This window comes from Nicotiana tomentosiformis, chromosome 1, assembly GCF_000390325.3.
Source record: "Nicotiana tomentosiformis chromosome 1, ASM39032v3, whole genome shotgun sequence".
Lineage (NCBI taxonomy): Eukaryota > Viridiplantae > Streptophyta > Magnoliopsida > Solanales > Solanaceae > Nicotiana > Nicotiana tomentosiformis.
In genome coordinates this window covers 8071678-8215856 of record NC_090812.1, presented here as the reverse complement: position 1 = coordinate 8215856, position 144179 = coordinate 8071678, and the positions used below count along the sequence as shown (strand labels likewise).

At 37.9% G+C, this 144179-nt stretch overlaps 6 protein-coding genes, 1 non-coding gene and 1 pseudogene across 7 annotated transcripts; 4 read left to right on the top strand and 4 right to left on the bottom strand.

Moving 5' to 3' along the window:
- Positions 1–28331: 28331 nt before the first annotated feature.
- LOC104097196 (uncharacterized protein At1g28695-like) lies at positions 28332–48757 on the bottom strand (annotated as a pseudogene).
- Positions 33297–37198, bottom strand: LOC138893263 (uncharacterized). Its single transcript, XM_070177077.1, has 2 exons — positions 36933–37198; positions 33297–36408 (listed from the first exon to the last, which is right to left on the bottom strand). The coding sequence occupies exon 2, from the start codon at positions 36389–36391 to the stop codon at positions 34829–34831; it is 1563 nt and encodes a 520-aa protein (XP_070033178.1). The 5' UTR covers positions 36392–36408; positions 36933–37198; the 3' UTR covers positions 33297–34828.
- An 18867-nt stretch (positions 48758–67624) lies between the features above and the next one.
- On the bottom strand, positions 67625–71582 carry LOC104114290 (rac-like GTP-binding protein RAC2). Its single transcript, XM_009624695.4, has 7 exons — positions 71300–71582; positions 71122–71209; positions 70293–70402; positions 70126–70189; positions 68915–68979; positions 68225–68290; positions 67625–67956 (listed from the first exon to the last, which is right to left on the bottom strand). Exons 1-7 carry the CDS (start codon positions 71435–71437, stop codon positions 67858–67860), a joined length of 630 nt encoding a protein of 209 aa, XP_009622990.1. The 5' UTR covers positions 71438–71582; the 3' UTR covers positions 67625–67857.
- A 1961-nt stretch (positions 71583–73543) lies between these two features.
- Positions 73544–75541, top strand: LOC104114291 (cytochrome c oxidase-assembly factor COX23, mitochondrial). Its single transcript, XM_009624696.4, has 3 exons — positions 73544–73779; positions 74514–74590; positions 75356–75541. Exons 1-3 carry the CDS (start codon positions 73686–73688, stop codon positions 75401–75403), a joined length of 219 nt encoding a protein of 72 aa, XP_009622991.1. The 5' UTR covers positions 73544–73685; the 3' UTR covers positions 75404–75541.
- Positions 75542–76819: 1278 nt separating this feature from the next.
- On the bottom strand, positions 76820–79136 carry LOC104114292 (cytochrome P450 714C2-like). The gene is made up of 5 exons (XM_009624697.4): positions 78732–79136; positions 78397–78623; positions 78065–78306; positions 77407–77779; positions 76820–77319 (listed from the first exon to the last, which is right to left on the bottom strand). Exons 1-5 carry the CDS (start codon positions 79057–79059, stop codon positions 76894–76896), a joined length of 1596 nt encoding a protein of 531 aa, XP_009622992.1. The 5' UTR covers positions 79060–79136; the 3' UTR covers positions 76820–76893.
- Positions 79137–79371: 235 nt separating this feature from the next.
- TRNAP-AGG (transfer RNA proline (anticodon AGG)) lies at positions 79372–79443 on the top strand. Its single transcript has one exon. It is a non-coding gene; the product is annotated as a tRNA-Pro (tRNA).
- Positions 79444–81569: 2126 nt separating this feature from the next.
- On the top strand, positions 81570–84698 carry LOC104114293 (pentatricopeptide repeat-containing protein At1g69290-like). Its single transcript, XM_009624698.4, has one exon. The coding sequence runs from the start codon at positions 81645–81647 to the stop codon at positions 83610–83612; it is 1968 nt and encodes a 655-aa protein (XP_009622993.1). The 5' UTR covers positions 81570–81644; the 3' UTR covers positions 83613–84698.
- A 5288-nt stretch (positions 84699–89986) lies between these two features.
- LOC104114294 (putative casein kinase II subunit beta-4) lies at positions 89987–96903 on the top strand. The gene is made up of 5 exons (XM_009624699.4): positions 89987–90453; positions 91646–91864; positions 95587–95696; positions 95796–95961; positions 96267–96903. The coding sequence occupies exons 1-5, from the start codon at positions 90237–90239 to the stop codon at positions 96395–96397; spliced, it is 843 nt and encodes a 280-aa protein (XP_009622994.1). The 5' UTR covers positions 89987–90236; the 3' UTR covers positions 96398–96903.
- The last annotated feature ends 47276 nt before the right edge of the window (positions 96904–144179 follow it).

The window sequence follows — 144179 nt, the reverse complement described above, 5'->3', positions numbered from 1 at the left end:
GAACCTCAGAGTAAGGCTGCCCACATATCCTTTAAAGAAATCAGGTCGAACGTAGTTACAACTACAATTTGTTTTGTTCTGCTCTTTCCTTTTTCTTTTCTTGTTCTTCTCTTTTTCTTTTCTTTCCTTCTTTTTTCTTCTTTTTTTTTTTCCTGACCTACTTCTGATTCCAAAAGAGGGGATTGAAAGAAAATAAATAAGGCTCAACGGGGGTAGCAAAGGATAAAAGTGTTTGGGTAGCAGAATAAAATGCATTCGTCATTCTAACTTTGAATATGTCAAGTACAAAATATGCAATTAAAGATAAGCAAAGATATCATACATAATATCTCTTGACTGCATCTGAATTGATTGCTATTTCCATAACTTTGCCTTCCATGTCTGTTAAATACAAAGCATCATTGGACAACACTTTCGTCACAATGAATGGCCCCTGCCAGTTTGGGGCGAACTTGCCTTTAGCTTCAGCCTGATGTGGAAGAATGCGTTTTAATACTAGCTAGCCTATTTCAAATTTTTGGGACGCACCTTCTTGTTGTATGCTCTTACCATTCTCTTCTGATATAATTGACCATGACATACCGCTGCCAATCTTTTCTCATCAATCAAACTCAGCTGCTCTAACCGGGTTTTGACCCATTCATCATCACCAATTTCAACTTCAACGACAATTCGAAGGGGCGAGGTCTCAACCTTTATTTCCTCAAATGTTGCTTATTCATCATATTCAACTTCTTGGTTCATTATTTCAAGACTAGACTGGCTTTTAAGATCTGGATGAAAATTCCCCATGCATGTCATGCCATTGGAACAAACCTAAAAGACCTATACCGAAGAAAATTGAAAATGAAACACACATAAGGAATAACGGAAAATGGAAAACTACATTTCATCGAGAATAAAAGTATAGAAAGGTTTGAATAACAAAACAAGCAAAAGTAAAAATCTGGGTTACAACCCTGAAATAACCCAAATAACATAAAGGAAAATAAAGCAAACTACCAAAACTCCTCCCGGGTGGGAAGGGGAGCAACTTCTCAATCGCTAAGCTTTGCATTCAGTCCAACAGCCTGCACATCTATGTTGCTAGAACCTTCCCCAATTTCAACCTCAGCAAATAGGCTCTGGGACCACTTGATCAGCTCTTCATCACCTTCAATTACTGGTTTCGGGACAGATGATATTGAAAGTTTTGCAACCCCCCGACTTGACCAAAAACTTAGAGACGTGCGAGACATGCTTGGTAGAACTCCCAAACTCCCTATCCTTACGAACTATTTCAATTATGTGTGTCTCTACATGGGCTGACAAAGGATTTTGGTTGATGTTTGTCGCATCTTTGTTCTGTACAACAATTTGATTTGTATAAATAAGGTCTTGTATTGCTCTTTTCAAATGCCAACATTTCTCTATATCGTGCCCTGGGGCATCAAAACAATATGCGTATCTCAGAGAATAATCAAGGTTCTTTGGGGGTGGATTTGGTATCTTTGCCTCAATCGACCTCAACACGTCCAATTACCTCAACCTTTGAAACAAACTGGCATAGGACTCTCCCATAGAGGTGAAGGTCTCTTTCTGCTGCTGCCTTTCTCTTTTATACTGAGGCCCAGGTCGAAATTTTGGACCAATAGGGTTTCGGCAGGGTTATGAGTGTGGATAAGAGTTTTGTGGAGCTGGTGCACGCCATTGCGGGTAAGGAGGGGGTTGAGCATATGATTGTGCATGGTGAACATGGTATTGGGGTGGCCTGACTGAGTATTGAGGGTATTATGATGGGATGGATTATATGGAGCTTGGGTGTAGGCTCGAGGTTGGGGCCGAGACTGAGTGTACTGGTGAGGCAGACCCCTTGGGCCACGCCATGGTCCAGAGACAACCATAGCAACATCATCCTTCTTCTTCTTGCCTAACAAACTTCCTATGTCATTCTGAATTTCTTGCATGGTTTCTTTTATAGCAGAATAGCTCATGATCTTGCTTGACTTGAGTCCCTCTTCCACCATTTCTCCTATCTTTACTACACCATTAAAAGGCTCACCTATGGCTGAGATCAAGTGGCCAAAGTAAATAGGCTCTAGGACTTGAAGAAAGTACTCGAGCATCTCGTCTTCTTCCATCGGATGATTGACCCGGGCAGCTTGTTCTCTCCATCTGAACCCGTATTCCCTAAAGCTTTTATTAGGCTTATTTTCTATCTTGGTCAGGGATAGGCGATCTGGGACAATGTCTATATTGTACTGAAAGTGCCGGGTAAAGGCCTGAGCCATATAGTCCCATGTATACCACCTGCTAATATCTTAGTGGGTGTACCATTCCAGGGCTGCCCCACTCAAACTCTAACTGAAATAAGCCATCAACAGCTCGTCCTTCACACCAATGCCGATCATCTTACTTCAATAACCTCTCAAATGGGCTACAAGATCTCCATGTCCGTCATACAGATCAAACTTTGGCATCTTTAACCCGGCGGGTAGTTGGACGTCAGGGAACAAACACAAATTCTTGTAAGACACACTTACTTGGCTTCTTATCCCTTGCATGTTCCTTAAAGATTGCTCTAAACTCTTCACCTTCTTGAATATCTCATCTTGCTCCACATTCTTAGCGGGCTTCTCGATTTCAACGGGAGGCTCAAAGTGAGGGGTATAACAATAGGGATCAGGGACCTTGAAAGTTGGTTCTGGAGCATAGTATTGGGCATCAGAAAATTTGAGCGCGGTTTCACTAGATGATCGATGGATGGTAGGTTGTGGAAGGGCTATGAAAACATGAGTGGATGTTAGGGCGGGATATCAGTTTGCTTTGGTTGGTGGAGCATGAAAAGGTTGGGACGAGGTACCATGGTAGTTATGGTAAGGGGTAAAATTTGGAGGATGTTGTGGGGAAAGATCAACAGTAGTGGGAATCCGGGCTTGTGATAGTGGTGGGATGGAGGCAGGGTTTTCAGTGTAGTTGGTGGGAAATAAGGGTGGAGAGTGCCCACTAATCCAAGCTTGGTACATTTCTGCCGTCTAGCTTCGGACCTCTTCTTTCAACTCGGACTCCGATTCCACAATCTCTCTCGATGGGTCAACAACACCTATGTCTAATTCTTTGCTAGCCATGACTGCCTTGCGCTTTGACCTAGTGTTGTATGGATGACTCGCTAGAGTGCCCCAAACTAACCACCTTCCTGTTTTATAATAATAAAGATAACGAAGAGGAGCAAAACAAAGCCAACATGTTAGCGTTAGGGCATTTATCAGATAATAATATCACATTACGTGCAATGCACCTAGCAACAATTAACGGTTCTAGAATGACTTTGAGGGTCGCAGGGTCATATGGCATCATCCGAATTTATGCTCATTTCAATCTTCTCTTTTCTTTATTTTCTAGCACTTCTTGGCTTGCTCATTTCTTTCCTCTCCCTTTCTTTCTAATTATCATTCTTTTCTTTTCTTTCATTTCTCACATCCCACAATTTTATTTTATTTTTTTGAAAATGATTCGATCGAACCCGATGTAGGTTGCCTACGTATCATGTTCCACATGAATCAGACCAAGCGTAGTTTTGGAAAAGTAGTGAGCAAAACAAACTAAAAACATTTTTTTTTTTTTTGGATTTTTCATTTATAAATTGGTTTGGCTTTCAAATACAAAATAGGAAGCGCGATAACAAAGAGCTCGACAAACTCGAATAGACTACGATAGACTCTGACACCACCTAAAATGGTTAGAGATGCAAACTCAAATAGGACGGACCTTAAAGTAATGAGACACCTAGTTGTGTACTCAATATTTTATGACACGGGTCACTGAACCATTTTTGCTAAAATGATCCCATTTTGCAAAACGACCGATGTGGCTAGACATGCAAATTCAACAAGGACAGACTTAAAAGTAAGGAGACACCTAATTGTGGATTCAAGACTCTCTGAACACGGTTCAACAAACCACTTTGCAAAAATAGTCATACTTTGCAAAACAACCGATGTGGCCAAAAGTGGCTAGACATGCAAGACCTGGCTACAACTCCGTAAACCAAGACCTTGAGACTCACTAGGAAGAGGAGGAAGACCGGACCCTATGTGGGTTGCCTATGTATCCCGCCCCAAAAGACGAGAATCAGGTATGCGTAGTTCGAGAGGGTTGGATATAAGAGAAAACTTGGAAAAATGCGACTGATTTGGAGAAAACTATTTTTTGTCTTTTTGAAAAAGGATAAGAAAGTGTAAAATCTTTTTTTTTCTTTTTCTTAAATCTTTTTAGAAAATTGGGCAAGAAAACTAAAGGTGATAAAACCCTCAATATTCTTTCTTACTTAATTGTTTCGCCCTTCTTTCCCAAATATCAGTTCGCCAAATGGCCTTTATACCCTCAAAGATGCAACATTTAGCACATAGGATGATTGAATGTCCTTTTGGGCCAGTGGGTCCATTTGACAAAATTTGGACAGGCTTCCTTCAAGGAACACGGTACCTGCTAGGTCATAATGATATGATGCACGTAGTCGTGACCTAAAGGCTGACCTACATTTGGGGTTTACTAAAAAGGCATTTCAGGGGAGCGTATGGTCGATGGTGGCTGCTCAAGCTTTCCACCCACTCCATACGTCTGACGGCCCCCCTCCTAAAATAAGGGTGACTCAACAAAGAATTCATGTACGCTCCACGTACTACGAGACTTATTGCAGAAAGAATTGACCGGGTTATGTATATGATGACAGTTATAAAGTAGTAACACATAAAGGAAAAACTGTAAACACATAAACAACTAGCAAATAATAAAACAAAATACCAATCAAACAAAACAAATAAAGAACATAAAAACCTCAACCGAATATTATAAAAGCCAACAAGATCAAGTATCAGCTCGAACCTGCAACTCCCCAACAGAGTCGCCAAAGCTATCACACTCCTTTCTTCACCTTTTAACCCTCCCTAAAATGATAAAGTGATTTTTAAAGCTCTAAAGGGTTTTCAAATAGAAAGTGATAAAATATTGTATTTCAAAAGACTTTGAGAGTCGCCACTTGACATTTGGTTTTGATGTGCCAAGTCACCATTTAAAAAGAATGATTTTCCTCTTTTAAAATACATATGGGCTCTAAAACATAGTCTACACTAGAAATGCAGCGTAAAAGGGTTCATTTGACTCGAGGAGAAAGTATTAGGCATTCCCCAAGTACCGTAACTAGTACGTTTGCACACTTGATCAAATTGGCTTTGGAGAATACTCTAATTGAGGCAAAACACACAATACGAAAATAAACACACAAGAAGCTCGAGGTCGTCCCCACCTAATAAAAGATAAATAAGAGAAACGAAAAGAAAGTACTAAAAGAAAATATACTAAAAATTCTAATCTATTCCTACACTGCATCCTTCACGATGCTCGTCATGGCCTCCAAATACAAGTACTACGGGGCATTCCCCGGATAAATAATAAACTAAAGGGACGACCTCTAGCCTCAAAACTAAAAATAAGGGAACGCCCTAATATTTTCCTACCCAAGTGTGGTCGGCCTAAACATACTACTAGCGAATAATAATAAAAATGAGAATAAGTAAATAAGAGAAACTAAAAGAAAATTCAATTCGGGGCCATGTTATTCTAACTTTCATTCCATGTATTTGGCCAAACCCATGCCCTAAATCATGTGTAAAAGTATTTAATTATCTAATGGGTTGGACTTTTCCCATTTCCCACACTCCCACTCAAACAATTTATTTTACGCACCTAAGTAATGAAAAATGAAAATATGGACAAGCAGGCATTCAAAACACTTAGAAGAAAATGAGAGCTAAGAAAGAAAACAAAATAATGGGAGTACTCGAAGCTATCATAAAAGCTATTAAAGATACTACACCCTCCCCAATTGACTCATTAGCCTCCTAACCTTCATCAGATCAAATATCCTACTCTAAACTCAAATGTAGACTAGTGTTTCATCCATAAAGCCAAGATTATGACCAAGATAGCTATCCCTCCAAGAAGACATCTTATAGAGAGCCAAAATTCAAAATAACATCAATGATCCTCGCCTAAGATTTTAACCAAGTTTAGCAACTTAAAACCTACTGTTTAACAAAAGAGTTACATAAACTAAATGATAATCTAGTCCTCATTAACGAAACATAGGCAAATTCAATTACGAACTAAAAATAATAGGTAACTGAACAAAGATCCCATATAGCACCAAGAGAAACAGTTTTGAAAATTGAAGAGTAGATAGAGTTAGAGTTGGACCTCAATATAGATGGAAATTGATTGTTTCACTGCTTTGAACTCAAAAATATAACGAATCGCGGACGAAAACTCAAATTGGCACCGGAAAGTTTGAAACCAAAACGGCCTCAATCAAACTCCATCGGACTCCATGGTTTCGAAATCGAAAATGAGAAGAAGAAGCTAAAATCGCGATCAAAATCCATGAACGTACTTCGAATCGGCACCGCGAATCTCAAATGAACACGAACGCATACCCAAACATCAATCAAACTCCATTTTTTGCAACCAAAATTCCGACATTGAAATATGAAGAAAACATAGTTTATTTTTTGTATTTTTTTTCCTTAAAATTTAAACCAAACTAAAAATTTAAGAAAAAAGTCTTTAAAAAATGAGCAGAAGAACTCTCTTGAAACCCTAGCCTCTCTCTCTCTCTCTCTCTCTCTCTCTCTCTCTCTCTCTCTCGATTTTTCTGTCCCCAAAATTTTCTGTCCAAAACCCCCCTTGTATACTTGAACCTAGAACCTTTTATTCTTCTTCCCCAAGTGATCAGCCACTTGATTCTCTGTTCTTTACGGTCTCGGATCTCCAAGTCAAATTCCTGCAAGAGTAAAATCCAACAAATTAGCCTTGCTTTAGCATCTTTCTCTTTGAACAAGTACCTGATGGTTGCATGGTGTGTGTAGACAATGATTTTGGTGCCAACCAAATAGGCCCGAACGCCCATACTTCAGCAAGCAACTTCTTTTCTGTCACAATATAATTTATTTGAGCAGTAGTGGGACTCTTATTTGCATAGTAAATTGAGTAAAATATTTTGCTCCTCCTCTGGCCCAATACGACCCCAATTTCACCATCACTAGCATCACACATCAGCTCAAATGGTCCGTTTAAGTTAGGAGCTACTATGATTGGTGCACTCACTAACTACTTTTTCAACTTCTCGAATGTTCTCAGACAAGCATCATCAAACTTGAACGACACATCCTTCTCTAACAACCTGCACAAAGGAAAGGAAATTTTTGAGAAATCCTTTATAAATCGGCGATAAAAACCTGCATGTCCCAGAAAACTCCTAACTCCTTTCACTAAAACTGGTGGTGAAAACTTTTCAATTGCTTCCACCTTAGCCTTTTCAACTTCCAGTCCATCTTTGGACACCTTGTGCCCTAGCACTATACCTTCACGTACCAAGTACTTTTCCCAATTCCGTACCAGATAAGTCTCCTCGCACCTAGCAAGGACTTTAGCAAGATTGGTCAAACATTCATCAAAAGAAGGACCAAACACATAAAAATCATCCATAAAGACCTTCACAAACCGTTCCACCATATCGGTGAAAATATCCATTATACACCTTTGAAAAGTCGCAGGTGCATTGCACAACCCGAATGGCATTCTCTTAAATGCATAAGTGCCATAAGGGCATGTAAAAGTGGTCTTTTCTTGATCTTTCGAGGCAACAACAATCTGATTATACCCCGAATAACCGTCAAGAAAACAATAGTATTCATGTCCGGCTAACCTATCAAGCATTTGATCAATGAAGGGGAGAGGGAAGTGATCTTTTTGTGTAGCATTATTCAACTTCCTATAATCTATGCATATTCGCCAACCAATCACAGTCTTAGTTGGGATTAATTCATTTTGTTCATTCACTACAACAGTCATACCCCCCTTTTTAGGTACACATTTAACATGGTTTACCCACTTACTATCTGAGACAGGAAATATTGTACCTGCGTCGAGCCACTTAATCACTTCTTTTTTTACCACCTATTTCATGATTGGATTTAGGCGGCGTTGATGTTCCACACTAGGCTTGTGTCTCTCCATGAGTATTTTGTGCATGCAGAATGCAGGGCTAATACCCTTTATGTTAGACATTGTTCAACCAATGACATGCTTGTGCTCCTTCAACACCCTTTTTCTTCCTGCAAGTTAGACAAATGAGAAGAAACAATCGCAGGTAAAGTGTTAGAGCTTCCCAAATATGCATAATGAAGATGAGATGGTAAGGGTTTAAGTTCCAGTTTTGGGGCCTCCTCAACTAAGGGTTTATGGGGAGGGCCGATTGGCCTATCCAGAGGCTCAAATTGGGATCTTTCTCTTATGTATTCGCAAGATGCATCCAAAATTTGCAACATCTTCTCAACCTCTTCTTCAAGTTCCAAGTGATTGAACAACATCAATGTCTTTTCTAATGCATCTTCTTTAAACGCACTTGGCTCTATGACTCGTTCATTTATCTCCATCACAAAAATCATGGCCAGGTCCTTGTAATAACGAGGTAACTGAATGGCTTGATATACGTTGAAGATTGATTTTTCATTGTCCACCCTTATGATCATCTTACCTTCTCGGACTTTGATAATTGCATCTCCAGTGGCCAAGAGAGGTCATCCCAAGATGATAGGAACTAACTCATTAGCCTCGTAGGCCAGGATGATAAAATCTTCAGGGAAAATAAACTTCCCAATCTGCAGCAAGACGTCCTCAATTACCCCTTCAGGATAAACATAAGATCTAACAGCTAACTGTAGCATCACCGTTGTAACGACCTGACCGGTCATTTTGAGTATCACAACCTCGTTCCCCCCGTTTACTGCTCAATTTATTCCTTACAGTTTATTTATGACTTATCGGGTTAGTTGGTTCAGGTCCGGAAGGATTTCGGAGTGAAATGAGACACTTAGTCTCATAATTGAAAACTTAAGTTGGAAAAGTTAATCGTATATTCACTTATGTGTAAACGACTTCGGAATTGAATTCTGATGATTCCAATAGCTCCGTATGATTATTTTGGACTTAGGAGCGAGTCTAAAAAATTATTTGGAAGTCCGTAGTAGAATTAGGCTTTAAATAGCGAAAGTTGAATTTTTGGAAAGTTTGACCGAGGGGTTGACTTTTTGATATCAGGGTTGAAATCCGATTCCGTAAATTGGAATAGATCCGTTATTTCAGTTATGACTTGTGTGCAAAATTTTAGGTCAATCGGACTTGATTCGATAGGTTTCAGCATCGAATGTAGAAGTTAAAAATTTCATAATAGACTAAAGTTTCAAGTGAGTTCGCACAAGACCCAACTTTGAACGAGAATATCTATACATATATATATATATATATATATATATATATATATATATATATATATATATATATATATATATATGGAGTTATGTGATTATCTACCTATCAAATGAAATATCTTCAAGTCTAGTTTTTAACGCTTCAAACTGTTTGTCATTTGGACATTCCTACAAGAAGTTATGACCAAATTACCAACATCTAGAAAAGTGTGATTTTGCGACCAATTCTGCGATCGCAGAACCATTATACGATCGCAGAAGTAGTTATGTGACCGCAAAATGGTCGCAGACCTATCCAGTGAAGCCCATTTCTGGGCATCGATTTTGCGGTGCATTTTGCGACCCGCATACCCATTCTGCGGTCTATTATGCGACCGCAAACCTGCTTTCGGAGGGCTAATTGTTTTTATTTTCATAACCCGAACCCATTTTGATAAATAGGCTTTGGGACTCATTTTGGAGCAAATATCTGACATTTTTTTTAGAGAGAAGGGAGAGTGTTCTAGAGAGAGGAAGAAGCTCAAGTGCTTTATTCATCAAGATCTTGTTCAAGCTTTGAAATCCAACAAGGAAATATCACAAGATCTTCACCCAAGAGGTAAGGTTCTAACCCCTAGTTTTTAATTTCGAGTTTGGGTAAAGATAGGTGATTAAGAGTATGATTCTTAGGTATAATAGTATTATTTATACATACCAATAAGGTTAGTGGAAAGATTGTTGAGTTCAAATGGGTAAAGATTGAGTTGAAAATGGTAGAAATCTTCAAAGACTTTAACGTAAAATTTGAGGGTCGAGTTGATGTCGGAATTTGGTAAAATTTATATAATTTGATTCGTGGTTGGATAAGCGTTCATATTTTATAACCTTTGTTGGGTTCCGATACGTGGGCCCCACGAGAGATTTTAGAGTTAATTTCAGATTTTATTGGAAAATTAGTATTTCCGTATGAAATTATTACAAGAAATGGTATTGACTGAATTGAATTGATTGTGGCTAGATACGAGGCTTTTGGAGACCAATTCTCGTGGCAAGGGCATAACGGAATAAAGAATTACACGGTTTGAGGTAAGTAACACTTCAAAACTTGGTTCTGAGGGTATGAACCCCTTAATTTGGTATGGCATAAATTGTTTGGAGGTGACACTCACGATAGGTGACTAGCATGTGACGTGCACTATATAAATTGTGTCTTGAATAAATCCTGTGCAGTTGTAAAGATTAAAGAATCATGTTATTATCTGAACATGTGGCACGTGTTAGAGGAATTAAGCTGAGGCTAGTAATAAAGATCATGTTTAGGCTATGTGCCAATATTTTAGGACCCATGGGGTCATGATGATGATGAATTAATTGTTCTAAAATATACATTTCACACTCAGTAATATTTGACCATTGTGAGAATATTTATGGGATTGAGCTGCGCAACGCAGCAGGCTATTTGGCTTTATATATGTTATAATTAAATGGATCAGGGCTGCCCGCCTGCAGCAAGCCAGAATGGCTTTATACATTATTATTGTTCTTGATCGGGGCTACCCGCCTGCAGCAAGCCTTATTGGCTTTATTATTAAATGGATCAGGGCTGCCCCGCCTGCAGCAGGCCTCATTGGCTTTATTATTATACGGATCGGGATTGCACGCCTGCAGTAGGCCATATTGGCTTTATATCATGCTTGGGCTGAAGGAGCCCCTCCGAGAGTCTGCACACACCCCCAGTGTGCGTGATCGACTTATAACGCTTGGGCTGAAGGAGCCCCTTCGGAGTCTGTACACACCCCCAGTGAGCGTAAATGATCATAGATATTCGGGATGGACTTCCCAGGGCATGGACTTGTCTTACTTACTGCTTATATATATATATATATATATATATATATATATATATATATATATTTATATTTGGGATGAATTTTCCCAAGGCATGGACTTGCCTTACTTATTTGTATTGTAACGAGTTTATCTAGACATGGATCTTGTCCGTATCATTTATATTTGGGGATAAATTATCCCAGAGCTGGATTGGCCTTATACGGTACTGGGTGACTGATTGTCAGTCAATGTGTATTTATATACGGGTTGGAACACGACTAGGCTGGATTGGCCATAAACAGTACCAAGTGACAGGATAATTTGTGACTAGTATTTACATGAGGTCTTTCTACTGAGATGTCATGTACCTCATATCATGCAGTATTGATCTATTTCACTTGTATTGAGTTTAATTGTTGAACTTGAAAGCATACCTACATTTCTGTACCATTATTTTTACTAGACTGTACCTGCGGAGCTCATCATTTCTTTCAGCCTAGAGGTTAGTCTTGTTAGTTATTGAGTTAGTTGCACTCATACTATACTATGCACCTCGTGTGCAGATCCAGGTGTTTTCAAACACGGAGATTGTTAGATTTCAGAGTACTATCAATTGGAGACTATCAAGGTAGCAACTTGACGTCCGCTGACCTTGACTCTCTTTCCTTTAGTTATTATACTGTTCTATACTTTCAGACAGTGGTTTTTATCAGTCAGACATTGTATTCATATTAGATGCTCATGTACTCAGTGACACCGGGTTTTGGGAGTGTTATATTTGAAATTGTGATATTTCTTCCGCTAAATTTAATTATTTTGTTTTCAAATTTAAAATATATGGTGTTTTATTGAGATTTTCGACTTGCCTAGTATTGAGATAGGCGCCATCACGACATGTGATATTTTGGGTTGTGACAACCGTGGTGGGTCTCGGAGCTCCTAAGCCCAATTGTTTGAACACTGACAATGGCATCAGATTGATACTTGCACCCAAATCACACAAGGCTCTACCCACATCAATTTTACCAATCCTCATGGGGATGGTAAAACTACTCGGATCCTTAGTCTTTTATGGAAACTTATGTTGAATCCTGGAAGTGCACTCCTAAGTGCGACGGTCTCAAACACAGTTAACCTCATTTTATTTGCCACTATGTGCTTAATATATTTTGCATATTTTGGGACATCACGGAGCATGTCCACCAAAGGGATGTTCAAGTGTATCTGTTTCAGTATATCTAGAAATTTGTGAACCATGTGGTCATCATTATTCTTTCTTAATCTTTGAGGAAAAGGGGATGGCACCCTCTCTGATATATGCTCAAACTCTGTTTTGTTTCTCCCATCTACCTCAACAGGTTTTGGCACTCTTTCTTCTTAGATCCCAGACTGCTCCTTTTTCTTCTTAGGCACTTCCACCAACTCTCTCCTATTTCTCAACGTTACTACATTTACTTGACGATTTTTCTTTGTATCACTTGGGAGAGCTCCAACAAGTATAATATTCTGATTGTTAGCCATTTTGCCCAAACTGCCTCTCTAGATTTCTGAACTTCGTGCGCAATTGTTGATTCTCAGCCATAACTTTCTGATTGTCTATCAAGAGTTTTTTCATCATGTCAGCCAAACTCTTTTTTGCTTGTTGTGGGGGTTTAGGTGGCTGATTGTAATTAGCTTGAGGCCTGTTATTCTGATTTCCACCCAAAGAGAAGTTAGGATGATTCCTCCAGTTCGGATTGTATGTGTTACCATATTGAGCATTTTGATTCATCGGCCCTCTAGCTTGTTACCCCACATAGTAGATGGATTCAGGATTCACGATGCATATGTCACTTGTGTGACCTTCACCACATAAGTCGCATCAAGCAGACATCTGTTTCACATGCTACATCTGTTGTGTTTGGTGCATTATCATTTTATTCATTTGATTTGCTAATCTCGATATATCTGCCCTCATGGCTGAGTAATCATCAAGCTCAATTACACATGCTGCCTTTTGTTTAAGTGCTCTTCGTGGTTCCCTATCTCCTTGCCAATTATTATCATTAGCAGTGAAATTGCTTAGAAGGATCTGGATTTCACTATACGGTCTTGCCATGCAACTACCCACACATGTTGAGTCAAGATTCATCTTTGATGTCTCGTCCAACCCATCAACGAAAGTGTGACCCAATACCTCATCAATCTGACAATGATGTGGGCAGTCTCTGAGTAGCTTCTTGTATCTTTCCCAAGCTTGACGAAGAGTCTCGCCATCTCGTTGTTGAAACCCAAGAATCTGGCTCTTCAGCGACTTTGTCTTCTTAGTGGGAAAAAACTTGATTAAGAATTTTCGTGCAAGATCATCCTAATTGTGGATCGAGTTTGCGGGCTCCTTCTGCAACCATTCTTTGGCTTCCCCCAGCAGTGAAATGGGAAACAACGTTAGTCTGACATAGTCTTTGGAAACATTCAGATAATTATGAGTATCTGTAATTTCCAAAAAATTCTGAATGTGCCGTTGCGGATCTTCATGAGATAGACCCACATACTTCCCTTTAGACTGAATCAGCTGTACCATGTACTGTTTGAGCTCAAAGTGACCTGTGATATCAAGTTTCACTATAGCCTGAGTCATATTAGCAAGATTAGGCCTTGCGGCCTCGATCACTGGTCGCTCTTCATTACCTGTCATCTCAAGTGGTTGAGGTTGAAATACGATGCCTAACTCTCATTCTGTTCTATTTTTGGCTTTCATTTCCCTCCTTACCCCGTGAAGTGTTCGTTCTATTTCAGGATCAAGAGGAAGGAGGTTGTTCGCACTTCTACTCCTCCGCATTCAAGAGAAGAGCCCGCGTTATCACAAATAAAGCAAACTAAAAATTAAAACTTAAACAAATAACGAATAAAAGCTTAACTTAAATAAATAATCAATACTAAGTCCCCGATAACGGCGCCAAAACTTGTCGGTTCCCCAAGTAATAAAGTGACTCGAAAGTCAGATATCGAACCCACAAAGACTTAGATGAATCGTTAACTAAGCAAACTAAAATTAATTAACTGTACAAGATAATCAACAATGTTGTTTATCTACTAAACTACTTTTGCAAATATTGAATAAGTAATTAGCTAATTTATCAGGGAAGCAAACGAGTATTTTGGATTTTACTCAGAGGAGATGAATATTCCAAGGTTGTGGTCGGTTTATCAATTTTATTAAGTTCAATAACCACACTTGTTAATCCAGATTATCAAAGGTTGCTAATTGACTAGATCGTTTATATGGATAGCATGTTCCCATAATACTACTCGCCTATCCACAATATATCAATCCTATATTACAATGATATTGAATCTATCACGAACGAATATAATACGGGTTTTAACTACGCAAGACTGTTAGGTATATTCCTATCCTAACCGCAAAATCGTTCCCCAAGCCACGGGTTCAGAAACAAGCTCTCTATAATTCTACTATAATCTAAATACGGCTTTCCCAAGCATAGCATAGATAATAGGGTGAATTGGTAGCTACTACAATTCACAAGTTAAAATTAGAATTAAAGGAATAACCATAAGATGATAATCAGAATTAACGAAGATGTAATTAATAACGTTAATAATCATGTCAACCACAACCCTAAAAACTAGTGTGCTTAGCCACTCATATTCGTATTAACAACTTTTCAAGTATTTTGCATAAACAAATTACAAAGAATAGATGAAGGAATGAAGAACTCGATGATTTTCTTCTCCAAAGAATGTTCCCAACGTCCTCTCTCCTTCAAAAATAGTCTTCTTAGGTTTAAAGTGTGTCAAAAGTCAGAAATTAATATTTTTTCATATATTTATACCATGTAGGGTTGGGCCTAGACAAAATCTCCCTTTCCTAGCCGAAATAGAAAACTTGCAAACTTATTTCTTTTCATGCGTCGCACTGTGTGTCGCCCCATGCGCCGCACTAGTGCTTTTTCCTGTCAGACAAAAAAAATGTGGTCTCTGAACTTTGGAAATTTCTGACATAAAATTACACTAATGCGTCGCTCTAAGCATAGCACAGTGCGCTGCACTAGTGCATTTCTTCTGCAGTTGCTTCTTCCTTGAATTTTGACGTCCAGAATCGATCCTCTGTAGCATCCCTTAAAATTTTGAAATACTTAAGCGCATTTAAGGAAGTTGATGTGTACTAATTATATTATTTTGTGTGCAGACGAGAACTATTATAATGATGGATATTAATTTGGATATGATAATAAGTGTATGAGGCATATTATAAGTGATATGGGGTCTAAGGAGAGCCCTAAGTCTAAGTCAAGTTGGAAATTACATGATAGACTAAAGTTCCAAATGAGTACGCATAAGACCAAACTTCGGACGAGCATATCTACACACACACACACACACACACACACACACACACACACACACACATATATATATATATATATATATATATATATATATATATATATATATATATATATATATATATACATATCAAATGAAAGATCTTCAAGTCTAGTTTCTAACGCTTTAAACTGTTTGTCATTTGGACATTTCTACAAGAAGTTATGACCAAATTACCAAAGGCTGGCAGAGGAGTCTGCGGATGCAAAGCATCCAGGGCCGCGTCCGAAAGAATGGCTGGCAGTGAAGTGATGACATAGCATCCAAGGCCGCGTCCAAAACGCAGAAATCTGGGCCTATAAATACCAAGTCAGGGGAGAGAGTATTTTGAGTATTGGGGGTTAGGGTTCTTGAGGTGAAGGGGCGATTTTAAGCTCAAATCAAGTCCAATCAACCAAGGTAAGTTGTTAATGTTGTTTTGGGTTGATTCTTACTCAACATACATGAGTTCTAACATCATTCTTGCATCCAAATGCTAGATTTTATCATCAAATCCTCAAGAACACTAAAATTACCAAAGTTGTGATTTTTCAAGATTGAGCTACTAGAGGTAATTTCAATGCTTTAAACTCATTTTTTATGAGTACTTAGAAGTATTTGAAGCATTTGTTACAAGTTTTAATGGTTGAAAGATTGGATTATAAAACTCTAGTTCATGACATGAATAATACTTTTGAGAAAATAAGAGAGAAGATAAATGGTAATATTGGCGATGAAGTTTATGAATACAATGAACCTATGGAATTATTTGTTAGCAAAAGATGAAAGTGATCAACTAAGTAATCACCCGAATTGTATATTTTTCAAGTGTTGATTATGGAAGACGATGAATAGTAACTTGGTGGCAATGAACAATTGATGTAGTATCATTAATGACTTCGAATGGGTATTAAAACATAAGAATGAAGTTGGATGGTCTAGCATGTAAAATTATTTGGCGATTTGAGTTGTTGAAGGCTTGTAGCCAACTTATGAGCCATATATGGATGTTGATCAATATCTTAGGTCATATTTTGATGTAATTAGGATATCTAATTATAGATATCGACTTGTTGGTGATGTTGAGCATTTTAATCAACATTGGAATGGTGGAGGATGATTGAAAGTTTGTGAATGGTAATAAAGCGAAAGTGAGGTAAGTTGATTAAAACTTACTCTTCTTGAGGGACTTTCTCTAAAAGTATGTTTCGAGTTAATACTTAAGCTGTTTGAAAATGTGCTTTCTTGCTTGTGGGGACAAACAAGTACAGATGTCTCCATGTATTAAAACATTATGTTGCATATGTAGTGTCATGTTGTATTATAAAATTTTATTTTAAATCTTGTTGGCAAAATGACACTCAAGGTAAATGTTATAAGTTTTTATCAAAACTTACGTATTGACAATAGTATACATATTTGAGTGCTAAAGATAAGTTTTCATGGAAAGTATTTTTTTTAAAAATTGATGAGCAGAATAACACTTGTGGTATCTTTTAAAGATTGATGTTAAATTGATAAAGGCTTTAGCATGTAAAAGATTATTTATTTAAATTTTGTTCAAATGATTTAGATTTTTTGTAAATGCTATGATTTGATAAAAATAGATCATTTGAGGCTACTATGATATGAATCTATTTTTTGAAGTATCAAATGTTTTGGGAGTTACTTGTGTTCACCGAGATTGGCTTTGGATATATCGTGTTCGTTGTCATACTACTACATGTACTGGTGTAGGCGTAGATGGCCACTTTGTGGTATAGACTATGGCAAAGTGCTCTCCCTCGATAGGGTGCTTTGCTATTATTAGCAAGGCTGAGTCGATTCGTACGACACTACGATGAGATGACCTTAGTAAGTAGGGTATATGATACTTGCCGCTAGATACATAATCTAGTTGACCTTCTTATATCAGTGATGGTATAGTACACCCAGTGAAAGGTAATGATGATTTTCTTATGTTTAAGCCTAAGGAGCCGAAAGGGATTTCGATGACTTAAAGCAAATGAAATAATTTTGTACGATTTTATCCAAAATCTTGGACTGATGTAATTATTTTAAAAGTTTATATTGGGTGTTATATTTCACTCGACTTTTATTTAAAATGACAAGGGTCATGAATTGATAAAATTTCTTATCGTTTTATATCAAATATTGGTGCATTATTTTTATAAAGTTTGTCTCAAGAACTTAAGTTAGAGAGAATCTATGACACTTATTGAGTACCGATGTGGTGTACTCAGCCCTTAAGGGGCCCCTCCAGGCCCCTGCTTACTTTACATATTTCAGGATGATGTATGATGCGTGGCATGCGGTCATGCTAGGATGAATCTCTTTCCGAGGTATTATGAAGCACCACTTTTATCTTGTGGTATCTATCATGTTCTTTCTTATTTTATTTTGTTGGAATTACTCCAACCGTTGGTGTAATGACCCAACCAGTTATTTTAACTTTTAGAACTCCGTTCCCTAAAAATAAAACTTCTCGTGTGTGCCTTTAATGATTCATGACTCATGGGGATGGTTGGTTCGGGATTTGAAAGTGTTTGGGTTGAAATTAGAACATTTGGTTCCTTAAGTTAGCCTTAAAAGGGTCAAGTTTGACTTCGGTCAACATTTTGAAAAAACGACCCCTGAATAAGGATTTGAGGTTCTAATAGCTCCGTATAGTGATTTTGGACTTAGGAGCGTGTTCGAAATTTTATTTGGAAGTCTGTAGTGAAATTAGGCTTGAAATGGCTAAACAAGAATTTAAGTTTGGAAGTTTAACCAGGGAGTTGACTTTTCGATATCGGAGTCAGAATTCAGTTCCGAAAATTTTCATAGCTCCGTTATGTCATTTATGACTTGTGTGCAAAATTTGAAGTCGATCACACTTGATTTGATATGTTTCGACATCGAATGTAGAAATTGGAAATTTTAAGTTTCATTAAGCTTGAATTGGAGCATAATTCGTAGTTTTAGCGTCGTTTGATGTGATTTGAGGTTTCGAATACGTTCGTATGATGTTTTAGGACTTGTTGGTATATTTGGTTGAGGTCTCGAGGGCCTCGGGTGAGTTTCGGATGGTTAACGGAATAAGAATTGAAGCTGGGAGACTACTGAAGTGAGTTTTACTAGTTTTTGGCTGATCTGGTTTTTTTCCCTTATCTGTCAAAATCGAACTCCCTAATCGGACTTCATGATCGGACTCCCTAATCGAGGTCCATGATCGGACTAGACAGATCTGTAAGTTATAAAAACAGGGGACTTCGTCCCATTTGCTATTTTTGACGAATTGGAGCTTGAGAAGAGACGATTTTGATATATTTTCAAGGACAATATTAGAGTAAGTGATTCTAACTCGGATGTGGTCAATATACACAAATACATCATTGTTTTCACCATTTAATTAGTGTTTTGAGATTGAAATTTGAGAATTTTTTAGAAATCTCATAGAAACGAATATTTGGGATTTCGGTATCGGTTCGGAGTCGGATTTGAATGAAAATGGTATGGTTGGACTCGTAATTGAATATGTTGTCGGATTTCGTAACTTTCACCGGATTCTGAGACGTGGACCCCACAGACGAAATTTTAATTAATTTCGAGATTTTTTTATTGAAAATGTAGTATTTTCTTATAGAATTGATTCCTATAAATTTTAGTGATTGTATCGAATTATTTTTGGTTAGATTCGAGCCAATCGAAGTTGGATAATCGAGGAAAAGGCCTACTAATGGATTAAATTGGAGCAAGACGAGGTAAGTCTCTTGTCTAATCTTGTGAGGGGGAAATTACCCCATAGGTGATTAAATTAAATAATTGTTGCTAATTGTGGGGGCTACGTACGCACGGGGTGATGAGAGTCCGTGCGTAACTACTATTAAATGCTAAAGTTCGGGTAGTTTACGACTTAAAAGTATGAATTACTTGTGTAAATTGCAGTCTTTACTTAATTAAATTATTTGGTATATATATATATATATATTTGTGTGTGTGAATTGTTAGGGAAGATATTAAAGGATGAAAATCTCATATGCTTAAATTTTCTGTTTAAATTAATTAATTGTTAAGAGAAATTATTCTTCCTCCTGAATTTATCTTATAATAAATATACTCTCATTCCGGAGGTACATAAGAAAATGTCCTCCTTTCTTGTGGAGCGGGCCGAACGACTCGGCAGGATAGTACATCTATAGATCGCGTCGCACGTCCCTCGGTAGTGTACACAACACTCTGGATCGGGTCGTACGACCTCGGCAGAAATCGTGCTTACTAATAATAATAATTACACGATACTTTGATAGTTTATTGCAGCTTGTAAAGCTAATTGATAAATTAGAAATTTATTAGAATTGAAGGAATTTAATTAATATATTGAGAATTGTTGCATTTGAAGGAATTTAATTATTTCTGTTGGTTAAATAAATTATTGTTAATTCTGTGAAACATGCTGATTTAGACATCCTAGTTTTATTTCAATTATTATTATTGACCCATAGTGAGTGTCGAAGTCGGTCATCTCGTCTCTACCACTTCGAGATTAGGCTTGATACTTACTGGGTACACGTTATTTACGTATTCAAACTACAGTTGTTGCACCTTTTGTGCAGGACCTGAGCCAAGTACTAGTGGAGGACCTATCGTCTTACACCCACATTATCCAGGGGCATATTGGTGACCTGCCTTTCTGAGCCGTTCTACAAATACTAGTGTCTCTTCTTATATTTACAATCTGTCTATTTTATTTCAGACAGTACTTGTGATTTTGTGTAATCTAATAGATGTTCATACACTTGTGACACCAGGTCTTGGCACACACATTGTTTGAATTTGGAATTTGTATTATTTACTTGAATTTAAATTAATATGTATCTTTTCTATTCTCTTTAATATTGCTAGTAAAAGAATAAAATTACTTTTTAAAAAAATCTGAAAATAATTGATATATTTTTAACTTATTAGTTGGCTTGCCTAACTGTAGTGTTGGGCGCCATCATGACCTATAGGTAAAATTGGGTCGTGGCAACATGGTATCAGATCACTAGGTTCACGTAAGTTATGAGCCGCCCTAATAGATCTTGCGGATCGGTACGAAGACGTCTGTACTTATCTTCGAGAGGCTATAGGGTGTTAGGAAACTACCTTTCTTCATATACCATCGTATGATTAATGTAGTACTAAATATCCTTCTTTTATTCTCTCACAAATGATGAGAACGCGCTCTAATGAGATTTCAGACCAGGGAAGAGCTACTCCCCCAGTTGCTAGAGGCCGAGGCAGAGGCCGAGGGAGGGCTCCAACCTGTGGTAGAGGGCGAGGATGTCCCAGGACTGTTCCAGTTATGCCGCTAGTGGGTCCAGTAGAGAACCCCATTGTTGAGGAACAGGATGAGGTGCATGTGGCAGAGCCAGCTCCGGTGGATTTCACATATGCATCGGGATTTCAGGATGTCATGAGTCGTATGCTACGGTTCATGGACAATATGACTCAGGCCGGTTTATTTCCGGCCTACCCAACCACATCTCAGACGGGCGGGGGAGCACAGACCCCTACCGCACAGGCTCATGGATAGGCAACTGCTGTATATCAGACCCAGGGTGCACTACCCGTGGGTGGAGCCCATCCAGTGGCAGCAGCTATACCTGAGCCCAGGCCAGCTGCAACCGTTGATCCGCAGAAACTATTGGACAGATGGACTAGACTACATCCTCCTATCTATGGGGGTGAGAAACATGAGGATCCCCATGATTTCAGCTAGAGGGCAGAGCCTGTAGATGGTGGCAGTCTTATATTCTTGGCAGACCAGCAAATTCTCCTCTTATGACTTGGGAAGAGTTGAAGTTTCAATTTGAGCAGCTCTAGCATGGACATATGTCAATGATTGATTATGAGGCGAGGTTTTCTGAGTTATATCGCCATGCACTTATGATACTCCATACTGAGTTGGAGAGAGTGCGGAGGTTTGTTGTGGGTTTACATACTGGCATTCAGAACACAATGGCTCGAGAGGTTGAGATGAGTACTTCTTATGAGCTAGTCGTGGAGATAGCCCACAGGATTGAGGGTGTACATCAGTGGAGCTGAGAGCAGGTTATGAGAGATAAGAGGTTCAGGTATTCTGGAGAGTTCAGAGGTCTTTCGTCTGGGGGGATAGGTTAGTTCGTGAGAGGGCAGTCCAGCAGACCCCCATATCCAACACCTCCGCCTCCTCGAGGTGCTCCAATGCGACCCTATCTCTGTGCTATACCAGAGAGTTCTTATCGCCCACCAGTTATTCAGGGTCCTCCTAGTGGGTATTCAGTTCCCCAGGGCCAGACTCTTAGTGGAAGGGTTCATCTGTTAGTTCATTTAATCGAGTTATTTCTTATATAAAGGCTCAACACATGGTTGAGAAGGGTTGTTTGGCTTATCTAGCCTATGTTCGGGATAATACTATAGAGACTCCGGCTATTGATTCAGTGCTTGTAGTTCGGGAGTTCTCCGATGTATTTCCTTCAGATCTTCCAGGTATGCCATTTGATCGTGATATTTATTTCTGTATTGACTTGGCTCCAGATACCCAGCCTATATCTATCCCACCATATCGCATGGCTCCGAAAGAATTGAAAGAACAGCTTGAAGAATGACTAGCCAAAGGGTTCGTCAGACCGAGTGTATCGCCTTGGGGTGTACTAGTATTATTTGTGAAAAAGAAGGAAGGAACAATGTGGATATGTATTGATTATCGCCAGTTGAAGATTCGGGATCCGGATGTCCCGAAGACTGCTTTCCGGACTAGATATGGTCATTATGAGTTTCTGGTGATGTCTTTCGATTTAACTAATGCCGCGGCAGTGTTTATGGATCTGATGAACAGGGTATTCAGGCCATATATTGATTCGTTTGTCATTGTCTTCATTGATGACATCTTGATCTACTCGCGCAGTAAGGAGGAGCACGAGCAGCATATGAGAGTAGTGCTTCAGACATTGCTGGAACAAAAGCTTTATGCTAAGTTCTCTAAATGTGAGTTTTGGCTTGAGTCTGTAGCATTCTCAGGGCATATTGTATCAGGCGAAGGTATAAAGGTTGATCCTAAAAAGATTGAGGCAGTTCAGAATTGGCATCGTCCCACTTAGGCAACTGAGATTAGGAGTTTTCTGGGTTTAGCAGGTTATTATCGTCGATTTGTGGAAGGTTTTTCATCTATTGCATCACCTTTGACCAAATTAACCCGAAAGGGTGCTCCGTTTCGATGGTCCGATGATAGTGAGGTGAGCTTTCAGAAGCTCAAGACAACATTGACTACAACACTAGTGTAAGTGTTGCCTTCCGGATCGGGGATTTATACAGTGTATTGCGACATTTCACGTGTTGGCTTGGGTTGTGTATTGATGCAGGAAGGGCGAGTTATTACATATGCTTCACGTCAGCTGAAGCCCCACGAGAAGAATTATCTGATACATGATTTGGAATTAGCTATGATTGTTCACGCTCTTAAGAATTGGAGGCATTATCTTTATGGGGTGTCTTGTGAAGTTTACACTGATCATCGCAGTTTGCAGCATTTGTTCAAGCAAAGGGACCTAAATCTGAGACAACACAGATGGCTTGAGTTACTAAAAGATTATGATATTACTATCTTGTATCATCTGGGCAAAGCAAATATGGTTGCAGACGCCTTGAGTAGAAAGGCAGAGAGTATAGGTAGTTTAGCTTTCATTACAACAGATGAGAGTCCAATAGCGGATATTCAATCCTTGGCTAACCGACTTGTGAGATTGGACATTTCAGAGCCCAGCCGAGTTCTTGCATGTGTTGTAGCCCAGTCTTCACTATTTGAACAGATCAAGGCTCACTAGTATGATGATCCACACTTAATGGTTCTTCGAGAAACGGTACTACGGGGTGGTGCCAAGGAAGTTACTATTTGAGCGGATGGCGTTCTGCGACTCCAGGATCGTCTATGTGTTCCTAATGTGGATGGACTGAGGAAAAAGATCCTAGAGAAAGCACACAGTTCTCGGTATTCTATTCATCTAGGTGCTACGAAGATGTATCGTGACCTGAGGCAGCATAATTGGTGGCGACGAATGAAAAAGGACATTGTTGAGCATGTAGCTAGGTGTCTAAATTGTCAGCAAGTTAAATATGAGCACCAGAGGCTAGACGGCCTACTTCAGCAGATGACTATACAGAGTGGAAATGGGAACGCATCACTATGGACTTTGTAGTTGGGTTGCCGCGGACCTTGCGGAAGTTTGATACAGTTTGGGTCATTGTGGACAGGTTGACCGAGTCGGCACACTTGATTCCTATTGAGACTACGTATACTTCAGAGAGTTTGGCCCAAATCTATATTCAGGAGATAGTTTGGTTGTACGGTGTGCCAATTTCTTTCATATCAGATAGAGGTCCTTAGTTTACTTCACATTTCTGGAGAGTAGTACAGAGTGAGTTGGGGACCCGTATAGAGCTCAGCACAGCCTATCATCCGCAGACCGACGGGCAGTCAGAGCGGACAATTCAAATTTTGGAGGATATGCTTAGGGTATGTGTGATTGACTTTGGAGGTCAATGGGATCATTTCTTAACTTTGGCCGAGTTCGCTTATAATAACAGTTATAAATCCAGCATCGAGATGGCTCCATTTGAGGCTTTATATGGTCGGCGATACCGTTCTCCCATCGGATGGTTTGAGCCCGGTGACGCTAAATTATATGGTACTAATTTGGAGAAAGATGCCTTGGAAAAGGTAAAATTGATTCAGGAGCGACTTCGTACAGCACAATCCAGACATAAGAGTTACACATATCAGAAAGCGCGAGATTTATCATTTATGATGGGTGAAAAAGTTCTCTTGAAGGTTTCACTGATGAAGGGAATCATGAGATTCGGGAAGAAGGGCAAGTTGAGCCCAAGGTTTATAGGCCCATTTGAGGTGTTGAGACGAGTTGGGGAGGTTGCTTATGAGCTTGCATTTCCTCCCAGCCTATCGGGAGTTCATCCGGTTTTCCATGTATCTCTGCTCCGGAAGTATCATGCCGACCTATCACATGTGTTAGACTTCAGCACAGTTCAGCTAGATAAGAGTTTGGGTTATGAAGAGGAGCTAGTTGCCATTGTTGATAAACAAGTTCTCCAGTTGAGGTCCAAGAGAATTTCTGCAATAAAAGTCCAGTAGAGGGGCCAACCAGTTGAGGAAGCGACTTGGGAGGCCGAGGAAAACATGCGGAGCAGATATCCACACTTATTCGGCACTCTAGGTCTAAATCCGTTCGAGGACGAACGTTTGTTTAAGAGGCGGAGAATGTAATGACCTACCGGTCATTTTAACTTTTAGAACCTCGTTCCCTAAAAATAAAACTTTCCGTATGTGTTTTTAATGATTCATGACTTGTGGGGATGGTTGGTTCAGGATTTGGAAGTGTTTGGGTTGAAATCGGAACACTTGGTTCCTTAAGTTAGTCTTAAAAGGGTCAAGTTTGACTTCGGTCAACATTTTGAGAAAACGACCCCGGAATCGGGATTTGAGTTCTAATAGCTCCGTATGGTGATTTTGGACTTAGGAGCGTGTTCGGAATTTTATTTGGAAGTCTGTAGTGAAACTAGGCTTGAAATGGCTAAAACAAGAATTTAAGTTTGGAAGTTTGACCAGGGAGTTGACTTTTTGATATCGGAGTCGTAATTCAGTTCCGAAAATTTTCATAGCTCTGTATGTCGTTTATGACTTGTGTGCAAAATTTGAAGTCGATCAGACTTGATTTGATATGTTTCGACATCAAATGTAGTAATTGGAAATTTTAAGTTTCATTAAGCTTGAATTGGAGCATAATTCATAGTTTTAGCGTCGTTTGATGTGATTTGAGGTTTCGAATATATTCATATGATATTTTAAGACATGTTGGTATATTTGGTTGAGGTCCCGAGGTCCTCGGGTGAGTTTCGGATGGTTAACGGAACAAGAATTGAATTTGGGAGACTACTGAAGTGAGTTTTACTAGTTTTTGGTTGATCTGGTTTTTTTCCCTTATCTGTCAAAATCGAACTCCCTAATCGGACTCCATGATCTGACTCCCTGATCAAGGTCCATGATCGAACTAGACAGATCTGTAAGTTATAAAAACAGGGGACATCGTCCCATTTGCCATTTTTGACGAATTGGAGCTTGAGAAGAGACGATTTTGATATATTTTCAAGGAAAACATTAGAGTAAGTGATTCTAACTCGGATTTTGTCAGTATACACAAATACATTATTATTTTCACTATTTAATTAGTGTTTTGAGATTGAAATTTGGGAGAGTTTTAGAAATCTCATAGAAACAAATTTTTGAGATTTCGGTATCGATTCAGAGTCGGATTTGAGTGAAACTGGTATGGTTGGACTCGTAATTGAATGGGTTATTGGATTTCGTAACTTTCGCTGGATTTCGAGATATGGGCCCCACTGACGAATTTTTAATTAACTTCGGGATTTTTATTGAAAATGTAGTATTTTCTTTTAGAATTGATTCCTATAAATTTTAGTGATTGTATCGAATTATTTTTGGTTAGATTCGAGCCAATCGAAGTTAGATAATCGAGGAAAAGGCCTACTAGTGGATTAAATTGGAGCAAGACGAGGTAAGTCTCTTGTCTAATCTTGTGAGGGAGAAATTACCCCATAGGTGATTAAATTAAATAATTATTGCTAATTGTGGGGGCTACGTACGCACGGGGTTACGAGAGTCCGTGAGTAGCTACTATTAATGCTAAAGTTCGGGTAGTTTAGGACTTAAAAGCATGAATTACTTGTGTAAATTGTAGTCTTTACTTGATTAAATTATTTGATATATATATATATATATATATATATATATATATATATGTGTGTGTGTGTGTGTGTGTGTGTGTGTGTGTGTGTGTGTGTGAATTGTTAGGGAAGATATTAAAGGATGAAAATCTCATATGCTTAAATTTTCTGTTTAAATTAATTAATTGTTAAGAGAAATTATTCTTCCTCCTAAATTTATCTTATAATAAATATACTCTCATTCCGGAGATACATAAGAAAATGTCCTCATTTCTTGTGGAGCGGATCGAACGCCTCGGCAGGATAGATGTATCTATGGATCGCGTCGCACGTCCCTCGGCAGTGTATACAATACTCTGGATCGGGCCGTACGACCTCGACAAAAATCGTGATTAATAATAATAATAATAATTACACGATACTTTGATAGTTTATTGTAGCTTGTAAAGCTAATTGAAAATTTATTGGAATTGAAGGAATTTAATTAATATATTGAGAATTGTTGCATTTGAAGGAATTTAATTATTTCTGCTGGTTAAATAAATTATTGTTAATTCTGTGAATTATGCTGATTTAGACATTCTAGTTTTATTTTAATTATTATTATTGACCCATAGTGAGTGTCGAAGTCGGCCATCTCGTCTCTACCACTTCAAGATTAGGCTTGATACTTACTGGGTACACGTTGTTTACGTACTCATACTACACTTGCTACACTTTTTGTGCAGGACGTGAGGCAAGTACTAGTGAGGGACCTATCGTCTTACACCCACATTATCCAGGGGTATAGTGGTGAGCTGCCTTTCTGAGCCGCTCTACAGCTACCAGTGTCTCTTCTTATATTTATATTTTATTTCAGACATTACTTGTGGTTTTGTATAATCTAATAGATGCTCATACACTTGTGACACCAGGTCTTGGCACACACATTATTAGAATTTGTAATTTGTATTATTTACTTGAATTTAAATTAATCAGTATCTTTTCTATTCTATTTAATATTGCTAGTAAAGAATAAAATTACTTAGAAATTTTTTCTGAAAATAATTGATATATTTTTAACTTATTAGTTGGCTTGCCTAACTGTAGTGTTGGGCGCCATCACGACCTATAGGTGAAATTGGGTCGTGACAGTTGGTTCTATTCTTGGTATAAAGGCTCCATAGATAGTTGTGAAATATTGTAATAACGGAGTTGTACATGACATATATGAAAGTATATTTATTTTACTTAGTCTCGTTGTTATTATCATGAAAGACGTCATGTGTGATTTTGAATTGGAAAATATTTTATCATTTAACTTGAAAATGTATATGGTTTTCAAGGAGCTTCCGCAGTTAAATTGGTTTTCATGCATATGATTTGGGTGCATCACATGGTTTGGTTTGCTTGGGTCGGATAGTGTGCCGGTCACCGGTCACATGGTTTTGGGTCGTGACATCCTCGACTCCCGAACACGATCCCAGCTTAATCCCCTGGGCTTTTACTCAGACTTCAAAACTCCAAATAGCTCGAATTAGTTTCACAACATCTACATAACTCGGAATCGCTCTTACAAGGCATAAAACACACAATAAGTATAAAAACTAACAATTAAAGCTCAAACACAATTAAAGTATAGTGAATTAGAGTGCAATAAATAACTAAAACACGAGATTATAGCCTACCATCAATACCCCTGCTATTAGTGTTAAACGAGAGCAGATTTAGAGTTTGTAGTAAAACAAATACGATGTTTAATTCTCAATGAAGTGCTCGTTGCTTCACCTAGTTTCATTCGATCTGTTGTGGATTGGTAGAAATAAGAATTAGCAAACTAATGATACTTATAGTGTTAATATTTTGTTGATTGTAGTTTTACAATTGCTTTTACCTTATCAAAAATTAAATTCATTCTCTAATTTAAAGTTTATGGCACACGTTTTCATTGCAAGTCTACCAATATAGAAAAACTACCGAGAGTCAAACAGTTGTACAAGCAATGTTTATTATAACAATTCTGGTTCAAAAATAACAGGTAGCTTTAAGTATATTTTTTTTAAAAAGTAAAGGTAAAAGCATAAGAAAAAAATCAAAAAATTAATGAGTATATAATTAAATAAAACTCCTCTTGAAGTTGGGGTTTATTTTGCAGATTTCTTTTGACATAATTCAGTTTAAGTGTCTTAGTACATCCTACTTGTTCACTGCCATACTATGGGTCACTAAAGTGTAGGGAAAAAAACAATGTCTCTAGCTCGTAGTGGAATTTAGTACATGCCATGAATTGTGACAAGAAATATGCCTAGACCATTTGAAGCTATTTCCAATTGTACCATTGTTCCTTTCATCCTCACCAGCAGCAACAATAGCCTCTTTAAATCTCTTCCAATCCATTATCACATTCTTTAAATCAACCACTTTGGCTTCTATGCTCCGGCAACAATTAGCGTGAACTGTTACAACCAGTTCAATAACTTTATTATCGCTACAGAAACCACCAAAAAAAATGGGTGTCCGAATATCTAATTATAAGACCTAGCTCTCGATTCAAGCCTTGACGTATCAATTTGGCTAACACGTCTTGCTCTTTCATCCCCTTCGAATTCCTCCTCATCGCGTACCATATTTCGAATAATGAGATGGTTTTTCTGTTGGACATCACATAGTAAAAGCCCGTATTGATGGAATTTGAGCTGGAGAAAGGGTCTCCATTGAACCAATCAGTACTCATTTGTATATCTAATTTCTTGCTCTTGCTTAACATCAAAAATGGATTTCTGAGCCACATTACATCTGTGTCCTGCCAAATTGCAATATGGAATAAATATATAGGCCTTATGCAAGTCATCCGTAAAAGGGCATTAAATGAAACAAGGAGCACGCCCGATATATACTGGGCAAAAACTAATTAAATATGTATATTATACAAAAAATAATATATTAGAAGTTGTGAGAAATGTGACAATACTCTATAATGATTTAACTAAACACAATTATTTTGCAAATGTACGATTATAAAATAAATAGTCTTAGAATCTCATCACTGAATACAATTAGAAGTTGTGAGAAATAATTTTTTTCATTTTATCCAAATGAGAATACCATTTGCGGCTATGAATATTCTAATGTCCAAAAGTATATAAGTACTTCCTTTGTTGGCTGTTCAAGGGTCTAATAAAATGTTTGACAGATGATCGAATTAAATCAACGTAAGTTGGAAAAATTAACTTGGACCGACATCTATGTTAACTTTATTAAATCAAAACTTCGAATTGATAGCATTTTTTTAATTATCCCACCATTATATTAATTCTCCTCCTCGTTCCATCATCCCTTTCACCGGACCTCCGGCGAGTACCGGACCAGGTAAGACCCCCGGCCTCCACCCCACCCTTTGTCTTTTTTTCCTCTCTTTCTCTCTCCTTTCTCTCTTCTGCTTTCTCCTTCTTCCTCGTTACTTCCCTTTCCCCCTCCCTTTCTTTCTTGTTTTCTTGTCCCCCTTTTTTGCTCCCCAGATCTGCCCCCCTCCCCCCCTATATTTTCCTTTTCTTTTTCTCCCTTTTTTCTCTTCCCTATACCTCGTCTCTTTCACCTCATCCCCCTATTTTCTCGCGCATTGACCTAGTCTAGCGACGGCGGCGGCTGAGACAATTTTCCAGCGAGCCTGGGCGAAGCGAGCGGGAACTTCCAAAACATAGCTGTTGTGGACAACACATTTCTCGGCACTCGCTGTGACTTCAGGTTCTATTGTTCTTGCTTAGAATTTGCTATTTGTTAATATTGGACTCGTGTGAGTTGGTACCTCCCATTTTCCAGTTTCTCTTTGTTGTGTTAGTTAAATTGTTGTCAGCTTAGTTCGTACTAGTTTATTTACTGTATTAGTGTACCTGTAGTTGCAACTTATCTTCTTCTGGTTTGGTCAGCTATATTGTGTGTGATAGTGATTCCCCTTACTCTGCCGTAAGTATAGTGGCTGTGGTCTGGGATAGTCGAGTGAGGTCATGTCCTCGGGAGGAACGGGGGGTGGGGTGCGAGGTGCATGGAGGCTTCGATTTTGGGGAGAGAAACGGACGAGGTACATCGCTGTTGGACTTCGCTAAGGCTTTTGGGTTGGTGATTGCGAACTCTAGCTTTCCAAAGAGGGAGAGGCATTTGGTTACTTTTCAAAATGCGGTGGCGAAGACTCAGATTGATTATCTCCTCCTCAGGAGAGGTGACAGAGGACTGTGCAAGGATTGCAAGGTGATTCCAGGTGAAATACTCGCGACGCAATATACGCTCTTGGTGATGGACGTTGGTATTATGTTAAAGAGGAGGAAAAGGTCTACTCGAGGAAGTCCGAGAATCAGGTGGGGAGCCTTAACTAAGGATAAAGCCCAAGAGTTGGAGGGGCGGTTGTCGGATATGGGAGCTTGGAGGAGCAGTGTCGATGCGAGCACTATGTGGTCAGCGACAACAGACTGTATTAGAGAGGCTGCGAGAAAGGTGTTAAGAGTCTCGACGGGCATCTTTGGTGGGCACAAAGGAGACTGGTGGTGGAATGAAGTGGTTCAAGGTAAAGTGGAAGCTAAGAAGGCGGCGTACTTGAAGTTAGTGGGGAGCACAAATGAGGAGGAGAGGCGAGCATGCATGGAGAGGTATAAGACAACTAGGAAGGAGGCTAAGTTGGAGGTCACAGAGGCTAAGACTGCGGCTTATGGTCGTATGTACGAGAAACTGGGGAAAAAAGGGGGGGAGAAGAAGTTATTCCGGCTGGCCAAGTTGAGAGAGAGGAAGGCTCGGGATTTAGACCAAGTGAGATGCATCAAGGATGAAGATGGTAGAGTATTAATGGAAGATGCCCAGATTAAGAGGAGATGACAGACTTACTTTCATAAACTTCTGAATGAAGAAGGGGACCAGGATATTGTGCTAGGCGAATTGGAGCATTCCGAGAGGCACCGTGACTTTGGGTACTGCAGGCGTATCGAGGTTGATGACGTCGTGGGAGCTATGCGTAAGATGAGTAGGGGCAGAGCGACCGGGCCAGACGAGATTCAGGTAGAATTTTGGAAGTGTGTGGGGAGAGCAGGTTTGGAGTGGTTGACTAGGTTGTTTAATGTTATTTTTAAGATGAAGAGGAAGTCGAATGAGTGGAGGTGGAGTACGGTGGTCCCATTGTATAAGAACAAAGGTGATATCCAGAGTTGTAACAATTATAGGGGTATCAAATTACTGAGTCATACCATAAAAGTGTGGGAGAGAGTGGTTGAAGTGAGGGTGAGGATGACAATGTCTGTATCCGACAACCAGTTCGGGTTCATGCCGGGTCGTTCGACTATAGAAGCTATACACCTTGTTAGGAGGTTGGTGAAACTGTACAAAGAGAGGAAGAAAGATCTGCACATGGTCTTTATTGACCTAGAGAAAGCGTATGACAAGGTTCCTACAGAAGTTCTCTGAAGATGCCTGGAGGCAAACAGTGTGTCGGTTTGTTGCGACCAAACACACTCACGCAAGTATACGCGGTCGTCAAGTAATAAAGTGACTCAAAGTCGGATGTCGAACCCACGAGGACTTATGATTAGCTATTAACTAAATTAGCCTATCTTAATTATCTAAATAAGAATTAAATCTAAAAATATTTTATTCTAACTAATTAAATAAGAAAAATATAAATAATAAACTTTGAACAGAGGAAGAGCAGATTTTAATGATATCAATGTAATGAAAACGATCTAGGGTTATGGTCTATCTAACAATCCTATTGTATTCTTCAATTGAATTGACCGACTAATTTATCTAGCTTATTGGTTGACAGGGTTAATATTGCTCATAAGAATCTGTCGAGTTCTTACTCGCCTATTCAAGCTAACCTAACGCCTATATGTCTATGGAGTTAGAATCAACAAGAACGCATTTATAATTCCTGTAAATCAACCAAGCAAGGCAATTAGGTATATGTCTATCCTAACCACGAATCCGTTCCCCGATGCCCGAGTTCAAGAACTTGCCCTACTCAATCCTATATGCAATATAGAATTCCCACTTTCGAGTTCAATTCTAGATTCGTAGATAATATTCAATTGGTGATCAAGCAATTAAATAATTAAGTGCAAGATTGAATAAATAAACTAATATGATAAATCAAGAAGTCAAAATCAATATCCGAATAACAATAGTCATGAAAGAACCACAACCCTAGAACGTGAAGTTTAGCTCCACATAGACATGGTAGCCAAACAACAAATCATACAAAGAAACATAAAAATTACTAAGTTTGGTGGGAGAAAGATGAAACTTGATGAATTCCGGCCTTCACAGCTTTTTCCTGGTTTTTTTTTCCTCTTCCCAATATGTTAGATAACCTAAAAGAGGCGTTTTTAGCTTATATATTGCGTACAAAAGTCGTGGGCCAAAGCTCTCCCATTCCTAGTCCAATTCGGCTTCAGGGATTGATGCTAAGGTGGATGCGACGCATCCACCTTGTCCTCCATTTCAATTTTTGCCTGCGAAGGCGGATGCGACGCATCCACCTTGTCCTCTATTTCTCAGCTTCGCATGCGATGGTGGACGCGACGCATCCAGCTTCACTTCTACTTCCCAGTTTCGCACGCGATGGCGGACGCGATGGCACAACTTCACTGCTAAGGTTGCATGCAGGATGATGTTTTCCTAGGTTGGATGCGACGCATCCAACCCTTCTTCCTCTAGCTAAACCACCTTTTCTTCATATTTTGCACTCCGAACACCTTAAATCGTCACACATAACTTAATTAGTCATCAAACCAATAATTACACCATGTTGGGTGTTTTAAAGATTAAATAACATCAAAAAGTGGTTAAAGCATGGGTAAAGTAACATTAACACATATCGAAATATGCCAAACATCACTACCCCACACTTAAACCTTTGTTCGTCCTCGAACAAACCATCATATAGTAGACGAAACAAAATTAAACTCTTATCGTTCAAAGCACACTGCGCCTATGACCGTGGTTATTTGCTACAATTCGGCTCTAGACTATGCATCAACACACTTCCCTTTTCTTATGCCCTTCTTTAAACATATTCGAACAAAGACAACATGCTCACAACAATCCTAACCTCAAAAACCGACTCAATGTCACAATGCACTCATGGCTTGAACAACCAACATCATAGAGAAGTCTAATAACGTTACCTATCCCTCGTGAAACCATGTGCCCTCACAACAAAAGCAAAGAGAGTAGAATCAATCCACACATTCGAATCTCATGCTCACAAAGAAAATCGCTCACTCTCACAAAAGAAGTCGCATGCATGCAGTTGGTACCATAGGCTTGCCCTTAATGTAAATCTCTACTAATGTAAGCTCGCTCGATCTAAAATCAATTAGGACTTTTTCATGGTTGTAATGTGGGCTAAGGGACGGGTAGGATATATTTAAGGAATAGTGATTCACCCTCCTAAGCACTTTAACACATCATCAAATAACTTAAGCGCAAATTCTTCAACACCACTTCAATTTCACAAATAATATCACCCCAACAATATTTCCTCTTTCTTTAAGCACTACTTTAATTCATACCCACTAGCAAGAACAAGACAACAATTTATTCCTCTATATTTTTCTTTCTTTTTTTTTTTTTTCGCTAGTGGCGTATTATTTTACAAAATAAGTGCACCCTTCTTTCTTTCATTGGTTCCACTCAAAAGTCACCCCACACTTAGTCCCTTCTTACTTCTTTTAGCGCTCATCTAACAATTAAAGTGCTTTAAGAGGTAAAAGGATCAAAACAATGTCAATTAAGAATAAAAAGGGTATAGGCTTGTAATGTGGGTACCAAATAAAAGGTCTACAGGCTCAAAAGGGTAACTAGGGATAGATTTTATTTGTGATAAGCAATAAGCTCAAAAAGATCAAAGAAAGCCTAAAATCATTTTTCAAACCGAGCATCACCTAAAATTTCGCTTCAACTCACATACCGGGCAAGTTCTAGACACAAGTACATTACATGGACTACACAAAAACCTCACCACACATGGCACATGACTCGCTAAGGACGGTCACATTCCGACTCTCAAACAATGCAAGTATTCACGGAGCAACGAGATATTAAGCATTAAACGCAAAGTGAACACAAGTCAAGAAAAATGAGAAATAGGCTGCAACAAAACATGCTATCCGTTTTAACAAGGCATCATCAATAATTTCAGAGTGAGAAGGGAAGATATTACATATGTAAAAGCTTAAATATGCCAGTATCAACCAAGTCAAGGTCACCTAGGTTCATCATTCTTCCTCCTTTTATTCCCTACATTCCTACTCTACTCTAAAAAGAAAACAAAATTACCCGGTTCAAACTACATCCCATGGAAAAGAACCGAGGCACAAAGAAAAACCACAGGGGATTATTACTATCTACAAAGATACTTTTTTTTTTTTTTTATAAATAAACTAATAGATAAACTGATAGTTACTCCATATAGATGAATTTACTGCTATTTTATGCCATTAATCCAGTGAATATATTAGTACATTCATCCATACATCAAACATAAATCACCCCCACCCCACACTTAGGATTGTGCGTTGTCCCCAACGCACACAAACAAGGTAAAGTAGGGTGAGAAGGACTCCCTGAAGTCAAGGTGGAGGAGCATCTGCATCCATAGCATTCCTATCATCAACAACTGGTGCTGATTCTGTATCAGGTGTTACAGCGACCTCAATAGGCCTGTTGAGTGGAGCCTCGGTGACTATGGGAGGAACAGGAGTGGATGGTCCGGCAGTGGATGATGCAATCAGCTGGGAGATGTCTGTACCTGCACATTGAACCAGAGCTCTGAGGAGTAATGATATCTCCTTCATCATCGTGGCCTGCTCGGTCTGAACTCGGCTTAGATCCGCACGAGTCTGTCTCAACTCATCCCTGGTGGCACTCAACTCGACACGAGTCGCTATCAGCTCAGCCCTGTTCTCTTGCATATCTGCTTGCATATGCTCAAATAATTGTTGGACGGTGAGCTTAGAAGACCTTCCCTTGTTCGGCTCTAGAACATGAGTGACATCATATGGTCCTGGAGCTTTAGCCTCAATGTCATCATTCTCCTTGTCCCATAGTACTCCCCTCTCTGTTAAAAAAGCCGTTAGGGTATTAGCAAAGAACAGCCTCCACTTGTAATTCATCCTGGTTCGCTGCATTTGATCATGCATGATGGCTCCGAAGTTGAGTGGTATCCCCTCTAATAAAGCATATAATACGAGTGCGCGGTAACGAGGGACATCAGTTTTATGTTGGCATGGCAGCAGTCGGTTACAAATGAAATTTAGAGCCACACGTGCTAACGCACTCATGAATTCCTTTGCTATAGAGTGGTACTCCATACTCCCATGCTTCCATTCTGCATCCTTCCTGGTAGGGCATAGGACAGACTTAATGTGTGCATAATCTGGTGTTTTGCATATGGCGTCAAACCTGTCAGTGAGTGTGTGTGGCACCCTTAAGAAGTTATTCAGAGCTTCAGCTGACACATTAATATCTATCCCTCTTACTCGCACAATGTTTCCCCGTGCGTGACGCCAATTGGCGTAGAGCTCTCTAACAATGGTGAGGTTGGCTTTGCCATGACCTTTCAGAATGGGTCCCCATTTTTGCACCTCTCGAATTGACTGGAGAAACTCTGAGTACTTTGTCTTAAGTGGTCCGATGTTTATCGGCTTTTCCGGAATGTACTTCTTTGAAACCAATATCTTCTTATAGGCTCGGAATGCCTTCTCATTAACAAAGTATTTCTCCCAATCAACTCGGTCTATGGGTTCACCTTCGTCTTCATCACTCATGTTGATCTGTAGGTGGTCATTGTCCGAATCGGAATCGGATTCAGATTCTGTAGTAATCTTCTCCTTCCCTTTATCAGTTGGAGCACTCATTCTCGAAGCTTTTCTTTGGTATGTCACAGGCTCTCGTATCTCTATTCCTTTGCTTGGTGTAATACCCTTCTTCACTGTCCTCCGGACCAATGTTTCCTCCTCCTCTTGCTCTGAATCATCACTTAACTGCCTAGGCAGCAGTTCCATTTCCTTCTCCGTCCGCTTCCTCTTTTTCTGTGGATTTGGACCGCCCGCTGCCCTTCCGGTAGGCTTTTTGGGCGGTTGTTTGTTACCATCTTTGTCTTGTTGCTTGGATGGTTTACTCGCTGCTGTCATTTTACGAATCTAAGTACCTGCAATGCAAAGAATTCAACAATTAGCAGATGAAACAGCGAAGTTCAGCCTGAAAGCAATTGCGACAGCTTGCAGACTTCAATTTATTTGTAAAGTCATGCCATTCACTCTTCATGGAATTGTAGCTCATGACTTTCAGCAAGTATGTGATAACTTTCTTCAAAAACTCAATTTCACATAGCTCCTCACTCGACCCCACACTTATTCTCAAGCATACACCAATGTTGCTCGGTTACTCAGACTTCACCGACGCCTAAATTTTTCTCAGGGACAATTCGTCGAACATGTGGTATGCAACAAGTGTGCCTAGTTCATTCTATCAGTTGAGCAGTGCAACTACCCTCCCAAAGTTGGACGAGATGAAGGGAATTATAGTTTATCATCTCTCAACCATTACAACTACCAAGAACGACAGCCCTAAAAATCTTGAAATTGCAAAACCTACTTGTTGCTACCATTGAAGGAGGGAGGAGAGACGAATTTGGAGAGAAGCCAACGGAAGAACGAAGAGGATGATGCGTACCTGTCGCGTTTGATCTTATTGCGATACAATTTCGATGAGAGAATTCTGTTCTGCGTTCGTAGGCGTCGCCAAAACGAGACGAGTGGATGCGTCGCAAGAAACGTTTTTGTTCGAATAGGTTATCTTAAGATGTGTTAAAATATATATTACTTACCTGTGCGTGCGAGCTTTGACGCGACGCATCCCCTTGTCTTCCTTCAAAAATTTTCGGACGCGATACGGGCGCGATAGGCAGACTTCACTGCCTTGAGCAATTGGCCCGTCAATTTTTTTTTTTGCTGAGGGGGACGCGACGCATCCGCCTCGTTTTCTTGAATAAAATCTATGTCCTACGAAAAGAAGGGAGAAAAAAACTAACTAACTTGGGTGGCCTCCCAAGAAGCGCCTGATTTAACGTCGCGGCACGACGCAACATGTTCTTCATGCCTCCACTAAGTCCATTGTGGTCTTGTGACGTGCAATGTCACCACCCCAATAGTGTTTTACTCTTTGGCCATTTACCAAGAATGTCGTATTGGACCCCTTTTCACACAATTCTATCGCACCATGAGGTTTCACACTAACCACTTCAAACGGACCCGCCCATCGAGATTTAAGCTTTCCTGGAAAAAGCTTTAGCCTTGAATTAAATAGTAGAATTTGTTGACCTGGTTCAAACTCACGATGTTGGATATGCTTATCATGCCATCTTTTTGTCTTCTCTTTATACAATTTGGCATTTTCATACGCATGCAATCGAAACTCATCAAGCTCGTCGAGTTGTAGCAATCTCTTTTCACCGGCCAAGTCCATCTCCATATTTAGCTTTTTAATCGCCCAATAAGCTTTGTGTTCAAGCTCGACGGGCAGATGGCAGGCCTTCCCATAAACCAACCTGTACGGAGAAGTGCCTATTGGGGTCTTGTACGCAGTGCGATATGCCCATAATGCGTCATCCAGCTTCCCGGCCCAGTCCTTTCTATTCATACTTACTGTCTTTTCCAAAATCTGCTTGACCTCTCTGTTGGAAACTTCTACTTGACCACTCGTTTGGGGATGATAGGCAGTAGAAACTTTGTGCTTGACTCCGTATTTTGCAAGAATATTATTCAGCAGTTTGTTACAAAAGTGAGTTCCCCCGTCGCTTATCAACACTCTTGGGGTCCCAAAACGTGTGAAGATGTGCTTCTTTACAAAGCCTACCACAACTTTTGCGTCGTTAGTAGGAAGAGCTATGGCCTCTACCCACTTAGAAACATAGTCGACCGCCACCAAGATGTATCTGTGTCCGTTAGAATATGGGAATGGTCCCATAAAATCAATCCCCCAAACATCAAAAAGTTCTACCGCCAGTATATTTTGCAAGGGCATCTCGTGCTTCCTCGTGATAGTTCCAGTTCTTTGGCATCTATCACAATTTTTAACGAAGGCATGTGCATCCTTAAACAATTTTGGCCAATAAAAACCTGATTGTAGCACTTTTTGGGCGGTTCTATCCCCGCCGTGATGACCTCCATATGGTGACGCATGGCAGTCATGTAGTATAGCCTTCATCTCTTCCTCAGGAACACACCTTCTCACCAACTGATCTGCACACTGCCTATATAGGAATGGCTCATCCCACACGTAGAACCTTACATCATGTAGGAATCTTCTTCTATTGTCAGCTGTCCACTCTAGTGGCGTTACCCCACTTGCGATAAAATTCACATAATCTGCATACCATGGGGCTTCACCTGAGGTGATTGCCAATATTTGCTCATCCGGAAATGTTTCTTTAATTGACCCTCCTTCAGCTACATGGTTCCGGCTCTCTAATCTGGATAAATGATCGGCCACTTGATTTTCTGTCCCTTTTCGATCTCGGATCTCTAAGTCAAATTCTTGCAAGAGGAGGACCCAACGAATCAGCCTCGGCTTGGCGTCTTTCTTTTCAAATAGGTATCTGATAGCTGAATGATCTGTGTAGACGATGACTTTGGTTCCCACTAGATAGGATCTGAACTTGTCAAACGCCCACACCACTGCAAGCAACTCCTTTTCAGTCACTGTATAATTCATCTGAGCTGGATTCATAGTTTTGCTTGCATAATAAATGGAGTGAAAGATTTTATCCCTCCTTTGCCCCAACACCGCTCCAATTGCTATGTCACTTGCATCGCACATCAACTCAAATGGTTGTGCCCAATCGGGGCCAATGATAATTGGTGCAGTCACCAATCTTCCCTTCAGCTCCTCAAATGCTTTCAGACATGCATTATCAAACTTGAAGGTAACGTCTTTCTCTAGAAGCCTGCACAAAGGGGAAGAAATTTTCGAAAAATCTTTAATGAAACGACGATAAAAACCTGCATGACCCAAGAAACTGCGAATGCCTTTTATGGATGTCGGCGGGGGCAATTTTTCGATCGTCTCCACCTTTGCTTTATCCACCTGTAGACCATCTTTTGAAACCTTGTGCCCCAAAACTATACCTTCACGTACCATGAAATGGCACTTTTCCCAGTTTAGCACCAAGTTCGTCTCTTCACACCTAGCTAGCACTTTATCAAGGTTCATCAAACAACTATCAAAAGAACATCCAAACACAGAAAAATCGTCCATGAATACTTCTACATATCTTTCAACCATGTCAGTGAAAATAGCCATCATACACCTTTGAAAAGTCGCAGGTGCATTACAAAGACCGAAGGGCATTCTCTTGAACGCATACGTGCCATAAGGACATGTAAATGTAGTTTTCTCTTGGTCTTCTGGGGCTATAGCAATCTGATTATACCCCGAATAACCGTCCAGGAAACAGTAGTATTCCTGGCCAGCTAATCTATCAAGCATTTGGTCAATAAAAGGCAGGGGAAAGTGGTCTTTCCGGGTGGCATTGTTTAGTTTTCTGTAATCTATGCAAATTCTCCATCCAGTTACAGTTCTTGTCGGAATTAAGTCATTATTTTCATTAACTACTACGGTTATCCCCCCTTTCTTCGGCACACATTGAACGGGGCTTACCCATTTACTATCAGAGATTGGAAATACAATACCTGCATCAAGCCACTTAATCACTTCTTTCCTTACCACTTCTTTCATGATTGGATTTAGTCGGCGTTGGTGTTCTACACTCGGCTTGTGTCCGTCCTCCATGAGGATTTTGTGCATGCAGAAAGCTGGACTAATGCCTTTAATGTCAGACATTGTCCACCCAATTGCTCGCTTGTGCTCACGTAGCACCCTTAATAGCTTTTCTTCCTGTAATTTAGACAAGTGAGCAGAAATAATAACAGGTAAAGTGTCAGAACTTCCCAAATAAGCATATTGAAGGTGAGGGGGTAGGGGTTTAAGTTCCAAATTTGGAGCTTTTTCAATTGACGGCTTTGGTGGGGGGCCACTTGGCCTATTCAGGGGCTCAAACGGGATTATTCCTTGCATGTAACCACATGATGTATCTAGGATTCCCTTTATCTCCTCAACCTCATCATCCATCTCCAAGCTATCAAATAGCATGATTGCTTTTTCTAAACAGTCGCCTAGATATACACTCGTGTTAAGAAGTTTCTCATCCACCTCCACCACAGATATCATAGAGAGCTCCTCATAGTGGCGGGGGAGTTGGATTGCTTTGTAGACATTGAAGACTGCCTCCTCGTTGTCCACTCTCATAATCATTTTCCCTTCTCTCACTTTAATTATTGCATCGCCAGTAGCCAAGAGAGGTCGTCCCAATATGATTGGAACTTGTTCATCAGCCTCGAAGTCTAGAATAATGAAGTCAGCTGGGAAGATGAATTTTCCAATTTGCAGCAGCACATCTTCAATCACTCCTTCAGGGTAGGCTATGGACCTATCAGCTAATTGCAACATCACGGTGGTTGGTCTCGGAGCTCCCAGACCTAATTGCTTAAACAAGGATAACGGCATCAGATTTATGCTTGCACCCAAATCACACAGAGCACGTCCCACGTTAATATTACCGATTTGTACTGGAATAGTGAAGCTGCCAGGGTCCTTAAGCTTTTGGGGAAGCTTGTTTTGGACCCTTGATGTGCACTCCTCAGTAAGTGCAACCGTCTCGAACTCAGTCAATTTCCTCTTATGAGCCACTATGTCTTTTATGTACTTAGCGTACTTTGGAATTTCACGAAGTACATCCACTAATGGAATATTTAATTGAACCTGACTCAACATGGAGAGAAATTTGTTGAACATGCGATCGTCATTCCTTTTCTGCAATCTTTGGGGGAAAGGTGGTGGTGGTCTTGTAACCTCCATTCGCTCTGAACTTGCATCATCTTCCTTTGACTCTTGTGTTGCCTTAGGTGTCAACTCCCCCCCCAGGTATAGGTTTTTCTTTTATCTTCCTTGGCGCTTCCTCTAGTTCCCTCCCGTTTCTAAGTGTAACTGCATTAATTTGAGGGTTCTTCTCTGTATCACTGGGAAGTGAGCCTGTAGGTCTAGTATTTTGGTTTGCTGCTAACTGCCCCATTTGCCTCTCAAGATTTCTGAAATCGGTCCTGAGCTGTTGATTGTCTAGTAACAACTTTTTCAGCAAGTCATTCGTACTTTCTTCCATTTGTTGGGGTGGCTTCTGAGGTTGAGTAAAATTCCCTTGAGGCCTATACTGATTCTGTTGACTCCCGCCCCATGAGAAGTTAGGATGATTCCTCCAGTTTGGGTTGTAAGTGTTCCCATATTGCGCATGTTGATTCATAGGACCTCTGTTTTGTTGTCCCACATAGTATATAGATTCAGGATTCGTGGGGCACATGTCAATCATATGACTGTCTCCGCATAGTTCGCAACAAATAGACATCTGCTGTACATGTTGCATTTGTTGTGTTGTCATTCTATTCATCTGATTTGCCAATTTTGCTATATCGGCTCTCATGGCGGAAAAGTCATCAAGCTCAATCAAACCGGCGGCCTTCTGTTTAATTACCCTTCGTGAATCCCCCTCTCCTTGCCAATTATGGTCATTAGCAGTGAAATTATTTAGCAGGAGTTGTATTTCACTATACGGTCTTGCCATGCAACTACCCCCACAAGCTGAGTCAAGATTCATCTTTGATGCTTCATCTAACCCATCAACAAAAGTGTGACCCAATACCTCGTCAGTTTGACAATGATGCGGGCAGTCTCTGAGTAGTTTCTTGTATCTTTCCCAAGCTTGACGAAGTGTCTCGCCATCCCGTTGTTGGAACCCAAGAATTTGGCTCCTCAACGACTTTGTCTTCTTAGTTGGGAAAAACTTGATCAGGAATTTCCTTGCTAGATCATCCCAAGTGTGGATAGAGTTCGCGGGCTCCTTTTGCAACCATTCTTTAGCTTCCCCCAACAGTGAAAAAGGGAATAGTGTCAGCCTGACATAGTCCTTGGAGACGTTCGGATAATTGTAAGTGTCCGTGATTTCCAAGAAGTTCTGAATATGCCTCTGCGGGTCCTCATGAGATAGACCCACATATTGTCCTGTGGACTGAATCAGCTGTACCATGTACTGTTTGAGTTCAAAATGCCCAGTGATATCAGGCTTCACAATAGCCTGAGTCATATTCGCAAGATTGGGCCTTGCGGCTTCGATTACCGGACGCTCTTCATTGCCTGCCATATCTATTGGCTGTGGTTGGATTGCGATGTCCAAATCTCTTTCTATTCTCGTTCTAGCTTCGTGTTCCCTTCTCACTCTATGTAATGTTCGTTCGATTTCTGGATCAAGAGGAATGAGGTTGTTTGCACTTCTACTCCTCTGCATTCGAGAGTAAACCCTGCGTTGACACAAACCAGGCAAACTGAAAATTAAAACTTGAAAACAAATATCTAATAAAAGCTTAACTTAGTCACGTAGCTAATTTCTAAGTCCCCGGCAACGGCGCCAAAAACTTGTTGCGACCAAACACACTCACGCAAGTATACGCGGTCGTCAAGTAATAAAGTGACTCAAAGTCGGATGTCGAACCCACGAGGACTTATGATTAGCTATTAACTAAATTAGCCTATCTTAATTATCTAAATAAGAATTAAATCTAAAAATATTTTATTCTAACTAATTAAATAAGAAAAATATAAATAATAAACTTTGAACAGAGGAAGAGCAGATTTTAATGATATCAATGTAATGAAAACGATCTAGGGTTATGGTCTATCTAACAATCCTATTGTATTCTTCAATTGAATTGACCGACTAATTTATCTAGCTTATTGGTTGACAGGGTTAATATTGCTCATAAGAATCTGTCGAGTTCTTACTCGCCTATTCAAGCTAACCTAACGCCTATATGTCTATGGAGTTAGAATCAACAAGAACGCATTTATAATTCCTGTAAATCAACCAAGCAAGGCAATTAGGTATATGTCTATCCTAACCACGAATCCGTTCCCCGATGCCCGAGTTCAAGAACTTGCCCTACTCAATCCTATATGCAATATAGAATTCCCACTTTCGAGTTCAATTCTAGATTCGTAGATAATATTCAATTGGTGATCAAGCAATTAAATAATTAAGTGCAAGATTGAATAAATAAACTAATATGATAAATCAAGAAGTCAAAATCAATATCCGAATAACAATAGTCATGAAAGAACCACAACCCTAGAACGTGAAGTTTAGCTCCACATAGACATGGTAGCCAAACAACAAATCATACAAAGAAACATAAAAATTACTAAGTTTGGTGGGAGAAAGATGAAACTTGATGAATTCCGGCCTTCACAGCTTTTTCCTGGTTTTTTTTCCTCTTCCCAATATGTTAGATAACCTAAAAGAGGCGTTTTTAGCTTATATATTGCGTACAAAAGTCGTGGGCCAAAGCTCTCCCATTCCTAGTCCAATTCGGCTTCAGGGATTGATGCTAAGGTGGATGCGACGCATCCACCTTGTCCTCCATTTCAATTTTTGCCTGCGAAGGCGGATGCGACGCATCCACCTTGTCCTCTATTTCTCAGCTTCGCATGCGATGGTGGACGCGACGCATCCAGCTTCACTTCTACTTCCCAGTTTCGCACGCGATGGCGGACGCGATGGCACAACTTCACTGCTAAGGTTGCATGCAGGATGATGTTTTCCTAGGTTGGATGCGACGCATCCAACCCTTCTTCCTCTAGCTAAACCACCTTTTCTTCATATTTTGCACTCCGAACACCTTAAATCGTCACACATAACTTAATTAGTCATCAAACCAATAATTACACCATGTTGGGTGTTTTAAAGATTAAATAACATCAAAAAGTGGTTAAAGCATGGGTAAAGTAACATTAACACATATCGAAATATGCCAAACATCACGGTTCCCTACATTATGGCGATTAAGGACATGTATGATGGGGCTAAGACTCGGGTTAGGACAGTAGGAGGCGACTCTGAGCATTTTTCGGTTGTAATGGGGTTACACCAAGGTTCTGCACTCAGTCCGTTCTTATTCGCCCTGGTGATCGACGAGTTAACACACCATATTCAAGGGGAGGTGCCATGGTGCATGCTATTCACCGATGACATAGTTCTGATTGATGAGTCGCGAGCTGGTGTTAACGAGAGGCTAGAGTTTTGGAGACATGCTCTTGAGTCTAAGGGTTTCAAGCAGAGCAGGACGAAGACGGAATACCTGGAGTAAAAATTCAGCGCTGAGCCAGGGGAAGTGGGCGTGGATGTGAGGCTTGAATCACAGGTTAACCCGAGTAGAGGCAGCTTCAAGTACCTTGGTTCGGTTATCCAGGGAGGAGGGGAGATCGACGAGGATGTCACACACCGTATTAGGGTAGGATGGATGAAGTGAAAGTTAGCATCTGGAGTCCTGTGTGACAAGAGAGTGCCACCAATACTCAAAGGTAAGTTCTATAAAGCGGTGGTTAGACCGGCCATATTGTATGGGGCTGAGTGTTGGCCTATTAAGAACTCACATATCCAGAAGATAAAAGTAGCAGAAATGAGGATGTTGAGGTGGATGTGTGGGCACACTAGGATAGATAAGATTAGGAATGATGTTATTCGGGAGAAGGTGCATATGGCTCCCATTGATGACAAGATGCGGGAAGCGAGGCTTAGATGGTTTGGACATGTTCAAAAGAGAAGCCCAGATGCTCCGGTACGAAAGTGTGAGCGGCTGGTTGTGGAGGGCACGAGAAGAGGTAGAGGGCGGCCTAAGAAGTATTGGGGAGAGGTGATCAAATAGGATATGGCGAGGCTCCAGATTTCCGAGGACATGACACTTGATAGGAAGAAGTGGAGGTCGAGTATTAGAGTTGTAGGTTAGGATGTAGTTGAGTCTTGACTTACTTCGTACCATTGTGGGACTAGCCAGGTAGGGTTTTTTTCTAAGATAACTAGTGACAATATTGTGTTTTACTACTTCGCTTTTCAGTGCATGTCCTATTTACTAGCTATCGCTTTTGTTTGCATCTTTCTTCTGCATTTCATGGTGTTCCTATTTTTCCTATGATTGTTGTAGTGATACTAATATTGTCTCCTTTTTGTCTTTTTGTTTTCATGAGGCGAGGGTCTTTCAGAAACAACCTCTCTACTCCTTTGGGGTAGGGGTAAGGTCTGCGTACACACTACCCTCCCCACACCCCATTAGTGGGATTTTACTGGGTTGTTGTTGTTATTGTTGTTGTTTTTCAAAGTTGAAGTGTTTTGTTAAGTTTTTTGAAAAAAAATATATTTTTGAGTAGAATTAGTAGCGGTTTTAGAGAAGCAGAAAAAAGTAGATTCTCTCCAAAAGCACTTTTTTGAAAAGTACTTTAGAGAAAAAAAAAATACACTTAGAAGCATTTTTTAAAAAGTCAAAAATTAATTTTTAAAAGGTCAAACATTAATTGATGTTCAGAAGTGCTTTTCAAATTAATTAGTCAAGTACAAACTGATTCTCACTTCTAAAACTAAGCTAATTTTTGTAACTTGGCCAAACATGCTATTAAATTTTTTAAGATCTTCCATTAGATATTTCTCGTGATAGTAATTACATAACCTTTATTCTTACCGATTACAGAATTTAGCAACAACAACAACAATAACAACAACCCAGTATAATTCCACTAGTGGGGTCTGGGGAGGGTAGTGTGTACGCAGACCTTACCCCTACCATGGGATAGAGAGGTTGTTTCCAAATGATCATCGGCATCCTTCCCTCCAAAAACTCCCCATCTTACTTTTGGGGTGACTCGAACTCACAACATCTTAGTTGAAAGTGGAGGGTGGTTCCTATCATAGCAACCCACATTGTAATATATAAATTTGACTGAAGTCTGATTTGACCACTAAAATAGGTAGCAAAAGGGAAAAGTTTATCTCTCTGCCTCTTCATGAAAATTGGAAAAGAACATTTATCTCTGAACCGTGAAATGTAAATATCGAAAAGGGTAAGTAAGTACGCTCCTTAAGTTCTTTACACGTGTCCTATCAAACAAAACTGACAAAACTTTGCAACCACAAAACATCACCGCATACGTACTTCTAAAAGAAACAGATTTTTTTACAGATAAAATGGAAATCAATCAAACATTTTGTTTTCTTAAATATTTCTCAGAAAAATTTTGAAAAAATTATCTGAATGTCCGTTTGGTAAAAAGAAAGAAAGTTTAGAAAATTAGGTTCAGAACCAAAACTATTCCAAATATACTTTTACAAAACTAAACCACAATCATCGAAATGCTACCAATGTTAATCCCAGATAAGTGTTACATATCTAAGGGCAGTTGTCGAAAAAGTTATATAAAAAATGTGATTTTTGAAAAAAATAATGTTTAAAATTAAGTTGAAAAAAATATTTAAAAATTAAAATTATATTTGAACATGTATTTCACAAGAGAAAATATTACAATTTTGACCGGAAAAATATCGTTTGTGTGAAAAAGTGGTATTTGAAATTCATCTTCAAAAATTCAATCTAATGTATAACCAAATAATATTTTGAAAATAAGTATAGGAAAAAGAATTTTTTTTTTTATGGATGAATGGATCCTTACATACTTAAATTGTTGAAATATAAGTTAGATGATCTATTATCCTAAATAAATATGAAAGTGTTAGTTGTCAATTGACCTTTGTTAGTAAATTTCACTAAGATGAACCTTTGGTAATTATTTCACTATCTATGAAATTACCTGACCTAAGACAACTAGACAAGAGGTGCGTTAAGTAGTTCATCTAAACCGAAAGTCTTACTCTTAACCGTCATTCTCCTTGACATGAGTTTTTCTTTTTTCACGTTAAAAAAACCACACACTCGATGTGACATATCGTATTATCTTAATGTCTTTTGGGTAGAGATTGAAATTATATGTCACGATAACGAAAAAGAAAAAAGTTTATTAGACGAACAATTTAATATCATACGAGTCTATCATGTCTACCAGTCAAGTTTCTATTTGAATGAAATTCTTGTACGTAATACACCAAAATACTCGCAGAAATTTTGAAGATTTTTTAACCAAAAAAAACTTAATTCTTACTACAGTACTATTTATCTTTAAAACTTACTACTAGAGTTATGATGTATAGAACTTTATGCATTTTTATTTTGAAACAACTATATCTTGTCTAAAACCAATTAAATGATTGTAACAAAAATAAATTAAAAAATGTGATCACTTTAATCTTCATGATTATTTTAGACCGTTAATGCTAATGCTAATTAACCTTTACATAAGAATGTAAATTTTGGAAATAAACCAAAGAATGCCTACTTATTGTTGTACTACTATTTTGTCCCAAATGTTGTCATTCTATAATTCCATAGAGAGTTTGATAAATTTTAAAGCAAAAAAACACTGACGAGTATTTGAAAAATACGACGTGCAATATGAAAAAGATTCTTCGCTAAAAATCAAAAAATTATTTGGAAAAATTGTAGTCAAAGTTAAATGTAATTGACTTTAGAACTGAAAAGTCAAATAATTTAATTTTGAGATACATTTCTCAATCTCAAATTGCCTTTTTGACAAATTATTTTAAAAAATACTTTATATTTACTGTTTCAAAAAATAAGAAGTATTTATCACTTTTCTCTAAATTCTGCTCTAATTATTGGGACTATTAATTAGTTGAGACGTTGAGAGAGAACGAGAGATACGAGTGGTTGTTTACGTACCGTGAATATGAAATTATAACCAAGTTTAAGCACATCCATCAAAAACTGTGTCCTTCTCCACATCATCTTATTAAACTCCTCCGACATGTAAATCTTCTCGCCGGCGAAATCCACGCCGTCGGTAAGCAACCGGTAACAATGAAGTCGCCGGAACTTGCAGCGTTCGTACGCCGTCTGATCCATGGCAACCACTAATAAATGGTCTAATAATGGCCTTGTCATTTCTCCTTCCCAAAAACCCTCTAAAAAAAGATCAAACATCGATGGGTACTCGCCTTTGTAAGGCTCCACGTAAGCTTTGTTTATTATAGTAATAATCACTGTTTTTTCCTCCATTGAAGCATTATTTAGTGCTTCTTCAAGCTCATTTTTCGCCATTTCCTGTTACCCAAAAAAGAAAATTTTTGAACACTTTCACATGAATATATATGAGATTAGGGAAAAGAAATTAAAGGATACTGATACTTACAGGTGAAAAGTAGTGGGTTGGGTTTATTTTTTGGAAAGAGAAGAAGGATTTAGGAGAAAAGGGAGATAAATTAGTAGAAATATAGATAAATGCAGCTAAAAGAAGAGAAAAAACTGCAAGACTAGAGATGGAGTTCTTGGTGTAGTCCATTTTTTGTTTTTAATTTCTCTGAGATTAAAAGCTCAGTGGTCTTTGAATCTTCCCTAAAGTGTTCCAAATTTCTGGGGCTTTGCCTTTTGTTAAGATTTGGGGTGGGGTAGGTAAGGAAGTTTTTTATTCACTTTCTTTTTTCTAGAGAGGGAGGGAAAGGGGTGTAGTGTAGGCGTAGCTGAGGAAAGTGGTGAGTTTATTAATTTAACTAGGACTTAGGAAGGTCATGCAATTATATCCCTCCAATGTGATAAAAGGTTAAATATACTCTTCGTTATACTTTAAGTCTAAATATAACTTTATCGTTATACTATTGGTTCATATATGTCTTTTTTCCGTTAAGTTTGTCCAAAGGACATCCAATCATACGTGATAATGACATTTGAAGAGGAGGATGTCACATCGTTTGCCACCTCAACGCCCCTAACCCATTTTACCCATCCCTTCTATTTTTTTCCGCTACTAAAATTTTCTTTCCCTCCGGCACTATTGCCACCATTACCGCTACCATTAAAAATATTATATTTCAAATTTTAGTCTTTTATATATGGATTATCGGCGCTGAGGTGGCATGCCATGTGGCATCCACCTCATCAAATATCAGTGCCACGTAGGATTGGATATTCACATTAGACAAACTTAACAGAATATGGGTATATTTAAACCAATAATATTACGACAAAGGTATACTTGGACCCAAAGTATAACGAAGGGTATATTTAAATTTTTTCTCATAGTACATGGTATATTTGGCCCTTTGCCCTTTCTTTATTTTAGTTTAAAATACTTGAGATTTTTTCCTTCATATAAACAACAACAACAACCCAGTAAAATCCCACTAATGGAGTCTGGGGAGGGTAGTGTGTACGCAGACCTTACCCCTACCCCGAAGGAGTAGAGGGGCTGTTTCCGAAAGACGCTCGGCTAAAAAAAAAGACAAAATGACAAAAAGGAGACAATATTAGTATCATAACAACAATCATAGGATAAATAGGAACACCATGAAATCCAGAAGAAAGATGCAAAGCAAAGGGAGACAATATTAGTAAATATTAGTATCACCACAACAATCATACGAAAAATAGGAATATCATGAAATCTAGAAGAAAGATCCAAAGCAAAAGAGATAGCTAGTAAATAGGACATGCACTGAAAAGTGAAACAGTAAGCCACAACATTGCCACTAGCTATATTAGACAAAATTCCTACATGGCTAGTCCCACAATGGTACGAAGTAAGGCACGACTCAACTACCTCCTAACCTACAACCCTAATACTCGACCTCCACATCTTCCTATCAAGTGTCATGTCCTCGAAAATCTGGAGATCACCTCTCTCCAATACTTCTTAGGTTGCCCTCTATCTCTTCTCGTGTCATCCACAACCAGCTACTCACACCTCCATACCGGAGCATCTGGGCTTCTCCTCTGAACATGTCCGAACCATCTAAGCCTTGCTTCCCGCATCTTATCATCAATGGGAGCCACATGTACCTTCTCCCGGATATCATCATTCCTAACCTTATCTATCCTAGTGTGCCCGCACATTCACCGCAACATCCTTATTTCTATTACTTTCATCTTCTGGATATGTGAGTTCTTAACGGGCCAACACTCAGCCCCATACATCATGGCCGGTCTAACCACCGCTTTATAAAATTTACCTTTGAGTATCGGTGGCACTCTCTTGTCACACAGGACTCCAGATGCTAACCTCCACTTTATCCATCCTACCCCAATACGGTGTGTGACATCCTCGTCGATCTCTCCTCCCCCCTGGATAACCAAACCAAGGTACTTGATGTTGCCTCTACTCGGGATGACCTGCGAATCAAGCCTCATATCAACGCCCTCTTCCCCTGGCTCAGCGCTGAACTTACACTCCAGGTATTCCGTCTTCGTCCTACTCAGCTTGAAACCCTTAGACTCAAGAGCCTGTCTCCAAACCTCCAGCCTCTCGTTAACACCGGCTCGCAACTCATCAATCAGAACTATATCATCGGCGAATAACATGCACCATGGCACATCCCCTTGAATATAGTGTGTTAACGCGTCCATCACCGGGGTGAATAAGAACGGACTGAGCGCAGAACCTTGGTGTAACCCTATTACAACCGAAAAATGCTCAGAGTCACCTCCTACTATCCTAATCCGAGTCTTAGCCCCATCATATATGTCCTTAATCGCCATAATGTAGGGAACCGATACACCTTTTGCCTCCAGGCATCTCCAGAGAATTTCTCTAGGAACCTTGTCATATGCTTTCTCTAGGTCAATAATCACCATGTGCAGATCCTTCTTCCTCTCTCTGTATAGTTCCACCAACCTTCTAACAAGGTGTATAGCTTCTGTAGTCGAACGACCCGGCATGAACCCGAACTGGTTGTCGGATACAGACACTTTCATCCTCACCCTCGCTTCAACCACCCTCTCCCACACTTTCATGGTATGACTCAGTAATTTGATACCCCTATAATTATTACAACTCTGGATATCACCTTTGTTCTTATACAATGGAACCACCGTACTCCACCTCCACTCATCCAGCATCCTCTTACCCTTAAAAATAATATTAAACGACCTAGTCAACCACTCCAGACCTGCTCTCCCCACACACTTTCAAAATTCCACCAAAATCTCGTCTGACCCGGTCGTTCTGCCCATACTCATCTTATGCATAGCTCCCACAACCTCCTTAACCTCGATACTCCTGTAGTACCCAAAGTCACGGTGACTCTCGGAATGCTCCAATTCGCCTAGCACAATATCCCGATCCCCTTCTTCATTCAGAAGTTTATGAAAGTAAGTCTGCCATCTCCTCTTAATCTGGGCATCTTCCATAAATACTCTACCATCTTCGTCTTTGATGCATCTCACTTGGTCCAAATCCCGAGCCTTCCTCTCTTTCAACTTGGCCAGCCGGAATAACTTCTTCTCCCCAGCTTTTTTTCCAAATTCCCCGTACATACGACCATAAGCCGCAGTCTTAGCCTCTGTGACCGCCAACTTAGCCTCCTTCCTAGCTGCCTTATACCTCTCCATGCACACTCGCCTCTCCTCCTCACCTATGCTTCCCACTAACTTCAGGTACGCCGCCTTCTTTGCTTTCACTTTACCTTGGACCACTTCATTCCACCACCAGTCTCCTTTGTGCCCACCAGATACGCCCGTCGAGACCCTTAACACCTCTCTCGCAGCCTCCCTAATATAGTCTGTTGTCGCTGACCACATAGTGCTCGCGTCACCACTGCTCCTCCAAGCTCCCATAGCCAACAATCGCCCCTCTAACGCTTGGGCTTTATCCTTAGTTAAGGCTCCCCGCATAATTCTCGGTCTTCCTCGAGTAGACCTTTTTCTCCTCTTTAACATAATATCAACGTCCATCACCAAGAGCCTATGCTGCGTCGCGAGTATCTCACCCAGAATCACCTTGCAATCCTTGCATAACCCTCTGTCACACCTCCTGAGGAGGAGATAGTCAATCTGGGTCTTCGCCACCACATTTTGAAAAGTAACCAAATAGCCCTCCCTCTTCCGAAATCTAGAGTTCGCAATCACCAACCCAAAAGCCTTAGCGAAGTCCAACAACGATGTACCTCCTCTGTTCCTCTCCCCAAAACCGAAGCCTCCATGCACCTCGCCATAACCACCTGCGGTCGACCCAATATGCCCATTAAAATCCCCTCCTATGAATAGCTTCTCAGCAGGTAGAACCTAGTGCACTATCTCATCTAACCCTTCCTAGAAGCATTGTTTAACCTCCTCATCTAGACCCATATGCGGCGCATAGGCGCTAACGATATTTAGGGTGCACTCTCCAACCACCAACTTAATAATCATCAATCTATCATTCACTCGTCTAACCTCAACTACAGACTCTCTAAGTTCCCTATCCACCAAGATGCCCACTCCATTCTTACCTTTCTGGACTCCTGAGTACCAAAGTTTATACCCGTCCACGTCCCTCGCCCTCGACCCTACCCACCTTGTCTCCTGGACACACGCTATATTGACCCTCCTCTTGTGGAGGATCTTCACCAACTCTATAGATTTACCCGTCAATGTACCTACGTTCCATGACCCAATTCTCAACCTACAGATACCTTTATTCCCTTTACCTCCCTTGCCTCCCGCCCCACTCCCTAAACCCTGCCCTATATACAATATTTGAAACTTATTTATCAAAATTGTCCAAATTTTGTATATTACTCGCCCTAAACAAGTTTTTATTATAATTTATATACAATCTATTATTAGTGCTTTAAATTAGGAGATTCTTTGCTTGGAAAAGGACATAATTAAAGGGAACGAAGTCCAAATTAACCTTTCATCTAAATAAGACTCCTTCAATTGTATGTTACCTATTTTAAGACATAATTAGTCTTAAAGTACACGCTTTGCGCGTGTATCCCACTCAATAAGTATAAACTTTAAAGATTTATATAAATATTTTAAAGCTATGCATATTTGACGTGCAATTGTTAAGTTTTATTTTTAAATACCAAAGCTGATATTGAGTTAAAGAATATAATAATTATAATTATTGGATAACTTACATCTAATTATAGTATTTATACCAGGAGTGTTAGAGTAAAGAATAAACATAATTTTTTACAAAAACAATCTTTCTCTGTTTTTCTTTTTTTCTTTTTCTTTTACTAAGATAACTAAATCATATATAATTACTTGAGTTTAATTCTACGATGACTATAATTCTATAACTAAGAATAAGAAAAATCAAAGGAGTATCAATCGATACTGTCGACTTTAAATAGGTATAAACTTTAAAGATTTATATAAATATTTTAAAGCTATGCATATTTGATATGCAATTGTTAAGTTTTATTTTTAAATACTAAAGCTGATATTGAGTTAAAGAATATAATAATTATAATTATTGGATAACTTACATCTAATTATAGTATTTATACCAGGAGTGTTAGAGTAAAGAATAAACATAATTTTTTACAAAAAAAATCTTTCCCTGTTTTTCTTTTTTTCTTTTTATTTTACTAAGATAACTAAATCATATATAATTACTTGAGTTTAATTCTACGATGACTATAATTCTATAACTAAGAATAAGAAAAATCAAAGGAGTATCAATCGATACTGTCGACTTTAAATAGTTTTCTACTTAGTCTTTCTATATATTTTTTTACAAAGATAATTATATGGAATTAATTGGTTATATGTAACGACCCAGTCGGTCGTTTTGAGTATTACAGCCTCATTCCCCCATTTACTGCTCAATTTATGACCTACAATTGATTTATGACTCATCGGTTTGGTTGGTTCGGATCCGAAATGATTTCGGAGTGAAATGAGATACTTAGTCTCATAATTAAAAATTTAAGTTGGAAAAGTTGACCGGATATTCACTTATGTGTAAACGACCTCGAAATTAAATTTTAATGATTCCAATAGCTCAGTATGGTGATTTTAGACTTAGGAGCGTGTCCGAAAAACTTTTTGGAGGTCCGTAGTGGAATTAGGCTTGAAATGACGAAAATCAATATTTTGGGAAGTTTGACCAGGGGTTGACTTTTTGATATCGGGGTCGGAATCCGATTCTGAAAATTGGAATACCTCCGTTATGTCATTTATGACTTGTGTGCAAAATTTGAGGTCAATCGGACGTGATTTGATAGGTTTCAGCGTTGTTTGTAGAAATTTAAAATTTTAAAGTTCATTAGGCTTGAATTGGTGTATGATTCATGGTTTTAGTGTTGTTTGAGGTGATTTAAGGGTTCGACTAAGTTCGTATGATATTTTGGGATTTGATAGTATGTTTGGTTGAGGTCCCGGGAGGCTCGGGTGAGTTCCGAGATGGTTTCAGATCATTTTTTCTTGTTTTGCAACTGCTGGAACTGGTGTCTGGTGTTGTTCTTCGCGAACGCGAAGGGTCTCACGCGTTCGTGAATAAGGATTTTGGACTGCTGGGATTTGCCCATCGCGAACGCGATGAAGAAGACGTGAACGCGAAGAAGGGAGCTGGGGAAGCCATCACGAACGCGATGAAGGAGACGCGGACACGAAGAGGAAAAGGAGTTGGGGGCCTTCCTAGCATTAAGCCTACGCGAACGCGGCTCGTGTCTCGTGAACGCGAAGGGTAGAGGTCGGAAGGCATAGCGAACGCGATGAGGATATCGCGAACGCGAAGAAGGAATCTTGGTAGCACATTTTTTGTGCTTCGCGAACGTGAAGCTATGGTCGCGAACGCGATGAAGGCATTTCTGGGCAGAATTAAAAGTCCCAAAATGGGGGCTTTGAGTTTATAACACAAAATTGAATTGGGAGCTCGGTAGAAGGCGATTTTTTGAGAGATTCTTGCGTGGGTGTTTGGGATAAGTGATTCTTATCCGGTTTTGATTAATTTTCATGATTATGCCTTTGAATCCATCATTTAATGGGTGAATTAAGTTGAAAAATTTAGAAAACCCTCTTTGTTTAATTTGAAGATTTGAGGGTCGAGTTGAGGTCGGATTTTGGTAAAATTGATATGGCTAGACTCATGGTTAAATGTGCTTTCGGATTTTATAACTTTTATCGGGTTATGAGATGTGGGCCCCACAGGTAATTTTTGGGGTGTAATTTCGGATTTTGTGAAAAATATTAGTATTTTGATATGAAATTAATTCATATAATTTTGTGGACTGAATCAAATTAATTGTGGCTAGATTCGAGCCGTTTGGAAGTTGATACATGCAGAATGGAATTTCTGAAGCATTATTTAGCTTGTTCGATATTGGATTCGTCTTGTTTGAGGTAAGTAACTCTTCTAATCTTAGAGTTGGGGGTATGAACCCTGAATATATGCATTATGTGAATTGTTGGGAGGTGACACAAATACTAGGTGATGGGTGTGTGGGTGTGCACCATAGAAATTGTGACATAATTGGTTCCGTAAAATTTTGTAGTCAAATAATCTCGGCATTTTCTATGTAGTTCTATGTGTTAAAGAAATTGAGCTGAAAATCATAATAAAAATCATGTTGAGGCTATGTACCAGTATTATTGGGACCCAAAGAGGTCATATTGTTGTGAATTATTTGTTTAAATTGAAGATTTATATTCAGTCATATTCATTTCATTACATATCATATCTCAGTCCCTGTTACTATTTATTGATTCATCATATTATCATCTTGGGCTAGTTTCATGGCATTCTGATCCCGAAAGACTGGAGAGATTGATGACTGAGTGAGGCCGAGGGCCTGATTGTGAGGATAATTATGAGATCGATTTGCATGCCGCAGCAGGCCATATTGGCTTTATATATTTTATTATAGCACGTGAGTTGTCTGTGCGGATACATATATTGATACTATATCACGTGAGTTGTCTGTGCAGCACGTGAGTTGTCGATGCAGATTATAGCGCTTGGACTGAAAGAGCCCCTCCGGAGTTTGTACACACCTCCAATGAGCGCAGGTACCTACTGAGTGCGAGTGCCGAGCGATTGGGAGGACTGAGTGACTGTGAGGACTGAGTGAAATGATACTCTGAGAGTATGCATATGATTTTATCACTGAGTTGCATCGCACTGACATGCACACATGACATACATACATGCATAGAGATATATTTTCCTCATGTTGTACAGTATCACATCATTCATGATTTCTCACATATATTGACAGATGGTCATAGTGATGCATTTGTTTTACACTGGTTATCTGGAAAAAAAATGAAACATCTTACTTATTATTGAAAGGATTTTGGAAAAATTATTGTTTTCAATCTTATTCATATTTTTGGCAACTTCGGTAAACGATTTGGATTTTTACTGGTGTACTTGAAATGACGAACTATTTTTAGAATCATAATTTAGCTGAGCATTTTATCTCTGAGTTACTTCTTGTATTATTTGCTTTACGTTGTTATGGATTGTTGTGGACTATTGTTTTTGGACTCGACCTTGGTAAAAGCTCGTCACTACTTTCAACATAAGGTTAGGTTTGTTACTTATTGAGTATATGGGGTCGGTTGTACTCATACTACACTTCTGCACCTTGTGTGCAGATGTTGGCTGCTGATGTTGTTGTATTCGTGGGAGCTGGATCTAAAGATATAACGCCCCGTAAAAATTTTCCAATGATTTAAGTTTTTAACGTGCGCCAACGGTATTTGGGAATAACGTATTTGAATATTAAAGGAGATCTATGGGATAGAGCAACATCATGTTGAATTGATAATGTATGTTTAAGGTGTGTTGGAACATATTAAGGAGTTTTGGGAATGGCAAGAACTTGTGTGGAACAAGTTGGACACATTAAGTGGAAAGGATATTTAAATTGGCATAAGACCCAACTTCAAATGAATAGAACTCCCTCAATATAATACCTTTTATGGTGTATAACCTATTAAATTAAAGCCCTTTGAATCTAGTTTCCAACGCATCAAACCATTTGTCATTTGGATATGTATACAGAAGGTTATGGCCATCTTACTGGACATGTGTCATATGCGAGGCCAAATCCGCGGCCGCGCATATTTGAGAGTTTCTGCCTCAAATCTGCGGCCAATGCACAGCCAAATCCTCGGCCGCGCACGTGGGAACTCATTAAATAACCCCAAGGCCGGGAATAGAGGGGGGTTAAGTCATTTTGGCCAAAAATCTGATATTTTTAGAGAGAATAGAGAGTGTTTTAGAGAGAGAGAGAGGAAACCTTAGGCTAATTATTCATCAAGTCTTGCTCAAACCTTGGAAGATTAACAAGGAAATCTCACAAGTTCTTCATCTAAGAGGTAAGATTCAAACCCCTAATCTTCAATTTTGAATTGGGTAAAAGATGGTTGATTTGGAGTATGATTCTTGGGTATAAGAGTATTATTTATACATGCTTGTACTTGTAAGGTTTGTGGGAAGATTGTTGAGCTCAAATAGTAAATATTGAGTTGTGGAGTAAAGTAAATCTTGTAGAAGAATCTTGTAGTTAGATTTGCACATCTAGTGTTTAATAAAATGCTCAAATGAGCTGAGATCATAAATATCTTCCTAATAATGGTTCAATTTTTGTTATGTCTCAAAATAGATTGGGATTGCTAGAATTTTCGGAACGTTTTAATAATTTAAGAAAAGCTCAAAGCAAGGTATGTTGGCTAAACTCTTCTCTTAGAATTGAATCCTACGATATTCATATAAAATATGTAAGACCCGAGTGTAAGTTTGTGTTGAAAGATATATGTTCCGAGTAAGTTTGTGTTGAAAGATATATGCTCAATAAGTATCCTAAATACTTTATTCATGTTATGTTGCCAATTGAGAATGTGTTCAAGTATGGGTTGTGCTTTAATAATGTATCGAGTTCAAACGAAGGCTATTATACCAAATTTTGTGAAATATCTCTATGTGCCTTAGACTTTTAATTGCTCACATGTGTACTAAACACCTTGATTTGAATTGTTGTTGTTGGTGATGATGATGTTGATGTTTGAAAGTAAAAAGGTGAGCATGAAATATTAAATACGGCCAACATGCTAAGAGTAATTTTATAATTGTGACCAATGGTGCCAATGAAATGAAATAATGTTAGAAAGATTATGAAACGAGATTTGACTCAACTATTCTAAAATTGACTTCGATAATATAATTGGCTAAAAGCTTATGAACTCAAGTAATGCCCAAATGTGGCTGTTTTAGCTAATGCTATACTTTGTATGTATTTTTGAATGTGTTTTGTGTTCTTACACATTCGTGAGTGAAAATTTGTATGATTTCAACTTGTGCTTCGATTGCCAATAATTTTACTCCATTTATTGAAAAGAAATTTATTGTGTTTAAAGCCTTTATTACTAATGAACTTAAAGTTGTGAATTCTGAAATATTCTACTTGTTGATAATTATGATGATGATATATGGAAGAAATGAAAGTGTAGAATATGATATACGGCCACAGTGCCATGAATGAATAAGAATATGTATGGCCAAGGGAGCCAATGAAATAATGATGTTGTAAGTAGTTGAAAGTAATTGTGAAGTGATATATGGTGGGAAAGGTTATGAGACAAATGTACTTGTACTTATGTTTCCAATGTGTTATAAGCTCTTACGCCCTCATGAGGAGAGGCTATAGCGTTCTTAAATATTTTAAATGTTCTTGATATCCTATGATCACCTATGGCAAGTACAATAAGTGATGGTATGAACATGAAAGGTTGTCATTTGCTAAAATGAGAATTATGAGGTGTTGTATGTCTCTATGGTTTCTATCATAGTATGTATACTACTAAAATAATTAATGTAAATGACTTTGATGTTAAGTCCCCAAGAATCATGAACATAGCTAATGACCATGAGTTAATAAGAGGGTATATATGTAGTGGAAGAAAGATGTCTTATGCTAAATGATGATAAATCTTATGAAAACGAATTTGGGCTATGTGCCACTGAAATTGGCATGTTGATTCACCATACATTTGCTAATGTAATGAGCGATGTTTCTCCATAATGAGTATGGACATGAAGTGCCTCAATAATCCGGGAACTTAAGTTCTTAAAAGTAATGCTAATCATGTCGCTTTGAGTTTATACATGGTTATATGCATAATGATGTGTTATGAACCTATGGACGGTCTATGAATTGCATAGGTATATCTTGTTATGAAATCCTATGGACGGTCTATGAAACGCATAGATATATTGTGTTATGAAATCCTGTGGAAGGTCTATGAAATGCATAGGTATATCTTGTTATGAAATTCTATGGACGGTCTATGAAACGCATAGGTATATCTTATTATGAAACCCTATGGACGGTCTATGAAATGCATAGGTATATCTTGTTATGAAATCCTATGGACGGACTATGAAACGCATAGGTATATTGTGTTATAAAATCTTATGGACGGTCTATGAAACGCATAAGTATATTGTGTTATGAAATCCTGTGGACGGTCTATGAAACGCATAGGTATATCATGTTATGAAATCACTGTGAACGATCTATGAAACGCACAGATGTATTTGCATTGTATATGAAATCCTATGAACGGTCTATAAAATGCATAGGTATATTGTATAAGTAAACACTGTGAACGGTCTATGAAACGCACAGGTGTATTTGTATTGTATATGTAATCCTGTGAATGGTCTATGAAACGCACATGTGTATTGTATAAGTAAACACTATGAATGGTATATGAAACGCACAAGTGTATTTGTATTGTACAAGTAAACACTGTGAACGGTCTATGAAATGCACAGGTGTACTGTATAGATGATACTGTGAATGGTCTATGAAACGCACAGGTATATTGTGTAAGTAAACACTGTGAACGGTCTATAAAACGCACATGTGTGTTGTATGATATATGTGAATCCTATGAACGATCCATGAGACGCATATGTGTATTGTCTATGGAATCCTATGAACGGTCTATGAAATGTATAGGTGTAAGATAAGAGAGGGATATGGACGGTCTAGTGAGACGCATTGTTAACGTAGACATTACGTGCCATTTTCATTGGCCTTATTCGTACATGTTGTTTCAATTAATTTATTTTATGTGTTCCACGTATAGATCATATTGGCATTCTATTTTGAAAGAGGATTTGTTTAGCTATACATACTAGTGTTATTCGACAGTATTAACGTCCCTTTTGCCGGGGGCGCTGCATCTTTTAATGGATGCAGGTATACTTCTACAGGATGATATGGATCTTTGATAAGAATCTTTTGCGCAACAGATTATGGTGAGCCCGCTACAGTTCCAGTGGGCATTTGAGTCTAGTTGGTTTTATGTACTTAGGTATCTATTGTCATAGAAGCTTCATATACACTGTGGGTCATGTACTTAAGTTTTTGAGTTTCGTCATGTAATTATGTTCACAAATATTTATGAAGTTATGTACCCATCACGAGAGAAAAAGAAAAGAAAAATAAATAAATTCGGGCCATTGAGCCAAATGCATTCAAATATGAAAGTCATGATTTAATTATGTTTTGATAAATCAAGCGTGAGTTATGATGAGAGGTTGATGTAACATAAGCTTGCTCGACTGGGTTCACTCGGTTGAGCACCGGTCGTGCTCCTCGAGTTCGGGGCGTGACAAAAGATGTACCTGCGTTCCGGTTGTAGTTGCATCTTGTTCATGGTAGCCTTAGATTCATAAAACTTTATTTATGTACTTTTCAAAGATGATGCATTTACTTCATACCAGCGTTGTATACTCTATTCTTAGATGCTCATGATTTGTACTAGCAGTTCTTGGGGAATGTATAAGATTAAGATCTTTATTTACTTAAATTGCTTTAATAATTGTTATTGGAATTGGATAAGTGAAAGTTGGCTTACCTAGCGGGTTGGGTTATGTGTCATCACGACTAGTTGGATTTTGGGTCGTGACATTATAATTCCATGAAAAAGAACAATTCAAACCTACAAAAGACACTGTCTATACTCTTACTTATTCCGTGGATTTTTTTATTTTGGAATAACTTGTCTTTTATTAAATTGATATGTTATAGTATAATTTAAATAAGAAATGGATTTATACAAGATAGTTTATATTGAAACTTTCTCTATAGTTAAAATAAGGAAGAGTTTTATGCACAAATTTATTTGATTAAAGCTCCTAAATATCAGGGAGAAAATTGAAAATAATTCTTCGGTGAAAGAAAGAATTAAAAAGAATTATTTTGAATGAAAAGTTGAGTAATTCTACTCTAATCTAATATATAATTGGTCCTATATAAATTTTTGTTAGGTCCTATATAATGTCTACTTGATTATAGATATTTGTACTACTGTGGGGTCAGTACATTTTCTTAACCAATCTCCCTATAATTATTTGCTCAATTTAAGATTCAAATGTCATAATATACAATACATGACGCAAACATGGAGATTTCAACTACATAGGGTAACTAATATTCTTTATCCCCGAAAATGATCTATAAAAATTAAAATCTTAGTGGTTTTAGAATTTTTTTTTTATAAAAGGTAAAATTTTAATTAGTTTAGTTGTCCTAAATATTAGGGTTTCACACATACTTCAAATAAGGAAAGGTTTAATAACCAAAATTTTAGTTGATTTAAATGTCCTAAATATTATAAAATAATTAAATTATATTTTTATCCAATAAAAAATATATTTTAAGGGGTAAAAATGTGAACGACATTTCGTTAAGGATTTTCGTGCTTTTAATATGTAGATTAACGCAACTCTTCTCTCTCTAATAATTACCTATTTTAAGAAAAGAATAATGTATGGTACAACATCATACAAATTAAAAATAAATTTCATACAAATTTAATACAGAATTTGATATATCCACAACAACATACATACTAAAAATAAATTTCATACAACTAATTATATAATATACAACTTATCTACAACTTTCATACATCATTCATACGTAGTTAAATACAACTATAACATGAGACAACTTAAATACAATTTTCATACAAATTTTATATAATATGCTTTTGTATGTATTTTGTATATCATTTATATATATTTTGTATGTGGTGTGTTCTTCTGCTTCTTCGAATTTCAATCTGAAAATCCAGCCAAATCAAATTTAATCTCCACCAAATACTCTCAAAATTGAGATTTAAACTCAATAGAATATTTCTAATTATTTGCAACAACACCCAATCCACACAAATAATATCTTTTGAAAATCCAAATCGAATTCAAAGCTTCGATGCTTTTTTAATTATTGTCAATGGTGGAGAGTCAAACACCTTCAAAATTTGTTGATTGATAATTTCGATTCGAACACCAATTGTACAACATGAAAGGAATTTGCTAAGTTAAAACTCGATATTAAAATAATTAAAATTCATTGATGAATTCCCTGGAAAAAAGGAGAGGATAAAAAGCAGCGAAAAACGAAGTAAGAAAAATTGAGAAAAGAACAGAGAAGGAGAGAAAGAGAAAGAGAGAAAGAGAAAGAGAGAGAGAGAGAGAGAGAGACGAAGAGAGAGAGAGAGAGAGAGAGCAGGGATAGAGAAATAACTGATTCCCTATTCTATTCTTAATATAAATGGACACTCATTAAGACTAATTTGTATATAGTTGGTATATTATATGTGCCTATATAATTAAATTAAAATTTAATTAGGGAGGGTAAATAAATTTCATATGTAGTATAGATAGGTTGATGGTCGCAATGAAGCCCCAAAAAGAAAATAACATTTAAAATAATAACTTGACGAGAGAGAATTGTTCAAGTGGTAAGCACCTCCTCCGCAACTTAATTAGTTTGAGTCATAAAGGGAATAAAGTATTTGTGACATTATTAGTGAGAATTCATATAAATAATTTTAATCTTTGTACGATTGATGCGTGGTTATTATTATAGCATTCTCGTTAAATATAAGTCAACATATTTTAATTGGGACGAATGAGTGATACTCAACTGTAAATTATATATACTAATTCAATCACAACCTCTTTATATTAGTGCGTAGCCACCCTATGTCAAGGGTGGTCAAGCACACTCCTTCGTCGAAATATTATACTTGAATATAAGTTAAATACTATTTTATATGATTATATATTATCTTTTGAACACCGTTAACATAATTGAGTGAGGCAGTCCAGCTGTTCAGAGTGTTCAAAGTGATGTGTTGTTTACGGGTTCAAAGTTCTACCCATTTTATTTGCCAAAACTAAATGGAAACTACCATGTGTGGTCTATTTAATTCTTTTTTAATCTAAAAAATTTCCTAATAAAATAACTCTTAAAACTTAAAATTTATGTAAAAATAAAGAACTAATCTTAAAAGTAATTTTTTAACTTAAAGTCAGTCTTTTTGTTATTTTAATTTTGATTTATAAAATTATAGTTTTATTAAAAAAAATTATTGCTTAGCTAAATATTAAGTAGTTTGATCTAAAAATTTTGATACACCATTAATAGACAAAAATAATTATTAATTTATTTAAAGTTTGAACATTGTTGGCAGAATTCTTAGCTACGCTATATTAGTTTAGGCTTGAGCCTAGAAACATCTTAGATTCCTCTACTAAAGTTTCGCCCCAAGTAAGGTATCGGTAGTAGTAAATTTGTGTCAGCGTACGTGGCGAAAAGAAAGACGTATTTCTTCTTTTAGTTCAAGTGATACAAACTTATAAGTTGATTACTGAAAATGATTTTCGCTCATAAGTAAGGGAAGTCAATTTTTCCTTTTGGATGATTTTTTTTTTGGTTGGAAAACATTAACTAATAACTAAACGCCAAGAATATAACTTCCGAATGATAATTACTTTTTTTGAAAAAATGTACTTTTTTCATACCAACACACACGCATATACATCAACGCTGATGCAAACTTGTTGAACCTTCATTTTCCCGTCTGCTTATTTGCAGTTGAATTGCAGTGTGGGCATTTCTTTTGGAATAATTGGAGAGGAATTTTCAGAATCACTATTGTTTAGTGGCTATTAACTTTATATAACTATTATATATATAATAATTTTCTATAGCTACTATTAAGTTGTTACGATAGCGTATTCGTTGTATTGCGTGCTGCTGTTTTCATGAATACAGCAGCAAAATGCGCCTAAAAATCATGGCAGTCCAGCTGTACGCGCATGTATTCACATGTATTCGCGCTGTTGTATTCATGAATACAGCAGCAAAAAGCGCCTAAAATCAGGGCAGTCTAGCTGTACGTGCATGTATTCACATGTATTTGCGCTGCTGTACTCATGAATACAACAGCAAAAAAGGCCTAAAATCAGGGCAGTCCAGCTGTACGCGCATGTATTCACAGGTATTCGCGCCATGTATTCATAAATACAGTAACAACAATCACCTTAAAAATAGGTATGCCCAGTTGTCTAATAACGGAAATAATATCAAATAACGTGATACACTCCTAATATAACTCAACAAAATCAATTCTAACATGCCTTATTATCAACCCAATTAATTAGAATGATTTTTCAGTTGTATATAACTTTTGTATTTAGTGTGTTTTAAATTTTTTTATTGTTGCATTCATTATATTCAATGTTTGTATTTACTGTATTCGCTATTTTATATACATTGTATTCAAATGTATTTGTATTAACCGTATTTTAGTTATTCCTAATACATATTATTACTGTTGTATTCAATATATTTCATTGGTTGTATTCACTGTATTTCTATTTGTATTCAGTGTATTTTACTGTAATTTAAAATTAAATGTATTCACACTTTATATTTTGTTCTATTTTAATAGTTGTATTCAGTGTATTTTAATGTATATATCCTATATTCATGCATGAATACAGATGTATTCAGCTATATTGAAAACCTTCGAAATACATAAATACAAGCAAAAAAATATATTTATGCAAAAATATAATGTATTTGAGTGAATTTATATATAATACAATGTATTTGTATCATTGTATGTGACTAATAGCCTGTTTGGCCAAGCTTTATTTTGGGCCAAAAGTGTTTTTGCCCAGAAATTGAGGTGTTTGGCCAAGTTTTTAGATGGAAAAAAAAGTATTTTTGAGGAGAAGCAGAAGTAGTTTTTGAGAAGCAAAAAAAAATAATTTTTCTCCAAAAACACTTTTCTGAAAAGCACTTTTGAGAAAAATACACTTAGAAGCAATTTTCAAAAGCTTGGCCAAATACTAATTACTGCTCAAGAGTGCTTTTTAAATTAATTAGCCAAACACAAACTGCTTCTCACCAAAAGCATTTTTTTGAAAAGTACTTTTAAGAAAAGCACTTCTCAAAATAAACTGATTTTAGAAACTTGGTCAAACAGGCTATAAATAGCAAAAAAGAGAAGAAAGTTCGTCGAAGATGGCGTTTTTCGGCCAAGCAAAATATTGTACACATTGTATTAAAACTAAAAATGAAAACGAACAAAAACCCCGGCCCTCGAATCTTCTCTGGCGTAAATAATTTACAGTATCCGTTTAGAGGAATCTATTGCAATATCTGGCGTAGAAGAAAGCCACAGTGGCACTCTTGTTTCAAAGTTCTTGAATCAGACATTGAAGAGGAAATTTGAAGTTTTATGCGGAAAACCTAACAATGGTGAAGATTTAAAAAAAAATGAGGAGAAAAAGAAGAAGCTTGAACTGACAAAACCCCAAAAACTTTAACACTTATCACGAATTTTTGGAGCAAAAACGTTGAAAGTGAGAGAGAGAATCGTACTTCAAAAGTCGCGAATACAATCTTGTTGTGATTTTGGGAGAGAATAACCGAAAGAATGAGAGAGAAAAATAGTACGTAGCGTATTAATGCCTTAATGGTAGTGTATACCTTAAATATCCTATAAAAAATAAAAGATAGTTCACTATAGGAGGTAAAATTTTCATAATTGTATTACCTTGATTCTTTTATTTAGTGTTGGATCTCAATTAATTTCAGTAATACTAGCCCACGCTTAAACTTTATGGTTAAAGTAAGAGCATTATTTTTGAAGACTTATTAGAGGACCACTTAGCTAGTTGGGTTAGGTCGGGTTGAGTCCTTGAGTTTATGTGTACTTATTTTACTTCAAAAGTTGTTTTACTATATCTTCTATGTACAAATAATTGTAAGAGCCTGTTTGGATTGGTTTAAAAAAATAACTTTTAAGTTAAGTGCTTAAAAGCACTTTATAAATGTTGGAACTTGTTTTATAAATAAGCAGTTACGCGTTTGGATAAAAGAGCTGAAACTGAAAACAAGCTGATGAAGTGTTTGGTAAACAAGTGATGGTAAGTACTTTTTCTTGTTAAAATGACTGAAATATCCTTAAAGTTGTTAACATTATAAAGAAGATGATGACTATAATATTATATAGTTACACCAATTTAAAAAAAAAAAGAAAGATTCAACGACCAAAAAAATTAAATGTTATTGAACTAAAAAAAGAAGCTAAAATAATAATATTTATAAAATATTGGAATGTATCATACATTATTTTAAAATGAATGTGACGGGGAAGGGAGCAGCACTGGGAAAGAAAGAAAGGAAAGGGAAAAGAGGAAAAAATAATGAATAAAAGTGTAAAGAAAGAAATGAAAGGAAAAGAGAGGAAAGTTATGGAAGAAGACCAAGAAGAAATGAGAGGCTGCTGCAACAAGAATGGAGAAAAGAAAAGATAGTATGTTGTAGGGTTTTCTAATGAGGGGTAATTTCGGGATTAAGAAAAATTATAAGGGATAAGAATGTAATATCAAAGCAATATGGCTTTTAAGCCAATTTCAAAAAAGCTTGATTTTCTAACTTATTGGTTTTGACTTTTTTTAAGCAGATTTTAACTTTTCTTAAATCATTTTTTTTGTTGACAAACACTTCCACAAGTTATAAACGCTTTAGGCTCTAGGTCAATAGACGAGTATAACTTTGTTGTAGAGTTATGAACTAGAATTCTGCTTTCACCCCAAAAGTTGACGTTCTTATAATAATATCCCCCAAAAAGATAGTTAAGCTGGACGTTTGGTCCAATGAAGAGTCTTTTGAGAGACAAAGTACAAGTTTATCACCCTATTATACTAAGTGTCCGTTTGGACATAAAAAAATTTCTTTTTTTTTTTTCGAAACATATATTCAAATAATGTTTGGTTGTACATTTCATTGAATTTTTGAAGAGCAAATTTTTTTGAAGATGAGTTTTCAAATTTGAAAAAGTGGGTTTTGCCACTTTTTTATATAAAATTTGGTTTCCCCCCACAAAAATTGTAATATTTTTTCAAGTAAAATGCATGTCCAAATACAATTTTAAATTTCATATGGGTGGATAATTATTTTCTTTTGTCCGGTTTAACTTTAAATTTATCGGTTAGCCCATAGATGCACAAAACTAGGTGATGTTAGCAGACATTTGCTCATACATTCTTTTTGAAGAACGTTCATACTTGCCTTTAGCTCTCAATTTGAGAGGAAATAGTAACTTCCCAGACGAACATAGTTAAATTTTTATTTTTCCTTGAAAGTGACGCCTAAAGTACAAACATTTTGGCAACTGGTATCACAACACCTAAATTTGATTTGAGCTTTTAGATATCACAACTGGTAGAAATGTGAAAACATTTTCATATTACATAGCCATGCCAAGAAAGATCAATGGATAAAATACAGCATATTCCGTAAAAACTTCCCACTTTCCATCGTATAAAACCATGTACAAGCCAGTCACAAACACAAGAAGCACATCACACATACTATGAAATGAGAAAACTGGCACTTCTTACTAAAGCAAACAGGAAAAAAAGAAATAAAACTTCGGATATCACAGCTAAACATCTCACAGAAATGGAAAAGGTTATTGTACAAATGTCTCTCTTCCAACTAGTTCGATCAAAGTATCCAGCAGGTTTTGTGTTTTCCTTCCTGTTTTTTGGTCTTTGGAGGCTGAAGAACCACCTTGATTGCAGTATCAAATACAGCCTTCACATTCTACATTTCAAAGAATATTTTCTCAATTGGTTTTGGCTCATAATCCTGACAAATTATAAGCTGCATGCATTGTAGCTTTTGCCTTGAATTATTAGCTTACATAAAATGTTTTCCGAGTCTGGTATATAACACTCGTCTGGTTTCAGAATGTCCTAAAGGAAGCTAGGTGAACTTTGAGCATTTTGTTTCGAATAATGTTTGCTTGTTAATCATGTTTCATGTACTAATCTTTTTAAGTTCCAATGAAACTAAAAGGATCAAACATTACCTGTTGTGTCTTGGCACTGCACTCAACGTATGCCACTGCACCTATTTGCTTTTTCAGTTCTTCGCCCTGTCATTTTAAAGAAGAGAAATTAAAGCTTTAACAAATTTGCAATGTGAGAAAGAGTGAATAAAGACAAAAAATCTGATTGGATTTTCCCTTCTACATCATCTGGTAATCTATGACTTAATTTATCATGTTTTTTTCAATTGCAATTGTCTCACTACCATCCGAAGGCATTGAACTTGAAATCCCATTTTTTGTATCCTTTACAATTCAACAGTATGCAAAAGAAGTTGTGCAAATGGATTTGCACTATTCAACCAAAAGAAGTGCAGATTTCATTTTTTTTTTTTCTGTTTCTTCTTTGGACAAGAAAAGGCGTGGGGGACACTGTGATGAGGTAGGGAGAAGATGAGCTCGGAAATGGGTCATTGTTCCTTTTCAAAGTAAACTTAGAGTTGGCCATTTTGATAAAACTTTCCAGTCTAAAAGTTTCTAAGCCTATTATTAGGGGAGATTCACACACTTAAAAAGACTCTTTAATTTCTTCAAGCTTTACTTTGTTTTTCGACATGTCTTACTTTATGTGCTGCATATCCCTTTCCTTTCTTTACTTTATAACGAGGTGGAGCATGCACTGGATTTTCGGATAAGCTACATCAAACTTTTGATTAGATTCAATATTTTTACCTGTTCTGTTGAAATTGTAGATGCACCAGGGTAGTCCCTTCTAAACTGCTTGTCCTCTCTTAAATCTGTCACATTTGAACTCTGTTTAGATATATAAAAATTTAGAACGGAAAGAGTGACAGATAAGCTCGCTGTCATCCTCTGCATCAACCAGCTCATTGGCCCCAGATTACAAGATAGTGGAAGATTATACGCCAGTAAATGTGTAAAAGATTGCTATGTCTACACAACAAATGATTAACCACCCATTTCTAAACAAACACTTGGGAAATCATAATTGGTTGCTAAATAGCCCGAAATTATCCAAACAATGGTGTAGTCTACTAAGAGAAAACGCTAGAGAACCTGCATTCTTCTGTAGTTCACAATTGTCGGTTGCTAAGTAGCCTGAAATTATCCAAACAATGGTGTAGCCTACTAAGAAAAAACGCTAGAGAACCTAAGTTTGAAGAAGAGTCTTAGTTCGAACTATAGGGGGAGGGGGAGAGACTACTGAATCAGTCAGTTCGGCTCTGAGCACTAAGTGACGAGAAAGAAGTCATACTAAATTTTAGAAGATGAAGCATCGGGTCATGGAGAAGAATAAGATCACAGAATGCAACAAACCGCTTAACCATGAGCGCATAATTTCTCGCCTATCATTAGTTTGACTTGTGGTATAGGTTGTCAGATCATTTGGCCCGGACTTAACCACATAAAAGAGAAGCTTCATTCCATTCCCTTGGTAATATTTGAAGGCCCAAAGGATATTCCAAAGTGGGCATTTGGGCTTGTCCATGTGAAACAAGTAAACTTGTGTAAGATACAATGTCGACAGATGTAGAGGGTAGGTCTCCCCCTCAAGAAAGTGAAAAAATAACAGAAAGAAAGAAGAGAAGCTGTGGTGCAATATTATCACTACATAATTCATATAAACAATTTTGTAACCAATACATTCTGCTATATGGCAAATATATCTATATGTGTGCGTGCATGTACACGTATATGTATATAAGTGTAAACAAAAAAATGATTTCTGTTAGCTCTTTTGTTGATTAGGCATTAGAAGACTAGTTCAAAACCGGGATTCACTTTAATATACAGTATCTGCAAAATTCACAACTGTTAAAGGGTAACAAAAGGGGAAAGCAGTTTAACAAAGGGAAAAGGCATAATATCCTCTCAAGAGCTACTAGTAAAGCAGAGGAATCTTAAATTGAAAGAAAACTCACCCAATTTAGTCCCCACAAGAACAATAGGCACTGATGGGGCATAATGTCTTAGCTCAGGAACCCACTTTTCCAACATAAACAAGAAATAAAAAGCAAAGGATGATGTCAGGATTACATGATCAGAGAAGCAAAAGAAATACACAACCACTGGAACAGCAAAAGCATACCTTTTTTGATATATTTTCAAAGCTAGGCCTACTTATGAGAGAGAATGCAAGCAAGAAGACGTCAGCTCCTCGATAACTAAGAGGCCTAAGCCTGTTATAATCCTCTTGACCTGTGAAGAGTAGTTGTACACTCACAATTTTATCATGTAATGACCTCTTGAAGAAGACGTGTTTTGTTATCTTGCTCATTAGTCATTACTACTTGTGTACTAAAGACTCAATCGGCTTCATTGCAGCTTTTTCTAGGTCAATGTTCCATAAGATTTTATCCAAAGAAAATGGTTTTCTCATTTCAATTTACTGGTTTATGAGGATGCTTTATTGCTTTCCTGAGTTTTAATTTATTGGGAAGGAAAAAAAGTAAGAATGAGAATCGTTAAGGTTTAACTTTTGTAAACACTTTGTGATGTGAATTGAAAGCAAACAAAAAAATTTCACTGTAAAACTACTGGAAGCAGAATACAACATTGATTTTCACAGTAAAGTACAAAATTTTCATCTTGACTGGTGATGATGATTTTTTCCAAATCATATTACTAAGAGCATTGCATGATCAATTGATTGTTTGGAAGAAAAAGAGTAAACAATTGTCCTAAGGCTTAACTGGAGTTCAACATTCACAATCCAATTAATGATTTGCACCAGAAAAATTAGGCCAAAATCTTAATCAGAGGAATGCAGGATTTTATATGCAATAACACCTGTTCTTACAAAGAGTGGAAAGATGAATGCAGCTAAGAGTAAAGACCAAAGTTGACAACTTTAATGATTCTTGATCTTCATCAGAATTATATACTGTAATTAGTAAGAAAACAAGGAATTTTCATACCAGCAGTATCCCAAAGACCCAAATTCACAATCTTCCCATCAACATTGACATTAGCACTGAAATTGTCAAAAACAGTTGGCACATAATCCTGTAGGAGTAAAGACACACAGACATATAACTCCATAATGAAGAATAAAAAAAAGATGAAAAATAGAGAAAATTTTGAATAGTTACATACAGTTGGAAAAGTGTTGCTAGTGTAGGAGATGAGAAGGCAAGTCTTGCCAACAGCACCATCTCCAACTGTCACACATTTGATGAACTTTGTTCCTGTTGCAGTAGAAGCATTATTACTGGCACTACTACTAGTATTCATCTCATCAATTAGAAAGATAAGAAAGAAGAACACTAGCTTCTTAGTTTTATGGAGTTGAAATTGGAAAAAGATTCAAGAATCCTTTTGAGAAAGTAGTATTGTTGCTACTAATTTAATGAGGGGCAGAAGGATAGAGAAAATGTGGGACAAAGGGAGGGAACAAGAAAAAGCATAACAAAGATTTTATAGGAGCCTTTTTCGGCAGGAAAGTAGTGAAGGTGACTTTATTTTTAGCTGTCAGAGAGGGAAATATATGTGTGAGAGAATTCAATTACAGAGTGTTTCATATTTCCACCTAATCATGACGCTCCACTTAGAGGCCCCAAAATTTGGAAAGAAGCCATACACTTGTTCATTTTCTTATTACTAGTGTTTTAAAAAGTTTTTTGGGACTCGCTCAGAGCTCGCTCTTGTAAAATGCCCTGAGTTACATGCAAGACTTTATTTTTTGAGGCTTACGTGTTACGTTTCAAGTGCTTGACTGTGTATTCGAAGCACACTTAACGCTCAATATTCGAGACTCGTCCAATTATTTCTATGTAAATTATGTGTCAAATATCTTGGCTCCCAAAATTCTTTAACACATTATAATTTTTACTTATCTATAAAACTATAAAGATGAGGAATAACTCACTTTATGAGCTAGAATATCACATATTTTATGATTGAAAACATTGTGAGAGTAAACACTACTTAAAGTTTTCTTTTGGAATAGATAGCCAAAAGTTATATCCTTCATCTGCTATTGTTTTCCTCATCTAAGTTCTTTGTTTCTCAAAATTATTGAACTTCTATTTGCTATTACTTTGATATCTGAAAGCAATTTTGTCTTATACATGAATGAGTAAGGCTTTGGTTATGGATATTTTTGTCTAAATTTTATTTTCGCATTAAATATGACTATTTCTCAAAAAAAATTGAAAATGTAGTTAAACTTTTGAGTACCGTCCAAATGTGGTTATGAAACAAATTGGGAGTTTATTTGGTAAAAATGGCATGGGGCGTCCTATTTGGTCGCCCCCATTTAATATGTACCCACTATTTATTTATTTTTTTAACTTGTACTCAAAGTTTAAACAACTTCAGGGCTTTTTCTCTTCTATCTTCTTCTTCTTCTTCGGGCTGACAATGATTTTATATGGTGTTTGTGAACATATTTTAAGGTAATTTATGATGTTTTACAGTAGTGAACTGTTGTGATACTTTATTTTTTACTATTGCTTAGGGTTTCTTCTTCTTCTTCTTCTTCTTAATTGCAAAATGGGTTCGTTAGATTTATTGTTGTTTTGACAAATTGATGATTGGGGATTTGTTCTTAATGATATTTGGAGGTTATGTTTCAAATTTGAACTCATTTGGAGTATATTTAGGTATTAAATCGTATAATGGATTGTTAAAATTCGAACAACAAATTTTTGTTTGTGGGCAACTTGCACTTCAGGCCAATTTGACCTTAAGTGCATGAAAATGTTAGTTACACTTCAGACATTTTGGCCTTAAGTGCATCTAAAGTGTAATTTTTCACTTCAGACTTATTGGCCTTAAGTGTAGGAAAACGTTTGTTGCACTTAAGACCTTTTTGGCCTTAAGTGTATCTAAAGTGCAATTTTTCACTTCAGACTTATTAGTCTTAAGTGCATGAAATTATTGGTTGCACTTCAGACTTATTGGCCTTAAATGTAGGAAAACGTTTGTTGCACTTCAGACCTTTTGGCCTTAAGTGCATTTGAACTTTGAAGTGCAATTTTTCACTTCAGACTTATTGGCCTTAAGTGTAGGAAAATATTTGTTGCACTTAATTCCTTTTTGGCCTTAAGTGCATCTGAAGTGCAATTTTTCACTTTAGACCTATTTGGCCTTAAGTGCATGAAACCATTGGTTGTACTTTAGACCTATTTGACCTTAAGTGCATCTGAATTGTAATTTTTTCACTTCAGACTAATATTTTTTAATTTCAGACCCGATAAATTTGAAGTTGATCGTAAAGTGGGTAGGCTTACAATTTTTTATACAAAGTGGTTATAGGTTCATTTGTGATCCCAAATCCGGGTATAGATGCAAAACCCCCGTTTATTTGGTCTCAATTTTGGGCCGAATAGAGACAGATCTCTGATTAGGCCCGGTCTATTTCATTCCGGGTCAACTCTCTTCATAGTCGGCGGAATTCGACCCGAAGAATAAAACAGAAAATATACGCAGTCGAATTCTGTGAAATTGCAGAGAGGAAATCGAAAAAAGGTGAGGCAAAATGGCGAGTTCGAAAATTCAAACACCGGCATATCCAAGTGCAGCTAGAATTTCTGATTCCGATTGCTACCCTCAGTACACTGCTTCTCTCAAATGTAACTGCACTGCAACTTTGTTCTTCGATCATCTTCTGTTTTTGCAGTACTTGTATTTACTGACTAGGAAAAAAATTTACTCATGATCATTATTTGAATTTTGATATATAATGACTTTTATTATAATTATATCACTCGTTTTGTTATCTGGGTATAGAATTCCTTACTAAGAAATTAGGTCCTTATGTGCCTTCTGCCCCTGCGCTGCAAATTTGAACATACTTGCTGAAAATTAAAACTAAAAGCGGAATGTTTCTGTTTGATATTTGAACTAAAAAGAACTTATTTGTAAAGATAATTGCATAAAAGAGTTGTCCAAAATTTGTTTGAAGAATACTTGGTAATTGGTCAGAAAGCAATTAGGTAGCTTGATGCAATACTCCATTATCAACATGAAGGTTTTTGGGGAAGGTTGGAAGGTTCTTCAAATGTGGAGCATTTTAGTTTGCTAATCTAGGTCGTTAGAATTCATGGAGATATCCACACATCGCACGTAAGACATTGTCCATGAATTTCTTGCAATATACAGCGCCGTGTTCTGTTTGAGATAACATGTTTGGTCTGGGTTGTGGAAAGTGTTTTACCTTCATACCAATACACTTTCATCGTCTGTAGACTCGAGTGGTGGAAATTGTGGATAATGCTTTTCCTTCATACCGATATGTTCAAAGACGTATTACTATAATGTTATGCAGTTGTTTCAGGGCATTGCTTAATTTGTGAACGCTTTGCAGGTTTGGAACAATTTAACTCTGACAAGAGCAAATGTCAAGAACATTTTGATGTTTACAAGGAATGCAAGAAAAAGGAGGTATGCATGTTAAGTTGTTAACTAGTTTCTTCTGCATCTCTTTCTATGTTGATGAGGATGGTAGTAGTTGTATATGTTCTCTGACCTGTGTTGCATGCAAAATTATGTAATGTGCAAGATAGTATAAATTGCTTCTACCCCTCTGATGTAGAGTAGCTTGCCATGTAAATTGGACTCCGATAGGTTCTTCTATGGACACTTTGAAGTGGTATTTTCCTTATAGGGGTGTGACGGAATGTGTAAAAAGCTTTCAGACAAGTTGCTTTGAGACTCTGCGTCAATAGTTATGAAAAGGAACAAGTTTTTGAGCAGCTTAAAGTAAACTAGCCTAGGTGAAGATTGAATATTGACTAAGATCTGTTTACGTGCTAGTTAAGTTTTCTACTCTGCCACTAGCCAGTTCTTGATTGGATCACTATCAATGCAGCCTATACTCAAACCTGAATCTATTGCTCTTCTCTTTCTTCTTTGTCACTTGGAATGAGCTCAACAATATTTACTTTACGGAACTCTTCTCAAATTCAGCTTTTGTTGTGCATAAGTAGGGAGGTAGTGGTGGAGGGAACATAAATTACCAAGTAATCAAATTCTTATGGTTTCTAGGTGTTTTTGACATCGATATCATGACATGATTTTGCTGCTTTGTGCTCTAGATAATTGCTTTTAAAATAATCGCCTTTCTTGCACCTTCTGATTATTCTTTTTTCCCTTTTTCTGGGTATCATTTTTTCTGATACTTCATTTTCATTTTCTGGCATGTTGCAGAGGGAGGCTCGGCTGGAGCGCAATCGAAGTCGGTCTCTGTTTTCATGAATCATAAAAAATTGAAGTTGATAGTGTTATCATTTTAAAATCTTATCAGGCTAATAACATTTTCATGTAACTTATTCCAAGAAACAACTGTAATGCAGATCCTTCATGTTAGAATCAATGATGATCGTGTTTGTTGTAGCCTTTTGGCTCGTCTTTGGTTATAGGCTTATTTATTCTGCTTTCACTTGAAATAAATGATGAGGATTGTGCTGAAGATATTTGAATGTTGATTTACAGGCCAGTGGGATTATGTTTTCCTTTTTTGATAGTTTTCTTGGTGCAAATCTTCGAGTTTCTAATCTGTTCTGTAAACAAAGAGGAGTTATATACACTGCAGTGTTCTATTTGCGACTGCTTTTCTTCTCATTCTCAAGTGGGTTAAGTTGAAAAGGTTGACCGGATGTTGACTTATGTGTAACGACCCCGAAAAATATTTGCTAAGGAAATTATGATTTCGTGGTGCCGAACTAGGCTGGGACTTTTGGTGTTGAACAATGAACTGGTGAGTAAGGGAATTTTTTTAAAAAAAAAATAAATAAATACATTTCTGCGGACCACTATGAGACCGCAGAATCACTCTGCGGACCGCATAATGGCCGCAGAGTGAAGCAGGTTAGGCCAAGTTTGGAGATCAAGTTTGCGGTGCATTATGCGTCTGCAGACCAGTTCTGCGGTGCATTATGCGACCGCAGAACAGGTATGTGGGACGCATAATGACCGCAGACTAAAGCAGTGTTGCCCAGTTCCGGAGGGCCTTTTGCGACCCATTATGCAGGCCGCAGAAGCATTATACGACCGCAGAGTGTGTTTTAGAACTTTATTTTTCTAGTTTTATAAACCCGACCCCATTCTTATAAAATAATATTATGGGTCATTTTGAAGGGTTTCATCTGATATTTTAGAGAGATGTGAGAGAATCTTAGAGAGAGAAAGTTAAGACCTAGCCATTTGTCCATCAATTCTTGTTCAAGATTTGAAGATTTCATAAGGATCTTGCTAGGACTGCCAAGAGGTAAGAATTTCTAACCCTAGTCTTCAAATTTGAGTTTGGGTAAATTCAGTTGGTTGCTCTAATGTCAAAGCGATTCATGATCAAGACTTGTGTATACTCTGTATGATTCTTTTATCATCTTCTTGATCTTGGCACCAATGCTTAATAAGATTCGCTTGCATTTGGGGCAAGAACTTCTATGAGATTCATTTGTGAGGATGAGAAAAACAAATGAATGGAACATGTATCCTCGGGTTCTTTTAAGGGGTTCCTTTGTTGCTTCGAGGAAGTGTTGAATACAGAATTGAAGAATAGCACGCGTGTATCATGTATTGACAGCACAAGACAGCAGTAGTAGCATCTCTTGTTCCTCTGTTGTATTGCTTGAGGAGACAGGCTGCTAAATAACATCATTTACAGACTCCTCCTGAACCTTTCTCAAATCAATTCAACTTAACATAATCACAGGCATTGTCAAATATCAACAAAGAAAAATGTGTCAAATTCTTTCAAGATATAGATTAACACCGTGCTCAGGTTCTATGACTAATCTAAAAACAGGGCTATGTTGATATCCTGGGGACAACGAAAATGTAAACCTAGACAGAATCATCGATACAATCACCTTCAGTTCAATCATAGCAAGATTTTGCCCCGCACATGTTCTATTCCCTATTCCAAATGGTATATAAGCATTTGGGACTTTGCAAGCCTTTGCAATGCCCTTGCCAAATCTTTCTGGATTGAATTTATCTGTATCTGGTCCCCAGAGTTCCGGCTGTTGGTGTAGGATTGGGATATGAATCTGAATATTAGTCCCTTTTGGAATATCAATATCTTTGAAACTTATATCCTGCAATGCTTCTCTAACCACAAAAGCTACTGGTGGGTACAAACGCAACGTTTCGTGGATGATCATTGTCAGCTGCCAATCAAATATGTATACATGTTAGGGATCCAGGTACAGAATATATGCGAATATCAATTATCTGGGCTTTAGATTACTGCATACCACTTTCATTCGTTTCAGCATGTCATTATTTGGCAACTCATTACCACAGACATCGAGCACCTCAGCTCGGGCACGAGCTTGCCATTCTGGATATGCAGCTAGTAGCATCAAGCACCAGGATGCTGTGAGGGCAATGGTCTCATGGCCAGCGAAGTATATGTTCTTGCAATTATCAACGATGAACGTATCAGGAGTAATACCAGCTGGTAGTTTATCACCACTCTCTTCGTACCTCTTAGCAGCATCAAGAATCAACTGTAGAAGGTCTTTCTCACAGGTGGCATTGCTCCGCGCTCTTACTACCTTCAATATCATTGCTTTAATCTCTTTTTCCAATCTCCATATCCCCCTATTGTGTTTGTTTGGGATATGCCTGCGACATCTAGCCATTCAGAACATTGTGGGAAAATTATCTTTTACTACCATGAGTTACTTTAATACTAGGCTTCCCTTGAGGTGAAAAGAGGAAAGTAGCAAGAGGAAAACAATTATATCAGTTGTTGGTATGTAAGTAAAAGAGGAGGGAATGGAAGGAGGATCAAGTAATCCTTGATATCAACCTCTCAAACAGAACAAAAAGATCGATACTTACTCATTTACCCTTTCCTTGCCCTTTTGCACGCTAAACATAGTTCTAATTTAGCAACAATATTTTTACCTCAATCCAGGAACTCCAATGGGAACCTTGGACATAACCCTTTGAAGGGTTTGAAGTTTTAGGAAGATTTGTTCCCCCTCAGCATAGTTGCTCCCAAAACAAGCTCTTGATATTATATCTGCTGACAGACTCTTGAGATCACCTTCCACATTAACCTCCAATTTTCCTTGTGAATTTCTGGTTTTCTCATCCCATGATTCTATCATTTTACTGGTGGATTCAACCATCAGCTTCACCATCTCCTGCATAATCAGTAGATGTTTGAAATTCTAGTGTTGTGATTAGATTTCTTGAACTTAACAAGTGCATATATCTTTTGAGTGGAAATGTACCTTAACTTTGTTGAGATAGAATTCAGGGGAAATAATCTTTCTCTGGTGAGCCCAATAAGTGCCATTTGAAGAGAAAATGCCTTGGCCAAGCAGAGGACCACGATCTTTGGATAGGTAAGATGGCTTTCCCAGGTTTAGAGTTGCACATAGGCTGATTTCTTTCACCATTTCTACATCAGTTGTACATACTGTCTGTATAATTCCAGCTGAATACATGAATGTTGATCCTGTAATTTAAACACACAAAAAAACCACATGAGCAAACAATAAAAGGAAAGAATTGAAGTCATCACAATCATATGAAGGTGGTATGTATATAAGTGCCAAAATTTGACCATATTCAAGTTGCCACTGCTTAATATGTGAGAACACTGTTGCTGGCCATGTATGGAACAAAGGGATGCTTCCTTCTATTTCTTGATTGTTGGTTTCTGGCCTTGGTTGCTTCTGGTTCTGAAGTTGAATTTTCTTGATTTCAAGGAGATTTCCATAGAGAAAAGATGGTGAAGGTCCCTTAATCCCTTGGCTTTGAAGTTTAGATCTTAATTTTCTTGGATGCAAAAGTAAAATACTGGTGAGATGTGCAAATAACACCAGAGATCCACCTAAAACCAGTGACAAAATGATCTTGGCTGAAAACATCAGTAACTGTTGTGCTTCCATTTCAAATTCCTTTTTACTGATTTTTCCTATCTTCTTCTGTTTATTAATAGTTGAAAAAAATCTCTTTATGAATGAACAAAAGGGAATAAAATATTGGGGCTAAAAATTTTGTCAAAAATGATGAAATAATATTGATTTTTTTTTATTTGTCACTTGGTTTTATTCAGAGACACACATTATTTTATTTGATTAAAATTGTACATGAAAAAGAGGATTGTAAGATGTACACACGTGGTACATTACTATGGTAGAGTGAATAAGATAAGAGTTCTTTTTGACAAATAAATTAACTTTAATGGTTATAGGCGAATTGGGCATTTGGTCTAGTGGTATGATTCTCGCTTAGGGTGCGAGAGGTCCCGAGTTCAATTCTCGGAATGCCCCTTTCTCCTTTTTTTTTTTTATCTCTCATTTCTCATTTTTGTGGGCTCGAGTTTTACCCTTTTGGTTTGGGCTTCTGTTTCTATGGGAACTTACTGAATTTGGGCTTTTTGCAAGTGGACCTCAGTCTAGCTTTCCATTATTATGTAGAAGGGAAAAGGATTAACGTTTCTTTGATGAGCTTATTTCCATTTACAAGGGCCAGTTTCCATTGAACTACTCGACCATACGTTCGTATAAAATTTTGAACAAATAAGCTAGATAGAAAATTGAGTCAACAAAGTCGAAATGAAAAAGGAGAAAGAACATTTTACATGAGAATAACGATTTAATCTCTTTTACTTATTGAGTTATTGATTTATACTCGAGCAATCCAATTGAAATGGACCTTTATTAAGTTAACTCTCCAGTCCAATAATTGTTAGAAGATTCAATAATTATCAATAATTAGTCAAAACACCATTGACTTGTCGAATTATTGGGAGTATATAGCAGTTGGTCAGCGATTAGTGGTTAAATAGTATCATAAATTTAGAATTTTTCTACCAAATAAATATTTTAATGCTATTTTATTTAATATTACTATTAATTGACAATTTTAAGAAATCTGAAAGATTATCGGTTTTTATACGCTTGAAAGGTTACTATTATATGTGCGCTCAACAAAAAAAAAGAAAAGGATAAGCGGTAGAAGAATGGCTACAGACTCGCACCTTTGATTAAAAGGGCTGCCCAGTGCAATAAGCTTTAGTTATGTGCGGGGCTCGGGGAATGACCGGACCACAAGGGTCTATTACATTTCTGCAAGAAGTTGTTTCAAGACTTGAACCCGTGACCTCCTGATCACATGCTAGCAACTTTACTAGTTATGCCAAGACGGACTCACACCTTCTAATTTTTTCCTAAAATAACATTCCTTGTCCAAAAAGAGAAAATAAGAAGGGGTATAATAAATTCATACATTCATTTCTCTTACATAAAATTGGTTTATTTATAAAAGAGTTAATACCCTAAAAACCCCTTAAACTATCACATTTTTATCTGTTTTCTACTTAAACTATTCGGTATCCCTAAAATCCCGCTGAACTATATTGCCTTACATATTAAAAATCTCTCGTTGCTGACCTGACACAACGTGTATAAATACTCGTTTGGGAGCGCGTGACAACTGAAAAAGCCATCAAATTGGCCCACCTAACAAAAAATAGTGGCTAATTAGCCTAACCCTCTTTTCGAATTTATTTTTTAATAAATATTCCTCTTATTTCATATATATCTACCTTTCTTCCTTATTTCTCACCATTCTTCCTTATTATTTCACCTTTCTTCTTTATTTTCCACTTCTTCGTTTTTAACTTTTTTCTTCAGTTCTCCATATGGGTTTCCTCTAGAAAAATTTCTCCCTTTCTTATTTCATCTGAATTGGTTTATCCTTTTTCTTGTTTTAGTCTTCTTTCATGTCCAACACATATTGTTGAAATAATATCGATTTAAACCTTCTTATTAAACTCAACACACCTTGTAGAGAATAAAGTTGAATCTCTTGAACTTTTTTTATATAATCTTGAATTAGAGAATGTAATTGCAGGCCAATTAATTTTTTATTTGTGAGATTTTATTTTATATAATATTTTTTATGTAATATAAGATGATTTTTAAGAAATACAATACTATATGCTTTTATTTATATTTTTATTGTGCTACAAAGTGAATTAAATAAGGATATTCAATTGTAGTTTAGCATAAAGTACAATCACAATTAAACATAAAATTAACACAATACATTAGATATTATTTTGCTCAAAACTCCTAGAGTTAATCAATCATCCGAGAGTAATACAGTACCACATAGCACATTTTTTAGATAACTAGCAGTGTATACTTGACGCACTTGTAAGAATGCGATTAGGGGTTTTTAATATGAGATACAAAATAGTTGAGAGGGGTTTTGGAGACACTGCATAATTTAAGTAGGAAACTGACAAAAACATAATAGTTTAGGAGATTTTAGGATATTAACTCTTTATAAACCAATAATACTAAGTTATAACATTTCTTTAATTAAATTAAAGTTATTTCTATAAAAAAGTTGAAAGGACAAAATGCCTGACCTTATTAATGATTGTTCCTTTTACAGTCCATTGCCCCGGCGAAGGGCTTCAGCTTATTCATCATTTCTCTCTCGATCAACACAGTGAGCAAGAATGTGGAGAAGAGCTTTCTATATTCTGTCACAAAGACCTTTTTCCTCACAACCTGAAATCCCCACTTTGTATTCTTTTCTCCAACCTTCAATTTTCTCCTTAAAAAGAACACAACCACCTTCTTCTACAACCCCAACAAAACCCCAAGACCAAACCCCACTAACCTTAACACAAGAACATAAATCCAATCTTGAATCCACTCTTCAAACTTCCATAAACACCAATAACACAGATGAAGCGTGGATATCATTCAAGACCCTTTCAAATTATTCAGCTTTCCCAAGTAAGTCACTTACCAATTCACTCATCACTCATTTGTCATCACTCAATGATACCCATAACATAAAAAGAGCATTTGCATCTGTAGTTTTCTTGTTAGAGAAGAATCAAGAATTGTTACAGCCTGAAACTGTATATGTTATGTTAAAATCAATGAGTGATGCTAACACTGTTGCCCCTGCTTTTGCATTGGTTAAGTCTATGTTCAAGAATAGATTTTTCATTCCTTTTAGTCTCTGGGGTGATGTTCTTGTCGAGATTTGTAGGAAAAATGGTAACTTTAGTGGGTTTTTACAAGTTTTCAATGAGAATTGTAGGATTGCTAGTGATGAGAATTTGAATTTCTTGAGACCTAGTTTGGCAGCTTGTAATGCTGCACTAGAATGTTGTTGTCGTGAGCTCGAATCGATAACCGATGCAGAGAAGGCGGTGGAGACCATGTCGGTTTTGGGTGTTAGGCCTGATGAATTTAGTTTTGGGTTACTTGCTTATTTGTATGCATTGAAGGGTCTTAATGAGAAAATAGCTGAGTTAGAAGGTTTAATACGCGGATTTGGTTTCACGGATAAAGGGGTTTTTCTTAGTAGTTTGGTTAGCGGGTTTGTAAAGTGTGGTAATTTGGCGTCTGTTTCAGCAACTATTCTTCGAGGTTTAAGAGAAACAGATGGACAAGGATTATGTTTTGCAGAAGGAATTTATAGTGAATTAGTAAGTGGATTTCTTGAAAACGGGAGCATAAAAGATTTAGCTACTTTGATTGGTGAAACTCAGACTTTGGAATCCCCATCAGTGATTGTTGAGAGATCTGTTGGGTATGGCATTATCAATGCTTGCGTTAGTCTCGGGTTATTGGACAAGGCACACATGATATTTGATGAAATGAATGCTCAGGGGGCTTCTTTAGGTCTTGGAGTCTACGTGCCAATATTGAAGGCATATTGCAAAGAGCAAAAAACAGCTGAAGCTGCTCAATTGGTGACAGACATTAGCAGTTTAGGTCTCCAATTAGATGTTGCTACCTATGATGCTCTAATTGAAGCGTCAATGTCATGCCAAGATTTTCAGTCTGCATTTTCTATTTTTAGGGACATGAGAGAAGCAAGAATACCTGACTTGCAAGGGAGTTACTTGACTATCATGACTGGTTTAACAGAAAGCCATCGACCTGAGCTCATGGCTGCTTTCTTAGACGAGATTGTTGAGGATCCTAGAATTGAAATTGGAACACATGATTGGAATTCCATCATTCATGCCTTCTGCAAGGCTGGAAGGCTAGAAGATGCAAGGAGGACTTTCAGGAGAATGACCTTCCTTCAGTTTGAACCCAATGACCAGACATATCTTTCTCTAATTAATGGATATGTGACAGCGGAGAAGTATTTCAATGTTTTGATGCTGTGGAACGAAGTGAAAAGGAAGATTTCGACGGAAGGGGAGAAGAAGTTTAAACTAGATAATAGCTTGGTCGACGCATTTCTGTATGCGTTGGTCAAAGGTGGCTTCTTTGATGCAGTAATGCAAGTAGTGGAGAAATCTCAAGAGATGAAGATATTTGTTGATAAATGGAGATATAAACAAGCATTTATGGAAAAACATAAGAAGCTCAGAGTTTCAAAGTTAAGAAGGAGAAATCGCAGTAAAATGGATGCACTTATTGCTTTCAAGAATTGGGCTGGTTTGAGTGCTTGATGGGACACATATCTGTTGCTTGCCAATACTCAACTTAACGTCAAAGGCTAACTTGGATTCTAGGGCTTCAATGCTGACACAACAAGCGGCAAATTGCTTTTCAGGAAACTTGCTTGCTAAATATTATGAGTTGCAGAGCCTTTAGCAGGTGACAGAGATCAAATATGTATTATGCTTGCCAAACCATATAGAAAAGTATGATCTAACTTCCAAGAAGCAGAATTATGCTTTGGGTAAAACACCAGTCTAGTCGAGCTAAATGCTGCAGAAGCACTGTACTCCAACCTGGCTGTGATCAACATACTCTAGAAGGTGCTATATCATGAAACCTTTCTTCTTAGTTGTAACTCACTTGTATAAGACTTTGCATGACTCTCAGCTGGAGAAATTGGCATGGCGAGACCAGAAGCAGTGAAAGAAAGTACCCCGGTGCTTGTAGAAAAATGCAACAAATTATTTAATATACTTACAAATGCATAACATCCTTGGTTGGTTAGTTAATCACCAACAGCTCCTTTTAATGTGCTATTGGCCAAAATGTGTATGGTCAAATTTTGTTGTTGTTCAGCTCTTGAATAGTTGTCGCAGATCGAGGAGCTTCTTTTTCTATTACAAATTGTAAGAATTGTTCCCTTTCTCTCTAGTGCAATAAAATGTCATAAAGTGTGTTTTTTTCTTATAAAAGAAGTGCTAAAGTTTGTTTTTTCCCCTTCCGGAAACTTGTCTGCTATTAAAATTGTTTGATGATATGGATGCCCTTGTGTTAAGCTGTTTTCTTGGGATTCCAAGATAGAAAAGCGGGGGATCAATCATGTGCTATGTATGGACATTGAACATGATTCTTCTTTAGTTGCATTGGCTGTTGCTGTACTTGTGTCCAAAAGGGAAAAGTTACCGAAAATTCAACTTTTGGTTCTTTGTTAACATGACTGTTAAGAGCTGTTATTGATTTCTGTGTTTGTTTTGCGTACGAATGTAGGTAGAAGTAATTGATGTTCATCTTCAATCTAGTTATGCTGGTTGCCTTCTTCCTGTAGAAATGATTTTTAGCTACCATAATTGAGTAGTGGTATTTGAATTTGTTTTCTTTTTTGCTGCCTCTTCATAAGAATCTGAGTGTTTGATGACTTTTTAGAAGAGGAACTTGTCAGAAATAACTTTTTTAACGGAGGAGCTTCAGAAATGCACTTAACCTAAGAAATTTAGGTAGCAACATGTCGTGTTATAACTTTTAATGCTCTCTAGTAATCAGCCATGGGAGTAGATATTGTTCCTGTTGTCTGGAAATGTAGTCTCAATAACTGCAATCATCCAATAAATTAATATTCTTTTGGGAGGAAAAATTACAAATGCTTAGAAGTTCCAACTTATAAGTATCTGGGCATACAACGTGATTAAAACAAATTAATCATTATGATTAGTGATTGTTGGACAATCCTATTAGATAGCAGTCTCTTTACCCTATCATCAAAAAAAGAAAAATCTTATTAGCTAGCTGTCTTTATCGAGTTGATACTGTGAATCCAAGAAACTTCCTGTGGTTTTCTGTAGTTTAGGCGAGTTCTTTTGCTTGCATTTTACAGATTGTCAAATTGTTAAGCAGCCGTTATTGGTTAATATCCAAATTGTTGCTGGTGTCTCTCTTTCTGACCAAAGTGATTCTATTGATGAAAAGAAAAGAAGTACTTAGTAGAAAGAACAGTTGTCAAAAGGGAGATGATTCATTAGTGCCTGTTTTACCTGAACTTCAGTAGCATACTCAGCATTTTACAGAAATTGTGTCTGCCTATTTGTATCTATTCGTCTTGTAAGTGGGTTTGGGTCTTGGAGCGATTATTCTTAGGTTTTACTTCTTGTCTCAAATTAATGTTTGTTTATATTATTTACAAGTGGTGTATGTCTATTGAATATATGCATATGTAAGGGGTGGTACATTACGTCGAAAATGAGAAAGTTGATAGTGTTGAACAGAATCAGCAAGTTCATTGAAAGAATGATGAGTGTTTTAACTCTACAGGGACAACTTGCTACTGCTCTTCTTGTATCTATTTCCTTTTTGGAGGAGTTGTGTACTTCAATCTTTATAGAGAAGTGTGTTCTGTTAGCATAGTCATACTTTAAAAAAATCTTGAAAACCAGAAATTTTATATGCAGCGTTAATATTGTTGTAATCCAATAGTATAGTTCTACTTTATTATTCAAATCTGTCATAAAATCCACTTTCATATGTGTTGACACAAATCTTGATTTCATTGTTTCACCTTATGTAACTTCCCAAGATACTCTACTGCTCTGCAGATTCTCTCAGGTGACCCTAAGTTCAACTGTTGTCGATCCTTACTCTGAAACTTCAAAAAGAAAAGGAAGTTTCTAATGACAAGGTGGGGACTATTTGGATGATATGGTAGCCAATTTAACTAAAATGATGAGCTGGTAGTCTACATGTCATGGGTTTGAGCCGTAAAAGCAGCCACTACTGGTTTGCATTAGGTAGGCTGTCTACATCACACACTTTGAGTACGGCCCTTTCCCGAACCATGCTTGAATACGGGATGCTTTGTGCACCTGGATGCCCGTTGATAAGTTGGTAGCCTATTTCTTCTAAAGGCTTTAAGATTTTTTGCTGATCTCCTTTATCTGCTCAGTGCAAGAATGAATACATGTGATGCTGCCCCAAACACTAATAATGACACCCAAATAGACAACTTCCTTCGTCAGTACTCAGTTGGGTTGTCAGATTCTCCCACTTTGTGTTTCCTTTGCTTCATTCACACTTTACTATCAAGACTAGACTTTTGTGGAATTGTTGATTGATTTTGTTCTACTATTTCTCCACATATCTAAATAAATTTATTCTAGTTTAAGTTTTATGTACTAACGATTTTAAAAATACTAACATGGGTTCATCACTAAAGAATGAAGGAAAAAAAAGTATAAAGTAGGAATTGATCCCTGCTTCTCCAGGTAAATAAGTCAATATTCAATTAAGTGCATCGTTTAGCCTCTTTGGAGTATGAGTGCCAACTAATAATATTAGATCAATTTTAGAAAATATGCACATAAATACCTAATTTGACTGAGAGACCATGAGTTAACATGTCTCAGACATTAGGCTATAGATCCGCCCCTGCGACCAGGTCTTATTAACCATCTGCTGTTAAACTACAGTGTTCAATTTCGTTCCTGAATTGACAAAATCTTTAAGAGAAGAAATACACACCAAAAAACGATTTTTCCCCTCTTTTCCCAAACATTATATTAAGGATATAGTCTGGGTAAGCTTGCCAAATGATTTGTCTATAATATTATAGACGGTTATGGGACTAATTTATAGCAAACCCGATAAGAATAGCAGTTTCTTTGCTTTTGTTTGTTGCCTGTTTCAGTAGTGATCGCATTTTCATCGGAAAAGGGTTAGAAATGACCTTTAACGTATTAGAAATGACTAAAAAATGTCTTCCTTCTACCTATGGGTTCAAATTTGCCCTTAGTATTATTTTTAGGCTTAAAAATGCCCCTCTCTTAACGGAAAGATGACATGACATTGATGGACATTTTAAGGACATTTCTGACCCTTTTCCGTTTTAATTAAACATGTAGCATTTATTTAGTCTGGAAAAAAGTGAATTTTTTTTTTTACTAAAAACTGGAAAAAAAACAAAAATAAAAGCTGAAAAATATTTTCTAAAACAATATTTTTGTAAAAACTGAAAAAAAATATTTCCTCTTCTTCTTCTTTCCCTGTTTGTCCATATGCTTTCTGAATTCATTTTTTATATATTTTAGTTCTTCTAATGAGTCAGTATATCAAAACTGAAATATTTTTGTTTTTTTTTAATTTTTAGTAAAAAAAAATTCATTAGTCTCGGAAAATGTAGCATTTATTTAGTTAAACATGTAGCATTTATTTAGGAATAGATTGACTTTCTGAGTTCTGAAAAAATAATATTTTAATTAAACATGTAGCATTTATTTAGTCTGAAAAAAAGTGAATTTAGTTTTTATTAAAAATGGAAAAAACGAAAATATTTCAGTTTTGATGTACTAACTCATTAGAAGAACTAAAATATAAAAAAAAAATGAACTCAGAAAGCATATGGACAAACAAGAAGGGAGAAGAACAAGAAATATTTTTTTTCAGCTTTTACAAAAATATTACTTTTCGTTTTTTTTTTCTAGTTTTTACAAAATTATTATTTTAGAAAATATTTTTTAGCTTTTTTTAAAACAGTTTTTTTTGTAAAAACTGGAAAATAAGTATTTTTCATTTTTTTCAATTTTTAGTAAAAAAAAAAAAAATACTTTTTTTCAGACTAAATAAATGCTACATGTTTAATTAAAACGGAAAAGGGTCAGAAATGCCTTTAACGTATTAGAAATTGCTCAAAAATGCCCTCCTTCCACCTATGGGTTCAAATTTATCCTTAATGTTAAAATGCCCATCAATGCCATGCCATCTTTCCGTTAAAGAGATGGGCATTTTAAGCCTGAAAATAACATTAAGGGCAAATTTGAACCCATAGGTGAAAGGAGGGCATTTTTGAGCCATTTCTAATACGTTAAGGGCATTTCTGACCCTTTTCCGCATTTTCATTTACCATGCTGGGAAATTTTATCATCTCTTGTACGTCTAAATTTTTCTGGTCCCAATTCCCAAACCTTACTACTACCTGATTTTTCACTGTTATGGATATCTTGAGTCCATTACTTAAATGACCACTCAACTATCCAAAATTCTCTACTTAAGTCACTTTTCTATCGTTTGTAACAACAAAGTCACTTAACTATGCCTATAAGGTTACTCAACTAGATTTTTCAAACTTTGGATTGCCAAATACCTATTTTACCATCTACATTATAAATATTTGTCTTATTTTTATTTTTATTTTAACTTTTTTAAATTATTTTTTCCCTTTTTAATTTATATTATGGACTTGCCTATAGAATAAATAAATTTTATTTATAAATTAAAAAATAAAAAGTATTTAAGCATATATAATGCTGGAATAATAAAATATTGAGCATAGTAAAAAAATTAATTAGAATAATTTGTTCGTAATAATAATTTTAATATTAACAACAAAAATTTAAAATTTTATTTACAAAATTGAGAATGAAATAAAATAAAGGTTGTAAAATACATATTCCATGCACGTAATATAAAAATAATTATTTAAATAAAAGTATTTTGATAATATACATTATAGATTCTTGAAAATTATGCTCAATTATATTATTATTCCGACATTGCATAAACTTTTTTTATTTTTTATTTTATAAATAAAATATATTTATTCTATAGGTAAGTCCATAATATAAATTAAAAATAAAAATCATAATATTAAAAAGTTTAAAGAAATAAAAAGAAGACAAATATTTATAATTTAGAGGGTAAAATAAGTATTTGACAATTTAAAGTTTGAAAAATCTAGTTGAGTGATTTTCTGAGTGCTATAGGCATAATTAAGTGACTTTGTTGTTACAAACGAAAGAAAAAGTGACTTTAGTATATAATTTGGGATAGTTGAGTAACAATTTAAGTAATAAACTCTGAATATCTTTGGATTTTAACCTTTTTAATAAGAAAAAGTGTAATTACATAAAAACAACTAAAGGAAGTGATAATCACCAATATGTCTGTGTGTGTCACGTATTAAACAGCCCTTATTAGTATTTTTCTAACAATATTTTTATTTTATCTATCTTTGATTTAATGTCCATTTAAGATTGACACATTATTGAAAACTAGGGATTGCTTCGATCCCAATAATTAGTCAGTTTGTTACTCACATTGAAAGCAACACATGACACATCTTTCCACATTGAACCTCTAATTAAATACAATTAAAACGCTTCCTTTTCCTGTACTTTAACATAAGGGCCACTTCTAATATTTATCATGTAGAACTAAGTTCTACTGCTTTGATGCTCTAGTGAAAAAACAAATTAATCAAACTATAGATCCTATAGAAATTCCTAATTCCAGTAGCAAATTAAAAAAGTGAAAATTTGAAAACATTAAAATGGTAATTGAAGAGACATGTATATAATCACAGCTTTTATGTTTTAAGATCCAGATAGAAAAACCATAACTAGAAGAAGATTTGTTGATAAATAAAAGATCTCTACAGCTTTACACTTGTACCCGAATCATATTATAATATGTTTTATAATTTATACAATGGGGAATATTAATTAATTTAAGCCGATTAGTACGAGAAAACTTTGGTAACAAGCATGCTAATTTTCTAGTAATATATCAGTGGAAAGTATTTATTTTCTAAAGTACCATTAAAAGGAAAGGAATATTAGTAACAACATTCAACTGTCAACAAAAATTACAATTGAAAAAAGAAAAATAAGTGGAAGAGAAAAAGATCAACAATAAAGAAAACCGAAAAAATTAGACGAAGAGAGAGAAAAAGGCGAATTACAGAGGAGCTCTTCTGTCATCTCTCTCTCTCTCAAATGTCGACGAAACCCTAGTTATCTCCGTCTCTCCAACTCACTCTCTGCAAACACACACAACACATACACTCTCTCTCTCCGGTTACATTTATTTCCGATTTTAGGGGTTTTTCCGCTTCATATACATGTACAACTGATAGATTCATAGAGAGAGAAATGTACAGGGATCGAGGTGGCGGTTCATCGAAGTCGGAGATCGTCGGTGGACCGTTGGATCGGAAACGAATTAACGATGCGTTGGATAAGCACTTGGAGAAATCCTCACCTTCCACATCTAGAGCCTTCAAGGATAAGGCTGTTCCCTCTACCTCCGCCGGAAAATCGCATCAGCACCATCCCGATCATCGCGCCACAAAAAACAAGTGCTCAGATGGTAAGGCTTTTATTCCTTTTTGGTTGGGAAAATGTTTTTTTTGCTCAATTTCTATGTTCGCGCCACAAAAAACAAGAATTATTTTATAGTTGAATGCGTTAAATTTGCTGATAATCCGGTAATATTGTAGCTGACAATGGTTAATTATTCATTATCTTCCTGATAATGGAATGTAGATCCGCTAGATGCTGCTTTAGCTTTAAGTCTTTAACATATATTCTTTAATTTGTCGAATGTTGTAAAGTGTCTGTCCTTTTGATTTTTTCTACTGAAAAGCTAGAATAGTTATTAGGCTTTAAGTTTGATGTTGTAGTGAGGGCGAGAGGTGGCACGACAAAGTTGCTCCTGTTTATGAAACGTGGAAAAAAACCTTTTTAGAGAAATGCACGGAGAAGAGTGCGCACTGTATGTCACTCTAGCTCTGGCGGTCTAGCTGCGTAGTTTGGTGGGAAGCATTTCATGCCGGGATAATAACCCTTTTAAGTTTGATGTGGTATTCTGGTCTTTTGCCTTGTAGTTGCGGGCATCTTGAGGAGATGTGAAAATATGATATTTTTGTGATTTTGAGTTTGAATCCACGCGTGGGGAGGTGAGGAGAACACTGGTAAGCATAAAACACAGTTTTGTTAATTGTTAAAGTAAATTCAAAAGCTGTTTTACGGCTCTTCAGAATCCTTTTCTTCTTAGATGGATATATATAGGGCCTTACTTTATCAAATAAAAAGAAAGATGGATATATATAGGGTGTTTTTGTGGTATCCAATCAGAAGCTCGGACTTGCTTACTAGGTTCCATCTTCCATGAGTACATGTAGCATTGTTACACATAGTTGCATCCTAATGTTTTATTGCATTTACAACAGAGAGAATGTAGTAGAGTTACAGCTGGTAGTAGAGGTCGTTAATATATTGGGTTGCAAAAACCTTTGGACTCAGTTTGTTTCTGAAATTCTACTACTCCTTTGAGATCAGCATTCAAGTACAATTTCTGTTGGATCATCATATTTTTTTCTTTTGTTTTTGATAAATGATTCATGATATTGGCTTGTGACAAGCTGTAAACTAGTTTTTCTATATGAAATTCTTAATATTATTGTAGTGATGGCATACTAGGTAGACCTAAGATATTTCATTTTTGTCTCTTTTGCATTTCAAGCTAAGTATGGGTGTGTCCAATATTGTGTCGTTTGCAGATGAATCTGAAACAGACAGTGAAGAGTCTGATGTTAGTGGTTCTGATGGGGAAGATACATCATGGATTTCTTGGTTTTGTAACCTGCGTGGAAATGAGTTCTTTTGTGAAGTTGATGACGAATATATTCAAGATGATTTTAATCTCTGTGGATTGAGCAGTCAAGTGCCGTATTATGACTATGCACTTGACCTTATCCTTGATGTTGAATCCTCTCATGGTAAGTATGTTTGCTTGTTTAGAGTACTTCCTACATTACCACGAATTATAAGGAAGCTTCTTTATGATCATGTTTTTTCACCCGAATGATGTGGTAGCTGATCTTCTGTGGATAAAAAGGAAGATGAAACTACATGATTGCTAATTTTGTTTTCTTTTGGCATGTGGAACTCATATTTCTTTCAACAATCTACATCATGTTGATTTTCATGTTAAGTGAATATGTACATAGTCGTCGGCTCAAGTTTGTTTTGGTATTGGGGTGTGCATTTACCAATTCTGGGAGAAGATACTGAATGGTTTCTTACATCCAAGGGTGTGGCATAACGGTCAATGAAGTGAGATGGAAACCGTGGGAGACCAAAGTTCAAATCTTAGTAGAGGCTAAGACATTAGGTGAATACTTTCCATCTAAGTTTTGATTGGCAGAGTTACTCGGTACTTGTGTTGGTGGGAGGTAGCAAGTACCATCACCTCTTGTTTTCGAACGTCTTCTCTATACTGGCTTAGTAGAAATCCCTATTTGACTTAGGCATAGTCCTGTTGACCCCCAAAATGTTGAATAAGAATCTCCCGATCTTGGTGGTAAAGCTGCAGTGAAGGAAAAGGTGGTTTGTATCTTAGTTTTGCCCCTCACTGAGGGCACACTTGCTACATATACGAAGACCTCTCCTTTGAAGGTTCTCATGTGTTAAGTTTGCTTCTTTGGCCACCTGCCAAATGAAGCACTCTACCTTAGGAGGGGCTTTATTTTTCCAGATGCACTGCAATTGCCAATTAGTATTGGGAGTAATTGAGCTGCTGGGTATGTTAGCCCAATTTTACCGAGAATATCCATTTGAAGTGACCTCTCCTGATTAGTGAATCAGGTTTAGGTTGAGGAGGTGGAAAGATGCTCAGCTGAAGAAGCAGTGCACAAAAGCTGTCCATTTCCCAATTATTGATTCTTTCTTGAGAATGATGTTCCGACCTTGCTCTGTTCTGTAGTTCGAGTCTCCAAGATAGAAGCTTCAGGATTTTCTGCGAGTCTAAAGAGGGTTGGAAGCTGGTCTCTTAAAGGGGAGTGACCCAGCCGTGCATCTTGCCAAAATTTTACTTTCCTGCTATACCGGATCTGAAATGAAATGTTAGCTATAAATGGTGGCTCACAAAGTGATGTATTAATTGCTATAGAAATGTTAAAGGAAGAATGATATGTTAGTGATGAGGACTAGGAAAGTAGAAACGTAGTATTGGAAAAAGTAGACAATAGATCAGAGTCTTGAAGGTTCAAAGTTCAAACTGGTGGTTTAGTTTGTATGGACATAATTAATATATATTTGTCAATCAATCAACAATCAACTATGCATTAACCCCCAAATCACATATACTTGACCAAAAAAGGAAAAAATACCTAGAGAACAGGGAAATTTGAGCATGCCTCCATTTATTTATTCTGTGTTTTCTTTAGGAACTTGTTAGGGACAGTAAAGAAATACATAGAGAAAGCAAGATATGAAAATTCCAGACTGCGAATTACTCATGCATTGCCTCTGTTGATTTCCATTTGGGAACTCTGAGAATTTTATGTCTCAGATTCTACTCCTTTTTGATTTTTTTTTTATCATATTCAAATTTTTTTCTAATACTAGTTTCCGGACACGTGCGTCTTGTGTCAAATAGTGCAAACTATAAAAATCATATTATAGTGTAATGGTGAAAAATTTGAAGTGGAAAAGTGCAAGTCGAAATTGATGAACATGTCTATTCGAATGACTACATTATAAAATTGCGTAGATATTATTGAAAAGTATTTTTGAGTTGTAAAACCAAAATTAAAGGAAAAAGTACAATTGTCTAATATCGGGTATGATTGTTACTTTCTTGCACTGCCCCACTCCCAACTCAATAAATGAATTATCCTTGCCTTTATTTGATTTAGAAGTTGAGACAAAATAGTGTAACGTACTAACTTGTATTCATATTGTTCGTAACGTTATTTTAATCATTTTATGACCTTTATACTTCTACAAGGAAACAACATGAAAAGTCAAGCTTTAACGTTGCAAGCTTGCACAATCTAAGAAGATGTTTAATATGAGAAACATCACAGTTATGGCAGATTGGAATAATATTTTTTAGCTTCTTCCAGTCGAAAATATTAATGCGGATAAAGTGTAATTCCTGAAAATTTATAATATCAAGGACTTTTAATAATTTAACTTTTACACTAAGGGGCTTTTCTGCTCTTAAGAAAAAACTGTTGGTTATCGTTGGTTGACCTTAATTTTATCAAAAGGAAACGCCATGACAATCAATTGATTAGAAGTTACAATAATTAGATATTTTTTTATTAGTCTAAAGCTTGAACATGTCAAATACTAATAATATTTCTACAATATACGTTTTGCCAACTTTGCTTTCAGATGGTTCAATCCCACCTCCACCCCTTAACATTTCACTCCTACCAAACCCAAAGACAAAATCGAAATAATAATAAGAGTAAAAGAAAAATGGTTATTACCAATATACATATCTAAGAACCAATTTGCAAAAATTCACAAAGCGATGTTCAATTCATTCATCCTAGTAAGTCAAAAAATACGCAAAATCCCAAATACGAAAAATACGTAACAAACAAAAAGCATAAAACCAAAAATCCAACAGATGGAATTAAAGCAAAAGCAGAAAGAAAGAAGAGGAAGAGACAAACATATTATATATACTAAACTACTGGTGATGAATTCTTCCAACATCTTTCTCCAAAAAAAATCACATAAAATTGAATCTTGAACTAATTGAAAAAGAAACTAACTTGCTGAACTGAAAACAGTACCTCTTGTCAATCCGGAATGGGAGAAACTCGGAAGCTAAAGAACCAAAAAAATTGGATCTATGTGAGAAATGATTTAAAGGGGCTTTAACAATTTGAAGAGACTCTAAGAACTGCAGTGAAATTTCTGAAAAGGAATGAGAAAAAGAATTGATCAATGGGAATTAATAAGAGAAGGTAAGCGGAAAAGGCTACAATTTATTACTAATAAAGAGTAAGATAAAATTCACACATTACGTGTAAAGGCTACGCGACATACTTAACATATCAAAAGGTTGGGAGTAGTTATCAGAAGATGAAAAGCTCTTCCATTTAAGTAGTAAGCTAACATTAAGTAGCTCAAATTAATCATTTAATGGGAGGTAATTTTACTTTTAGATAGAGGGTAAATTAGTCGTTTAACTTTTGAAGGATATTTTAGTAAATCAACTTTAGGGCTTCCCGCTTATAATACAGTATGATAGATTACTCAGCTGGTTTAAGTCCCCCTCATTGGATGTCCTCTTTCTTTCTTTCTTTTTGGGGGATTTTTGTGTGTGTGTGTGTGGGGGGGGGGGGGGGGGGATGTAGTTGTTTTGTGTAATTGTGATTTCCAACAAATTTAGCGCTTTGGAAAAATTGATCATGTGATACCCCTGGATTATCTCTTTTATGTGATTTCACAAGCTTTCTAGAAAAGACTTGACATCTGCTTTAGGCTATAAACTCAAATTCACAGCTTCTTTCCCCCTGCTTTCACAATATTCTTGTTTTTCCGCTTTGGAAATAAGTACCGCTTTGCTTTCCTAAGTACATATCGTCTATCTTATGAGTTATGACACTGAATATATAGTATGCTCTCAACATGGAGCTTCTTGTCTTTTTCATGTTTGGAGAATCGCAACTTTGTAACCGTTTCCTGTGTTGACTAGGTGATATGTTCACTGAGGAGCAGAATGAATTGGTTGAGTCGGCGGCAGAGATGTTGTATGGTTTGATCCATGTGCGGTACATTTTGACTAGCAAGGGAATGGCTGCAATGGTAATCTCTTATGCTTGGCTGTTTCTGTGCTTCTGTGTTGTTTGCTTTCATTTTTATTCACTTTTCCATGATGTAAATTCTGTGAAAACCGTTTTTCAGTTAGAGAAGTACAAGAACTACGACTTTGGGAGATGTCCACGAGTTTATTGCTGTGGACAGCCTTGCCTTCCAGTTGGTCAGTCAGATATTCCAAGATCAAGTACAGTAAAAATATACTGTCCCAAATGTGAGGATATCTATTACCCCCGATCGAAGTACCAAGGCAGTATCCTTTTGTTGCTATCACTTTTTGAAGTTCCTCTTTATTGATACTTTCCCTCTCTAGTCATTTATGCATTTATTTTGACTTCTCTGATGCTATTCACAATTATTCTTAGTGTTGAGCTGGGTTTATTTTTGTTCCTAAGTTTCTGTTCTTGTGGTTATGCTTGTTCTTAAATTTTAAATTGCATGGGAACTTGATTGCACGCTTTTCTATGGTAGCTTGCTCATTAATCTTGAATAGTTGCCGTTACTTTGCCATGTATAGAGCATTTCTATCCTCTATTATGATTTCTTTAATGGCCAAAGATATCGATGGAGCTTACTTTGGAACAACGTTTCCACACCTCTTTTTGATGACTTATGGACACCTCAAGCCACAAAAATCAACACAGAATTATGTTCCGAGGGTATTTGGTTTCAAACTCCACAAGACTTGACAGACAGTTAAGTCCGTTGTGATATTGTGAAGATATTACATTTTTCTGCCACTATCAGATCTTACCTGGCTGTGAAGTACAATTCATCATGTTAGAGCCCAGGTAAAACAGGAGTTCTAGATATGACAAACTTGATTCATTGGTCAAGAAGCAACTATGGCCAATCTGTCAAGTGAAATTCGTCTTCAAAATTTCATCATGAAATACAAGAGCATCTGTAAGCTTGTTTCTTTTCTAGGTAGAGAATTGCATTTGTTCCTCATGTAGTTCTTTGTTATCTTTTATCCTTTTTCTCTTGGTGCTTCAGTGCTGAATGCTACCATTTTCCACCAGAGGCACTCATCTGGAGGCTAGGTTAGGGTACATGAAGGTTTTCGACCATTTCCAGATGTAATGTTGCATGATGGTAGTGAAGGTTATTCCAATTTGATATAATGGCGATAAAAAAACAAAATATAATGATAAATAGATGTGAGGTATGAAGGTACAATCCTTGAATTTTGGTACCTGCACTCTGTAATTGCATTTACATTTGTAGTACTCCCTCGGTGGCTTATTTGATTTTGATGGTTACCATTTTTTAAAGTGATATTTGACCTTAATGCTTTAAGATATAGATATAAAGAAGGAATTTTAATAAGGCAGGATAAAAACAACTATTAAATGATCATGTTTGAGTTTCAAAGAACTAAGCATATAGATAAAGAGTAATTCGTTGAAAGACAAATTTGGTTAATTTGGGTACTGACGTATTGGATGATGGTCAAATTGATGAAAGACCAAAAACCCTATAAGCAATATGAATGAGGGAATAGGCTTGTCATTATTACTTGTTAGTATTCAGAGCCTATTTGGTGTCCAGACAAATACCCGTCAAGAAAATGGGGAGGATATTCATTGTCTGTTTCATTATATTTACGTTATATTAAAATAATACCGTCGACGAAAGGGTTTTATCCTGGATACAAATGAAGAGCCAAGAAAGTTCTGTTGTTTTGGTTTATGAGTTGATAGAGGAGAATTCCTGGGGAAATGACATGGATAATCTTTCAATAAGACATTTAAGGTTGTGATTAACAGTGTAGTGGAAGCGATATCGTCTTAGCTTTTCCAACATATTTGTCCTGTCTTTTTCATCTTAGCCTCTGTACCTATACAACGCAGGAGTAATGTTTGTTGCATGCACACTACGACATTACTTTTTTCAGATCCCACTTATATGATTACATTGGGTATTGTTGTTGTTGTTGTTGTTGTTGTTGTTTTTGTTGTTGTTCATCTTATCTTCCTCCGAGAGTTTCATAAAAAAAATGCTGGAGCGGTGCTCCTTTCTTCGCTAAATTAATTATTTTGTCCAGCTTATAGCCTGTTTGGTCAACCTTTTTTTTGGGCTAAAAGTGTATTTTTTGGCCAAAAGTGTTTTTTTCTAAAAATTGAGGTGTTTAGCCAAGCTTTTACAAGGAAAAAAAATGCTTTTGAGAAGCAGAAGTAATTTTTGAGAAGCAGAAAAAAATAGCTTCTCTCCAAAAACACTTTTCTGATAAGCACTTTTTAGAAAAATACACATAGAAGCAGTTTTTATAAGCTTGGTCAAACACTAATTACTACTCAAAAGTACTTTTCAAATTAATTAGCCAAACACAAACTACTTATCACCAGAAACACTTTTTTGAAAAGTACTTTTGAGAAAAATACCTCAAAATAAGCTGATTTTAGAAGCTTGGCCAAACATGCTATTAGTATATGTTAGAAGCGTAAAATAACTAATGATTATTGAGTTACATGGCACTGCTAGGACCTGTATTTTCGCAAAGGGATTTTTTTGTGTGTATATATACTACTTTTTAAACTTATTAACGGGTTTAGTTAAGTTTTTCTATTTACAGGAAGTGACTAAATTTTTTTACAAAATATATATAAATTCATTCAAAAGCTACAATTTATATGCAACTTGTCTACACTTTTTAGTTGTACAGAATCCGGTAAAAAGTTATAATTTACTTTTTTTGTACAGTGTGGTTCTTTTGGACTCAAAAAATATAAATAGGTAAAAAAAAAATGTGTAACATTTTATATATAGCGCGGTTATTCACCGCGCTATACCTTAACGACACGTTTGTCCGTTAAGATATAGCGCGGTGAATAACTGCGCTATATTTGAACTCAAAAAGGGCGGGAGGTATAGCGCACATATAGGACGCGCTATAGTATAGTGCATCCTATATATGCGCTATACTTACTTAAAAAAGTGGGCCTCCATCTTACCCGACCAGAAAACCAAAACCCTCCCCCCCATTCCAGCCCCCCTATTTTTAAAGCAAAAAAACTCCATTGGAGCCCACGCGTCTCACAAAAAGTGTATCTTCTCCTTATTGTAGCAAGCTAACACCGGATCTAAGTGGTTATCGCGTAGTGAATTGCTCATTTCGGCTCCCAAATCATCAAATCTTCACCTTTCAAAAACTTTTAAATCGAGATATTCCGCCTTACTTTTTGGTAAAACTCATGTATAAAAAATGTGTATTAGTTATTTTTTACTATGATCTATGTTTTTTCGTGATTATTTTGTGATTTAATTAATTTGTTATTTTTTATTCGGATTAGTTTATTTATGTGCTAAAAAATTAGTAAAATAGATAAATTATTATTTTATGAATAATTAATGTTATTAGTTGTTATAAAAAAATATTTATTAATTATTTTTTTACTGTGATCTATATTTTTTCGTGATTGTTTTGTGATTTAATTAATTTATTATTTTTTATCCGGATTAGATTATTTATGTGCTTAAAAATTAGTAAAATAGATATATTATTATTTTATGAATAATTAATGTTATTTGGATTTTATTGTTGTACGTATATTAATATGGGACTTTATTATTGTTTAGTGCCCTTTTGTGTTATGTTGTGCCCGTAATTGTAATGTAGTGCCCTTTAGCGTAGTAAAACTGATAATAAATTTTAGCTAATGGTAGTTGACTTTGTTCATGGCCATTTTGAGTAGTGTTACTTTGGTGAAAAAATGTTGGAAACTAACATATGAAATACTAATATAGAAAATTTATCAACATAAGTATATGATATATGAATAATTACTAAATTATCTTTGTAGGTATTGAAATTAATTATTTAATTATCTGTTAACCTCAAAAATATCTGAAAAAAAGATGATAGTTCAAACACAAACTCTCTCGAATTTTAGCCAACAAATGTAAGAAAATAACAATATTTGTCAAACTAAGTATTTTTATATGAATACTTATTAATTATATTATGTATAGTTATAAATATTAATTATTTAATTCTATTATACCCAAAAATAGCTGAGTAAGAAACAAACATATAAAATAATAAACTACATATAAAATAATAAACTAACATATAAAGTAATAAACAAACATATAAAATAATAAACTAACATGTAAAATAATGTAATAAACTAACATATAAAATAATAATATAGAAAATATATCAACCTAAGTAATAATATATTAAAAATATCGATTAGATATTAATATAAAAGATATTGCAATATGTTTAAAGATGTTAAGCAATCAAAAAGAAAAATACTTTAATTAATATTGTTCAATTTACAGACATCCTCATGGAGGTTCCCCCTGTGCATCCCGGACCTGGATCTCGAGAGCTATTGTTGCTATAGGGCAACCATAGGTCTTTATACATCTGGGATGGGCAGTGTCTGGCCCAGACATTCCACCCCATACGTATAGACGATATGTGGGAGTTCATTAGGGACCACCCACTCCATCCCCGTATAGTTAGACGCCTTCAAGATACAGGTTTCTACAGGATCATAGAGATCAACCAGTTGTAGTTCGACTAGGCGTTGATCACGACTTGATAGAGCAGTGGCGACTGGAGACGCACACGTTTCATTTACCCATCGACGAGGCTACCATCACGCTTGAGGATGTGTAGGTTCTTTTCGGGCTGCTTGTCGATGGATTACCTGTAGCTTACCCACTTGCTCTTAGAGACTATAGGGGAGTGCATTGCCTGCATATGTTGTAGCGGCTCACCGGTTTCCAGCCAGCGTAGCCGATTGCATTGAGTGGGCCAGTTGATTGCAGCTGACGCTCGTCCAACAACATTTGGCAGTGATGGATGCAGAGATTACAGATGATTCACCGTCGAAGGATATCGACCGACATACGAGATTGTTGTTGCTGCTGATATTTGGTGGTGTACTGTTCCCGAACATATCAGGAAACCTAGTCAGCTTGAGATTTCTACATCATCTGGAACGGCTAGATGATTTACCTGGTTACAGGTGGGGTACAACTGTTCTAGGTTACATGTATAGGCAGATGTGCCTGGCGTGCATGGGCACCCAGAGAGACATTATCGGAGTTTTACCGCTGCTGCAGGTGAAAGCATAGTCAATTCTTTTCATGATTATAACATACATAGTAAAAAATACCTTACATTTTACGTCCATAATCTATATTAGGTTTGGGCCTAGGAGCGGTTCCTTGATGTTCCGACAGAGCCTTTCGACGCTACTCAGGCGCATGTTTGTTTGTATTACTATTATTTCTATTTGTTTTTATCTCATTGATTAGTTAGTAATATCTAAAGCTTTTTTATTTTTTTTTAAATACATTGTCATCTCCCGTCACGGAGGCCACATTGTGCGATATTGATATACCGGAGACGGATGATCTTATTCAGGAGCCCGCTGAGACCATGGTATGACTATTAAATTTTTTTTGCTAACGCGTATGTTAGTAATTTATATTTTATATAGTAAAATATCTTATTATTCTGTAAGTTATTGCTGGTCCGACGACCGCTTCTACCGAGTCTACCATCCTTACCGACGATCATGGTGCAGCGCATCCTCCGATAAAGAGGCGACGTGATGAGGATGATCCTGATAGCGTAGCTGGGCGGGATGGGTGCGCCTTAGTCCAGCCAATGCTTTAAAGCATACATGCTATGGGACACATTGACATTTACTATTATTTGTATATATGATATTAAATATATAATAGCAACGTTATTTATGTTTTACATAATTTACGCATGTGTTTTTATTTCTCGGGTTATTTATTAGTTTAACGCTAGAACACAAAAAAAAAAGACAACTTAACATAAAATTTAAATTCATTACTAATTAAAGATAATACATGACACGTACAACATAAAAATAAAATACTACACTCAATGCATCAATGTATTTTTTTTAGTCACTATCGTCCATCATTCTGTGCTTCAACCACTTAAATTTCTCTTCCAACCTTTTTTTTCTTCTTCTGCCTCTTTTAGTTTCTCCTGCAATGCCGCAAGTTGTTCTTGTAGTTTTACGATCTGGAGTTCGTATTCACCGGTCAGATTTCAAATGTTTAGCAAACATGATTTGTAGTATTCCTGATTAATGGGTTCATCATACTATTCCTCAAAACCACATTGATTTTCGTCCTACCAATGAGAGAATAACACAAGACTATTAATTAACATGTTATATAAAAAGTATTAACAAACATTTCTTCCAAGAATAATAACTTACAACTTATGTACACATCCAACGTCTGTGCCCCAGATTGCAATTTGACCAACATGGCTTCAAAATCGCACGTTTGACACAGTAACACCTTGGTACGTAATTGCGTCATAACATGTCGTAATGCTCGAAAATAAAAAATTAATGGAAAGTTTTTGTATTCGTTTCGTTACGACGCAAATAATAACTAAAATGCGCGAGGTTTTTATAGGAATCTAAGAGTGATTTTAGGTTACATAACGCATATTGGTGAGGAGCTATGTTTCGTGTGATGATGATTCTTTCGGGTACATTAGGTCCAACTTTTCAGGCCAACAACTTTTTCAGGCCGACAACTTTTTCAGGTCGACATGAAAATACACATAATGCATATTGGCGAGGCGCAATGTTTCGCGTGATAATGATCCTTTCAGGTACAAGTGGGTCAAACATTTCAGGTCACCAGCTTTTTCAGCCCGACAACTTTTTCAGGTTGACATGACAATACACTTAACGCATATTGGTGATGCGCTACGTTTAATATTCAAGTTCGTGCAACTTAGTTCTTCTTAAGTTGAACCAAGAGATCAGTATTCAAATACCATTTGAATAACCATTACATCATCCAATTTAAAAATGCCACTAACATTTAATAAGTGGTTTACGAAGATGCAAAAAGATGAAGGTAGTTCAAAGATCCTCATGAAACACGTCATAACACAATTGATCCCTACCTTGAAAAAAATATGCTAGGTTGCTATACTGGTTTCGTTGATGACAAGTGGTATGGTGTTCTGTGTCCCTTGGAAAATTAGCCTATCAATAATATACACACCGATCTCAAAGTTGCAGGGCACATTATTGAGGGCGAAGCGCATTCTACAAAGCCTGAAGGTATGCGAATTTGGGACGAAAAACTACAATGGGTTCCTCTTTACTCAAAACGATATGATTATAAAGTACTATGTCACTGGCATGGGCTTGTTGTGCCACATGCACTGTCTGCAACCTTCCAAACAAACACACACAAAGATGAACCAGAAGTGATTTGGCATTTAATGAAGGAGATTCTAGAGATGGAAAAGACACTAGTTGTTCATCATGCAATGGATGATTTTAACTACCTGGAAGGAACATAGGATCAGTACTGAGATTTATTAGAAAATGAAAAATAGCATAGAGATAATGATTATCCTGTTTTCCCAACAGTTGTCAAGTGGGATGGATTACCTAAGTTTCTACCACAAACGTTGGACATAAGAGTCCCATATTGTTGTCGAAATCAAGCAAGTGGTCTTATTGATGATAGCGATAAAATACGAGAAATGTGTGTCAACTAGGCCTAGATTACGATGCAATTGGTCCCGAAGGGTGCGTACAATATGTTGACGAAGAAGATGAAGACGATGACAATGAAATAGTGCCACACAACAATGATAATGGCGAATGACAATTGTTTTTTATTTCTTAGGGTGTATGTTAAATTGTTGTATTGAATCTTTAATGCTAAATATCAATTAGATTTGACCCAATTGGAAAATATAGTTTTATTTCATACATTTTGCAACCTGAACATTTACATAAATTTAGTACAACAAAATTACTCCTAAAACACTATATTTATCCTTGATAATTGGGCACATTGGATGAACTGCCACCTGGAGCTGAATTACCACCGCTTCCCAAACCAACTGAAGGATATTTACAATGGTCGTGTCCTGTTTGGGAACATATGCCACATTTACGCGGATAAACAGTATCACCAACATCCATTTGGTTCTGTATATGCGTTCTTTTTTGCACTTACCATTAACGCACATAATCCTTGTTACACACCGTTTTAAATGGTTCCAGCGGCCAATAATGCTCAGCACCCACTGACTGCAACTGTCCACTATAGGTGTTTAAGTATGCAGCAACACTATATTCTTTATCAACGTACCTTCGTTGCCGCAAAACCTGTATGTTGAAAGCATTTCATGGCAAGTGATAGATTCACCATTTTCCACAGGAGCATAATCTTCTGGATTCATTGACAGTGTGTGTATTATTCCCGTGGTTGTGATGCAGACCGGTGCGAACTTTAAAAATATTTTGCTTGCTGCAATACTGCAAAAATGAATGTCAGTATGCTCGCTTCCTATATTTCTCATATCGTTTCATTGGTTGTGGCATAAATTCAATACCCCATTTCATCAATGACGATGCACATCTAGATCTTTTAATAAAGCTCTTCGCCATCTGCTTGAATGACATCCGCACCATGGTAGTGACATGCAATCCACGTGCAGACTTCAATAACCCATTGAAAGACTCTGACACATTTGTAGTCATAATTCCCCATCTTATACCATCATCCACATGCAAAGTCCACTTGTCAATATCATGTCGCATCAACCAACGATATGCTCCTAGGTCTTCCTGCCTAATCAATTCCATTCGCCTCCTGAATTTACACTCTTGGTGATCTGTTACAGACATCCACGTTAAATCATGCTAGTCCTTGTTCGGATAAGCCCTCTGGAAGTTGGCCTTCAATTTCCTAACACAATAACGGTGGTAGGCATACGGTTCCTGCCATGCACGCAAATTCTATACAGAACTTAAAATACCGCCATGCCGATCAGATATTAGATAAATACCTGAACGTTGTTTGACAACGTGCTCCTTCAAGTTGTTCAAAAATAATGTCCACGTCTCTTGGCTTTCACTGGCACAAATAGCAAATGCTAGGGGGAATATACTTTCATTAGCATCTACTGCAATGAAGATCAACAACTTAATAATACTTTCCATAGACATGAATGCCGTCTATGGATATTTCCAGCCGACAATGCACAAAACCATCAATGGATGGTTTAAATGCCTAGAACACCTATCTAAATATGTATTATGGTATTTTCGGACTCCGCTCAAGCTTCCATTCAACAACAGTCCCGGGGTTAAAGTGTTGCAATGCATCCATGTACTTGGGTAGAGCGGAAAATGACTTATCTCAATTACCATAAACAATTTCAAACGCACATTTACGCCGGAAAAATGCCTTTCTTTTGGTAATGGTACATCCATATACCTGGTGGACAGATGTTATACACTCTTTGATCTTGTACTTTATGGACGCTTCAATGTATGGAATCAAGACAAGAGAAATCAAGTCAACATTCCAGTTAAAATGATTCCCACTAAATGTGTCTATTTCACAATTGTGAGTGCCAATGTATTTCCCCACAATCCACATATTTGTTTTCAATTTTCTCGCACGCAGCATCTAATTACAACCTTGAAACCATCTACGACAAATAACCTTGTATACTTCCGGAGATGACTCATGAACCATGATCTCACGACACTCTTTTATGTTGTACATTCGCACCGACCCGCTTAGGCGCGCTTTATCAACACAATGCATGCCCGTTGACAGCATCGTTGCTCTAGATTCATCCCACATTGATGTCCAAATTTCGTAAAGATCCCTTGTGAGGGCATCGATATCCGGCATACTTGGCAACTGATCAAGGTAGGGAATCTCCCTTGAATGAAATGGCACATGTGACTCGTACACTCTTGGTCTAACGGGAGGTGGAGCATACTACCTCGTAAAATCAGGTTCATCATTCTAGTCCTCATCATCGTCACCCTCATCAGGGAAGGGTGTGTCATCTCCAGACTCGTCAACATTATTGTCATAATCACTATCATCTTCCTGACTCTACGCATCTGCCAGATCCCGATTAAATATGTCATCTTCGGGCAATTGAGTAGGGACATGACTTTCAAGTTGTTCGTTTTCACTGCACAACCAATAAAATAATGAGTTTCTCAAATTCATCCAAACATTACATATAAACTTTATCACTTCACTTACAAATCATAATGTGTTGATATCCCATGATGCACATTATCCTGTTGATAATGACTCCCGGTTGGACCACCATGATCAAACACACCAAAACTAGGCATATTCCAACTCTTCGTTGGTTCATAACTTATAAAATTCATATCTGGCCGGTACCCCTTGTGGAATATATGAGTATTAATACACATTCAATACATAAAAATAAACATCGTAACACAAAGGAAAAGTGAAGTTTATCACTCGATTTGTAGATTATGTAAACTTGGGGAGAAATTATGTCCTCGCTCCGCATTCGCCCGTGGAGATAAGTTTATTTCTAGCCAACCTCTTTCATCCAGAACCTGTTCGGATCAAATTGCTCCAAAAAAACCACCCGATGATTGAGTGATATCCCTATTTTGCAGAACCTCATTACTGCAAACGTCTTCGGCCTTGACGTACATTTTCAACATTTTGATCACAAGAAGTTCTCGGTGTTCATCCGGAGTCCTTAAAAAATCTGTCAGAGTTTCATCATCTTCGATGTTAAACTCAGCATAACAAGTAACCCCTTGCGGAGTAACATAATATGGATGTCTTCCGATTACTTTAATATTCACCGAACATTTGCTCACACTCATTTTTTTACATAACAACGATACCAATCTATCGTACTCCATTGTAAGTGGAAACATAACATGATACTGTGGAGAACAACTATAGCGTACTGAGTTATTCTCCACCACAACCTCACCCTCTAAATATAACAAAATCCTAATTTTTTGCACTACGGACATTATGACAAAATGCAAAATAACTTAACGAACAAAGTTTTTGGAAGACCTGAAGGATCCAGAATGATTTTTAGCTAATTCTCGAACTCCTTAAAAAAGAAAAAAATAGAACGGGGGTACAATAATTGAAGTATAGCGCATGCATATTAGGCACTATATAATTAGTGCATACATAATAAACGCTATATCCATATGAATTATTAGTGGTCAGTTAAGTGCAAAAGAATTATTGGTGGGGCAGGACATTTTATATATTGCACGGTTATTCACCGCGCTATACCTTAACGGACAAACGTGCCGTTAAGTTATAGCGCGGTGAATAACCACGCTATATATAAAATGGTACACCATTTGTTTTTTACCTATTTGTATTTTTTGAGTCCAAAAGAACCACACTTTGGTTCCCGACTCCTTTTTTTAGGACAAAAGTGCCTTTTTGGCGAAGTATTTTTTTCTAAAAATTGAGGTGTTTGGCCAAGCTTTTACAAGGAAAAAAAATACTTTTGAGGAGAAGCAGAAGCAATTTTTGAGAAGCAGAAAAAAGTAGCTTCTCTCCAAAAGCACTTTTCTGATAGCACTTTTAAGAAAAATACACTTAGAAGCAGTATTTAAAAGCTTGGTCAAACACTAAATACTAATCAAAAGTATTTTTCAAATTAATTAGCCAAACACAAACTACTTATCACCAAAAGCATTATTTTGAAAGGTACTTCTGAGAAAAGCACTTCTCAAAATAAGCTGATTTTAGAAGTTTGGCCAAACATGCTATTAGTATATGTTAGATGCTTAAAATAACTAATGATTATTGAGATACATGGTACTGCTAGGACCTGTATTTTCGCAAAGGGATTTTTTTGTATATATACTACTTTTTAAACTTATTAACAGATATAGTTAAGTTTTTCTATTTACAGGAAGTAACTAAATTTTTTTTTACAAAATATATATAAATTCATTCAAAAGCTACAATTTATATGCAACTTGAATACAATTTTTAGTCGTACAGAATCCAGTAAAAAGTTACAATTTACTTTTTTGTATAGTGTGGTTCTTTTGGACTCAAAAGACACAAATAGGTAAAAAAAAATATTGTGTACATTTTATATATAGCGCGGTTATTCACCGCACTATACGTTAATGAGGCGTTTGTCCTTTAAGGTATAGCGCGGTAAATAACCGTGCTATATTTGAACATAAAAAGGGCGGGACATATATCGCTCATATAGGACGCGCTATAGTATAGTGCATCCTATATATGCGCTAAACCTACTTAAAAAAGCGGGCCTCCATCTTCCTCGACCAGAAAACCAGAACCATCCTCCCCCTTTCCCCCATTCTAGCGGTCCCCGCATTTTTAAAGCAAAAAAAATCTATTGGAGCCCACCTGTCCCACAAAAAGTGTATCTTTTCCGTATTGTAGCAAGCTAACACTAAATCTAAGTGGTTATCGCGTAGTGGATTGCTCGTTTCGGCCCTCAAATCATCAAATCTTCACCTTTCAAAAATTTTTAAATCAAGATATTCCGCCTTACTTTTTGGTAAAACTCATGTATAAAAAATGCGTATTAGTTGTTTTTTTTAATGTGGTGTATGTTTTTTTGTGATTTTTTTGTGATTTAATTAATTTGTTATTTTTTATCCGGATTAGTTTATTTGTGTGCTAAAAAATTAGTAAAATAGATAAATTATTATTTTATGAATAATTAATGTTATTAGTTATTATAAAAAATATTTATTATTATTTTTTACTGTGGCCTATGTTTTTTCGTGATTGTTTTGTGATTTAATTAATTGGTTATTTTTTATCCGGATTAGATTATTTGTGTGCTTTTTTATCCGGATAGATTATTTATGTGCTTAAAAATTAGTAAAATAGATAAATTATTATTATTTTATGAATAATTAATGTTATTTGGATTTTATTGTTGTACGTATATTAATATGTGACTTTATTGTTGTTTAGTGCCCTTTCGTGTTATGTTGTCATGACCCAAACATCCCTCCGAGGCATGTCGTGACGGTACCTAGTCTCTACGACTAGGTAAGCCTAACATATTGCGGAAATATCAATAATGGAAGCAAAATTAAACAGCTAACTGCATTAGATACTGAATAACCAATAATAATGCCGCTCGGCATATACAATAACCAAAACACTAGACGTACATAGTTTTCCCAAACCCCGAAACATCGTGAATCACAAACTACAGAAGGAAACCTAGTATCTCTATAAGTCGGAGTCTAACAAAAGAAATACAGAAGATAATGGACATGGGGAAGAGTAGAAGGGACCCCGAGGTCTGCGGACGCAACAAATGTACCTTGAAGTCTCCAAAGCTGTCTCGACTCACTGATAATGCGGCTGGTAAGAAGTACCTGGATATGCACACGAAAACATGTGCAGAAGATTAACATGAGTACACCACAATTGGTACCTAGTAAGTGCCAAGCCTAACCTCGGTCGAGTAGTGACGAGGTCAGGTCAGGCCCACTGGTATATAATAAATAAGCAGGAGAATATAACAATATAATAAGAGACTGGAATTTAAACAAAGAGAACATAGCAAAGTAGCAACGCAGAACATAGGGATAAACAGCAGGGGATCTCCCGAGATACCGTCTTGTAGTCCTAAAATAAAAGTGCAAGGAGATCTCCCGAGGAACCGCCTCGTAGTCTCAAAAGTAAATATGCAGGGAGAACTTCCGAGGAACCGCCTCGTAGTCTCAAAAGTAAATATGCAGGGAAAACTCCCGAGGAACTGCCTCGTAGTCTCAAAAGTAAATATGTAGGGGGATCTCCCAGGATACCGTCCCGTAGTCCCAAAGTAAATACACAACTCAAATAAATGAATATAACAGTTGCAGCAAGAAACCTACAATTTAGACTAAGTACAAGTCAAGAAAGAAGCAGGACTTACTAAATATGATGCAAAGAGTTCAAATAGGCAATTAGGATATGTAGACATGCTATTCTAGGCTAACAGGATAACTACACATGCTAGTATACTCAGATAAGATGAAAACAGGAGATTACTCAGTAAAAATCAGGTTTTTCCACGAATAACCCGTATACACACTCGTCACCTTACGTACACGGCGCTCATATATCATAACAATACCAAATCCTAAGGGGATTTCCCCCACACAAGGTTAGGCAAGCCACTTACCTCGAACCAAGCTCAAATCAATCCGTAACAATGCGTTTTCCACTAATATCCGACTCCGATGACCCAAATCTAGCCAAAATCAATTACATATCATAAATATAACTATAAGAAACTAATCTAGTTAATGAAATCAAATCTAAAGCGAGAAATTAGAAAATCGCCCCAAAAAGTCTCCCCGGGACCACGTCTCGAAATCGGGTAAAAGTCACAAAATACGAACACTCATTTACTCATGAGTCGAACCATACAAGAATTTCTCAAATCCGACCTCAAATCGCCTTCCAAATCTCAAAAACTTAGTCTAGGAAGTTTCTACCATTTTTACCCAATTTCCAACTCAAATCCTTAATTAAAGGGTGGAATCAACTATAGATTAATGAGATATAACGATAAAAGAGTTAAGAATTATTACCCACAAGCTTCCTCGGAAAATCCATCAAAATTTCGCCTCAATCCGTGCTCTTTAGGTCCAAAAATGGAGAATAAAATAAAACCCTCGTACTTAGCTCTTTTCTGCCCAGCGATTTTGCACCTGGGGGCCAAGAATCGCACCTGTGTCACCGCACCTGCGGAATTCCCATCGCAGGTGTGGATTCCACTTAAAAACTCAGCGTCCGCTTCTGCGATCAAAGGGTCGCACCTTCGTGTGCGCACCTGCGGACCCATGTCCGCTTCTATGGTCTTCTTCTGCTCATGCGGGGTCGTTGAGCGCTTCTGCGGGCATCACAGATGCGACACCTCCTTTGCACCTGCGACCCCATGAAACTCCTCTCCTCTCTGCTTCTGCGCTTGCCTCTTCGCACTTGCGATCCCGCACCTGCGGTCTCCCCACCGCAGGTGCAAAAACACCAGAACTCAAATAGCTTCAGCAATTGCATAAGTCCAAAACGCAATTCGTTAAGCATCCGAAACACACCCGAAGCCCCCGGGACCTCAACCAAACATACAAACTAGTCCTTAATCGCCATACGGACTTAGTCGAGCCCTCAAATCACATCAAACAAAGCTAAAAACATAAATCACCCTCCAATTCAAACTTATTGAACTTGAAACTTCAAATTTCTACAACCAATGCCGAAACCTATCAAACGACGTCCGATTGACCCCAAATTTTTCACACAAGTAATATTCAACATTACAGACCTACAACTTCCGGAATCGTATGTCGACCCCGATATCAAAAAGTCCACTACCAGTCTAAATCTCCAAAAATTTGACTTTCGCCCTTTCAAGCCTAAATGAGCTACAGACCTCCAAAACACAATCTGGACATGCCCCTTATTTCAAAATTACCCACGGAGTTAACCGGAATCGACGAAACTCCATTCCAGAGTCATCTTCACACAGTTCCGACCACGGACAAAATTCTATGACTTAAACTTCCGTTTAGGGACTAAGTGACCCAAAACACCCAAAAAATCAAAACAAAACCTCCCGGTAAGTCACATAAGCTGAAACAGATACGAGAAAAGCAGTAAATAGGGTATCGAGTCTATAACTCTCAAAAAGACCAGCCGGGGCGTTACATCCTCCCCCTCTTAAAACAATCATTCGTCCTCGAACTAGTATAGAGACATACCTGAAGTGGTAAAAAGATGAGGATAACGGCTGCGTATATCCTGCTCGGTCTCCTAAGTCGCCTCCTCGACCGACTGACCCCTCCACTGAACCTTCACGGGAGCAATGTTCTTTGACCTCAGCTTTCGAACCTGCCTGTCCAAAATAGCCACTGGCTCCTCAACATAAGATAGATCTTTGTCCAACTAGACTGAGCTGAAATCCAACACATGAGCCGGATCGCCGTGATACTTTTGGAGCATAGAAACATGGAATACTAGATGGACCCCTGCAAGACTGGGAGGCAAGGCAAGCTCATAAGTAACCTCCCCAACACGTTGCAACACCTCAAATGGGCCGATTAACCTTGGGCTCAGCTTGCCCTTCTTCCCAAACCTTATAACACCCTTCATAGGCGAAACCCGGAGCAAGACCCGCTCTCCAACCATGAATGCAATATCGCGAACCTTCCGGTCCGCTTAACTCTTTTGTGTGGACTGGGCTGTGCGAAGTCAATCCTAAATCACCTTCACCTTATCCAGGGCATCCTGAGCCAAGTCCGTACCCAATAATCTAGCCTCACCCGGCTCGAACCAACCCACTGGAGACCGACACCGCCTACCATACAGAGCCTTATACGATTCCATCTGAATGCTCAACTGATAATTGTTGTAGGAAAACTCCGCAAGTGGCAAGAACTGATCTGAAGCACCCCCAAAATCTATCACACACGCATAGAGCATATCCTCTAGTATCTTAATAGTGCGCTCGGATTGTCCGTTCGTCTGAGGGTGCAATGCTGTGCTCAGCTCAACTCGAGTACTCAACTCATGCTGTACAGCCCTACAAAACCATGATGTAAACTACGTACCCCGGTCAGAGATGATAGATACCGGTATGCCATGAAGCATGATAATCTCGCGGATATAAATTTGAGCCAACTGCTTGGAAGAGTAGGTAGTCATCACAGGAATGAAATGAGCTAACTTGGTCAGCCTATCCACAATCATCCAAATTGTGTCAAACTTCCGCCGAGTCCGTGGGAGTCCAACAACGAAATACATAGTGATCCGCTCCCATTTCCACTCCGGAATCTCTATCTTCTAAAGCAATCCATTTGGCCGTAGATGCTCATAATTAACCTGCTGGCAATTTAGACACTGAGCCACAAACTTCATTATGTCCCTCTTCATCCTCCTCCACCAGTAATGGTGCCTCAAGTCCTGATACATCTTCGCGACACCCAGATAAATGGAGTACCGTGAACTGTGAGCCTCCTGGATAATCAACTCACGCAAACCATCTATATTAGACACACATAGGATGCCCTGCATCCTCAATGCACTATCATCCCCAATAGTGACCACCTTAGCATCACCGTGCTAGACCGTGTCCTTAAGGACAAGCAGATAGGTGTCATCATACTGACACTCCCTGATATGATCTTAACGAGAAGACCGAGAGACCACACAAGCCAATACTCGACTCGGCTAAGAGATATCCAATATAACAAACTGACTGGCTAAGGCCTGAACATCCAATGCCATGGGCCTCTCTACTGTCGGTAGATATGCTAAGCTCCCCAAACTCTCTGCCCGATGACTGAAAGCATCGGCCACCACATTAGCCTTCCCAGGGGGGTACAAAATGGTGATATCATAATCGTTAAGAAGTTCTAACCACCTCATCTGACGCAAATTAAGATCCTTCTGCTTGAATAGATGTTGCAAACTCCGGTGATCGGTGTAGATCTCACAAGGAACACCGTACAAATAGTGCCGCCAAATCTTCAAGGCATGAACAATAGCTGCTAACTCAAGTCGTGGACAAGATAGTTCTTTTCATGCACCTTCAACTGTCTGGATGCATAGGCAATAACCCTATTATCCTGCATCAACACCGCACCGAGACCAATCTGCGATGCATCACAATATACAATATAAGACCCCGAACCTGCAGGCAATACCAATACTGGGGCTGTAGTCAAAGCTGTCTTGAGCTTTTGAAAGCTCTCCTCACACTCCTCTGTCCACCTGAACGGAGCACCCTTCTGGGTTAGCCTGGTCATAGGTGCTGTAATTGATGAGAATCCCTCTACAAAACGGCGGTAATACCCCGCCAAACCAAGAAAACTTTGGATCTCCGTAGCAGATGAGGGTCTAGGACAACTCTACACTGCTTCCACCTTTTTCAAATGCACGTGGATCCCATCACTAGATACTACATGACCCAAGAATGCCACTGAGTCTAGCCAAAACTCACACTTTGAAAAGTTCGCATATAACTTCTTTTCTCTCAAGGTTTGAAAACTAGTCCTCAGGTGCTACTCATGATCCTCCTGAGTCCGGGAGTACACCAGAATGTCGTCAATAAACACAATGACGAACGAGTCAAGATAAGTCGAAACACACTGTGCATCAAGTACATAAAAGTTGTCGGGGCATTGGTCATCCCAAATGACATCACAAGGAACTCGTAGTGGCCATACCAAGTCTTGAAAACAATTTTCGGGATATCTGGCTCTCGAATCTTCAACTGATGGTAGTCTAAACGTAAGTCAATATTGGAACACACCCTGGCACCCTGTAATTGTTCAAACAAGTCATTAATGCGAGGCAATGGATATATGTTCTTAAGTGTGACTTTGTTTAGCTAGTGATAATCAATGCACATACGCATAGAACAATCATTCTTCTTCGTGAACAATAACGCAACACCCCAAGGTGACACACTGGGCCGGATGAAACCCCTATCAAGCAACTCCTATAACTGCTCCTTCAACTCCTTCAACTCAGGATGAGCCATACGATATGGAGGAATAGAGATGGGCTGAGTGCCCGACAACAAATCAATGCCAAAATCAATATCTCTGTCGGGCGGCATGCCCGAAAGATCAGCTGGAAACACATCTGGGAAATCCCTCACTACTGGAACTGACTTAACTGTAGGGGTATCAATACTGGCTTCTCTTACATAAGCTAGATATGTGTCACACCCCCTTTCAACCATTCATTGACCTTTAAGAAATGAAATAACTCTGCTGGGAGTATACTATAAGGTACCCCTCCACTCTAATCGCGGTAAACCTGGCATAGCTAGCGTCACGGTCTTGGCATGACAATAAAGAATAGCATAACGAGGCGACAAAGAGTCCATGCCCAAGATAACATCAAATTTTACCATGCTGAGCATTAATAAATTGGCTCTAGTCTCAAAACCACTAAGAGCAATCAAACACGATCGATACACGCGGTCCTCAACAAGAGAATCTCCCACGGGAGTAGACACATAAACAAGGGAACTCGAAGAATCCCGAGATACGCCCAAATACGAGGCAAAATAAGAGGACACATAGGAATATGTAGAGCCTGGGTCAAATAATACCGACACATCTCTATGATAGACTGTGATAATACCTGTAATGACAGAATCGGAAGAAACTGCCTCTGTACAATCAGGGAGAGCATAGTATCTGTCATGGCCTCCACCTCTAGGGCGATCTCAACCTCCCCGACCTCTACCTCGAGCTGGCTGAGTAGGTGGGTGGTAGCTAGTGCTGGAATCATAGCCTAAGGACCCGGTGAAGCACATTGTGCTAGAGAAGTCTGTAGAGGTGCACCCCTCCTAAGTCTGGGGAAATCTCCCACTATATGGCGAGTGTCGCCACACTCAAAATAAGCTCTCAGAGGGCGTGACTGGCTCGGGCCAAGTCTGCTGGACTAGCCACTTAGAATATCCCGTGCAGGAGGCACACTAGATACTGATGGTGCATAATAAGGCTCCTAGGGTCTAGAAGGGGCTGGAACACCACTTGCCGCTGGAAGAGCTAAATGAACGGGGCGACTCACATAAACCCTACCATGGCGAGCTGCTGGGGCACGAGAACCAAAATAAGAACCAGTCTCTCGAGACCTCTTGGCCTCTCTCTCCTCTCTATCCGGGGCAAGCATTCCCTCCAATCTCCTGGCAATACTCACAACCTACTGATAAGAAATATCCATCTCTAACTCCCTGGCCATACTAATCCAGATACTAGGGTGGAGTCCCTCAATAAACCGTCGAACCCTTTCTCGAACTATGACAACCAAGGTTAGTGCATGTCGGGCCAAATCACTGAAGTGGACTGCATACTCTGACACAATCATAGCACCCTAGCGCAGCTGCTCAAACTCCATGCGCCATGAGTCCTCAAGGCTCTGAGGGACATACTCTCTCAAAAACATGTCCGAGAACTGAGTCCATGTAAGTGAAGCTGCCTCTTCCGGACTACTCAACTCATAAGCACGCCACTACTGATAAGCTGCTCCTCTAAGCTAGAAGGTGGTAAAAGAAACCCCACTCATCTCCGCTACACTCATAGTATGGAGAATACGATGACACTCATCCAGAAAGCCCGAGCATCCTCTGTAGATAATCCGCTGAAGGTAGGTGGGTGGTACTTCTTGTACCTCTCAAGTCTGAGCTGCTCTGCCTCAGAAGCGGTTGCCCTAATCTCGTTCTGAACCGGAGCTACCGACTGCATAAGGATGAACTCTGGGGCCTGATCGGACTGGACCCTCTGCTCAGGAGTACGGGTTGCGGGAGTCTTTGCCCCTCCCCTGTCCTGAGATATGGCAGGAGCTAGTGGGATCAATCCAGCCTGAGCTAAGGTGCTAAACATGCTCATGAACTGAGCTAGAAACTTTTGGAGGGCAGGTATAGCAACAGGTACCTCAGGTGTCTGCCCTCCAGCTGGAGCTACTGGGGTCTCCTCTGTGGCAGCTCGTGCGGGTGCTCTGGCTGCACCACGTGGGTGTTCTCTACCTCTACCCCAGCCCCGGCCTTTGGCAGCTCTAGCAGGGGGCACGGGTACCTGGTCATCAGATCCTCCGGTACGGGTCCTCACCACATGTGAGAAAGAATAAAATACAGAATTTTAGTAATTTTTTATGTCAACAAATTTCACATGATAAGGAATCAAAGAAGTATAATTGTTTTCCTAACAGTTCCACAGCCTCCCGAAGACAAGTACAGACGTCTCCATACCGATCCGCGAGATTCTAATAAACCGGCTTGTGACTCACGACACCTATGAACCTAGAGCTCTGATACCAACATGTCATGACCCAAACATCCCTTCGATATATGTCGTGATGGCACCTTGTCTCTACGACTAGGTAAGCCTAACAAATTGCGAAAATATCAATAATGGAAGCAAAACTAAACAGCTAACTGCATTAGATACTGAATAACCAATAATAATGCCGCTCGACATATACAGTAACCAAAACACTGGACGTACACAGTTTTCCCAAAACGCGAAACATCATGAATCACAAACTACAGAAGGAAACCTAGTATCTCTATACATCAGAGTCTAACAAAAGAAATACAGAAGATAATGGACATGGGGAAGAGTAGAAAGGGACTCTGAGGTCTGCGAACGCGGCAAATGTACCTTGAAGTCTCCAAAGCTGTCTCGACTCACTGATAATGCGGCTGGTAAGAAGTACCTAGCACACGAAAACATGTGCAGAAGATTAACATGAGTACACCACAATTGGTACCTAGTAATTGCCAAGCCTAACCTTGGTCGAGTAGTGACGAGGTCAGGTCAGGCCCACTAGTATATAATAAATAAGCAGGAGAATATAACAATATAATAAGAGACTAGATTTTTAACAAAGAGAACATAGCAAAGTAGCAACGCAGAACATAGGGATAAACAGCAGGGGATATCCCGAGATACCGTCTCGTAGTCCTAAAATAAAAGTGCAAGGAGATCTCCCGAGGAACCGCCTCGTAGTCTCAAAAGTAAATATGCAGGGAGAACTTCCGAGGAACCGCCTCGTAGTCTCAAAAGTAAATGTGCAGGGAGAACTCCCGAGGAACTGCCTCGTAGTCTCAAAAGTAAATACGTAGGGGGATCTCCCAGGATACCGTCCCGTAGTCCCAAAATAAATACACAACTCAAATAAATGAATATAACAGTTGCAGCAAGAAACCTACAATTTAGACTAAGTACAAGTCAAGAAAGAAGCAGGACTTACTAAATATGCTGCAAAGAGTTCAAATAGGCAATTAGGATATGTAGACATGCTATTCTAGGCTAATAGGATAACTACACATGCTAGTATACTCAATAAGATGAAAACAGGAGATTACTCAGTAAAAATCAGGTTTTTCCACGAATAACCCGTGTACGCACTCGTCACCTCGCGTACACGACGCTCACATATCATAACAACACCAAATCCTAAGGGGATTTCCCCCACACAAGGTTAGGCAAGCCACTTACCTCGAACCAAGCTCAAATCAATCTGTAACAATGCGTTTTCCATGAATATCCGACTCCGATGACCCAAATCTAGCCAAAATCAATTACATATCATAAATATAACTATAAGAAACTAATCTAGTTAATGAAATCAAATCTAAAGAGAGAAATTAGAAAATCGCCCCAAAAAGTCTCCCCGGGACCACGTCTCGGAATCGGGTAAAATTCACAAAATACGAACACCCATTTACTCATGAGTCCAACCGTACAAGAATTTCTCAAATCCGACCTCAAATCGCCTTCCAAATCTCAAAAACTTAGTCTAGGAAGTTTCTACCATTTTTACCCAATTTCCAACTCAAATCGTTAATTAAAGGGTGGAATCAACTATAGATTAATGAGATATAACCATAAAAGAGTTAAGAATTATTACCCAAAAGCTTCCTCAGAAAATCCATCAAAATTTCGCCTCAATCCGTGCTCTTTAGGTCCAAAAATGGAGAATAAAATAAAACCCTCGTACTTAGCTCTTTTCTGCCCAGCGATTTCGCACCTGGGGCCAAGAATCGCACCTGTGTCACCGCACCTGCGGAATTCCCATCGCAGGTGCGGATTCCACTTAAAAACTCAGCGTCTGCTTCTGCGATCAAAGGGTCGCACCTTCGTGCGCGCACCTGCGGACCCATGTCCGCTTCTGTGGTCTTCTTCTGCTCCTGTGGGGTCGTTGAGCGCTTCTGCGGGCATCACAGATGCGACACCTCCTTTGCACCTGCGACCCCATGAAACTCCTCTCCTCTCCGCTTCTGCGCTTGCCTCTCCGCACTTGCGATCCCACACCTGCGGTCTCCCCACCGCAGGTGCGAATACACCAGAACTCAAATAGCTTCAGCAATTGCATAAGTCCAAAACTCAATTCGTTAAGCATCCGAAATACACCCGAAGCCCCCGGGACCTCAACCAAACATACAAACTAGTCCTTAATCGACATACGGACTTAGTCGAGCCCTCAAATCACATCAAATAATGCTAAAAATATAAATCATCCTCCAATTCAAACTTAATGAACTTGAAACTTCAAATTTCTACAACCGATGCCGAAACCTATCAAACCATGTCCGATTGACCCCAAATTTTGCACATAAGTCATATTCAACATTACAGACCTACTCCAACTTTCGGAATTGGATTCCGACCCCGATATAAAAAAGTCCACTCCCGGTCAAAATTTTCAAAAATTCGACTTTCGCCATTTCAAGCCTAAATGAACTATTGACCTCCAAAACGCTATTCGGACACGCTTTTAAGTCCAAAATCACCCAACGGAGCTAACAGAACAGAAAAAACTCCATTCCGGAGTCGTCTTCACATAGTTATGACTACGGACAAAATTCTAAGACTTAAACTTCCGTTTAAGGACTAAGTGTCCCAAAACACCCCAAAAACCAAAAAACAACCTCCCGGCAAGTCACATAAGCTGAAACATAAACGGGAAAAGCAGTAAATTGGGGATCGGGGCTATAACTCTCAAAACGACCGGCCGAGTCGTAACATATGTTGTGCCCGTAATTGTAATGTAGTACCCGTAATTTTAATATAGTGCCCTTTAGCGTAGTAAAACTACTAATAAATATTAGCTAATGGTAGTTGACTTTGTTTATGGCCATTTTGCGTAGTGTTACTTTAGTGAAAAATGTTGGAAACTAACATATGAAATATTAATATAGAAAATTTATCAACCTAAGTATCTGTTATATGAATAATTACTAAATTATCTTTGTAGGTATTAAAATTAATCATTTAATTATCTGTTAACCCCAAAAATATCTGAAAAAAGATGATACTTCAACACAAACTCTCTCGAATTTTAGTCAATAAATGTAAGAAAATAACATAAAAACAACATTATTTGTCAAACTAAGTATTTTTATATAAAAACTTATTAATTATATCATGTATAGTTATAAAATTTAATTATTTAAAACTATTATACCCAAAAATAGCTGAGTAAGAAACAAACATATAAAATAAGAAACAAACATGTAAAATAATAAACTAACATATAAAATAATAAACTAACATGTAAAGTAATAAACAAACATATGAAATAATAAACTAACATATAAAATAAGAAACAAACATATAAAATAATAATATAGAACATGTATCAACCTAAGTAATAATATATTAAAAATATTGATTAAATATTAATATAAAAGATATTGCAATATGTTTAAAGATGTTAAGCAATCAATAAGAAAAATACTTTAACTAATATTGTTCAATCTACAGACATCGTCATGGAGGTTCCCCTATGCATCCCGGACCTGCATCTCGAGAGTTACTGTTGCTACAGGGCAACTATATGTCTTCATACATCTGGGATGGGTAGTGTCTGGCCTAGACATTCCGCCCCTAGACGTATAGACGATATGTGGGAGTTCATTAGGGACCACCCACTCCATTCCCTTATAGTTAGCCGCCTTTAGGATACGGGTTTCTACAGGATCATAGAGATCGGACAGTTGCAGTTCGACTGGGCGTTAATCACGGCTATGATAGAGCGGTGGAGACCGGAGGCGCACACATTTCATCTACCCATCGACGAGGCTACCATCACGCTTGAGGACGTGGAGGTTCTTTTCAGGCTGCCTGTCGATGGATTACTTGTAGCTTACCCACTTGCTCTTAGAGACTATATGGGAATGCATTACCTGCATATGTTGCAGCGGCTCACCGATTTCTAGCCAGCGGAGCAGACTATATTGAGTGGGGACAGTCGATTGCAGCTGACGCCCGTCCGATAGCATCTGGCGGCGATGGATACAGAGATTATGGATGATTCACCACCGGAGGATATCGACCGGCACACGAGATTGTTGTTGCTTCTGATATTTAGTGGTGTACTGTTCCCGAATACTTCAGGAGACCTAGTCAGCTTGAGATTTCTACATCATCTAGAGCGGCTAGATGATTTACTTGGTTACAACTGGGGTACAACTGTTCTAGGTTACCTATATAAGCAGATGTGACAGGCGTGCATGGGAACCCAGAGAGACGTTGCCGAATTCTTACCGCTGCTGTAGGTGAAAACATAGTCACTTTTTTTCATGATTATAATATACATTGTAAAAGAATACCTTAAATTTTACGTCCACAATATATATTAGGTTTGGGCCTGGGAGCGGTTCCTGCAGTTCCAGCCACCTCTACCATCGATCGCTCCGGATGTACCACCTCCACCGTTTCTCCCTTTAGCTTGGAGGTGGGTTGATAGGCGAGGCTACGAACGTAAGGTCGAGGCTCTACATGATCTACCCTATTACAGGGATTTGTTGGATTTTCTTGAAGGCGCGCAGGTACATATATACTTAAGTTTACTTGGCCTGGCTTTATATGTGTTGCGTTTACTCACTATTCTTGTGTTTAATAAATAGTTCGTATGGAGGCCATACAACAACGCGCTGATAGATGGTTTGCCCGATTATTGCTCTCGCGGCCGAGCTATGTGGAGCTCTTCCGTCCCACTAATATGTCTCGATATAGTCGAGCATCATGCCACCGAGCGAGTCCTTCACTAGTTTGGTCGATCGCAACTTGTACCTATTTTGCCAACTTGGGTTAGGACATATTACCAGCGGGATGTTCGTTGCAATATTGACGAGACATACTTGGCCTGGCTAGAGGCCGAGATTGAGGTTTAGGACCAGAGGTATGACCTGATTCCTCCACACCCTCCACCTGAGCGTACGGATGGCGAACATAAGTATATGGGTCGGTATTGCAACATTACCCGACTTCTCGTCGGGAATCACGTTCATTGCGCTGGTGGTCGGTACATTCCATACGCCTGGAGGCATGAGGCACTGGTATATTATTTGTTATACTTACACATAACGTTACATTATCCTTCCGTAATTAATATTTTACTTGTTATGTAGGCTATTGTCTTACATCAGTTCTACTAGTTGGGATTGCATATTCCGTAGCATACCGGTGAGGGAGTAACAACTTTGCACGTGTATGGCCGTCGGGTTACTGATCTTGCTGCGGAAACATTGAGAAGTGCCTAAGATGATGAGCACTTAGGATACGAGGTTGCTTATGTGCCACTTGTGGAGAATGAACGTGGTAGACGTGGCAGCCGTGGCCAGAGAGGAAGGGGTGTCCCACAAGGTCGTGGTGGTCGGCGAGGATGGGGTCCCCCAGCAAGGGGGTGTTGAGGCACCCGTGGAGGTGTCACGACCCAATTTATCGCTCCATGATTTTTCGTGACGACACCTAGTCTCTACGACTAGGTAAGCCTAACACTTTGCAAAATGAGATAAAAACTTGAACATAAACCACTAACAGTAACAAATATCTAATAAGCAACTGAATGCCACTCGGCATATACAATTAACACCTTTGAAATGTACCAAACAGTTCCCAAAACCCGGAAACCCGTAAGTCACAAGCTACTAAGAAGTCTTAATTGTTCTATACATCATTTCTACAGAAGGAAGGAAAAATGAACATAGGGGGTTAGAGGGGGACTCATAGGCTATGCGAGCGCGAGCAGATGTACCTTGAAGTCTCCAATAAGAAGCAACGACTGCAACTAGTGATGAGGCTGGTAAGATAAACCTGGATCTGCACAAAAAACAAATATGTGTAGAAAAGGGCGTGAGCACACCACAACAGTACCCAGTAAGTGCCAAGACTAATCTCGGTCGAGTAGTGACGAGATCAGGTCAGGGCCCTACTGGTATAAATATAATGAAATAAGACAAAATGAAATATCGCAGTAAAAATAAATACGGAAATCTAACATGAATAGAATCAATGAAAGACAACAGCTCAGAACACAGTGATAACAATAGAGGATCTCCCGAGATACCGTCTCGTAGTCCCAAGCATAAATGTGCAGGGGAATCTCCCGGAATACCGTCCGTAGTCCCAAAATAAATATGCAGAAGAGGGGGATCTCCCGGAATACCGTTCCGTAGTCCCAAAGTAAATATACAGTACAGGGGGATATCCCGAAATACCATTCCATAGTCCCAAAGTAAGTATGCAGTACAGGGGAATCTCCCGGAATACCATTCCGTAGTCCCAAGGTAAATATGCAGTACAGGGGGATCTTCTGAAATACCGTTCTGTAGTCCCAAAGTAAATATACAGTGCAACCCACCGAAATAACAGTTACAACAAGAAATCCTACAGTTTAGACTAAGTTCAAGTCAAGGAAAGCAGGTAATTTCGCTAAACATACTGCGCAAAGTTCAAATAGGCAGTTAAATAAGTAGGCATGCTATTCTAGTCTAAACAGGATATTTACATATGCTAGTATGTTTCAATTAAGGAGAAAACAAGTTATGACTTAGTGAAAAACAAAGTTTTACAACAAATAGCCCGTGTACGTACTCATCACCTCATGTACACGGTGCTCACATATCAAACAGTGCCAAATCCTAAGGGGGATTCCCCCACACAAGGTTAGGCAAGCCACTTACCTCGAACCAAGCTCAAATCAATCCATCACAATGTTCTTTCCACGAATATCCTACTCTGAATGGCTCAAATCTAGCCAAAACCAATTACATAACATAAATATAGCTACAAGAAACTAATCTAGCTAACGAAATCAAAGCTAAGACAAGAAATTAGAAAAACGCCCAAAAATATCTCCCCGGGCCTACGTCTCGGAATCGGGTAAAAGTTACCAAATACGAACACCCATTCACTCACGAGATCACTCGTACCAAAATTATCCAAATCCGATGTCTAAATCCCACTCAAAACTCAGAAATTCGGTTGGGGAACTTTTCCCCCATTCTCCCAACTTTCTCACTCAAATTCCTTAATTAAATGAAGAAAAGAACAATAGATTAATGAAATATGATCAAAATTAAGTTAGGAATCGTTAGCCCAAAGCTCTCTATGAAAATCCCTCAAAGAATCGCAAATTTACGAGCTCCCAAGTCCAGAAATGGAGAAATAAATCAAACCCTAGAAGTTTTTCCCTTTTCTACCCAACATATTCGCTCATGCGACCTATTCATCGCACCTGCGGCACCGCACCTGCGGCACCGCACCTGCAGAAATTCCATCACAGGTGCGGAAATGACTTAAGGGAACTGGGACCGCTTGTGCAAGAAAGTGGCCGCACCTACACGTGCGCACCTGCGGAAACTGGTCAGCTTCTGTGGTCTCTCTTTGCACCTGCGCTCCAGGGTCGCATCTGCGGGCATCACAGATGCGAAATATTACCTCGCACCTGCGATCCCTGAGCTCCTCCTTCCAAATCTCTTCTACGCCTGATCTTCCGCACGTGCGAGTCCGCACTTGCAGTTCCCCAACCGCAGATGCAAAAACACCAGTAACCAGATTTCTTCAGCAATTGCATAAGTCCAAATTTCAACCCGTTGAGCATCCAAAACACACCCGAGGCCCCCGGGACCTCAACCAAACATACCAACCAATCATAAAATACCATACGAACTTTGTCGAGCCTTCAAACCACATCAAACAACGCTAAAATTATGAATCATCCTCCGATTCAAACTTAAGGAAATTAGAATTTTCCAAATTCGACAACTGATGCCGAAACCTATCAAACTACGTCCGATTGGCCCCAAGCTTTGCACACAAGTCATATTCAACCCTACGGACCTATTTCAACTTTCAAAATTGGAATCCGACCCCGATATCAAAACTTCCACTACCGGTCCCAAACTCCAAAAATTCGACATTCGCCATTTCAAGCCTAAATGAGCTATAGACCTCCAAAACACAATCCAGACATGCCCCTAAGCCCAAAATCACCCAACGGAGCTAACGAAATCGACGGAACTCCATTCCGGAGTTATCTTCACACTATTCCGACCATGGTCCGAATCCTAAAACTTAAGCTTTCCGTTTAGGGACTAAGTGTCCCAAGACACTCCAAAAACCAAAACGAAACCTCCCGGCAAGTCACAATAGCAGAAATAGATACGAGGAAATCAGTTAATAGGGGATCGTGGCTATAACTCTCAAGATGACCGGCCGGGTCGTCACATCCTCCCCTCTTAAAACAACTATTCGTCCTTGAACGAGTATAGAGACATACCTGATGTTGTGAAAAGATGAGGATAACGGCTGAGCATATCCCGCTCGGTCTCCTAAGTCGCCTCCTCAACTGGCTGGCCCCGCTACTGAACCTTTACTGATGCAATATTCTTTGACCTCAGCTTCCGAACCTGCCTGTCCAAAATAACCACTAGCTCCTCAACATAGGATAGATCCTTGTCCAACTGGACTGAGCTGAAATCCAACACATGAGACGGATCGCCGTGATACCTCCGGAGCATCCTAACATGAAATACCGGATGAACTCCTGCTATGTTAGGAGGTAAGGCAAGCTCATAAGCAACCTCCCCAACTCGCCGCAACACCTCAAAAGGGACAATAAACCCTAGTCTCAGCTTGCCTCTCTTTTCAAACCTCATAATGCCCTTCATAGGCGAAACTCGAAGCAGGACCCGCTCTCCAACCATGAATGCAACATCGCGAACCTTCCGGTCCGCATAGCTCTTCTGTCTAGACTGGGCTGTGTGAAGTTTGTCCTGAATTACCTTCACCTTCTCCAAGGCATCCGAAACCAAGTTCGCACCCAATAATTTGGCCTCGCCCGACTCGAACCAACCCACTGGGGACCGACACTGCCTACCATATAGAGCCTCATACTTTGCCATCTGAATGCTGGACCGATAACTGTTGTTGTAGGCAAACTACGCAAGTGTCAAGAACTGATCCTAAGCACCTCCAAACTCCATCACACACGCACAGAGCATATCCTCAAGAATTGAATAGTGCGCTCGAACTGCCCGTCCGTCTGAGGGTGAAAAGTTGTGCTCAATTCCACCCGAGTACCCAACTCCTCCTGTACGGCTCTCCAGAATCGCGATGTAAACTGTTTGCCCTTGTCAGAGATGATAGATACCGGTACGTCATGAAGTCTGACAATCTCACGAATGTAAATTCGAGCCAGCTGCTCGGAAGAATAACAAGTCATCATAGTACTGAAATGAGCTGACATGGTCAGCCTGTCCACAATCACCCAAACTGCATCAAACTTCCGCTGAGTCCGTGGGAGTCCAACAACGAAGTCCATATTGATCCGCTCCCATTTTCACTCCGAAATCTCTATCGTATGAAGCAACCCACCCGGTTGCTGATGCTCATACTCCACCTGCTGGTAATTTAGACATCTAGCCACATACTCTACTATGTCCTTCTTAATCCTTCTCCTCCAATAATGTTGCCTCAGGTCCTGATACATCTTCGCGGCACCCGGATGAATAGAGTACCACGAGCTGTGAGCCTACTAGAGAATCAACTCACGCAAACCGTCCACATTGGGCACACATAACCTGCCTTGCATCCTCAATGCACCATCCTCCCTAGTAGTGACCTCCTTAGCATCACTATGCTGGACCGTGTCCTTAAGGACAAGCAAATGGGGGTCATCATACTGACGCTCCCTGATACGATCATAAAGAGAAGACCGAGAAACCATACAAGCCAATACTCTACTCGGCTCAGAAATATCCAATATCACAAACTGGCTGGCTAAGGCCCGAACATCTAATGCCATAGGCCTCTCTGCTGCTGGTAGATATGCTAAACTCCCCAAACTCTCTGCCCGATGACTGAAAGCATCGGCCACCACATTGGCTTTCCCGGGATGGTACAAAATGGTAACGTCGTAATCCTTAAGTAGATCTAACCACCTCCTCTGACGCAAATTAAGATCCTTCTACTTGAACAAATGCTACAAACTCTGGTGATCGGTGTAAATCTCAAAAGGAACACCGTACGAATAATGCCTCCAAATCTTTAAGGCATGAAAAATAGCTGCTAGCTCAAGGTCGTGGACAAGATAGTTCTTTTCATGCACCTTCAGCTGTCTGGACCCGTAGGCAATCACCCTACGGTCCTGCATCAACACCGCGCCGAGACCAACTCACGACGCATCATAATAAACTGTATAAGACCCCGAACTTGAAGGCAATACTAATATTGGGGCTGTAGTCAAAGATGTCTTGAGCTTCTGAAAGCTCTCCTCACACTCCTCTATCCACCTGAACGGAGAACCCTTCTGGGTTAGCCTGGTCATAGGTGCTGCAATAGAAGAAAATCCCTCAACAAAACTGACGGTAATACCCCGCCAAACCAAGGAAGATCCGGATCTTTGTCGTTGAGGACGGTCTGGGCCAACTCTGCACTGCTTCTACCTTCTTCGGATCCACCTTGATCCCCTCACTCAACACAATATAACCCAAGAATGCCACAGAATCTAACCAGAACTCACATTTTGAGAACTTTGCATACAACTTCTTTTCTCTCGAAGTCTGAAGCACTGTCCTCAGGTGCTACTCATGATCCTCCCGAGTCCGGGAATACATTAGAATGTCATCAATGAATACGATGACGAAAAAATCAATATAGGGCCGAAACACACTGTGCATCAAGTGCATAAAGGATGCTGGGGCATTGGTCAACCCAGATGACATCACAAGGAAGTCGTAATGGCCATACCGAGTTCTGAAAGCAGTCTTTGGGATAACTGGCTCTCGAATCTTCAGCTGATGATAACCTGAACGCAAGTCAATCTTGGAAAATACTTTGGCACCCTGTAGCTGATCAAATAGGTTATCAATATGAGGCAAGGGATACCTGTTCTTCACTGTGACTTTGTTCAACTAGCGATAATCAATACACATACGCATAGAACCATCCTTTTTCTTCACAAACAAGACAGGAGCACCCTAAGGTGACACACTGGGCCGAATAAAGCCCTTAACAAGCAACTCGTGCAACTGCTCCTTCAACTCTTTACTTAGGAGGATCCATACGGTATGGAGGAATATAGATGGGCTGAGTGCCCAACAACAGATCAATGCCAAAATCAATATCTCTGTCGGGAGGCATGCCCGGAAGATCAACTGGAAACACGTATGGGAAATCCCTCACTACTTGAACTGACTCAACTGTAGGGGTATCAATACTAACATCTCTCACATATGCTAAATACGCGTCACACCCCTTCTCAACCATTCGTTGAGCTTTAAGAAATGAAATAACTCGACTGGGAGTATACTTTAAGGTACCTCTCAACTCTAATTTCAATAAGCCTGGCATAGCCAGCGTCACGGTCTTAGCGTGACAATCAAGAATAGCATAGTGGGGCGACAACTAGTTCATGCCCAAGATAACATCAAAATCTACCATGCCGAGTAATAATAAGTCGGCCGAGTAATATATGCCGAGTAATCTACCATGCGACAACTAGTTCATGCCCAAGAAAACATGACCGATACACGCGGTCCACAACAAGAGAATCTCCCACAAGAGTAGACACATAAACAGGGGAACTAAAAGAATCCCGAGATACGCCTAAATATGGGGCAAAATAAGAGGGCATATATGAATACGTAGAGCTTGGGTCAAATAATACCGACGTATCTCTATGACAGACTGGAACAATACCTGTAATGATAAAGTCAGAAGCAACTGCCTCTGTACGAGCTGGAAGAGCATAATACCTGGACTGGCCTCCCCCTCTAAGTCGACCTCGACCTCCTCGACCTCCACCTCGAGCTGGCTGAGCAGGTGGGGCAGTAGATGGTGCTGGAATTATAGCCTGAGGACCTGGTGGAGCGTGTGGTGGATGAGAAGTCTGTAAAGGTGAAACCCTCCTAAGTCTGGGGCAATCCCTCACTATATGAAGGTGTCGCCACACTCAAAACAACCCCTCGGAGGGTGTGGCTGCTGTGACTGACTCCGGCCAGGTCTGTTGGACTGGCCGCTAAAAGTACCCCGAGCAGGAGGTACACTAGATACTAAAGGTGCATAATAAGGCTCCTGGGGCCTAGAAGGGGTTGTAACACCATTGGCAGCTGGAAGAGCTGAATGAACGGGGAGACCCACATAACCCCTACCATGGCGAGCTGCTGGGGCACAAGCTTCAGAATAAGAACAAGTCTATCGAGACCTCTTGGCCTCTCTCTCCTCTCTGTCTCGGGTAAGCATGCCCTCCAATCTCCTAGAAATACTCATAACCTGCTGGTAAGGAATATCCATCTCCAGCTCCCTGACCATACTAATCTTGATACTGGGGTGGAGTCTCTCAATAAATCGTCGAACCCTCTCTCGAACTGTGGCAACCAAGGCCTGTGCATATCAGGCCAAATCACTGAAACAGACTACATACTTCGACACAGTCATAGCACCCTGGCTTAACAGCTCAAATTTTGCACGCCATAAGTCCCTGAGGCTTTGAGGGACATACTCTCTCAAAACATGTCCGAGAATTGAGTCCATGTAAGTGAAGCTGCCTCACCCGGACTACTCAACTCATAAGCACGCCACCACTGGTGGGCTTCTCCTCTAAGCTAGAAAGTGGTAAAAGAAACCCCACTCATCTCCGCTACGCCCATAGTACGGAGAATACGATGACACTTTTCCAGAAAGCCTTGAGCATCATTTGTAGATAATCCGCTGAAGGTAGGTGGGTGGTACTTCTTGTACCTCTCAAGTCTGAGCTGCTCCGCCTTAGAAGCGGTTGTCCTAGTCTCATGCTGAACCGGTGCTACCAGCAACATAGAAATGAACTCTGGGGCCTGATCAACCTGGACCCTCTGCTCAGGAGTGTGGGTTGCGTGAGTCTGTGACCCTCCCCCGACCTAAGATGTGGCGAGAGCTAACGGAATCAATCCAGCCTTAGCTAATGTGCTGAACATGCTCATGAACTGGGCTAGATTCTCTTGGAGGGCTGGTGCAGAAATAGAAATCTCCGGTGCCTGTCCTCCAGTTGGAATTGCTGGGGGCTCCTTTGTCGCAGTTCGCGCGGGTGCTATGGCTGCACCGCTTGGCCGTACTCTACCCCGGCCTCTGGCGGCTCTAGCAGGGGGCACGTGGTGCCTGGTCGTCAGATCCTCCGGTACGGGTCCTCACCATCTGTGAGAAAGAATAGAATGGAGATTTTTTAGAATTTGATGACAATAACTCGCACGACAAGGAATCAAAAGAAGTATGTTTGTTCCTAACAGTTCCATAGCCTCCCGAAGATAAGTACATACGTCTCTGTACCGATACGGGAGACTCTAATAAACCGGCTTGTGACTCCTGACTCCTATGAACCTTGAGCTCTGATACCAACTTGTCATGACCCAATTTATCCCTCCGTGAGGTGTCGTGACAGCACCTAGTCTCTACGACTAGGTAAGCCTAATACTTTGCAGAATGAGATAAAAACTTAAACATAAACCACTAACAGTAACAAATATCTAATAAGCAACTGAATTCCACTCGGCATATACAATTAACACCTTTGAAATGTACCAAACAATTCCCAAAACCCGAAAACCCGCAAGTCACAAGCTACTAAGAAGTCTTAACTGTTCTATACATCATTTCTATAGAAGGAAGGAAAAATGAACATAGGGGGATAGAGGGGGACTCCGAGGATCTGCGGGCGCGAGCAGATGTACCTTGAAGTCTCCAATAAGCAGCAGCGAATGCAACTAGTGATGAGGCTGGTAATATAAACCTGGATCTGCACACACAAAAAATATGTGCAGGAAAGGGCGTGAGTACACCACAACGGTACCAGTAAGTGCCAAGCCTATTCTCGGTCGAGTAGTGACGAGATCAGGTCAGGGCCCTACTGGTATAAATATAATGAAATAAGACAAAATAAAATATTACAGTAAAAATAAATACGGAAATCTAACAGGAATAGAATCAATGAAAGACAACAGCTCAGAACACAGTGATAACAATAGAGGCTCTCCCGAGATACCGTCTCGTAGTCCCAAACATAAATGTGCAGGGGAATCTCCCGGAATACCGTTCCATAGTCCCAAAATAAATATGCAAAACATGGGTATCTCCCGGAATACCATTCCGTAATCCCAAAGTAAATATGCAGTATAGGGGGATCTCCCGGAATACCGTTCTGTAGTCCCAAAGTAAATATGCAGTATATGGGGATCTCCCAGAATACCGTTTCATAGTCCCAAAGTAAATATGCAGTACACGGGGTCTCTCGAAATACCGTTCCGTAGTCCCAAAGTAAATATGCAGTGCAACCCACCGAAATAACAGTTACAACAAGGAATCCTACAGTTTAGGCTAAGTTCAAGTCAAGGAAAGCATGTAATTTCGCTAAACATACTGCACAGAGTTCAAAAAGGCAGTTAAACAAGTAGGCATGCTATTCTTGTCTAAACAGGATATTTACATATGCTAGTGTGTTTCAGTTAAGGAGAAAACAAGTTATGACTAGTGAAAAACGAATTTACAACAAATAGCCCGTGTACGTACTCGTCACCTCACGTACACGACGCTCACGTATCAAACAATACCAAATCCTAAGGGAGATTCCCCCTCCACAAGGTTAGGCAAGCCACTTATCTCGAACCAAGCTCAAATCAATCCATCACAATGCTCTTTCCGCGAATATCCGACTCCGAATGGCTCAAATCTAGCCAAAACCAATCACATTACATAAATATAGTTACAAGAAACTAATCTAGCTAATTAAATCAAAGCTAAGGCAAGAAATTATAAAAACGCCCAAAAAGGTCTCCCCGGGCCCACGTCTCGGAATCGGGTAAAAGTTACCAAATACGAACACCAATTCACTTTTGCGCCTGATCTTCCGCACGTGCGAGTCCTCACCTGCGGTTCCCCAACCGTAGATGCAAAAACACCAGCAACCAGAAATCTTCAGCAATTGCATAAGTCCAAATTTCAACCCGTTGAGCATCCAAAACACACCTGAGGCCCTTGGGACCCTAACCAAACATACCAACCAAGATTAAAACACCATACGAACTTAGTCGAGCCTTCAAACCACATCAAACAACGCTAAAATCACGAATCATCCTCTGATTCAAACTTAAAGAACTTAGAATTTTCCAAATTCGACAACCGATGCCGAAGAATTTTCCAAATTCGACAACCGATGCCGAAACCTATCAAACCACGTCCGATTGACCCCAAACTTTGTACAAGTCATATTCAACCCTACAGACCTATTCCAACTTTCGAAATCAGAATCCGACCCCGATATAAAAAATTCCACTAACGGTCCAAAACTCCAAAAATTCGACTTTCGCTATTTCAAGCATAAATGAGCTACAAACCTCCAAAACACAATTCGGACACGCTCATAAGCCCAAAACCACCCAACAGAGCTAACGAAAATGACGGAACTCTATCCGGACTCTTTCCGTTTAGGGACTAAGTGTCCCAAGACACTTCAAAAACCAACACGAAACCTCCCGGCAAGTCACAATAGGAGAAAGAGATACGAGGAAATCAGTTAATAGGGTATCGGGGCTATAACTCTCAAGACGACCGGTTGGGTCATCACAGAAGGATATTATAAATGATCAGCCGAGTGTCCACCCTGAGCCACACGATGCTCATCATGATATGCTGTCATTCAGCCTTCAGCTGTCGCCAGGGACTTCGCATGTGACCCCTTCAGCTCCATTGTTGATCGCGGGCACGACCATTATGCGACAGGCGTGGGATCAGTATTTTCCTGATCCCCCAGAGCCATCGACTGGTGCTGATGATCATCCGAAACGAGAGGTGCATAGTGGGCGACGACTGAATTATGGCTCATCACCGAGGGATGCTGAGGATCTTTCGCATACTTCATCTACTCCAGTGCACCTCGATGTTCCGACAGAATCTTGCGACGCTACTCAGGCACAAGTTTGTTTGTATTGCTATTATTTCTATTTGTTTTTATCTCATTGATTAGTCAGTAATATCTAAAGTATTTTTATTTTTTTAAAGACATCGTCATTGCCCGTCACGGAGGCTATATTGTGCGATACTAACATGCCGGAGACGGATGATCTTATTCAGGAGCCCGCTGAGACCATGGTATGACCATTAAATTGTTTTTGCTAACACGTTCATTAGTAAATTATATTTCATATAGTAAAATATCTTATTATTCTGTAGGTTACTGTTGGCCCGACGGCTGCTTCTACCGAGTCTGCCATCCTTACCGACGATCATGCTGCATCGCATCCTCAATAAAGAGGTGACATGATGAGGATGATTTTGATAGTGTAGCCGGGCGGGATGGGATGCGCCTCAGGCCAACCAATGCTTTAAAGCATACATGCTGTGGGACACATTGACATTTACTATTATTTGTATATATGACATTAAATATATAATAACAACACTATTTATGTTTTACATAATTTGCGCATGTGTTATTATTTCTCGGGTTATTTATTAGTTTAATACTAGAACATAAAAAAATGACACCTTAACATAAAATTTAAATTCGTTACCAATTAAAGATAATACTTGACACGTACTACATAAAAATAAAATACTACACTCAATGCATCAATGTGTTTGTTAAGTCACTATCGCCCATTATTCTGTGGTTCAACCACTTAAATTTCTCTTCCAACCTATTTTTTTCTTCTTCTGCCTCTTTTAGTTTCTCCTGCAATCCCGCAAGTTGTTCTTGTAGTTTCACGATCTGGAGTTCGTATTCACCGGTCAGATTCCAAATGTTTAGCAAACATGATTTGTAGTATTCCTTATTAATGGGTTCATCATACCATTCCTCAAAACCACATTGATTTTCGTCCTACCAATGAGAGAATAACACAAGACTATTAATTAACATGTTATATAGAAAGTATTAACAAACATTTATTCTAAGAATAATAACTTACAACTTGTGTACACATCTAATGTCTACGCACCAGATTGTAATTTGACCAATATGGCTTCAAAATCACACGTTTGCCACAGTCACACCTTGGTACGTAATTGCATCCAAACATGTTGTAATGCTCAAAAATAAAAAAATTAATGGAAAGTTTTTGTATTCGTTTCGTTATGACACAAATAATAACTAAAATGCGCGAGGTTTTTATAGGAATCTAAGAGTGATTTTAGGTTAAATAATGCATATTGGTGAGGCGCTATGTTTCGTGTGATGATGATTCTTTCGGGTACATTGGGTCCAACTTTTCAGGTCAACAACTTTTTCAGGCCGACAACTTTTTCAGGCCGACAACTTTTTCAGGTCGACATGAAAATACACATAATGCATATTGGCGAGGCACAATATTTCGCGTGATAATGATTCTTTCGGGTAGAAGTGGGTCCAACATTTCAGGTCACCAGCTTTTTCAGCCCGACAACTTTTTCAGGTCGACATGACAATACACTTAACGCATATTGGTGATGCGCTACATTTAATATTCAAGTTCGTGCAACTTAGTTCTTCTTAAGTTGAACCAATAGATTAGTATTCAAATACCATTTGAATAACCATTACATCATCCCATTCAAAAATGCCACTAACATTTAATAAGTGGTTTACGAAGAGGCAAAAAGGTGAAGGTAGTTCAAAGATCCTCATGAAACACGTCATAACACAATCAATCCCTACCTTGAAAAACATATGCTAGGTTGATATACTAATTTGGTTGATGACAAGTGGTATGGTGTTCTGCGTCCCTTGAAAAATTAGCCTATCAGTAATGTACATACCGATCTCAAAGTTGCAGGGCACATTATTGAAGGCGAAGCGCATTCTACAAAGCCTGAAGGTATGCGAATTTGGGACGAAAAACTACAATGGGTTCCTCTTTACTCAAAACAATGTGATTATGAAGTACTATGTCACTGGCATGGGCTTGTTATGCCACATGCACTGTCTGTAACCTTCCAAACAAACACACACAAAGATGAACCAGAAGTGATTCGACATTTGATGAAGGAGATTCTAGAGATGGAAAAGGCACTAGCTGTTCATCATACAATAGATGATCTTAACTACCTGGAAGGAACAAAGGATCAGTACTGGGATTTATTAGAAAATGAAAAATAGCATAGAGACAATGATTATCCTGTTTTCCCAATAGTTGTCGGGTGGGAGGGACTACCTAAGTTTCTACCACAAACGTTGGACATAAGAGTTTCATATTGTTGTCGAAATCAAGCAAGTGGTCTTATTGATGATAGCGATGAAATACGAGAAACGTGTGTCAACTGGGGCCTAGATTACAATGCAATTGGTCCCGAAGGGTGCGTACAAGATGTTGACGAAGAAGATGAAGATGGTGACAATGAAATAGTGCCAGACATCGACGATAATGGCGAATGACAATTCTTTTTTATTTCTTGGGGTGTATGTTAAATTGTTGTATTGAATCTTTATTGCTAAATATCAATTAGATTTAACGCCATTGGAAATAGAGTTTTATTTCATACATTTTTCAACCTGAACATTTACATAAATTTAGTACAACAAAATTACTCCTAAAACACTACGTTTATCCTTGATAATTGGGCACATTGGATGAACTACCACCTGGAGCTGAATTACCACTGCTTCCCGAACCAGCTGAAGGACATTTACGGCGGTCGTGTCCTGTTTGGGAACATATGCCACATTTACGCGCATAAACGGTATTACCAACATCCATTTGGTTCCGTATACGCGTTCTTTTTTGCACTTGCCGTTGACACACATAATCCTTGTCACACACCATTTTAAATGGTTCTGGCGGCCAATAATGCTCAGCACCCACTGACTGCAACTGTCCACTATAGGTGTTTAAGTATGCAGCAACACTATATTCTTTATCAACGTACCTCGTGAACATGACAAGTGATAGATTGACAAGTGATATATTGACAAGTGAACATGTTGAAAGCACTTCATGGCATGTGAACATGACAAGTGATAGATTGACCGTTTTCCACAGGAGCATAATCTTCTGGATTTATTGATAGTGAGTGTATTATTCCCGCGGTTGTGATGCAGACCAGTGCGAATTTCAAAAATATTTCGCTCTGCAATACTGCAAAAATGAATGCCACTATGCTAGCTTCCTATATTTCTCAAATTGTTTCATTGGTTGTGGCATAAATTCAACACCCCTTTCCATCAATGACGATGCACTTCTAGATATTTCAACAAACCTCTCCGCCATCTGCTTGAATGACATCCACTCCATGGCTGTCACGACCCATTTTCTGAACAAGCCGAGACCGGCACCCAATCACTAAACGTGACCGAGCGAACCATCTGTGCCTATCAGATCTATTATAACTTTAAACTTTATATTCAACCAGACGATACTTTAACCAAATACTTTTAATTAATTTAAATATTTAAAATAAACCAACTCCAAAACTTTATTTGTAGCAACCAATGAAATACTGCTAAGTTATTATCAAAAACATCTGAATCTTAACCCACCGACTGTGTCTATGAAGCCTCTACTGATAAATTGATGCACTGCTCAAGACATGAGATTTCCTGGCCAGTTCTCTAAGTAAACAAAGAAATAGATAAATAATGATGACTCAAAGGAGTACTCCACGAACAAAAGCAGAGCTCACCAATAGCACTGGAAGTGACGGAAGTCCTAACCCATAGCCTGGTCGCCTGCAAAACCGGTTCCTACGTTGTACCGCAGACCAACATAGGTTCCTAAAAGAGAACGTCAGTACCATCCATTGTACTCAGCGAGTCTCAATGACAGGGGATGAAACTTTAATAACATATACATTACGAGCAAAGATTCTAAATGCATGTAAAACATAAAGCTTATAAGAACAATTCTAAAATAATTGCATAATTGCAGTTTATGAATAATCTAAAAGAAATTCTTTTCTTTTTCTTTCTTACAAAAACAAAATACTTCACTTTATACTTTGGGAGTTTCAACTATCCTGACCTATTTCTATCTTAGTCACAGTGTGATCGGCACGGGTTCGATCCCAACCTAATCGAATAGGCCCAATCCACGAGGTGCCACTCGCTTCATGGTTCTCAGCGCTCATGTATCATACCTTAGCATGGCTAAGTAAATACTCAGCAACGAGACCCTCGGCTCGTGTGCTCCCTACTTTGGCACAAGTAGTTTCAGGAAGTCAACGCCTTGGTCAGGACCCTCGGTCTGGGCGATGACCACTTCTCAGAATAATGGATACTCCCAAAAATCTTTTCTTTCTAAAACTTCTTTTTGTGACTTTTCAAGTGTAAATCTTTTCTTTTTGGAACATCATGTACATGCTCATGCTGGTATCCTTAAATGTAAAGCATGGCATAATAATGAAATAAACATCTAAAAGTATTTCTAAAGATTTTTGCTTCTTCATAAACTTTCAACATGAAAATATATAAGAATAACACAAAAATTTAAAAATTTATGCACATATATCATAATAAATCATCTAAACTTTTGCTAGAACAATTCTAAGTTAATAGGTACTCACTCTCTCCAATTAAGTAAATATAAACTCTTTTAAACATTTCATCAAACACCTTATATACGTGCTTTTGTGAGTTAAACCACTTTAGTAAAGGGTTATATCAACTCACCTCAAAACTCGTTGAGCCAATACGTAGGCCCCAGTCCAATTTATATCCGTCAAATAATTGATTTAACAACAACCATTGCATTTTAATTAATTTTAGAGTTTCACACCTAAACATGAAATTTATTGTTGATATAGAGAAAGAAGGGAATTAACTATTCAATTCTTACATATTTCTATTGTAGGGTAATTGACAATAGAGAATTTTATATACCTAAGTTCAAGAATTAGTGATTTGAAAAGAACCCTAGAATATTTTCGTGGCCTCCGTGTGCCTATGTTTCCCTCTGTTCGTGAGAATGCCTTTTGCGCCTAGAATGCTTTTCTGTTCTCGTATGAGGATTCTCAATCCTTTTTGAGTTCCAACAGCCCTTTATGGGCTTTTAGTCTTGTCCCCCTATTTTTGTTTTATTGATTTTTTTAAATTTTATTTTCACTTAACTAATAATTAATGATACCCATTTTAATAATTAATAATATTAAAATTATTAATATTCCCCTAATCGTGTATCCAATTATTTAAGTAAGGTTATTTTTCACTCTAGGCAAGACTAAAAAAATTAATTCTACAATTAGCGTGTCTTAAAATTTTTATAGATTTGAGGAGTGTTACAATGGCAGTGACATGCAATCCACGTGCAGACTTCAATAACCCATTGAAAGACTCTGACACATTTATAATCAGAATTTCCGATCTTCTACCACCATCCACATGCAAAATTCACTTGTCAAGCTCATGTCACATCAACCAACGATAGGCTTCTAGGTTTTCCTACCTAATCAATTCCATTCGCCTCCTGAATTTACACTCTTGGTAATATGTTGCAGCCATCCACATTAAATTATGCAAGTCCTTGTTCAGATAAGCCCTCTGAAAGTTGGCCTTCAAGTGCCTAACACAGTAATGGTGCAGGCATACAGTTCCTGCCATGCACGCAAATTCTGTACAGAACTTAAAATACCGCCATGCCAATAAGATATTAGACAAATACCTGAACATTGTTTGACAACGTGCTCCTTCAAGTGGTTCAAAAATAATGTCCACATCTCTTGGCTTTCATTGGCACAAATAGCAAATGCTAGGGGAAATATACTTTCATTAGCATCTACTGCAACGCCGATCAACAACTTAATATCATACTTTCCATAGACATGAGTGTCGTCTATGGATATTACCGGCCGACAATGCACAAAACCATCAATGACTGGTTTAAATGCCCAGAACACATATCTGAATATGCATTCTGGTATTTCCGGACTCCGCTCAAGCTTCTATTCAACAACAGTCCTGTGGTTAAAGTATTGCAATGCAGCCATGTACCTGGGTAGAGCGGCAAATGACTTATCCCAGTTACTATAAACAATTTCAAACGCACGTTTACGCCGAGAAATGCCTTTCTTTTGGTAATGGTACATCCATATACCTGGTGGACAGATGTTATACACTCTTTTATCTTGTACCTTATGGACGCTTCAATGTGTGAAATCAAGACAAGAGAAATCAAGTCAACATTCAAGTTAAAATGATTCCCACTAAATGTGTCTATTTCACAATTGTGGATGCCAATGTATTTTTCCACAATCCATATATTTGTTTTCAACTTTCTCACACGTAACATCCAATTACAACCTTGAAACCATCTATGACAAATAACCTTGTATACTTCCGGAGATGACTCATGAACCACGATCTCACGACACTCTTTTATGTTGTACATTCGCACCGCCCTGCTTAGGCGCGCTTTATCAACAAAAATCATGCCCTTTGACAACACCGCATATTGATGTCCGAATTTTGTCAAGATCCCTTATGAGGGCATCGACATCCGGCATACTTGGCAACTAATAAAGGTAGGGAATCTCCCTTGAATGAAACGACACATGGGACTCATACACTCTTGGTCTAACGAGAGGTGGAGCATGCTCCCTCGTCAAATCAGGTACATCGTTCTCGTCCTCATCATCGTCACCCTCATCAGAGAAGGGTGTCTCATCTCTAGACTCGTCAGCATTGTTGTCATAATCACTATCATCTTCCTGTCTTTGCGCATATGCCAGATCCAAGATTAAATATGTCATCTTCGGGCAATTGAGTAAGGACAGGACCTTTAAGTTGCTCGTTTTCACTGCACAACCAATAAAATAATGAGTTTCTCAAATTCATCTAAACATTACATATAAACTTTATCACTTCACTTATAAATCATAATGTGTTGATATCCCATGATGCACATTATCCTGTTGATGATGACTCCCGGATGGACTACCACGATCCAACACACCAAAACTAGACATATTTCAACTGTTCATTGGTTCATAACTTGTAAAATTCATATCTGGCCGGTACCCCCTGTGAAATATATGAGTGTTAATACACATTCAATACATAAAAATAAATATCGTAACACAAAGGAAAATTGAAGTTTACCACTCGGCTTGTGGATTATGTAAACTTGGGGAGAAATTATATCCTCGCTCCGCTTTCCTCCGTGGAGATAAGTTTAGATCTGGCCAAACTCTTTTACCCAGAACCTGTTCGGATAAAACTGCTCCAAAAAATCCATCCGATGTACATTTCCAATATTTTTATCACAAGAATTTCTCGGTGTTCATCCGGAATCCTCAAAAAATCTGTTAGAGTTTCATCGTCTTCGATGTTAAACTCAGCATAACAAGCAACTCCTTGCGGAGTAGCAGAATACGGATATCTTTCGATTACTTTAATATTCACCGAACGTTTGCTTATACTCATTTGTTTACATAACAAAGATACCAATCTATCATACTCCATTGTAAGTGGCAACTTAATATGACACTATGGAGAACAACTATAGTGTACTGAGTTATTCTCCATCACAACTTGACCCCTCACCCCCCCCCCCCCCAATATAATGAAACCCTAATTTTTCGCTCTTCGAACATTATGACAAAATATAAAATAACTTAACGAACAAATATTTTGGAAGACCTGAAGGATCCAGAATGAATTTTTACCTAATTCTGAAACTCCTTAAATAAGAAAAAAACCAAACCGGGGGTACAATAATTGAAGTATAGCGCATGCATAGTAGGCGCTATATATTTAGCGCATACATAATAAGCGCTATACACATATGAATTATTGGTAGTCAGTTAAGTACAGAAAAATTATTGGTGGGGAAGGACATTTTATATATAGCGTGGTTATTCACCGCACTATACCTTAACTGACAAACGTGTCGTTAAGGTATAGCGCGGTGAATAACCGTGCTATATATAAAAAATGGTACACATCTTTGGTTCGAGACTCCTTTTTATTTTGGGCCAAAAGTGCCTTTTTCTACAAAATGAGGTATTTGGCCAAGCTTTTACAAGGAAAAAATACTTTTGAGGAGAAGCCGAAGGAGTTTTTGAGAAGTAGAAAAAATAGTTTTTCTCTAAAAGCACTTTTCTGAGAAGCACTTTTGAGAAAAATATACTTAGAAGCAGATTTTAAAAGTTTGGTCAAACATTAATTACTACTCAAAAGTATTTTTTAAATTAATTAGCCAAACACAATCTGTTTATCACCAAAAGCTCTTTTTTGAAAAGTACTTTTGAGAAAAGCACTTCTTAAAATAAGTTGATTTTAGAATCTTGGCCAAACATGCTATTAGTATATGTTAGAAGCGTAAAATAACTAATGATTATTGAGCTACATGGTACTGCTAGGACCTGTATTTTTGCAAAGGGATTTTTTTGTATATATACTACTTTTTTAACTTATTAACAGATTTAGTTAAGTTTTTCTATTTACAGGAAGTAACTAAATTTTTTTACAAATTTTATATAAATTCATTCAAAAGGTACAATTTATATGCAACTTGAATACAATTTTTAGTTGTACAGAATCCGGTAAAAAGTTACAATTTACTTTTTTGTACAGAATTTTGTCAAAAAGCTAGGATTTACGTATAATTATATACAACTTGTACACAATTATATTAGTTGTATATATGGTATGTTGTTTTTAACCCGAAAATAAAATATATACAATTTATTTATGTCCTCTTTTTCGAGTTTCAATCTAAAATTCCAACCAAAATTAGCTCGAATCTTCACCAAATTTTCTCAAAATTGAAATATAAATTTCAAAAAATATTTCCAATTATTTGTAAGCTGTATCAATACTCAATCCAAACAAAAAATAATTTTGTAAAATTTAATTTTCGATTCAAAGCTTCAAAACTTTTTAATAACTGTCAAAATAGCTATTTTTTTTTTTTTTACTGTTTTAAGACAACTAACCCAACAGATTCTTCTTTCTGTATAAAAACGAAAAGAGAGGACATTAGCAGAAAAGAAGTTTCCATTTTCAAAAGTGGTTTTGATGAAAAAGCTGAAGGATTGAAGTAATAATATAAAAAATTTGTGATGATGTCAACGGAAATAGTAGTAGTAGTAAGAAATTCAAGCATATAATTTGTAGTGGATACTGACATACTGTATCCAAATAGGCTACTGTTCATCATCAACTTTAATAATTCAAACATCTGATAAAATGTTTTTCTGTGTCGTCATCATCACCCGAAGAATTAAGAAATTCTTGTATGATCCCATGTCTGGAGAATTGTGTGGATCGTTAATGAATTTAAAGATGTTTGAATTTGGAGAAGGAAAAAGAAGGAGAGAAAACGAGTAAAATTGAAGTCTAATACATTAATTTGTACTATTATAAATGATATATGCTAGTAGTAATTTTTGGAATCCAGTTTAGTGTATGTTAGTATCATTTAGAATCGTAGAACTTGCCAAAAAAAAGAGTCTAATAAACATTACTTATTTGCTTTAAAGTACTACGGATGCCTATAGTTTCCAAGATAAATAATAGAAAGCGAATGTCAAATTGCAGCTGTTGAGATAGTGACTTGATTTCATTCCTGTCATTTTCCTTCTTTACTTTTGTCTTCTTTTATTTGCATTGGGTCAAATCTTGTAACGCTAAAAACAATTTACATACAGCTTATAGGTCTGACCATCTCGTTAAGGCCTTATTTGGGTGTCAAGCTCCTAAGTCCTACCTTTTACATTATTTTTTATATATTTTTGAACAGGAACGAGATCGAATATTTGCATCCTTTGGACCACGTTCTAGAGGTTCGTAAAAAGATTTAACTTATATGCATTGTTAGTATATATATTTTTTATTCTATCAGTATAATTAGACCTATTATAAATTTATCTGCCTTTGATTGTAGATTATCAATCAATACTTATTTAATAAAGTTGTTTGAAATTACCGTTTATTATATGTACTAACTAATAATGCAAATAATCTTAAACTTGTCGGAGTGATTTATTTCAAGGGAAGGCCGGAAGAGGAAGTAAGAATGAATGGTGAAAATTAAACCCACGCCTATCATGTGGAATTAGTATTCTGATAACTCTTGATATCACCTTTTTGGGACATTAGGAATAATTATCAATAGGTAACAAAATAAAGTGGAGAAGCTACATACCTACGTAGGTGCATCAACCCTTTTCCATAAAGTTGTTATAAAAAGAAGTCAATACTCATCAACTTTATTTCGAGAGTTTACTGCCTTTCATCACATGAAAATAAACTATTGACATTTGAAAAGTGAAAACAATCCCCACTCTACTTTCCGTCCTACAAACTTTTCGGTAACTTTATAATGCAATCCAGTTTGGTAGTACTCCTCCTTTTCAATTTAGGCGAGATAATTTGACTCGACACAGAGTTTAAGAAAAAAAAAAAAAATTTAAAACTTGTGGTCTTAAAAACTTAAGAAATAAAAGTTTTATGAGGTTATGACATTTGTGTGGTTATAAAAACTTTTCATTAAGGCTAAAATAGGTAAAATAAAGAGTTTAAAGTTGAATTATTTCCAAATTTAAAAATATGTTATTTATTTTAGAATAGACTCAAAAGGAAAATACCTCATCTAGTTTGAAACGGAAGGAGTATCAAATATAAAATAAAATAACTTGCAAAGGAACAAAGTCTTGAAAAGATCATTGTATTACATATAGTACTATTGAAATCTGTATATTTTTTCAAAAAATCATATTTTTGAAGGATTGAAGTTATATATATTGATAATGAAAAACAAATTATGCTGTTAGTATACCTTCACCCATTATTGCAAGTTACTCACCATTTATTCTACGTAATTACCAATTGATGCTTATGAAATAGAGCTAATCTCTGCAATTACACTTTACTTGACCTGATTTATTAGTATATATTTTACACCACATAGGACTTAAATCCATCGTACTAAGCCAAAGTCAATTGCCGTTGTCGTCACCCTTGACTCTGCTCCAATGAAAAGGAAATCAAACTCCGGACAAATGGCCAAATCTTTAATGATTAAAATAGTGACTTCATCTCAGATTTTTCTCCGTTGAATTCCATTTTTCCTTTGATTTTTCTTTTCAAGTTTTGATAATCTTGTGATATTTGGGAGTCAAACTTCTATCTTTACATTACCTTTTTCTTTAAATTCATAATCCTTTTTATGTTCCCATCAATTATTTTAAAAAAAAAACCTTATGTCTCTATTTGCAATAAATTTCCGACATAAAAGGCAGCCCGGTGCACTAAGCTCCCGCTATGCACGGAGTTCAGGGAAGGGCCGGACCACAAGGGTCTATTGTACGCAGTCTTACCCTGTATTTCTGCAAGAGGCTGTTTCCACGACTTGAATCCGTGACCTCCTAGTCACATGGCAGCAATTTTACTAGTTACGCCAAGACTCCTCTTCAATTTTTGACATACGAAAAATAAACTGCAATCACGAAAAAGTAATTTAATTAATTAATTGTGAGTACAATTCTGTTTGTTCGCTTGATTCTTCTCTTCGAATTGTTCTTCGTGACACGAGGAGTGGAGCTATGTTTTTCTCGAACGTAATATAATGTGGACTTTCTTAGTGTTAGGTATTTGTCCTGATTTTCTTACCATATTTGATTTTCCTATTTATTGAAAGAAAGGGTAACATATTTACTATAATTAAGTTTTTCTTTTCCTAAAAAAAAATTATGAATCTCTCATATTTGGCTAGTCCCTTTTCTTGGGGGAAGATGTTTGGACTTCTATAAATTGAGGATCATTCCTTCTCATTCAGCAGCATCCACAATGTTGCCATATGGGGTTTGGGAGTCTTATTTAGGGAGAGAATTTTTCGGGACAAGTGTTAGTGTATCACTTGTGTTTGCCTCTTTGTGGGGTTGTTCTCTCAATATTTTGTATTCTCTTTTATATAGTGGATTG

What these genes read in the sequence shown, in the direction of transcription:
- LOC138893263 (XM_070177077.1), bottom strand. Translation starts at nt 36,391, where the DNA reads ATGACAGCAGCGAGTAAACCATCCAAGCAACAAGACAAAGATGGTAAC.
- LOC104114290 (XM_009624695.4), bottom strand. Translation starts at nt 71,437, where the DNA reads ATGAATACTAGTAGTAGTGCCAGTAATAATGCTTCTACTGCAACAGGA. An exon ending in GGGTCTTTGGGATACTGCTG is followed by an intron (nt 70,403 to 71,121) that starts GTATGAAAATTC and finishes TACTCTTCACAG; the next exon opens with GTCAAGAGGATTATAACAGG. An exon ending in CTACAATTTCAACAGAACAG is followed by an intron (nt 68,291 to 68,914) that starts GTAAAAATATTG and finishes TTAAAATGACAG; the next exon opens with GGCGAAGAACTGAAAAAGCA.
- LOC104114291 (XM_009624696.4), top strand. Translation starts at nt 73,686, where the DNA reads ATGGCGAGTTCGAAAATTCAAACACCGGCATATCCAAGTGCAGCTAGA. An exon ending in GTACACTGCTTCTCTCAAAT is followed by an intron (nt 73,780 to 74,513) that starts GTAACTGCACTG and finishes AACGCTTTGCAG; the next exon opens with GTTTGGAACAATTTAACTCT. An exon ending in AGGAATGCAAGAAAAAGGAG is followed by an intron (nt 74,591 to 75,355) that starts GTATGCATGTTA and finishes GGCATGTTGCAG; the next exon opens with AGGGAGGCTCGGCTGGAGCG.
- LOC104114292 (XM_009624697.4), bottom strand. Translation starts at nt 79,059, where the DNA reads ATGGAAGCACAACAGTTACTGATGTTTTCAGCCAAGATCATTTTGTCA. An exon ending in ATTGGAGTTCCTGGATTGAG is followed by an intron (nt 77,780 to 78,064) that starts GTAAAAATATTG and finishes TAGATGTCGCAG; the next exon opens with GCATATCCCAAACAAACACA. An exon ending in TGCTGAAACGAATGAAAGTG is followed by an intron (nt 77,320 to 77,406) that starts GTATGCAGTAAT and finishes TTTGATTGGCAG; the next exon opens with CTGACAATGATCATCCACGA.
- LOC104114293 (XM_009624698.4), top strand. Translation starts at nt 81,645, where the DNA reads ATGTGGAGAAGAGCTTTCTATATTCTGTCACAAAGACCTTTTTCCTCA.
- LOC104114294 (XM_009624699.4), top strand. Translation starts at nt 90,237, where the DNA reads ATGTACAGGGATCGAGGTGGCGGTTCATCGAAGTCGGAGATCGTCGGT. An exon ending in AAAAAACAAGTGCTCAGATG is followed by an intron (nt 90,454 to 91,645) that starts GTAAGGCTTTTA and finishes TGTCGTTTGCAG; the next exon opens with ATGAATCTGAAACAGACAGT. An exon ending in TGATGTTGAATCCTCTCATG is followed by an intron (nt 91,865 to 95,586) that starts GTAAGTATGTTT and finishes TGTGTTGACTAG; the next exon opens with GTGATATGTTCACTGAGGAG.